Genomic DNA, 144,179 nt, shown 5'->3' on the forward strand with positions numbered 1-144,179 from the left:
AAAAGGGAATTAGGTCTGTGTTGCTATTATGAAGGGAAATGGTCATTGAAACACAAGTGTAAAAACAAATTGTTGCAATTGATTGGTGATGACGAGGAGAACGATCTTGAGGGTGAAGAAGAACATATACTGTAGCAAGCTGAATTCTCTGATAAGGAGTCTAAGGATGCTTCCTTATATGCTTTACATGTCAACGATCAACCTAGATCCTTGTCTTTTGTTTCTCAGCTACAAGATAGGGAGGTGTCTATCTTAGTTGATTCGGGTAGCACACACAATTTCATCCAAAGGAAGTTGGCGGTTGAACTTTGTTTACCTATAGTCCATGTTCATAGGATACGGGTATTTTTGGGCAATAAGGATTTTTGGTTTCTGAGAGAAAGTACTTGAAGGTTCCTATCTTCATACAGGGTTATTCCTTCATTGTTGATCTTTGGGTGATTGATCTGGCTGACCAAGTCTGCTTGCAAGGCATACAAAATACTGGCGGTCAAGTTAAGGTAGCAGTAGAGTGCCATGTTTTAGAGGTTCCCCAAACTGATGTGGTGCAAGAGTGTTCTACCAAAGATAGAAATGTCCTTCCATGAGTTGTTAGCATTGAAAGCATTAGTTCAGCCCTTTTATGGATGTATTGATTCGTTTCCCGCATATTTTTACCATTCCTCGTGGGTTACCTCCTTTCAGAGGCCTTGATCATGCCATCAACCTCCATGATAATGTGGAACCAGTTAATGTGAAACCTTATCGTTATGCTTATCACCAGAAATTTGAGATCGAGAAACAGGTGTCTGACTTATTAGAGGCTGGTTTCATTCAACATTCTAAGAGTCCATTTTCTTCCCCAGTATTGTTGGTTCAGAAGAAAGACAATTCATGGCGCTTATGTATATATTATAGGGCACAGAATGCGGTTACCATTAAGAATTGTTTTCCAATTCCCACCATTGACGAGCTTTTGGACGAATTAGGTGGCTCACAACTCTTCTCCAAACTTGATCTTCGCGCAAGATACCATCAAATTCATATGCAACCTTCTGATATACGAAAGACAGCTTTCAGGACACATGAGGGACACTACAAATTTTTAGTGATACCATTTGTTTTGACTAATGCGCCTGCTACTTTCCAATCTATCATGAACCAGTTATTCAAGCCATTTCTTTGCAGGTTTATTATAGTATTTTTTTTATGATATACTAATTTTTAGCAAGTCTGTGGAGGATCATGTTAAGCATTTAGAAGTAACTCTTGATTTCCTGTTGAGAACTAGATTCTTTGTTAAAATTAGAAAATGTGCTTTTGGGGTGGAAACTATTGAATACCTTGGCCAAATAGTGAGGAAAGATGGTGTAATTGCTGATCCTAAAAAAATTGTTGCCATGGTCAATTGGCCAATTCCTAAGAGCTTGAAATAGTTGAGAGGGTTTTTGGGTCTTACAGGTTACTATAGGCATTTTGTTAAAAATTATTCCATGTTTGCTTTGCCATTAATAGAGTTACTTAAAGGTTCAACAAGTTTTCTTGCTCAGTAGCTGCAGATGAGGCATTCCTGATCCTCAAGGAGGCAATGACACACACACACACACACACACACGCACACACACACACACACACACACACACTTGTACTGACTCTTCTTAATTTTGAAGAGCCATTTATTCTGAAGACTGACGCATTTGACTCTGGAGTTGGAGCTGTCTTATTGCAAAATGACCACCCCATTTCGTATTTCAGTAAGGAATTGGGTTACTGATTGGCAAATGCTTCGACTTATACAGGGAATTGTATGTTATCACCGCTGCTGTTAAAAGGTGGAATCAGTACCTATTGGGTTCTCAATTTGTCATTCGCACAGACCACAGAAGCATTAGGGAGCTATTAACCCAATCTATACACAGTCCGGAACAATAGAGGTACTCATGCAAATTGTTGGGTTTTTCATTTAGGATTGAATACAAGCCTGGTCGTTCCAATTTAGTTGCGGATGCATTATCGCGAGTATATGAAGTCGGCTCCTTGAATACTATTTTGTCCGAACCTAAATTTGATGTACTGACAGCTATTAAACAACAAAACAACTCTGATCCTTTCCTTGTACAACAACATAGGAAGTTATATGATGAGCCTGCTGGTGTATCAAATATTCTGAGTAGAGATGACATTCTGTTTCATAAAAAGAGATATTTGTTAAGTCAAACCTCTTCCCTAATTTCAACTTTAATCTCTAAGGCTCATTATTCTTTGAGTGGTGGTCATGCAGGAGTTTTGCGAACTTACCATCGTCTGTCTGCTAATTTCTTTTGGAGTTCAATACTTAAGGATGTTCAAGATTTTGTTAGCAAATGTGTAACTTGTCAGCAGGTCAAGTATGAAACTTCCAAGTCAACAAGATTACTGCAACCATTACCCCCACCATATGGAATTTTTGAAGACCTTTCAATGGACTTCATAGTCGGCATACCTTCATCAAAAAGGTACACCACGATAGTTGTTATCATTGACAGGTTATCTAAGTATACCTATTTTGGACATTTATCCTCTTCTTACACTGCAGCTTCAGTAGCCAACTTATTTTGTTATTTGGTAGTCCGAAATCATGGTTTCCCTCGTTCCATTCTCACTGATAGGGATCCTATTTTCGTCAGCAAATTCTGGTCTCATCTCTTCAAGTTGAGTGTAACAATGTTGAAGACTTCTTCTGCCTACCATCCTCAATCTGATGGTCTTACCGAAGTTACTAATAGATATGTTGAGCAATACCTACATTGTTTCTGTTTTGAGCAACCAAAAAAGTGGTCTGAATGTCTATGTTGGGCACAATATCATTATAACTCAGCTGTTCACTCAACTATTGGCATGTCACCATACCAAGTTGTGTATGGTAAACCACAACGATGGTTCCTTTTTGTCCAAGAGGATTGGTGAAGGTTGACTCCTTGGATATGTTGCTGCAACAACACAATGAGATACTAGCTCGTTTGAAAATCAATCTTCAGTGTGCCCAAAACAGTATGACAAACATCACAAGGAACGTTCTTTTCTTGTTGGAGATCGAGTTTGGGTGCGTCTTCAACCTTATAGGCAGATCAGTGTTGAACGCAGAGCCAATCATAAGCTTAGTAAAAGGTTTTTTAGTCCTTTTTCAATCTCTTAGAAGATGGGTCCAGTGGCTTACGAGCTGCAACTACCTGAAGGAAGCCAAATTCACCTTGTTTTTCATGTGTCTCAACTTAAACCCTTTGTGACTTTCGATGCTGATACTACTTTTTCACGTCCTTTACCTAGTGATTTTGTAGATAATATGCTGGTACAGCAACCAGTAGTTGTGTTGGATGTTCGTTCTACGTTGATTCGAGGTAAACCAGTTCGTGAGTTGTTAGTACAATGGTCTCATAGCTCTCCAGAGGAAGCTTCATGGGAGAGAGGTGGAGTTTCGTCGCTGTTACCTCATTTTCGACCTTGAGGACAAGGTCTCTTGTGATGGGGAGGGGACTGTTACATTACGGGAACGTTCAACTCGCAAACGTAGGTGTCCTAAGAGATTAGAGGACTTTGCAATGTAATGACACATGTAATAGGTTGGGTAACTAATTGTTGTGTTGCCACGTAGCATAGGTTGCATGTCACTTCTGTAGTTAGCTGATTGTATAATGCTTAGGAGAGGAATGTATAAAAAAGGAGAACTTAGATTGGTGAAGGCATGAATTGAATAATACAAAATTACCCATTTTTCCTTCTTCTTGCTCTGTTCTTCTTTTTCTTAGAGTTCTTACCCTAACAGTGTTTCATTTTTTTATTTATTTAACTTTTAGTTTTTTTTTACTATATTAATTTTTTTAATTAAATTGGTTCAGATTATTTTTTACCATTTTTATATTTCAGTTAAGTGTTATAATTATTAGTCAAAACCTAACTTAATTTCCTTATTATGATAGTGCATAATCTGGCATCTATAACGTGATGTGAATGGGGTTGAAGGATTTTTCATTGCACGCATGATGTGCCAGCATACTGTGTTTGTCAAGTACGCACCTTTGATGTGCACCTATATGCATAGTCATACATCTATAATGTTATGTGAGTGGGACTAAGGGAATTTGCAGCGTACACACGACAAATTGGCCAGCCATATAGTCGCAAAAAATCTAAAGGTAATTGCCATACTTTCATAAAACAAACGACAATATTTAAATTTGTTGGGTCCTTGGCCACGATGGACCACATCAAATGAGAAAAATTGTCCTAGTTCTTGAGTTTAAAAAGGGTCACTTTTTTGCTATTGATATAAGGAAAGATTATATTATTATAAATTTTTTGTTTATAAACTATATTATATCTGACTGGTAAGACACTCTTGAGTAGAGTCTTACTATCTCAGAACTCACTCAGAACCCAATTTCAGGTGCAAGGTGGTTTGTTTCTTTTATTAACGATTGTACTCGGATAACATGGATATACTTGATGAAAGACAAGTCTGAAGTACCAGAGATATTTATTCGGTTTCATCACATGGTTGAGACGCAGTTTGGTAAGGGTATTAAAAGACTCAGATCTGATAATGGTACTGAGTACGTCAATCAACGCCTGTCACAATTCATTTCAGACAGAGGTATGATTCATGAGCTCACATGTGTTGATACCCCTCAACAAAACGGGGTTGCTGAAAGGAAAAATCGTCACCTTCTTGAAGTTGCTAGAGCACTACTTTTCCAGACATCTGTTCCTAGTTCTTATTGGGGAGAAGCAATATTAGCTGCAACTTTTTTGATCAACCGTTTACCTTCACGGGTCCTTAACAATATCAGTCTTATTCATTCCATGACTTCCTTCTTTCCTTCTGTTCCCATATTGCAGAGCCTTCCACCAAGAGTGTTTGGATGTGTTGCCTTTGTCCATGTTCATAAACAACATCGGAGTAAGTTGGATCCTAGGGCTCTTAAGTGTGTCTTCCTTGGTTATAACCCTTATAAAAAAGGGTACAAGTGTTATCATCCACCAAGTCGGAAATTTTTTGTTTCTATGGATGTCACCTTTCAAGAATCTGAATCTTATTTCCTGGGTCCTCATCGTCAGGGGGAGAATAGTTCTTCAGAAGACTCGTCCCCTTCCTTCTTTGAGTCTGGATCAATCTTCTCTCTTCCTAGTGTGTCTGCTCCTGGTGTGTCAGAACCTTCAAATACACCTGAGATACAACCCATACTGTCTCACCAGCAACCTCAATCGTCTGAACCACTGGTAAGTCCTGAATCTCCTATTTCTTCTGAGTCTCCTGTTTCTGATTCTAATATTATTTCCTCTCATGATTTGTCTATTTCTTCTGATATCTCTAATGACTTACCCATTGCTTCTACTTCTGATGACTTATCTATTGCTCTTAGAAAAGGAAAAAGATCTTGTCACAAGAAAACTTGTTCCTCCTGTCCCTCTTGTACTCAATACCCTATCTCCCACTTTGTTTCCTCTGCTAATCTTTCTGTGCAGCACAAAAGCTTTGTTTCAGCACTAGATTCTATTGCAATCCCAAAATCAGTACATGAAGCCTTGAAAGATAGGAATTGAGCTCAAGCCATGCAAGAGGAGATGAATGCTTGGAGAAAAATAAAACATGGGAGGTTATTGATAGACCCAACGGAAAGAAAGCAGTAGGGTGCAGATGAGTTTATGCCCTGAAATATAATTCTGATGGCAATCTTGAGAGATATAAGGCTCGATTAGTGGCCAAAGGTTACACTCAAACCTATGGCATTGATTATGAAGAAACCTTTGCTCTAGTTGCAAAGATGAATACAGTGAGAATCTTGTTATCCCTTGCTGCCCATTACAATTGGGATATAAATCAATTTGATGTGAAAAATGCTTTCCTCAATGGTGAGTTAGAAGAAGAAGTCTACATAGAAATTCCGCCTGGTTTTGATTCTGTGAAGGGGGAAAATAAAGTTTGTAGATTAAAAAAGGCCTTGTATGGATTGAAGCAGTCACCTCGTGCTTGGTTTGGAAGATTTACTAAGGTTATGATGACCTTAGGATACAGACAGAATCAAGGAGATCACACTCTTTTCTTCAAGCACTCCCAAAATGGGAAGCTTACTGTGCTCCTTGTATATGTTGATGATATTATTATCAGAGGTGATGATTTTGTGGAGAGACAGATTCTGCAAACACGGCTTGTCTCTGAGTTTGAAATCAAAGACCTTGGGAAACTGAGATATTTCCTAGGGATAGAAGTAGCTCATTCAAGCAAAGGAATTTTTATCAGCCAGAGGAAATATGTTCTTGATCTTCTCAAAGAAGCAGGAAAGCTTGGGTGTAAACCCTCTAATACTCCTATTGAACAGAATCACAAGATGGGCTATGAAGAAGAGAGTCCTCCAGTTGATAAAGGACAATATCAACGGCTAGTTGGAAAATTGATATATCTGGCCCATACTAGACCAGACCTAGCTTATGCTGTTAGTGTTGTCAGTCAATTTATGCACGATCCAAAAGAAAAACACATGCAGGCAGTAGAGAGAATTCTTCAGTATCTTAAAGGTACTCCTGGTAAAGGATTGTTATTCCGACGTGATGGCAATCTATCTTTAGAAGTCTACACAGATGCTGATTATGTTGGATCCGTGACTGACCGTCGTTCTACCACTGGTTATTGCATGTTTCTTTGCGGTAACTTGGTGACATGGAGAAGTAAGAAACAAGATGTGGTTGCCAGATCAAGTGCAGAAGCTGAATTTCGAGCTATGGCTCAAGGCATTTGTGAGTTACTGTGGCTGAAAATTGTACTTGATGATCTCAAAATAAAATGTGAGGGACCTATGAAGCTGCTATGTGATAATAAGTCCGCTATTTGTATAGCTCATAATCCAGTTCAACATGATCGGACTAAACATATTGAGGTTGACCGCCATTTCATCAAAGAGAAACTTGATAGCGGGTTGATTACCACTCCATACATTCCCACTAGGCGTCAATTAGCTGATCTATTAACAAAGGGGCTTCCTTCAGACAGATTTCAAGAACTTACTAGCAAGCTGAGAATGATAAATATCTATTCCTCAGCTTGAGCAGGAGTGTTGTAAATAATAATTATTTAGTTATTATTTAGTCATTTATTTGTTGTATTGGGCCAAGCTCATTAGGTTAAAATTAGGTCAAGTATTCTCTATAAATAGAGAACCCTTTATACAGATTATTTACAATTCTATAATATATTAGAATACCCTTCTTCAAGTTATAGTTTGTAAGTTTGTAAAAAAAAAAATTTATCAATATAACTCTACTCATTGATATATATGTGATATACATCAGAGAGAAAAGAAAAGTCTCTGAAGAAAGAAAGCCAATGCAGTCGTTGAAGAAAAAGAAAAGTGAGAGAAAGATTGTTTGTAATTAAGTCATCCCATTAGAAGGTAGGACTAGGATATATACATTTGAGTGTATGCCACTGGTTCTCATACTAGAGAGACTTATCTTGTAATCCCATTATTGATATGGTAAAAGTTTTTTGAATTAGGTCATGTAGTTTTTATTCTTCACATTAAAAAATTCTTTTATATTTTCTATTCTTCATCTTTATGATCTTTTGATTTTGTTATTTTTCCCTTTCGCTTTGATATTCAGGTCGGGCTTCTCACCCAATAGAATTGATGCTGGACGCCGTTTCTTGCTTAGATTGCTTATGACAACGCCTTGTTGTGATAGATTATGACTTCATTATTTTCAGCATTGTGTATATAGTCATATAATTATAAGATACTCTCTAGCTTTTAATAAGTGGCTGTTTGGATGAGCTTTATTTAAAAAAAAAAGTTAATTTTTTTTAAAAATAAATATTTTTGAGTTATTTTATGCCTTTAGACAACAACTTTTTATTAAAATAAAATTGAATTTAAAAAAAGTTAAAATGATGTTTTTTTTTTTTCAAAAGTCACAATTCCTTAATTACGAAAAAAGCGGAAGTCAGAAGATTTTGCCCCAACCCCACTCCATCTCACTGCCATCGCAAGATTTTGATCCAACCCCACTCCATCTCATTACTATCACATATCCTTTTTAATAATTTTATATAAAAAAATACTTTTTAATTTTAACACCCAAATATCTTTTTCACTCAAAAGTAATTTTTATATATTCTATTGGAACATAAAATAGTTTTAACTTTTTAAAACATATTTTTTTTAAAAAAATAAACAATACATTTTTTAAAACAAAAAACAAAATTCATCCAAACGTGCTCTAAGTGTAGTTTGTGAAGCTATAATTGTGTGCTTTTGACTTTGTTTAGATCATATTTTAAGTATAAATAAGTATTTGAATAGTTTATTTTGTATTTAAAATCATATATAATTAAATTTTTGAGGAAGTTTTGATTTTTTTTATAATTTAAACAAATCCATAGGTGCTACGAGATATATAATTATTTTCGAGATTGATGGATTTAAGATTACAAGCTCTGCATGGAAAATTCATACGAGCTAGTGATGGATGTGATAGAAAATGTCAAAATATCAAAATATAATGCCAAAATGTAACAAAATTAACAGTTGAAAATGTGCAATCACCCTACTCCGAATGCCACGGGAAGAAAATTTAAAACCAAAAGAGGTATAAGAAATATGGGTAAGTATTTCTCCAGTATTTAAGAAAATTTTTATCTCAAGCCATTCGTTATAACTATATGTATTAAGGGTAATGCAAAATTATAATGTTAAAGTTACTTTTTTTTCTCTCTCCATATTAGCAAACAAGTTCTGAAAAGTGTCTGAAGAGAAAAAAAAAGTAGCTTTAGAATTATAACCATGTACTATCCTTAGTACGTAATTATAAGAGATAACTTGAGATAAACTTATATCACGTGGTTGAAAAAAATATTTTTTCCAATATATATATATAGGATCCTTTGACACCAGTGTCAAATTTCAAATTTGACACCTCATCTGACAACCGTTAGATAAAAAAAGATCAACGATTCTGATTTGCAAGCATGTGACACCATTGATCTTTATTAATCTAACAGCTATCAGATTAGGTGTCAAATTTAAAATTTGACACTGGTGTCAAATGATCCTACCTCATATATTATATATATATATATATATATATATATAAGGTCAGGATCATTTTACATCAGTGCAAGTTACGCTCTCAATCTTATTCGTTGATTTCATTTATATCTAAGGGCTCAATTTTTTTAGTAATGTGAGCCATTAGATACAAGTGGATTAATGATCAAGATTGAGTGTAAGATTTCTAACTCTTACACCGATGTAAGAATATTCTGTCCTATATATATATATATATATATATATATATATATATATATATATATATATATATATATATGAGATAAGATCCTTTGACACCTCATCTGAGAGTCGTTAGATCAAAAAAGATCAATGGTATCATATGCTTAGAAATCAGAGTCGTTGATCTTTTTTGATCTAATGATTATCAGATAAGGTATTAAATTTCAAATTAACACTGGTGTCAAATGATCCTACCTCTATATATATATATATGTGTGTGTGTGTGTGTGGGGGGGGGGGGGGGTTGTGTGTGTGTGTGTGTGACTTTGTTTTTCTCCTTTTACTTGATAGGAAAAATGTTCCTATACACCATTAAGAAATTAAAGAAAAAATAAAAAACTTTTTCTCCTTTTATATGATAGGAAAAATTTTCCTATACACCATTAAGAAATTAAAGAAAAAAAAAATACGTAGATCGATGTATAAGTGATATGAGAAATATTTTCTCTAATAAGATGAAAAAGTATATATATATATATATATATATATATATATATATATACATAGGGGCAGAATATTCTTACACCAGTATAAGAGTTATAAGTCTTACATTCAATCTTGACCACTGATCCACTTGTATCCAATGACTCACATTATTAAAAAATTTGAGCCCTTAGATATAAATGGGATCAACGGACAAGATTGAGAGTATAACTTACACTGGCGTAAAATGATCTTAATCCATATATATATATATATATATATATATATATATATGATCATGTGACACCAGTGTGAAATTTGAAGTTTGACACCTCATCTAAGAGCAGTTAGATAAAAAAAGATCAATTGTGTCACATGATTACAAATCAGAGTCGTTGATATTTTTTGATCTAATGACTCTCAGATAAGGTGTCAAATTTCAAATTTTATTTGACACTGGTGTCAAAGGATCCTATATATATATAGAAAAAATATTTCTTCGGCAGCTTGAGATAAGTTTATCTCCGGCACCCCAAAACTATTTGTGATTTCATTTTTCTCTCTCTTCCTTTATCACCTTTGATCCATCTTTGTACGATTATGAATTTAGTAGCCGGAGATAAAATTATCTCCGACAGCTTGAGAATCTAGCCTCATTTCTTTGCACTTATTTATTTCAGAGTAAACACATTTTTTAGTCCCTGACAATATTTATGAAGTCCTTTTCAGTCTCTGGCAATAAAAAAGGACCAAATTGGTCCCAGAAAGTACAAGAAAATGACCACTCTACATATTTGAGAGTTGACATAAGGACTAACATGGCCCTTTTTTGTAATTTTAGGGACCAATTTGGTCCTTTTTTATTGTCAGGGACTAAAAAGGACTTCGTAGATATTGACAGGGACTAAAAATGGTGTTTACTCTTTATTTTATATTATGGTTCTGAATTATCAAGATATCACGAGAGCATTTTATAAATCTAAACTTGGGTATCGTTTCCCATAAAACGATCGCAGATATTGTGATTCAATGAGCATGAAATCTTCATATATAAAAGAGAGTAAAGTATTAGTTACCAAACGAAAACAAAAACAGAAACCAAACAAACAAATGTGTTAAAACATCAAATTTCATCAGAAATGTAACTAAACTCCAATTATAAGCAGTCACTGAAGTCCCTCTGTGGGTTAAAAAAAAAAAACAATAAACATAAATAAATATCCCGTGATTAGAAGAACATTACAGAAGATTGACGTAGTGCTCATCTCATTTTTTTTATTTTCCCTGTTAATTTGTTTATTTTGTATGTGGTGGAATAAAAAATGAAAATTTTAGGCCACACAAAAAAGGACAACTTTACTCTTATGTACAGAAAGCAAAACGTGAAAGGAAGAACAGAGATCTGATCAAAGAAAAGACGTCAACATTATGCGTTTAATTAAATGGACCAGACAAAGGGGTGCCATCAGAGTCGTTGTTTTAGAAAGTAGAATGTGAAAGGTGTGAACAAAGCTACATTTGATTATTAATTTATTATTTTCAATCTAACTTTTTTCGCTTAAATCTTTTTCAACCATCTTTATTTGTTGTCGGTTTAAGGCTTTCAGCTGAAACTTCTTATCGTGGTCAATTTTAATGACAAAGACACCATTTGCTTTGCACAAATGCACTTGATTATATTTTGAAGGCATTTTGCATAAACTATATAAACGGCCTGATTAGAAGTGTGTATGGAGCGGTTCATAACTGGTTTTAACAAAAAGCGAACCGAATCAGTTTTAAACGGTTTAGTTTTCAAACTGAACTGATTTTCTTTTTTTAAAATGGATTTTTAATTTTCTAAACCGGTTTGAAACCGATTCCAAAGCCGATTTATGATTTATAATTAGTTTTGATTTAAAATTGGTTTTAATTTAAAACCACTTTTAATTCAAAACCGTTTTTAAATCAAAACCGACTATGAACCATAAACCGGTTATCAAATTCAAAATCAATTTTTTAACAAATTCAAAATCGGTTTTTGAAGGATTGTGCTATTTTTATAAGTAGTCGTTTGTTTCTCCTTGTTATAGGTAGTTGACCAACTATTTCTTGCAAGAATCTTCATTGTTTTGGGACTCTCCGGATGAAATGATTCTTATAGAAATTGTTTCACGTTGTTTTGAGAGTAATTGATAGAAGAACATATGAATTATTTGAAAACTAAAAAAAAAATTGCTCTTCGTTCTCTCAAGAGAAAGGTATGGGTAGTGGTGTTCAAAATTCCAAAAGAACTAAACCAATCTATAACCAAACTGTTCCACATTTTAAAAAATCAGTTATTTTTAAAGGGGAAGAATATTGTAACAACCAAATTGTATTACTACCATGTTACTACCAATCAATCTCACCGTTAGATCGATTATGTTGATCCAACGGTTATATTTATTTTCATCTTTGTATGGTCATGATTTCCCAAATTTAATACTTTATATTTATTTCCACCTTTGTATAGTTATGATTTCTCATATTTAATGCTTTCACTTTAAATATGGGGAATAATAACCATACAAAGAGGGAAATAAATATAACCGTTGGATCAACATAATCGATCTAACGGTGAGATTGATTGGTAGTAACATGATAGTAACACAACTTGATTGTTACGATATCCTTCCCCATTTTTAAAAAACTGTTTTATATGAAACTGTATTTTATTTTTATAAACTGGTTATTTAACAAACCATAAAAGGAATTGGTTATCCATAACTAAACTGGTCTATAATTAGAGAACAAATAAGTAAATCCGTTGTGAGTTGTCCTTTTAACGGCGCTCTCAGAGATGTTAAGCTAATCGATTAATTTCGTTGCCCTTTTCGTTATGATTTTTTAATTTCATCTCTGTCATTTCAAAGCCTTCGCCTTTGTCATTTTTTCTTAGGAAAAAAAGTTGTTACGTTACGTAAGAAGTGCTTTCTTAGGATGCGACCTTTCGATTTATGTGTAACTTTTTTTAATAAATGTTTTCTACTTGAGCTGCTTAACTTTTTTTTGCTAGATTATTGTTTGAAAGTTTGAGTCAATTGACTAATATAATAGGCATGATAAAAAATAATACTTATTTGTTCTTTAATTGTAGAGCACTTTGGTTATGGTAACCATGGATAACCAATTATTTTTATGGTTTGGTAAATAACCAGTTTATAAAATAAAATGCAGTTTCATATGAAATCGGTTTTTAAAAAAATAACCGGTTTTTGAAATGTGGAGCAGTTTGGTTATGGATCGGTTTGGTTCTTTTGGACATTTTGAACACCCCTAGCCCTGATAAATGTGTGTACTACTAATTACTCCTTGTTTAAAAATTTATTTGCGAGAAGCACAACTCAATATTGTTAGACTCAAAAGTATGTGATTCAGCCTAATAATTATTGGACTGATTAATTATTTAAATATTTTTTTAGCTAAAGAGGTAATCCAACTCAAAGGAGGGTTTTGGGAAAACCTACATAGATAGCAGGAAAATGATGAGAAAAAGGCAAAATACGTTGTAGGGTTGAGATTGTCTACTCTTAAGATCTGTTTGGTATGATGTATAAGGGATGATAATATAAGCATATACTATACATTATGACATTTTTAGTTGTTTGGTGTGGTCATCGTATAAACATATACATCATAATTCCTTAACACATCAAAATGATGTATAACTTAATCAGGCCTAAGGGGTGAGATAATAGGTCTGATAAGGTGTTGATGTATTAACATCGCTGACTAGTGCAATTCTCAATAATTAATATATTAATATTAAAATCAAAAATAATTTTTCAATATATTAATTTTTAAAATATTGGAGATTTTTTATTTTTATAAAAATTATTTTTTTTGGACACACTAATCAATAGATGTTTATAAAAATTAATATCATATGACATATTTGGAAGAATTATATAAATTCTCTATTAAAGTGTATTTTCATCAAAATTAATTTTTATCCTATCTAATATTATACAGTGCATTACCAAATACTGGATAATATTATCTTATACAATACATTATCTTACAAAATTTCATGTTAAACGCTGAATAATATTAAAATTTTATCAGGTCTTATATAATATCAAGTCTTATATTATCAGGCCTTATTTCATATTGTGCACCAAACATGCCTTTATTACATATATCTTACAACTTAACTAATGAAGTTGTCTCTTGGATATTAACTCAAATGTTATTAATATTAAACTTGTATGATTAGTATTAGAATTATATATATATATATATATATATATATATATATATATATATATATGATCAACTTACACCGATATAAAAATAACCAGTCTTACATCAAATAAATCTTAATTAATTAATTAATATAACCCAATAAATAGATGGAAATCAACGGTTAAGATTTAGTGTAAGAATAATTTTCCCAATATACATATAAAAGAATAACCGTGTAAATATTAAAGTATGGAAAAACAAAAAATGATATTATTTAAAACATATTCAATAATGAATGAAAATTTCAAAGATATGGAATTGCACGTAGGTTAGTGTGTAATCACTACTGATTGTATTTAATGTAATTTATTTTTTTAATATAGTGATCATTACTAATTACATTTAATTTATTTTTTCAAATTTTAATTGAAGAATGAAAATTAAATTTAAAATATTTTTACCATAATTATTATTTATGATGTAAATATAACACAATAAAATGATGACACAATTTAATTTTTTGTAAGCAAAGGTCTCATTTTATATATTTCATGATGTATGATTGCATATAACAATATGGTTAAGTTTGGCTTGACTTTTTTACTTAAAAAAAAAAGTTTGGCTTGGCTACACCACCTCTCTCCGCAAGGAGATTATTTTTTGTGAACCGGGATCACCATTCTTTAGGTGGTTTTTTAGTGTAAATAGGAGGATAAAATTGAAAAAGAAGAAAATAACATGGATAAAAAGAGAAAGAAAAATTAATGATGTGAGAAGGATTATAAAAAAATTCAGTAGTCCTGAATCATATTTAATATTTCCCTCTCTGTAAGAAAGTTTGACACTTTGACCCACCGGAGAACTCTGTCATTGGTGATTCACATCCGGTTGACCCATGCCATGAGAGATTTTCCCCTTTCTCCTTTTTCCTTTTCATCATTCGTGGTAGACGAGGGAAGATTAATCATGCACTAGAAGGGAATGCCATAGAAAATAAATTTACAAATGGCATTGAAATTCTCCAAAGATGGTATTCAATAAGTATCATTCTAATTTTTTTTTATATTTTTTTTTAATAAACCATTCAGTATTCAATGACTAATTTGGATTCAAGTTGGTAGGATTATAAGGGCCGCAAAACTCTTCATATCAAATTTTACCATAATTATATATCTAATACTCGAATTCAAGATCACTGATTAAATTATGATGATGAAAATAATCAAGTGTAAGTTGTAAAGAAGTCTCACACCAGTTAGATTTGAACCAAGTCAAAACTATATAAATGCAAAAAAAAGACTCATATAACTTGAGCATCTAGATTTTGAATTGAAATATAGAGTTAATTCACTTGTCGTTGGTTCACCCATACGATTCTCAACAATAACAACTCACGCAAATTGATCAACGTGCTTAGTGGTCACCACTCACCATTCTATTCTTCTCGTATACATATTGTGACAAATTGAAGCACTAGTCACGCTTGCCATGGTGAATTCCTGTAATTCACGGCAGGATGGACGCATGTCCAGCCTATAATCAAGGACTCTTTTATGGAAAATGTAAATAATTGCATTGACGTTTCAAATGCCAAAAATAACTTAAATCAGTTAAGGAGGCAGGGGACCTCTTTTATTAATCTAATTAAGTTAGACAATAAATTATATTTATTATAATGTAAATAATAATAAAAACTTATAATAAATATAATAAATCATATTTATTATAATTCAAGACACAAAAGAACCTTACCCTGGTGTAAAATTATAATAAAAATAAAATCAATCAATTAATTAATTAATTGATTTATCAGTTAACTATTGTAATTTAACAAAGTAAAAACTGACTTCCCCTTTTTAGTTATCAAATAACATGAGAGAATCTAATCCAACATTAAAAAATTGATAATATAGGAATATGATTGACTTTGACTTATCTAATTTTACTTTCACAATGCTCCTTCCAGATAGAGGTAAGTGAATTCATTATTTTGTGATCCGTAAAGAGCCCGTCCTATCATTTCTCATATAATCCGTAGCATCTTTAGTATTATATAAGAACGTAAAACTTTGTAAAAATTTTATGAAAAGGGTCAATTAAACAATTTTCTACTACAAATATATATCCCGCAAAATTTTCTGCTCCAAATGCATATAAAAAAATGTTTCCTGCTGCAAATAAAGAAATCTTACTGAAGAATATTTTAAAAATAAAAAATGAAAACAAAAGTACTAAGGTGGTGTTTGGCTAGTGTCTTTATCCAATTTTCCTAGGCAAGTGACACAAGGAATCCAGTTTTGACCTGTTTGGTTGGATGAGATTCAGACAAAAAGTCAGTCATCCAAAATGCATAGGTTTTTCAATTGGATAGAAAAAAGATAGATTTCGGCACTGTTAGAAAAGCTTTTTGTTATGTGGTTTTTTGTAAAACACATAGCTAAACCACTGTTTGCAAATTTTTGTGAAGTAATTTTGTCTCACTTTTGTGAATTTCCCCAGTCAAGTTTTTCTCTACCAAACAACTTTGTTTTTACATTTTTCACTTTATCTCACTTTCTTACCATTTCCCTATCAATTCTATTTCCCTAGATTTCAAAAAATTTCTCCTCAACCAAACGCCACCTAAATGTAATCGTATAGAGTTGTCTAGCTTTCCTAATGCCCCAAAATAATAAATACCATGTGCCTGTTTGGATCCTCTCTTTTTTAAACTATAAGCTACTTATAAGTATAAGCTAGGCCAAACAGGTTTTGGGAGAAACTCTTTTTTTTAAATGAAGAAAAAAGCTGAAAACTAAAAGCTCCTAGAAAAAGTTTTTTTTTAAGCTCTTATCTGTTTTTTTTGAATTGTATGTTTTTTTAAAAATGAAGAATGATAAAGATAGAGAGAGATAATTTTCTTGAAATATGTGTTTTTAAGTAATTTTTAAGCTAAAATTTTTATATAATTTCCAAACAGCTTTTAGTTTCTTTTTTTAAGTTCTTTTTTTAGCTTTAGCTTATAAGTAACTTCTAACTTAAAAATAAGATAATCCAAACAGGCTCTATATCTAGATGATGATAAGGTTCTTCTAATTTGTCTTCCTTTTATTTTTTTTCGTATAGTTACACTACAACTTAATTTTTTTTCGTATTCGATCAAAAACTACATTACATCTTATATTATGACTTCTACAGTTCCATCTGAGTTAAGCCTTGGTAGCAACTAGGAATTTCTCGTTACAATATATAATCAATCTTGGTAAACAAGTATTACAAAACTTGAGCATGGGCCATTAAACTTTACGTAACACAATCAAGTAAAGCAACAAATATACTAATTGATGAGTCTTGTGGACCATACGATTATAACCATTAGAACGCCACGGAAGGGTTTAATTTTAATTTTTTTTTTTCCGGAGATTTGGTTTAATTTAAATTTACAGATAAGATAGAGAATATTTAATTATATGGAATTTGCTTTATTTGTTGCATGATCACATAGTGCTACAAGAATACAGACATGTTTCATCTCTTATTCTTCACAAAAATCATATAGAAATAAACCCGTGGGGCCATTCAAGACTAATGCTTTGCATTATTTCATGGGGATGAAGCAGAGGAGTCTTGTCAGTTTATTTTGAATGTGAAAGTGGTCGATGTTCTATGGAATCAAGTTAAAATGAAAAAGTTTATTTTCCACACTTTCATTATTAAAATTTGAAAATTGACCCAAGAACAATCCCAATACTCTTCATCTGTATGACGTTTGTCTTAGCTCAAGTACCCTATACTGTCACAGCATATTGGCACAATAGCTCAACTCAACTATATATAGAACATAGGTGACACCCTCCTTAGGCACAAAACTGAGAAGCCTAGACCTCAGAACACAAAAATCATGGTGTCAAAAATCTCACACTTGCCAATTTTAATCCTTCTATTATCAGTTTCATTGACAGCTTCAGCTTCAATTCAAGAAAGTTTTGTCCAGTGTCTCCATTTGAACTCGGACAAAACATATCCATTTTATGCATCAATTTACAGTCCAAACAATGCTTCATTCACCACCATCCTTGATTCCTCTGCTAATAACCTAAGGTGTTTGTTGCCTTCAGCTCCAAAACCTGAGTTTATATTCACACCCTTTGCTGATTCCCATGTCCAAGCAGCTGTAATTTGCTCAAAGAATCTTGGTATTCATCTTAGAGTACGAAGTGGTGGTCATGACTATGAAGGAATCTCATATGTTTCTGAAATTGAAACCCCTTTCATGGTTGTTGATTTGGTCAAGCTTCGTGGTATCAATGTTGATATCAAAACTAACACTGCTTGGATTCAAGCTGGTGCCACCACTGGTGAAGTCTATTACAGAATATATGAGAAAAGTTCAGTTCATGGTTTCCCTGCAGGCCTTTGCCCAAGCATAGGTATTGGTGGGCACATTACAGGAGGTGCATATGGAACCATGATGAGAAAGTATGGCCTTGGTGTTGATAATGTCCTAGATGCTATAATTGTTGATGCTAATGGAAGGATTCTTGACAGGAAAGCCATGGGGGAAGACCTATTTTGGGCAATTAGAGGAGGTGGAGGTGGAAGCTTTGGTATCCTTCTTTGGTGGAAGATAAAGCTGGTTCCTGTGCCACCAACTGTGACAGTTTTTACAGTTACTAAGACCCTAGAGCAAGGTGCAACCAAGCTTCTACATAGATGGCAGGAAGTGGCACCTTATATTGATGAGAATCTCTTTATTAGAGTCATCATTCAACCAGCTAGTTCTGGTAACAAAACTCAGAGAACTATCACAACTTCTTACAATGCTGTCTTTCTTGGTGAGGCCAGAGAACTACTCCAAGTTGTGAAGACAAGTTTTCCTGAATTGGGTTTGACAAGAAAGGATTGCTTGGAAACAAGCTGGATCAAATCTGTGCTCTATGTTGGAGGCTTTCCAAGTGATACACCTCCTGAAGTTCTTCTCAAAGGAAAACCAACATTCAAGAACTACTTCAAAGCCAAATCAGATTTTGTAAGAGAACCTATACCAGAAATGGGGCTTGAGGGATTGTGGCAAAGGTTGCTGATTGAAGACAGCCCCTTGATGATTTGGAACCCATATGGTGGAAGGATGAGTGAATTTTCAGAATCTGATACCCCATTTCCTCACAGAAATGGAACACTATACAAAATCCAGTACTTATCTTTATGGCAAGATGGAGACAAGAATGCTGCAAAGCATATAGATTGGATTAGGAAGCTTTACAACTACATGACTCCTTATGTGTCTAGCTTCCCCAGGGAAGCATATGTGAATTACAGGGATCTTGATTTGGGAATCAACACCAAGAACAGCACAAGCTACATACAGGCAAGTTCTTGGGGTAATAGGTATTTCAAGAATAACTTCAACAGGTTGGTAAAGATAAAGACCAAAGTGGATCCTGAAAATGTCTTCAGGCATGAGCAGAGCATCCCACCTCTTCCAGTTTGAATGTAAGAGGCAAGAAATGCAAGAAATGGGAAATAAGGCACTGTGCTGCTAGAATCATTAGACTAGTATATATAAATTGTGAAAGGGTTTATTAGCTAGTTTAGAGGAATAAGGATATACATATAGATTTGTTACTTTGTTTTTGGTTATTTTAATGTTGTAAGATAAAGATGAAGTGCCTAATTGTTTGCTGTCTTTGTGACTGTATCTGTGATAAGATTATATATGGGTAACTGAAGTGTTTATTGTTTCTCAAACAAAAACTGTGGTACCAGTAATGATCTTTTTCATAGGATCTGAATGCCTTATATGATTCCCAAGTGTGTCAGCCTATTTTTCTCCACATTATCATCGATTATCTATCTAATCCGATCGATCACCAATGCGACAAAATTCTCCCTACCAAATTTTTATACATAACATATTTGGGATTTAAACTTAAAACTATTAATTAAGTTAGAACAAATTCTTAGCACGTGATTCTAAGGCTCGATGACTTTCAGAATCAATGACTGTCCCCACAAACCAACGCGAAACTCCCCACACTCTTCTTGGAAAAACTTCCCAGGAGGTCACTCATCCCATAATTGCTTCAAGTTAAGCATACTTAACTATGAAGATCTTAAGTTAAGAGCTACCGAAAAATAGATACATTTTGTTAGTATGTTAGTATAGGTATTACCAATTAATTCTTGTAAGTTATCCCCAACTGTACAGTCTCATACCTGTTCACAATCACTGAAATCCTTTTTTTTTCGGGTATTGATTTGATTCATTCATGTACCCCCAGCCGTAAGATTTGGCATGAGTCGCTTATTGTCTGTGCCTTTTTTTCACCGGCAATCACTCTATGCCCGTGCTAGCCCTTGGGATGTTACATCCCCACCACCTTCAGCTTGGTTCGTCCTCGAACTACATTGTACTGGAGAGAAAGGCCCTGCTCTGATACCACTTGTAAAGCTTGGCCTCTGACGATGCATAATTACTTTATGGGCACTGATGAACATTTGTTTTTTCTTTAGACTTACAAAGAGATGGAGGGAGAGAGAAAACATGAAAGGGAAAGAAATTGTGGGCTTTCGTTAGAGGAGAAATTTTTTTTACTTGGGAATCACAATTCTTGGAAATATGGTAGAAAAGTTGTTTGATGGGCCAAAATATCCATGAGAATGTTAGGTTAATTTTCTTATACTATGTTTGGTTAATTGTAAAATGTTGCTCTGAATATGGATTGAGGTTAATTATGTTCCAAAAAAATTATCAAATATTCTCACTACATGGGATTTTCAAAATACCACCTATTTGGTGGTTGTATTTTAAGATAAAAATTTTCTTCATAAACATGAATTTTGTGACTCCGACTTCACCGGGAAAATTTTTACAATCCTCGTCATTGTTGTCAAAAACTAGTGTAAAAACATAAAACTTACATTTTTACGTTTTTACTAGAGTGGTGCGTGTTAAAACGCAAGTAAAAATGGTCTTTGGTAAAGACTTACATTTTTACCGATTTGACCGTTTTTACTTAAAATTAAAAAATTAAAAAAAAAGATTTACAAAAAAATAAAAAAAAAAACTAATTTTCATTTTCTCCAAATTAGATTCACAGTGTCTTAATATCTTTTTGTTTGGATATATGTTTTTTTAAAATTATATCTTATAAAGCTGTAATTCTATTATAAGTTATGCTATGAGAATCATTTTGTGTTTTTGGATCATTGTGTGCATTGAAAGAAGTGGAATTATATCCTGATGAGCGATGATCCAAAATCTGCAGAGCGTATGAAGCAGTTAGAGCAAATTGGTTATCCATTACTTGCTAATTATCATTATTTATAATTTTGATACTTGATTATAAAAAATTATTGGGTTTAACGTTTCTCAAGTTGTTTGAAATAATTTTATCTCTAGCTACTAATCATAACCGTACAAAGATGGATCAATGGTAATAAAGGAAGAGAAAAAAAAAAGAAAATCATAACTATTCAAAGGTGAATCAATTAATATAAGGAAATAAATAAACAAAACGACGTAGTTTTGGGATGGTAGGAGATAAACTTATCTCAAGTTGTCAGAGAAATGTTTTTCCCAAAATATTTTTCTTTTTTAGATATATAAGTGGCTCAACACACATGTTCAATATGTGATATTTTCTTTACATGCATATATATAATTTTGTATCTTGACCTTAAGTAGTAGAAAGTAGAAATTTTACTTTTCGTGTCGTTGATACGTTTTACGTTTCTGCCACCTATTTTCGTTTTTACGTAGAAACTCAAATTTGACAACATTGATCCTCCTATAAAATGTGGATTTTAAAATTTCTAAACTTATTTTTCCAGGATTTTAAAATATTTCTTTCTACCAAACACTCCCTTGTTAATTTTATGATGACATTTCCTTCTCATTATTCTCCTAAATACCAAGTCTCGTAACAGAATTGCAAAATAAAACTAACACAATATGTCGGAATATTAAGAAAATTAAAATATGTCTCATATTGTAAGAGATAATTTTATTATATATATATATATATATATATATATATATATATATATATATATATATATAAAATATGTGAGATCTATATATATATATTTTTTCATATGGATTCATACGAGCCTTATAAAATTTAAAATTATTTTTTAGAAAAACATTAATCTTATTAAAGTAAGATAAATACTAAAGCACTATTAAGAACTACTGATGTGAGAGTAGATCACTCGGCTATAGCAGTTGCTACAGTAATCCATCTAAGTGAGTTCAACTCGTGACTGAAATTGCAACGCGTCGGCAGCCAAAATAAAAATTTAAGGAGTTGTCGTTAATTTTAAGTAGAGCTAGCAAAATGGACTCGGCTCGGTCAGTTAACTCGTCTCATGCGCTAAACGGGACGGGACAGGCTGAGTTTTTTAACCCATCTTAAAAGTTGGGCTGGGTGGGGCAAGCTCGTTTTTTGACATGTTGATGGTAGGTCGAAGCGCACCAGTGTAAAACAGGCTCAGGCTATTGGGTCAACCCGTCAAACGAGGTGAGACAGACTAAGTGTTTCAGCCCACTTTTAAAAGCAAGGTGAGGCGGGTTAGCTCATTTTTTAGTGGGTTGATAACAGGATATGATGGAGCACGACGGACCACCCACTTTGCCACCTTTAATTTTAGGGGATTAGCTAAAAATTTGAAGAGTTTTTATATAATCCTAAAACAATGTGATTTTGAGTTTAAAAAAAATGCTGGTATAACATGAATTTTATTAAAATATCCTTTATTTTGAAATTTTAAGAGATAAAGTTATCTCAAAAGTGAATCTACCAATACCAGAGGAGATTTGAAGTCGATCATGTACAAAGAATGATTTATTTGATATACTTATTTTAAAGAAATTTATCTTAAATTAATTTTGAAAATTAAGAAATCATGAAAGGAAATTACCTTTAATCATATTAACGTTGAATGGGTTGATTTTTAATTAATTAAAAACGTAAATGATAGAAATACTTAAGGGGGAACTAATTAAAACTAAGCAACATGTTAAGACGCCTAAAAAAACTCTATTCACGCTAATCCAAAAAAAAGTTTTTTGTTTATGTTTCTTAAAGATTTTTTATTTTGTATTTGTAATTTTTGTTTTCTAACTTTTTTTTTTCTTTTGTATACTTTTCCTATCCCTGCGATGTCCAACTAAAGAAACTAACTAACCCCCCCCCCCCCCCCCCCCCCCCCCAAAAAAAAAATAAATAAATAAATAAAACTATAGTTTTTTTTTGTATTTTTATCTCAGATTTTAAAAATTTTGGGTTTTTTATTTTAGGTTTTTAGTTTTTGTGTTTTGAATTTGTTTACTTGTCAGACTTTTCTTCTTCTGTCTATATTTTCCTTTTAAAAAAAAAAAAACTAAATGGCCTAACTATAAAAGGAAAAAAATATAGGTAAGAGAAAAAGAAAAAGAGATGAGAAAAAAATATTATAATGAGATCCATTAAAAATTATGTCTTAATAACTATTCATTTGTCGTATAACATTGCAATTGACAAGGATTTTCCAAAAAATAATTATTTTTAAAAAAAATGATTTGCTTTTTCTGCAGTTAGTGCAGATAAGTTATCTGCAATAAGTCCAATACGACGTCGTTTTGGAGCGGAAATCATGGTGTTTTTGTAATTTTAATTTATTTCAAGGTTATAATAGTCTTTATATTTATAATTTTTTGAGATTTCAATACCAAAACGACATCGTTTTGGACATAATTATAGATAACTTATCAGCATTAACTGCAGAAACATTTTTCCCTAAAAAAAATCAATTAACCCAACCGAGACAAACACTTAACCAAAAAACCAACAATGACACAAAACGACTGAAAAAGAGAACGTGCCCCAACATATGGGCTCGACCCACATGCTTGAGTTAGAGATTTAAAGACACCGTAAAATGCAGCACTGATTCAGAGATGGTGTACTGGATAGAATTGCAGTGGGTTGTTGTGGAGTGTTGCCAGAGAATGAAATGGACAATGGAATCCTCAAACAACAATTCATGATCAAAATGTAAATTTAAATATAGCATAATTAATCAAGTAAAGAGCAAAACTTCAATGTAATCACCAACTTAAAGGCTCAAATTAACAAAGATAAATGGAAACCCCCGATTTGGTGGGGACTTCAAAAGAAAATAGATGAAAATTCTCCCTACTTTCTTTTAAATAACTTTATTTTTCCCTCATGTATATATAAAAAAAATCTCCTTACGTACCAAAAAAAAAATTTCTCCTCCTTTTTTTGTGGGTTCAATTTTTCTGCATTTATTTTAGATTAGTTATCTATATTGAGGCCAAAATGACGTAGTTTTGGGACGGAAATTAAGGTATTTTTGTAATTATAATTTATTTCAGGGTTATAATAGTCTTTCTCATTATAATTTTTTAATTTTTCAACCTAAAACGATATCATTTTGAGAATAAATATAAATAACTTATCTACATTTAATGTAAAAATATTAAAAAAAAATTATAGTCTTAACTATTTTAATAGCCTCCAAATATTATCACATTCCGTCTCAATCTTATCCTTTTTCTTTCAAATTTTGGTAGATACTTAATTTAAATCAATTTAAATCTAACTTCGGAATCCCCCATTCTAAAATATTTTAATAAAGTTGGTAGCTTTTTTGTTTTTATATTGTACTAGTGTATTACCACTTTATTTTTAAATTTTACCTAACATGCTCCCTGGCACATTTTTTTTTGGTGGGTGCTCCCTGTCACATTAATAACTTATAAGGGTGACATGTCAATCATACACATTATTAGTGTCACATCATTATATGTTTAAATATGAATTAATTATAAGAAAAAATAATTTAAACTGAGTGGCGATTCACGCGTGAGCTTGCTTGGTTGGCGTCTTCTTTCAGAGCTTGCTGGGCAAATACTAATGTACGAATTGGTTGTTAGAGACATCTTTTATTCAATTTATATTAAGGGTGTCACATAAAATTAAGTGGTTTTATTAACTTTTTCTCTCTTTTCTTTTCATAATAAACGTGGGTGTGATAGAAAAACAAAGCATGATAAAAATAAAAATTATTTTTGCTTTAAATAAATCCATTCAATTATTTTTTATGAGTTACATGATCAGAAAGTAGGAATTTGAAAAAAATAAATAAAAAATCTCTTTCATGCCAAACTATTCCATTAAAAGATATTGGCATCATACCCAATTGGGTAGTACACGTGGTAGGGGGAGAAAAAAATTATATTCCACATAATAATCTCGAGTGTGAATTATATTCAATACAGAATTCTGAAAGTCAAAAAAACCAACCGAATACTGAATATTCCACATTGTCATAATTTAAACTACACCAATGCTATTGAACCAAATAAAATGAAGGGTTGGTTTTTTGTCATGTGACATGACTAGAGCATTTTTCTGTACACACAAATCAAGTGTAGATTTCACGCTTAAAAAAAAAATAAAAATCAAATCAAATTAGGATTTGACGCCGTATCCTTAAAATACGGAAGCGGATCCTTGTTGCAGGAATGAACAGTATCATTCTTGAAACATGATTCTTATATTTCCCTAAAATGAAATACCCATACCTATGACGTTTGCCTTAGATCAAGTACACGTATATTGCCACTAGAAACTACGGTTAGCTGGTACCAACCATTCTATATAAACAAGCCAGAGAAACCATTTATTTTTAACACTACACAAGAGACATCTGAAACTGAAAAATAAAATAAAAAAATATGCAGTCTCTGATGTCCTTGTTAGCATGTTTTGTGGTTCTGTTATCAGTTTCACTCACAACTTCAGTTCCAATTCAAGAAACATTCAACCATTGTCTAACACTCCATTCTCGAATTCCACACCAATTTCCCTCATCAATCTACACTTCTAGCAATGGTTCATACACTTCTATCCTTGAGTCCACTGCTCAGAATCTAAGGTACTTGTTGCCTTCAGTGCCAAAACCAGATTTCATATTCACCCCATTCCATGATTCTCAAGTCCAATCAGCTGTTGTTTGTGCAAAACAGCTTGGAATTCATATGAGAGTAAGAAGTGGAGGGCATGACTATGAAGGGCTCTCTTATGTTTCTCAAATTGAGAAGCCTTTCATGATCCTAGACTTGGTAAAGCTTAGAGCTGTCAATGTTGATATTGCACACAACACAGCTTGGATTCAATCTGGTGCCACTATTGGTGAAGTATATTACAGAATTTCACAGAAAAGTGCACTACATGGCTTTCCTGCAGGCCTTTGCACAACCTTAGGTGTTGGTGGGCACATTACAGGAGGCGCATATGGATCCATGATGAGAAAGTATGGTCTTGGGGTTGATAATGCCATAGATGCTAAAATTGTTGATGCTAATGGAGGGATTCTTGATAGAGCAGCCATGGGAGAAGACCTATTTTGGGCTATAAGAGGAGGTGGAGGTGGAAGCTTTGGAGTTATTCTCTGGTGGAAGATAAAGTTGGTTCCTGTGCCACAAACTGTGACAGTTTTTACAGTAACTAAGAGCTTAGAACAAGGAGCAAACAAGCTTCTTTATAGATGGCAACAAGTGGCACCAAATATTGATGATGAGCTCTTCATCAGAGTCCTCATTCAGCCAGGGAATGGTAGTGTTCCAGGTCACAAAACTGTAACCACTTCTTATAATGCTCTCTTTCTTGGTGGTGCTGATAAGCTTCTCCAAGTAATGAAGAAGAGCTTTCCTGAATTGGGTTTGACCAGAAAGGATTGTTTGGAAACTAGTTGGATCAAATCTGTGCTTTATATTGCTGGCTATCCCAATGGAACACCACCAGAAGTTCTGCTTCAAGGAAAACCCTCATCCAAGGCTTACTTCAAAGCCAAATCAGATTTTGTAAGGGAAGTAATCCCAGAAACATCCCTCAATGCAATATGGAAAAAATTTCTGCAGGATGATGGCCCCTTGATGATTTGGAATCCCTATGGTGGAATGATGAGCAGGATTGTAGAATCTGCAACCCCTTTTCCTCACAGAAAAGGAACACTTTACAAAATTCAGTATGTAACTGGATGGATTGATGGAGAAAAGAGTATGGCACAGCATATGAACTGGATCAGGAAATTTTACAACTACATGGCTCTTCATGCTTCAAAATATCCAAGGGAAACATATGTGAATTATAGAGATCTTGATATAGGGATGAACCAGAAGAACAGCAGAGACTTTTCAAAGGCTTGCTCTTGGGGTTATAGGTATTTCAAGGATAACTTCAATAGGTTAGTAAAGGTTAAAACTAAAGTTGATCCATCTAATTTCTTTAGGCATGAGCAAAGCATCCCTCCATTGCCAATTGGTTAAAAAGGGTAGAAGGCAAGAAAAGGAGAAGATCAAAGGGGTAAAGCACTGTATTATGGCTTGAATGCTAGATCAATGTGACAAGTACGGTTATATCTATTTGCAAGTTGAATAATTAAGTGAAGAATGTAGTTTCTTATACATATATTTATGTTCTATATGAGCAACTTAGTTGAGTAATCTTCTGATGTATTTGCACTTTAGTTCCCTTGCCATTTAGTTTCTTTGTATGTGTGTGTATTTGTGATAGTGCGCTAGTAAAAGCATTGGAGACCCTCTTGTTTGGTATTCAAGTGAATATTTTGAAGTAATGTCACTATACAAAATTTATTGTGCAGATTTGAGAAGCTAAGACTGCTCAAAGTTTTTCCAAATAAATGTCAACATGAGTGGCTTGTTAGTGAGCTTTGAACTACTACTTGTTTGACTTGGAATTAGAGGATGAGCTGTTAGTCCACTATGAACTGCAATAACATCACTCATTTTACAAAAAAGCACGATGTCAAAAAATAGTCCTTCAACAATGATACGTGTATCTTTTTCATATTATTCTTACTTCAATTAATGATAAATAAATTTATAGTTAATAACATGTATTAAAAATCAATTATCTTAAGGGTTCATTTTTTATGCAGTAAGCCCAATACGACGTTGTTTTGAGTGAAAATTATGATATTTTTGTAATTTTAATTTATTTTAAGGTTACAATAATCTTTATATTTATAATTTTTTAAGATTTTAATACCAAAACGACATCGTTTTGGAAATAAATACAGATAACTTATCTGCTGTCACACTGCAGAAATATTTTTCCCTTATCAATATAGTAATTAATTACTAATTTGTTAACTAAATAGCACTCATTATTAATTACAAACTTATATATAATTAACGGATATAAAAATAATTACAGAAAAGTGGTGTGTAACAATATTTTTCATTTTGTAAGTCTGTAAATATCTTTTGTGTCGGTCAAATAACCTTTTCACAAAACCCAAACTTGGGAAACGCTCAAAATCTTCCAAAATGGTAGCAATATGTGCATGTTGTATTCACTTAAGAAGTGCATTCTCTTTAACTTCAAAACTTCGGAAACACACAAAATCTTCATAAAATGGTAGCACTATGTTCATGATGTACTAGTTTAACAGCACATTTTTTTTTTATAATAAATTACAAGTATCTTTCAAGAAAGCCAATTCTATTCAAGTCAAAAACTTTCAAATATTAGGTTTTTCAGTGAAATATTTTTGCATTTACAAGTACATTTGATTCCAAAAACTTACTTGAGCGGATTTAAACATGTATCTCTTCTTGACCCGGTAACTTCCCCTGTTCCACCGCTTTTGTTGTCGTTTTCTTCTGTTTCTCGTTTCCTTCTTTTTACCACAAGTGTCGCATCACATATTCGTCCAGTTAGTCTTTGCTTTTTCTTTTTTTCATATTTATTAATTTAACTTTATGGAAAAGTATATATCCTCTTGAGTCTTGCCTGCTATAATTTAGGAATGGAATCCATGCTCATTTGATGTGACATACAATTTGAAGGTTTGTATATATATATATATATATATATATATATATATATATATATATATATATATATGGGGTTTGATTTTCTCATGTTGTAGAGATAAAAAGCATGTGGGATCCAGATGTTAGAAAAAATTATATGTAGGACCCATGTCAGCACGGAAATCGAAGGGTATGTAGGAAAATTTGAATTCTCATGTTAAATGAGAATTATAAAACCCTATATATATATATATATATATATATATATATATATATAGGTAGGATCCTTTGACACCAGTGTCAAATTTTAAATTTGACAACTCATCTGAGAGTCGTTAGATCAAAAAAGATCAACGACTCTGATTTGCGAGCATGTGATACCGTTGATCTTTTTTGATCTAACGGCTCTCAGATGACACCGGTGTCAAAGGATCCTGCCTCATATATATATATATATATATAGGGTTTTATATGAGTTATGTTGTAGGAAAAGTGATTGTGTTATGTTATAGAGATTCGTTTTGGGTGCCGAAGTTTTTTTTTTTTTTTTTTTGCTGCGGGCCCCACAAAATGTTGTGTGTGTAGGAAAATTTTTGTGGTCATGTTAAATGATAGATGATAAACCCATATATATATATATATATATATATATATATATATATATATAGAGAGAGAGAGAGAGAGAGAGAGAAAAAAAAAATCTATCCTTTTAAATCCTAACCGTTGATTTCCGTCCATCAACAGTTATAATCTATTGGACCAAACTTAATGGGTCCAATTTATTATTAATTAATTAATATTTTTAATCCAATAAATTATAACCGTTGATGGACGGAAATCAACGGTTAGGATCTAAAAGGATATAAGTTTATATCCTTTAAAAAGATAGATGTTATTCCCTATATATATATATATATATATATATATATATATATATATATATATATATATATGAAGAAATGTGTTTTTTATGTTACATGAGACAATTTATCTCATGCAACACAAAAAAATAGATAGAACTCACCTTTTTCTTTTCTCTCTCTTATTCAAAGTGGTTCCTATCCACTTTTTTGTGAGTTATGAGAAAAATCAAATTCATATATATATCTTAGTAACGCTTTATTTCTTATAATAGATATTAAAATAACAAACAAACGAATTCTTCGATAATTTATAAATGACTAATTAAAAATATTTAATATTACTAACTAACATATTAAATATAAATTACTGACTCACTAATTAATAAATCGCTAACCAAATCATTAGATTAATATAAGTAAAATTAAATAATTGGCAAACTGAAATTTCCTGCATAAATGCTTGGGTAGATTGGCAAACTGAAGTCCAAGCTGCACGAAGTAAATTTCCTAGCTCCCTCCCTCCTTTTGACGTAATAGTTTCTATCTTAACAAACAATTATCCGGCTATGGTACTACGTAAAATAAATTATTATTATTTTAAAAAATAATCAAAAGGTTTAAAAGAACTAGCATTAGTAATAAATTCACAATAATTTGACCTTTCAGACTTCAGATAAACAGAACAAACTTGATTAATTACATTTTGCTACTATCTATTCGTTATTTTTTATTAAATTAGAATACTTTTAATTAGAAGTGATTTAATTTTTTCCTTTGCTTATTTTGAAACAATAATTCAAGTTTTATATATATATATATATGAAGTAGAAATCTTTTTTTAATCTGACTGCAAATTTCCTTTTAATTTTTTTTAAAATCTATATTATTCTTTTTTTTACGAAAAAAAATGCAGGGAATATTCACTATTAACGTCATAGCATTTCACCGATTTATTTGGTTATGCTTTTAAATCATACAAAACAAAGAATAATGCTATTTATTTAAGCTTAACAAAAATATAGCGTCATCATTTGCAAAATTGTTATTAGCGTTATTCTATTGCCTGTCAAGGAATTTAGGTTATTGCATCTCTTGATTTCTTTGAAAGTAGAAGTTAACCTACGCAAGCCATCCCAGGCGCAACAAGGATTCATGTGGAGTGAAGTTATAGCAGAAAGGACTGTGCACAGGTAGGAGAGCTTTCTACAATTAATTTAACACATATTATCAAATTTTACAGGATGTTTGTTTGACACAAGATGGCACATTAACCCTCAGAAACATCAATTGAGGACCAAAATAAATTAGACAATCAAAATCATGAATTCTTGACATATATTTGTCTGAACTCCTGGACTTGCTATGATCTTAACCAATGAACAAATGCAACCTTGACAGTTATCTACGTTTGGCATCCCCCTTTGATAGAGGAGGAACCGTTCCAAAAACCTTATCCCATAGTGGTGAAGTGATCCCAAAGCCATAGTTCTGGGCCCGATAGTGATGATTCAAGTGGTACTTCTGCAAAATAACAAAGGAAGGATTTGTTAGAGAAATATAAAGTCATTAATGTAGCCTCACCCAACAGCTTAAGCTTTTGGGTTGAATTGGTTCTTTACTCTGGTATCAAAGCCTCCGTATCATGGGTTCGATCCTCACTGCCCCTCATTTAATTAATAATTAATTAAGTCTTGTGGAGTTTGTTAGCACAGGTAGGAGGGTCTGTGCATTGTCCATCCTTTAAGTCCAGTGGACTCTAGTGTGAAGAGGTGTGTTAGAGAACAGTATAAAACATTAAAAAGACCCTCCACCCAACAGCTTAAGCTTTTGGGTTGAATTGGTTATTTACATGGTATCAGAGCTTCAGCGACCATGTGGTCACGATTTCGATCCTCACCGCCTCCCATTTTATTAATAAAAATAATTAAATATTATGGAATTTCTTAGCACAGATAGGTTGGGCCTGACGCATTATCCATCCTTTAAGCCTAATGGACTCTCGTGTGAAGGGGCGTATTAGAGAAATATAAAATCATTAATGTAGCCTCACCCAACAGCTTAAGCTTTTGGGTTGAATTGGTTTTTTACATAAGGATTACTTGTCTTTTTCTGGCTTACAAGATTTAGATAAGTGCTAATATATCATACAGAAAGGTTCAATACAAGAAGAATATGACAATAAAAGAAAGATGCAAGCACCATCATGTTCTCAGTGCAGGAGCTGTTTGTCTTTCTCTTTCTCTGAAAAAGACACTCTTGTTTCTAAAGAAAAATTGAGTTGATCCAAATCTCTTTAAAAGAGTTGAGAGAGGAACCAATTCTGTATGTTTTGTGACCCAAATTTAAGAGACTCACAAGTATAAATAAAATGAAAAAGAATGCCTCAACATTCACTGTATACGAATTTAATGTCCTTCAATTTCTAATCAAATTAAATATTCATAAATGCTAAAAGATAAACTTTTCATCAGCTAATACAGTTAGTAAACTATACAACTATTGTTACTTGACCAGATGATTTTTGCTAAGTAACACACTGGAGTAAGGAATTGCAATTTAATTGTGATCCACAGTTAAAGGAGGGAAAGTGCTTTTACCTTAAGATTTTTAGGCACATCAGTCTTTGGCTGACCATGGTGCAAGTAGTAATGGGTGCAATCATACGTCACATAGCCCAATAAAACACCTCCAAACACAGCAGGAGCAGTTGAAGGGGAGCATACAAGCTTCACCAAGTTCCAGAACTGAACACGGCAGACAAAAACACCAACATCAATGCATGGACCCTCTTATCGTATGTTATACTTGAAAACCATTGGTATAGAAGTATGTCTAAATTTTACCAAGCATTTTATAAAATGTAAAAAATTTTCTGGCCCTTTTCAAAAGAAAGCTATAAACTATGTTACGGATGGCAAGGTTCTCTTGTAACATCAGTAAAGCCATTCCATAAGCAGCCAATTCTTTATATTCAAAAGCTCCAACGACTGGATGAGGGGCATAAGGATGTTTTTAAACTATTGGTCGCAGAGATATAGGAATAGATCTCCTCAAACATAAAACTAAATATAATTTCATGTTTAATGAGATCTTGTCAATAGTTCTTCTAGGAGATATCCTATCTGCTACTCTTGTACTGCATTCTCTTCTCTCATAAAGAGCTGTTACTTGTAGCTGTAGGAGTATATATTATATCAAACAAAGAAAAACTTAGTTCTTGCTACTGGTGAAATTGGCATAGTTAATGAGTCTTTCTTGTTTGATAGTGCTTATGAGGTTGTTCCGTTTAAATTGACTCTGACAAATTTTTCTTCACTAATAACATTTCCTTTTATGAAATTAAAAACAGTACATTAACAGACTTCAATTAATATAACCTATAATAAGCATGTCAAGTATTATGACTTATATGTAAACATCTAAAAATACTCACACAACATTTCTAAAACAGTATTAACCAAATACTGAAGACAATACTTCCATTGTCAGCATTAATTGAATTGCATCTATCACAAAATCCTGAGGTTGATATTCCATGACATTCCTTCATAATTAAATAATGGAAAAATAGTATCGCCGGGGTTATGATAAATAAAACCCACACAAGAGAATACAGGTATCTACTTTGTATTAGAACAGAGAGAAATTAACAATCATGTTTCAAATAATAATTACTCATTAATATGGGTGGGGAGGGAGCAAAAAAGAGAAGTTAACATTCCAAATTAGTGGAGGCTCTATGTCACAATTCTCTTCTGAGGTATGGAAATGAGTTATTCAGTATAATATGGTAAGAAATAGATACCGGAAATGCTATTAAAGTGGCTGCTGCTGGGGGGAAAACAAGTCTCAAGCTATCCATGGGGTGCTTATGGTGGCAGCCATGGAGAAGATAATGTAAGGTATTTCCCCTGATGCAACAACAAACCAAAAAAAACAAAAAAATAAAATCTTTGAGTGTTATTGGAACCAATAAGTGGTTGATCTAAGTAGATTTGATTAAAAGACAATAAAACAAAACATAAGGGGGGGGGAAGAAGATCTAACCAGTAGCTAGTAGTTTTAACATGGAAAAGGAAACGATGCAACAAGTATTCTGCCAATGTCCAAACGAAAATGCCAATAACCACCAACATAGCTACATGAGGACAAGTTAGCCCCACTTTCACAGAGTTAGAAATGAACCAAGATGCAACTGGCACCCAAACAACTGGAATCACCCACCATGCAGTGCGCGTGAAGAACTGTTCCAACCAACCAACCAAACAACCAAGTCAACAACACAGCTGAAATAATATCTTGAAATGTAATCTCAAAAATTAAAAACATTCCATGACTTGAAATGAAATGGCTTTTGATTTTTTTGTTTAACATATTATAATTAAAGGATCAAATAGATATAGATTTGATTTAAATGTACCTACCTCCAAAACACTGCTTTGAAAAAAACGAGGGCCTTCCTTGCTTACAATAGGTTGGTGAACCCATTCTTCATAAGCTTTTCCGAGATGACCAACCTGTCAAACAATAAAAAGATGAGAGTCAATACGTAAATGTATATTGTGAGGAACATGTTTGAAACAAGAACATTTGTGTCTTTACCTGGAAAACCAGGGGCTTATTCAAATCAACAACAAATTTCTTTGCGACCATCTTGGCACTGAAAAGAAAAGGGGGGAAAAAAAAATTAAGATCTGTAAATTGAAATGGAAAAAAATGAAAAGGGGAATGGTGGAATGAAACGAACCTAGCAGAATGGGGGTGGTCCCCTCTTCGCGTTCGGGTGAGAGGTGAAGCGCGAGAGGGAATGTGAGTCTGATTTTGTGAATGAAGTGAGAAATGTGTTTGTGTATTTAGGGGAATGAGGAAACAATATGGACCTCCATTTTGTTTGCCGTTAACAGTACAACTAAGAATAGAAAAAAACAGGTTATAGCCAAAACCTTCTTCAAACAACCTGGACCTACGAATTACAGGTCATCACCATGGCCAAATTATAATCAACTATGTTGCAAAATAATTTATTCCCATTGACTTATTTATTTTTTTCAAAGTTTTTTCATTTTAAATGATATAATTTGTGTCATTTTTAAAGAAAAAATATTTCTGCAGTTATTGCGAATAAATGGGTAATACCTGGAATAGATATTTTTGATACTATGCAATTTGTACAACCAGATGTACAGACAGTATGCATGGGATTAGCCGCTTCAATGGGATCTTTTTTGCATTTACTATTAAAACATATTGGGATTGAAATATTAAATAATTATAATTATAAAGACTTAATAACCCTAAAACAAATTAAAATTACAAAAACACCATGATTTCCGTCTCAAAATAAAGTTGTATGGTAAAATAATTTCTGCAGCCGCTTTACGTACAATGGTTATGATTCCCCACATTTAATGCTTTCATCCTTTGTATGGTTATGATTCTTCGCATTTAATGCTTTCAAGTATATATATATGACAAGTATTTGATTGCTGCACGTACAACAACTGCAGAAATGTAAACCCCTATATGGGCTTATCATTTTTCAAGCTCTCCGGCTACTAAATCATAACCATACAAAGATGGATAAGTGGTGATAAAAGAAGAGAGAGAAAAAGAAAATCATAACCATTCAAAGGTGGATCAATTAATATAAGAAAATAAATAAACAAAACGACGTCGTTTTGGGGTGGCCAGTTGTCGGAGCAATGTTTTTCCCATATATTGAGAGGGTTTATCTCAAGATGAGGAAAATATTTTTTATGCTCCAGGACCACCCAATGATTTGGTGCTCCCTCTCACAACACTAATTTTTTCTTTCTTTTTTTACCCCTGCTATTTTTATTCTTTTCCAATTTTATCCTCTCATTTACGCTAAGGGACCACCTAAAAAATAGTGGTCCCGAACCACAATAAATCCTCTCCAAGATGAGAGAGTTTTTAAAGATGGGATAATTTGAGTAGGATTTTAACTGCTAATTAGATAAGTTTCGTTATCCTAATCCGAATTTTGAATTAGTATTTGGGGTATATTGGATTGAAATTTCAAAGAATTTTAATAGATTATTTTTGAGAAAAATAAATTCATTGGTATTCGATTAGAATTTTAAAAGATTGAAAAAAAGTCACGTGATATTCGATTGAGATTTTAAAAGATTATTTTAGAGTCCTTCCAAATCCGTTGGTATTCAAAAATCTGACGATTTTAATGGATTTTCTATTGGTGTGTATTTCGTGAGACTTTTTAGTGAGAAATATAAATAGGAGGTCTCTCTCACAATCTCACCATAACCCCTAGTATTTCTTGAAATTTTCTATTGTGGTTTCTTCTTCTTCCTTTGGTGAGTTGACCTGCTCGAAACCGCATTCCGCCATGGGAGCTTCGTCAAAGCTCAAAATCAGCAAATTTTTGAGCGATTTTCATCACAAAACAACCCAGAAACAACAAACTAACAAAATTATAATGTAATCTATCTAAAATGTATGATTTTTGTATTAAAAACAACATAAACAGTAGGAAAACAACATGAGAACTAAAACCCTCAAACCAATTTTCGTTTTACATCAATGAAACAATATCAATATAAATAAAGAATGAAACTTTCATAATATAAACCCTATATTTCGTAACAATACATTTATGAATGAAATTCCTTCGCTATAGAAAACAGTTTCAAACAATTTTTTTGTCAATAGATAACTAAATAGTTATTTTTCAAAAGCACCAAAGCAATTTAAGGTTTCAACGTATCGATTGAAAATTATTTTAGAAATTTTCTAGATTTTCATGTAATAAAGCCCATAAATTTAGATTCTTAGAATATTCAATGAAAACATGCATATAATATATTAAAAAAAATAATAATTTTCTCATGCAATAGGAGATAATTATTATTCCCTACAGACTCATTTATGCAGGTGGAGTCCACTTTCATGGGGAGTGAGAGAAAAAGTAGAGTGAGACTCATCTTGAATTTGTGTGTGCAGAAGATAAATTCTTTCTTATGTAACATAAGAATAATAAATTCCTATAATATATGGTTAGAAAACTCTCATAACGTAGAACAAAAACCTCAAGGTTTCCAAGATCATTTGCAAAAAATTTCAAACAAAATTTTTTCATGAATTTTAGGTTCTATAGGCAAATTTAGAATTATTTTAATAAATAAATAAACAATTGGTTTTATAATCATATATGCATAGCTCTGATATCAAATGAAGAAGATAATTTTCAACCCATTTGTCAAAACTAAGAGTAGGAACGAGAAATGCTAATGCATTGCGGACTAATATAGCTTTAGATATGTGGAGAGCTGTTGGTTAGTAATTTTAAATGTTTGTTAAAAATTATATTATGCTTTATTGATTGAGAAAATTATATTATGCTTTACTTTTTTTTATTAATATTATTGCATTTCTTTGTTATTTTTTTATTGACTCTTGTAATTTTGAATGTTTGTTAAAATTCATATGATTTTTTGAAATCTTATAAATTCATATGGCCCTTTCAAATCTTATAAATTCTATTAAAATCCTTTAAAATTCAATCTTATGAAATATTGATTGTAAAAAAAATCTTTTATAAAAGTCTTTGAAGCTAAGAAACCCGGACACGCAATTTTTTTAAAAAATGGCGTGTTGAACACGAGTCCGACACGGACACGCTCCGACACGTTCGGACACGCGTCCGACACGCGGTCAACATTTTGAGACACGTGGTCAACTCTTCGACACACTCCGACACGTTTTTTGGACACACAGTCAACATTTTCGGACACGTGGTCAACATTCGGACACGCTCAGACACATTTTTTTTAGTCTTAATTTTATTTTATTAACTAAAAATAAAAAAACATTTATAAATCAATTTTTTTCTAATGAATTTTAACATGAAAAATTATTATTTTTTATATTTATGTTATGAAATTTGAATATTTGATTGGTTATATGACTAATTATGAACTGTTATATTATTAAATATAAATTATATTATATATATTAAAAATATTATTTAATATCAAAACATTTTCCAACGTGTCGAAATATGTCATTTTTTAGAATTAACGTGTCGATGTGTCGTGTCATGTCTCGTGTCGTGTCGTGTCTCGTGTCCTGTGTCAGTGTCCGTGCATCATAACTTTAAAGTCCATCCAACTTTAAATAGTCTTTTAAAATCTATAAGATTTTTTATTTCAAATTTTTTTTTAAAAAATCATAATCCAATACACCCCCTTATAACCATATCTATTATGTAGGTTCACATTTTTTCAAAACTTATACATTGGCGTTACAGATTTACTTACGTTTAATGCATGAATCAAGTCACAACTCTTTGGGAGGACGTTGCGGGAGAAAATTAAAATTTATTGAAAAGGAATGATGTTACCACTAACTTTTATTTTGAAAAAAAAAATTAATTAAAGCTTCTTTTATTAAAAAATTGATTTTTTTTAATTGAAATTAAATTTGAGAGCCTTATGCACAAGGAGAAATAGAAACTTAATGACATTACGATCTTTATAAATCTATTTTAAATGATTAGATTAATTGTGAATATTTTATCTTTAATAAAGTATTTATTTTACCTTGAAATTAAATTAAAAAATAAAATAAATCGAAATAAACACAATTATTCATAAATAAAATTAAACTACAATTGAGTTAATAACAAAAATTCACTCTTACATATTCCTACTGGAATGGAAAATTCAAAGTCATTTTATTCTTTAAGAAATATTTATAGGTTGATTAATTTTAAATTTAAAAAGAATTTTATTTTAAAAACAAGGAATAGGTTATATTTAAAAAAAAATTGTTTACAAACTATAAATTTTATTCTTAAACATGTACTATTAGAGTATATAGTGTAATTTATAAAAATTTATAAGCAAAATATTTGTAAATACAACTTGTTATAAAAACTAACGTACTACTGTGCATAATTTAAAATAGTATGGTCGTACGCAAATTTTTATGACGTCTACGTCAATAAGAATAAAAAATTCCACAAAAGTTGTAGATTAAAAAAATTAAAGAAAAATATTTTATAGTATTTTCTTTCTTTTCTTTTTATTTTCAATTACACATTTTCAACACAATAAATAAAGGAAAATATTTATGTATAAAAAAAAGGGTAAAATATGTGTCATTTTAAAGGATGTAAAGTTGTGTCATTTTAAGAAAGAGAAAGAGATAGATAAAGGAGGAGAAAGAGTTGACAAAAAAAAATAAAGGTGTGGGTCCTACCTCTTTGTGAGAGTGAAAGGATATAAGTTGTGTCATTTAAAAAGATAAACACTTTTCCCTAAAAAAAATGATAAAACTATTTGTCATTTTAAATGACATAAAGTTACGTCATTTTAAGAGAGAGATAGACACAGAATAAATTTTTTTATTTAAATTTTAAATTAAAAAAAAACCATCCACTTTCTCTCTCACATGATTTTCATGTTCTGTGTCTATCCCTCTCCTAAAATGACATAACTTATGTCATTTAAAATAACAAACACCAAGCCCAAAAAAAATAAAGGAAAATATTTCAGAATTAACACAAAATCATGGCATTATGCGAAAAGCAGCAAAACAAATATAGCCAAACAACCACCTTTGAGAAGAATTTAAAGCCTTAATCTTGTGGACCCGTCCCGAATCGTTTCCAAAAAAAAAAATTGTCAAACAAGAATTATACTAATCTCTAACAACCCAAACAAAATAATTAAAAAATGATTTTAAATTATATTTGACTTTTTTTTGGGAAAAAGGACTGTTATTTCTAAAATTCTTCCTTCTTATTTAACTTTTTTTTTTCTTTTCCATTGTTATTAAACATAATTTTACAAGAGGAAATAGATTGTTAGTTAACTTTTTTTTTCAAATTATAAAAAATACTTTTTTTTTTCAACATGCTAAGATTAAAATTCAAATGAGAAAGTTAAAAGTATGAATTCTTGTTTAAAGCAAACCAATCATAATCAACATATCGACAGAAAAAGGGCAAAAAGGAAAATAAAAACGAGAGGTGCCGACGTCGATGTATATAATCATCTACCAAGTGAAACATCCAATGACTTAATAAAAGAAGCATTATCAACAAAACCCAGCTTATACAATGACCCTTAATTCATACAAACACCACATTAACAAGTCAATGTATTTTGACTGCTCCACAATGACACTTCAAGCACCAACCTCGTCCTCTTCTTCCTCCTCGTACTCTTCCTCATCAGCCGTAGCATCCTGGTATTGCTGGTACTCAGCCACCAGATCATTCATGTTACTCTCAGCTTCAGTGAACTCCATTTCATCCATTCCCTCGCCGGTGTACCAATGCAAGAAAGCCTTGCGCCTGAACATTGCTGTGAACTGCTCGCTAACTCTCCTAAACATCTCCTGAATTGATGTTGAATTCCCAATGAAAGTGGATGCCATCTTAAGACCCTTTGGTGGGATATCACACACGCTAGACTTGACATTGTTAGGTATCCACTCAACGAAGTAAGAAGAGTTCTTGTTTTGTACATTTATCATCTGCTCATCCACCTCCTTGGTGCTCATCTTACCACGGAACATTGCTGAAGCAGTCAAATAACGACCATGGCGAGGATCTGCAGCACACATCATGTTCTTAGCATCCCACATTTGCTGAGTCAATTCAGGCACAGTCAAGTTGCGGTACTGCTGCGATCCTCTTGATGTTAAGGGTGCAAACCCAACCATAAAGAAATGGAGACGAGGGAATGGGATAAGATTGACGGCTAGCTTTCGAAGATCAGAGTTCAGCTGCCCAGGGAAACGCAGACAACAAGTAACACCACTCATGGTAGCAGAAATGAGGTGGTTAAGGTCACCAACTGTAATAAAACCAAAAGAAAAAAAGAAAAATGAAACTTACAACTAAAATGAGAATAAAAATATAATACGTTCAACATTTCATTTAGAAGAAGCAACCAAAAACCAAATGATTGCAGAAGTTCAACAACCATAACCACCAGCTATGAGTGAGACACAAGACCTAAACCCACTTAAATCCTCCCACCAACATAATAATGATATATAATCCTAATTTAAATTGTGAATTGAAATGTCAACCACATCATTATATTAATCATATCCTAATACTAACAGTTTATCCGACGAAAATAACCACATAGCAGAAACAATAAGAATAATAATAACAACAGCAACCACAATGATATCATAAGTTGCACTAACTGTACTAAAAATTCAAATGGAGAAATGAGAAACTTACAAGTTGGTGTAGCAAGCTTCAAAGTACGGAAGCAAATATCATAGAGAGCCTCATTGTCCAAAACCATGCACTCATCAGCATTTTCAACAAGCTGATGTACAGAAAGGGTGGCATTGTATGGCTCAACAACAGTGTCAGATACCTTAGGGGAAGGAAAAACAGAAAATGTCAACATCATGCGATCTGGATACTCTTCCCGAATCTTCGAGATGAGAAGTGTTCCCATGCCTGAGCCCGTGCCACCCCCCAAAGAGTGGCAGACTTGAAATCCTGTTCATACATTTTAAAGTTCAAAAACAAAATACCAATCAGTTAGCTGCAATGCAACAGAAGCCAAGCACAAAACAGGGTGAAAATTTTGACAAACATTAAATAAATCCAAATTGTGAAATCAACAACGACATGATTGTCATTGCAATAGGAACTTCAATGAAGCACTAATACGAGCCAAATTATATGCTTTAAAACATCAAACATGAAAGGCAATGTTTAAATTTCAGGGAGTCAATTACTTTTGTAAAATAATGGCAAATTGATCATTCTTTTCAAGAAGACCGTAGAATAATGGCAAGAATAACATATCAAATTGAAATCAACAAAAAAAATGCAATAAATCAAATTCTAACACAGATATGAAAAAGTGAAAAAGCGAGGGTTGGAGAAATGTGAATACAAACCCTGCAAGCAATCGCAATTCTCGGCCTCCTTCCTCACAACGTCCAAGACAGCGTCAATGAGTTCGGCTCCCTCCGTGTAGTGACCCTTGGCCCAGTTGTTTCCGGCACCGGACTGCCCGAAAACGAAGTTATCGGGGCGGAAGATCTGCCCGAACGGACCGGATCTGACCGAATCCATGGTTCCGGGTTCCAGATCCATGAGGACGGCGCGTGGAACGTACCTTCCGCCGCTAGCCTCGTTGTAGTAGACATTGATGCGCTCGAGCTGGAGATCGGAATCGCCGCTGTACTTTCCGGTGTGGTCGATGCCGTGCTCGTCGCAGATGACCTCCCAGAACTTGGCGCCGATCTGGTTGCCGCACTGGCCGCCCTGGATGTGTAGGATTTCTCTCATTTTCTCGGGAAAGTGAAGGGAAATGGAGACCGGAGAGTGAAAAGAAAATGAATGGAGGGAGAGAAAGCCTTTTTAGCTTTATATATGTCAACGGGTGAGGGAGAATTTAAAGGCGTGGTTGTACGTGTAATTTGGGTGTGTTTTTTAGGGTTATTTGCTAAGGATGAGTACCAACGGTTGTTCTTTCTTTTTGCGGTTTTTGTTTTTCAATAATATCCTTTGAATTTTAATCATGAGTTGGTGTTACGTTCATGCCAATCTCTCTCTCCCTCTCTGCTGTTCCATTTTTCTTGCGATTCTTCTAAAAATATAAAAACTGATTTTAGGATCAAACGAAGGAAAGGAGGGATAGGGAGAAAAAACAAAAAACAAAAAACAAAAAGGCTTAATAGATTTTAGTTTAACACATTACTAACCGAACCCGAAAAATGATGAATTAGACTGTATTTCTTAAATTGAACAACACATGCTGGCTCATTAGCTGTAGTAATAACAGATGGAGGCTAGTTAGAGTTGGTTTTGAGGATGCTAATATGCAATGGCTTCCAAGTTCTAGAACTTCTTTTCTCTAATCTCTCTTTTTTTTTTTTGTATGTTTATTTGGCTTAAAAACTAAATATTGTAAAATCTAAAACTATTAATTCGTTCTCTCACAAATTTTTAACTCCTGCCTGGCAACTTATAGTAAGCATATAATTAACATAAATATAGGAGCATAAGTATCAAAGCGTTAGTGTATATTATAGGCAGCATAGACATGATGCTTAATGTTTAATTACAACTTTAAATAATTGTTTCATATTTAGATTAGGGGAGACACGCACTATGCAAATACAAAAGATATCATCAATCTTACTGAGAATTTAAGGTGAGATTATATATCACCTAATTTTTTATTTTTTTTTATATAATTGGACCCAAGTCAAATTAACGTGAATGAAAGATCAGATCAGTTATGGCGTCCCTCAATAATGATAAGATATTTTTTATTTTATTTTTTTTATACTAGGAGCAGAGAACGATTTATGATTCAATTTTGTGGCTTGGTCCTTTTGTTTACTCTCTTGGGATTGTTAATTAGTAGAGCACTTCCAAGGATGAATTCCATATGTCATGTGTAGGTTCATGTTCAGTGAATTACCCGTACTGGGGGAAAAAGAACAAAATATTTGTCGTCCGCTGTGGTTGGTTAATCGCACTGCAAACATTAAACTTACAAAAACCTGTGTTGTTATCTTGTTCTATATTTCAAGTGGAAAAAATTACAGCATTGATACAGAATTTTGCAAATGTCAACCATAAACAAAAATCTGCTATCCAGAGTGATCAATATTATGCAAATCAAATATATTATCTACTCGATGAGTTATGTAAAAAATAAATACACCATAGTAGACTATGTTGAAATGAGGATGGCTAAAAAAAGAAAAATGCATACAACTTATTGCTAACTATAACAGTCACTAATAAAATCAAGGTAACAAACAGACCAAAAAAATATGAAATTAAAAGATCAGCTTGTACCTATAATAAAAAAAACGCTATTAATTCAGTGTCATTCTGTAGCAATCATTGGAGGGATGAGTTTAACACACACCAAACATGTGATATCCTATGTTTATGCATTACCAGGGACATCCTCTTCCACCATCATATTTATGCCTACGATACAAAATGTAAATGCTCATAAAATAAATTACGCTAATATGTTAACACTCAGAAGTAATAATCTCAGTAAAAAAATGGGTTATTTTTTTTAGAACCCAAAAAACGTTGTCTGAAAGGGATTTGAAAGCAAATTAACCAAATGGTCATGTATGAGTCATATTTTTTGTTTACATTGGAACAAATGTGTCTAAATAGCATCAAATCAATACACATGCTAAAAACTTGTAACAATATAAAGAACCCACAATGATAAATTTTTAAAAAACAACAACATACATTTGGGTCCACCAAAGACTTAAAGAATGAGGTGACAATAGCTTCACTGCTTCAAACACTTGAAACTTCATATCTTGGCTCATTATATGACTCCAAATTATTTTTTTTACGTTGAACTTAAATAACATCGATTTTTCATTAAGAACGTTTAGTTTTCTTAGATAATGTTCCAAATAGCACCCTAAGAAAAAAAACTTCTTCAAAATTAAGTATAACTCATGCGATGCACAGGAAAAAAAAGAAATTTGTTTGTCTGTCTCGTAAAATTTAATGCAAAACATAAAAATATATCTCTGCATTTTATTTAAATCAATATTGTTAGCTACCTAACTCAAACTTTTTGTACATATAGAGTTGGCAAATTTTTGAGTTATTAGGTTTAATATAAAAGAAGAAGAGCAAAATTTTAATTTAATTACAAAAAAATAGGCGGGTCAGTCCTCCGGACCGACTCCACTTTGCAACCTCTAATTGTCAGCATTATATACCAGCATATAATAAACTTTTATATTTATCCACACGAAAAAGTTCTAATATTTGCATCTAAGTTTTTATATTTTATCTCAGAAGAATGAAAGAATGAAAGTTTAATTTCTTTCTAATATATTTAATTTTAAAATTTAAAATTCAACATGATAATAGAATTAATTATACATACTTTTAAAAAATAATTTTTTTTTCTCTTTTAATTTATATTATATACATACATATATATATATATATATATATATATATATATATATATATACATTTAAAATATTTATCTTAAGTATTTTTTTAAAAGTTTCTTGTACGATTTTTTTTTCATTTTTGTATCATTATTTTAAGTTAAAATTTTAATTTACTTTATTTTAAATTATATTTTTATAATTTTAAATATTTTTTCCGTTAAATTAATAGTTTTTTATTAAAATTAAATTTATTTTATACATATCTTTTTTCCTGTTTTATAATTAATTCTAATAGGTATAATAATTAAGCCCAATAGACATAATAATAACTATCATTAATATGCTTAATAATTTTATTTTTTTTTGAAAATATTCCAATTGGTTCATTGCTTCACAACTAATCCGATTCGGGGCGGGTTCAGGATTAAGGCATTATGCTTAATAATTTCTCATGCAGAAAGTAGTGTGCAGTATTAAATGCTGAATCTTTTCCCACCTCTCAAGTTCAAAATTCAAATTTAGAAAGTTTAAATTTTAAGTATTAAATATTTTCCCTCCCTGTAGACATAATAATGAATTAATAGGCTTTGCAGTTTTCTATGCGAAAAATAAAGGGAAACATGCATAGAAGTCTAGGCACATTCTTCAAAAATAGCTTCTAGGTAATCATTCACGACATAGAAAATTGTGTTAATTACACTCTTACATCAAAAGAATGAAAGTTTGATTTCTTTCTAATATATTTAATTTTAAAATTTAAAATTCAACATGATAATAGAATTAATTATACATACTTTTTAAAAATAATTTTTTCTCTTTTAATTTATATATATATATATATATATATATATATATATATATACATTTAAAATATTTATATTAAGTATTTATTAAAAAGTTTCTTGTACGAATTTATTTTCCTTTTTGTATCATTATTTTAAGCTAAGAATTTAATTTACTTTATTTTAAATTATATTTTTTCGTTTAATTCATAATTTTTTATTAAAATTAAATTTATTTTATACATATCCTTTTTCCAGTTTTATAATTAATTCTAATATGTATAATAATAAAGCTCAATAGATATAGTAATAACTATCATTAATATGCTTAATAATTTCCCATGCAAAAAGTAGTAGGCAATATTAAATGCTGAATCTTTTCTCACCTCTCAAGTTCAAAATTCAAATTTAGAAAGTTTAAATTTTAAGTATTAAATATTTTCCCTCCCAATAGACATAATAATAAATTAATAGGCTTAACAATTTTCTATGCAAAAAATAAAGGGAAACATGCATAGAAGTCTAGGCACATTCTCCAAGTAATAGCTTTTAGGTAATCATTCACGACATAGGAAATTGTGTTAATTACACTCTTATATCAAAAGAATAAAAGTTTGATTTCTTTCTAATATATTTGATTTTAAAATTTAAAATTCAACATGATAATATAATTAATTATACATACTTTTAAAAAATATTGTTTTTCTCTTTTAATTTATACTATATATATATATACATTTAAAATATTTATCTTAAGTATTTCTTAAAAAGTTTCTTGTGCGAATTTGTTTTCCGTTTTGTATCATTATTTTAAGTTAAGATTTTAATTTACTTTATGTAGATGACTGTAGATATAAAGTAGAGTTTTATTTATTATTATTTTTCCTTATACTATAAAAAGGGAATGAGAGGGAATTTTTTTTCTTCATAATTTATATATTTATTGGCTATTGTTTTCTTATATTCCATTTTTACTGTTCTATGTTGAGTATAATAGATTATATTTGCTTGATTGCTTCAATCATAGATTTCCATTGTCAGATCTTTAAACCGTTTAATCTTATGAATCTTTTCCGTAAGTATTCTAAGTGTTTCCAGTTTCAAGACTATTGTCATATGGATGTATGTTGGACTTTGTTTTCGTTAAAATTGAAGAGTGTCGTTTTGCATCCATTGGAATTCAAAAAAATTAATGAATAACATTGGAAAAGTAAACCACATCTGAGGTGTATTACTTGCATTTACAAAATGTTAAAATCCCAAAGAAGCTCCACTTATTCATAATGACCATTTACTTCAAGTGAAACAACTATCTTATAATAGGTTTAGCAATTAATGTTATTATAATTCACACACATGAGGCTTTTCATTTTCCAATGCGTCCATCAGCCATTTTTTTTTAAATTCAAAGGCATTCAATAATAGAGACTTTTCAAGTTATCACATCGAATATGAATGGTAACAACTTTTAAACCCATTATTATGAAAGTCATACATAAAATAAAGAAAATTTATTATTTTTTTTGGATATACAAAGGATATTAGTAATTATGTTCGGTGGAGAAAAAAATAAAATAAAAAAATAATACGAAAAGGAAATAATATATAATAATATATCTTTTTCGCTATTATGAAACCACAATTGTATGATACATATTCAAATAAAAGAAAAAAAAGGGAAGCTGCAAAATTGAAAAATCAAAAGAAGGTAACCCATATCTTCTTCAGTCTTGTGCAATGCTCGTCTCTTTGTTGAGTTGCTCAGTTCTGCGTTGTTCCTTGTCTTCTTTTTATTGTGCGGTTGTGTTGTCTTCTACAATATGCATCTCTTTCTTTGATGAAGAGAAAAATCATATATTAAATTTCCCCGACTCACTTCCAAGAGAAAGGGACGAAACTCAATCTGTTTCTCGAGAAAAAAATGGATCAAACATTCCTATTTTGTGGATAGGAAGGAATACCGTGGTTGGTGGTGAAGATTTCTCAGTGGATGGAACAATAAGAACAAAGAGATAAGAATGAATACGTGATGAAGGATTTACCATTGAGGGACTTTTCTTCGAAAGATTGAGTGTCATTGGAAGAGGTGACTCTGGAAGCATAAAGCCCTTCACTGTTCCGTGGAAGAAGAATGAATTAGCACTGTGAAGAAAGATCTCTTTTGGTAGTCGTGGATCGAAACAATTGAAGGTGGAAGACGCTGAATATGTAAATAACCACTCGCAGTATCATGAATCCTTCCACCCTAAAAAATGAATAAATCAGTGTCAGTAAAAAATTTATGAAAACGAATTCATAGGGTTTGTTCATAAAGAAACCGAAAATTATACCAATAGAACAATCCCTACGCACATGAACAGAAAGAAAAAAAAACGCAGACATGAACAGAAAGAAAGAAAAATGCAGGCAAGACAAAAAAGAAGAAGCAACAATTCTCTATTTATACAAAAACTCAATGCATTATTTGAGAAGTACCTTAAGGCACAACTTTTAAAAAAAATTCAACTTTCAAATAAGGCACTACTTTAAAAAACTTTTCAACTCCTAATAAGGTTCAATAAATTGTTGCAGCTTCCAACTTTCGCAGCTTTCAATAAAGAGATAGTGGGAATTTAATTTAATTGTGTTTTTTAATCGGATTTCAATTGATGTTTTAAAATTTTAAGCTTAAAAAATAATTTAAAAAATTACTATAACAGGAAACATTTCAAATTTCTTTAAGTGTGAACACAAACCTCAGATTCAAGGAGAATGCGACACATCATCAAAGTTTCCAATACACGGTTTTACTTTAGAATAATATAGATTTATATATGCAAACCTATAAGCCTTAAGGCACACAGCTAGGCAGCCGGCAAAAATGCTTTTCTCAATATATATTTATGGGCAATGCTTTTCTCATTCTATTGGAGAGGAGGAAATCTCCTACACACTCGAATTTATGATGGGGCCCACACATAAAAAATAAAGAAAACAAAAAAAAGTATTGCACACAAAACGAACTCTCAATAACATGATAAGAGAGCTCTCCTACAACATAAGAATTCTTTTTCCCTATATTTATATATGCAAATCTATGTGCATGAACAAACTGCACCATTACAGTATATATTTTCTTGGCGGGGTCAAACTGCATGACTAGTTCTTTTCTTTTTCTTTTTTGAAAACTGCATGATTAGTTCAAGCCTGTTTTGAGCGGCAAAAATGAATTTTCTTCTACTTAATTTTACAAAATTTCACTATATAAAGATAGGAAGCAATCCCCATTACTTGCACAGCATCAGAATTCAGAGAGTTCCTACACATTAATATCCTACGTTGTTCGGTTGTCTTGTACTAGAAGACACATCTAAAATATTTCCCAATGGCCACTCTTGTTTTCTTCTTTTGCCTTGTCGCTCTCACATTCACACAAGCCTTGGCAGCTGATCAGGATTTCTGTGTGGCAGATACTAACGTGCATTTGATAGAGGAAAAATTTATTTTATCCGGAAATCATGATTCTCTGGAATATGGTGATAAATTAATTTTTTCGAGAATGTTATCAAAAAATTGTTTAGTAGGTCAAAATTTTTCAGAAAAAATATTAGATTAATTTTTCTGATGTTAAAATATTACTGGAAATCTGGACCGAAATTATAAAATTATCCTTATTTCCCTCAGTTTTCTCTCTCCCCTCAAGATCACTCATGACGAAGATAGGGTGAAAACACCTCATTCATGGTGGCTTGGAAGGTGGCAGGAGCGTTGGATAGGCCAAAGGGCATCACCCTAAATTCATAATGGCCATGGTGTGTTCTGAAAGCTATTTTGTGAATATCATCAGGTGCCATTCGAATTTGATGATAGCTCGAACGCAAATCCAATTTGGAAAAGATTATTGCTCCATGTAATTCATCTAGAAGTTCATCGATGGTGGGAATTGGGAACTTGTCCCTGACTGTCACTGCATTTAGTGCTCTGTAGTCTACACAAAAGCGTCAAGTGCCGTCTTTTTTTTTACCAATAGAACATGTGAGCAGAATGCTGATTGGCTGGGTTGGATAATACCAGTAAGTAGCATTTCCTGCACCAATCTTTCAATTTTATTTTTCTGGTAATGAGGGTAACGATAGGGTCTGACTTGTATGGGTTTGGTTGCAGGTTCCAAAATAATACGGTGGTTATATGGTCTATCCGGGGGTAGTTTGGATGGCTCAGCAAAGACTTCATGGAATTGAGACAGTAGTTGTTTGGTTTCGGCCGAGTGTATAGGTTCCAGTTCTGGTGGTGTGGTTTGGTTTTCTGTATTGTAGCACATGAGGCACGCTTCCAGGGAATCTTGGGTTGCTAATTTGTGTAACTGAGCAGGGGAAATAGGGTTGACTTGGAATGGATTGTCTCCTTGCAAGGTGATGGGAATTGACTTGTGGTCAAAGGTCATGGGAAGAGTTTGGCAGTCCATAACAATGGGTCCCAAAGTGGCCAGCCACTGGACTCCCATTACAATGTCAGCGCATTTAAGCTCCAGCACATATAAGTCCACCTGGAACAAGTGGTTTTGAATCCATAATGGGGTGTTACAACATTTGGGCGAGAAAATGAGGTAATCTGCATTCCCCACCTGTACTTTGAATGGTATGATTGACAGCAGCATCAAATTAAGGAAACGAGCCATCCGCAGGGTTATAAAATTGTGAGTACTTTCTCCATCAACCAAGATCTTCGTTGTATGTTCATCAATCAATCCTTGCACACGAAATGATCTGGACGAAAGAGTGCCAAATAAGGCATTGAAGCTTATTTCTGGGGCTACATATTGATCTGGTGGACTTTCTTCTGTGTCCTTATCATCAGGTGGGTCAGGCTCTTCTTCCATTCCTTCTAAATACAGAAGTGTGGCTCGGCCTTTACATTTATGGCCGAAAACATATCTCTCATCACAGTTGTAACATAGATTTTACTCTCTTCTTGCTAGCATTTCTTCTGGAGATAAACGACGGATAGGTAAGGCTGGGATTGGTTTATTTTGCATGGATTTTGGTGGGTTTATGAGGGGTTTGGGTTCTGTGGCAGTAAGGGACGACGGTATGGTTTTGGTTGATGTAACCCATGGTTTATGAGACCTTTCCTCAATGAATTGATCCTCATACACTCTGGCTAGAGCAAAAGCCTCATGAAAATCACGAGGTCTGTGTGTGAGCACCGGGCGATGGATCTTCGATTTAAGGCCTGAAATGAAAATGCTACGCAACATGGGAATTGAGATCCCTGGCTCCTTGCTTGCAAGTCTTTCAAAAATGGCTTGATAATCACTCACTGAACCTGTTTGCTGAAGTTTCACTAAGGCATCGGTTTGGTCTTCAAATTCTGAAGGGCCAAAACGGTATTGTAATGCTACGCAGAAAGCAGACCATGCAGGTAAGTTACTATCATCAAAGGATCCATTAAACCAACATAATGCTGGATCTTCAAGATGAATGGAAGCTAACAGTAAACAGTCATTCTCTTGAATATTGTAGAATCAGAAATACCTTTCAGCTGTTGTTATCCACGAAGAAATATCTCCAGACGAGAATTTGGGAAACTCGATTTTAATTTGACGGAATCGTTGTGTTTCTGATCCTGAGTGGGTGTTGTGATTGTGTGGGCCAGGCCCTAAGATACTTGCAGACGAAGTGCTCCCCGAGTTTTGTTGTTGAAGAGCTATAAGGCGTGTAAGAGTTTCCTGAACCTGTGATTGGGATTCTTGAAGGTTGAAGAATTGTTGTTCACGGATGGATTCAGAAATTTCCAACCGGTGTTGTAATTCATCCATGCGTTGCTTAACCTCCGTTTTCATATTATCCATACGATTTGTAACATCTTTTAATCGAGTGTTTTCCGCCATGAATACTGGGAGGAATTTTAGTGTAATGAAAGCACCAAGTTGTTAAGATTATTTTTGAATCTATGATAATGGAGTGAAGAAGTGAGAACGAGATAGAGAAGAGAGCAAGGGAGAAAGGATTGTCAAACTCTTCATGCCATTTTCCTTGCTCACCAGAGCTTTAATACTTCCTAACAAATTCGTAACTAATTCAAGGCTAACTATCACCTGAGTAGCACACGTATTACACATCATAGTCAATCAACATTTAATTGAGATTAGAATGGGCTCATTCCTCTAAGACTTATACTGATCCAAATAAGCAGGCTTCTTGATAATCCTCTTGGGCCTAGCAATTGAATGGGCCGTAACAGTAGCCTTGAAGTTGGGTTTGTGACATCAAATCCTGGAAACTGTCTTGTTACAAAAGTGCTGCAAAAGGGTGATGTGTTTGTTTTCCCAGTGGGACTTGTGCACTACCAAAGAAATGTGGGTTCTGGCAAAGCCATTGCCATTTCAGCTCTCAACAGCCAAAACCCAGGAGTTATTACAATAGCAAATGCTCTGTTCGGAGCTGTGCCAGACATTGCTAGCGACATTCTTGTAAAGGCTTTCCAAGTGGACAGAGATTTTGTCACTTACTTACAGCCCAATTACTAGGATGTGAAACAAAATTAATTTGAATTTGTATATGTGTGTTTTTTCTTTCAATTGATGTATTTGAATAGCTGCGGTTTGTCATTTGAATTAATTTACTCATTTATATTATTTTAATCTCATTTTTAAAACAAAACTATTTTTTTATAATAACTATTTTTTCTTTAATAAACTACATGTGCTTGATGTATTATTTTCTTCATTCAAATTTTATTCCATTTATGAATTTCTTTTTTATTTGTTCAGCAAATTAAGAGTTTTTATTTTTGAAGATCAAATCTTGGAAACCATTGGGAGAGAGTTTTTGAGAGGGTTGAATAATTTATATGGGATTATAAATTCAAACTTCAACGTCATCACAATATATATATGGGGTTTACATTTCTGCAGCTATTGTACGTGCCACAATCAAATACTTTCCATATATATATACTTAAAAATATTAAATGCGGGAAATCATAATCATACAAAGGATGAAAACATTAAATGTGAGAAATCATAATCATACACCTGACGTTGTTGTACGTAAAGCGGATGCAGAAATGATTTTGGTGGGTGAAAGCATTATATGGGGAAATCATAACCACATATTTAGTCCAGTCACAGAATATAAGGCTTTCTCTTGTCACCTAAAAACTATATTTTGGTGGGTGAAAGCATTATATGTGGGAAAAATAAGGGAACAAATTAAATCAATCTTAAATCAATGGTCATGTGGGGAAGTCATAATCATACAAAGGTAGGTCAATGATAATAAATGAAGAGAGAAAAAAAAATATTGAATAAAGAAATCATAATCATACAAAGGTTGATTAATGGTGAAACAAATCTAAATTGATCGATTCCCATAAATAAGGAAATTGATGGTATAACTAATATATGGAAATAAATATAATATTTTGATTTTCTACAATTAATTTTGAATGCGAACGACACAAATTTTTTTTCTCCCACCCAAAACGACATAATTTTTAGGTGACTAAACAAATTCCTATATCCAGTGACATAACAAATAATAAACTATATATATATATATATATATATATATATATATATATATATATATATATATATATATATATTCTCATATTGGTGGTGAATCCGTTCCAAAATTGATAAATTGATCCATGATCTTCATAAATTATTCGAATATTTATGGGGACTTGAGAGCTAGTTTTGACAAATTTTCTAATAAACAACCTGCTAATGTTTAATTTTCAACTCTACCCCTTATCATAACATCTCTATTCCTAGGGTTGGCAAAACGGGCCAACCCGGCTCGACTCGACCCAACCCGCATTCAACTCGAAAAAAACGAGCAGGGTTAGGGTTGGCTCAAAAATATGGCTCCTGAGTTGACTTGAAAAAATAGCTCGCGAGTTGGTTCGAAAATTGCTCGTGGGTTGGCTCGTTTTTAGCCTATTTAAATGACCCTGTAGTATTAATGCACCAGCTATGTGGCTTCCATTAACTTAAACAAAGGGTTACAAAATGAGAAATAAAAGCAAAATATTTTAGTTTCGAATTTTCTTCACAACAAATTTACATCAACATCAAGAAATAATCAGAATCACTTGCTACCAAGTGGGTAAGATATTTGAACCAAATAGAGCCAGCACAGACTAACAATATAAAAATGGTAGGGATGTGATAAAATTAGGGACTTAAGTTTAGAGAAGGAAGAAAAATGATGACAACATGTGTGGGTTTTTTTTTCATTTTTGTATATTATATTTTGTATTTTTTTTATAAAAAAACTCAACCCGCGAGCTGGCTCGTTTGACCCGGCTATTGACTCGTTTTTTAACGAGCTGACTCGGGTCGAGTTGGCAGCTCATTTTTGCTAACCCAACTCGGCTCATTTTTGGCGGGTTACGAGCCAACCCGACGGGTTGGCTCCTTTTACCAGCCCTATATATTCCCCACTCTCTATGCACAATCATTTGAAAGGTAATTTTTCACCACTTTGCACCTCGGACTATCCATTGAGACCTCATATATCTAGTCACCCCTCCTTAGACAGTACATTAAACCCTCAGTCTTTCTACTCAATAGATTTATATCTACTATATATTCCTATACAAATAAGCGGGAAAAAATTAAAATATTATTATTTTAATAAAAAATTATGAAAATAAATTGTTTTAAATCAATTTATGAATTTATTGTACTCGATCACGTCCAAAATAGGCATAATCATTCACGTCTACCGTAAACGTGACTAGAAAATGTGTGTGACCACTAAAGTCAGACAAATCCCAGGCCTTCACATCCGACTTAAACAAAATTTGAGCCGACCAAATTCATTTACAAAGGTAGATTTTAGGGACAATGACCATATTGCCACCTTTTAAGCAAAAATTTATCGGATTGTCACGCCAGGAAATTTTTTTGCCAAAATGCCACGTTACAATCTCGTTGATCTGACAAGCGAGAATGGACTAGACACGTGGCAGCGTCTGAATGGTTCACCATTCTAGCTGAGCAGCCCGGCGAGAATGACAGAATGCTGACACGTGGTAAAAGTACAGTCATTCTTTGCAAAAGTACAAGATGTCTGTACTTTTGACACGTGTCAGCATTTTGTCATTCTCGTTGGGCTGCTCAGCTAGAATGGTGGACTATTCAGACGTTGCCACGTGTCCAGTTCATTCTCGGTTGTAAGATCAGCGAGATTGTAACGTGACATTTTGGCAAAAAAAATTTCTAGCGTGACAATCCGGTAAATTTTTATCAAAGGGATGTCAGTTTGGTCGATGTCCCTAGATTTTAAGTGAGCGATGTTAAACAACAGGTTCCATTAAGATAGCAAAAGTCAACAATTGCAACTTACCATGCTTGTTTTTCGAAAAAGGTGCACATGTATGTACTAACCATATCTAATGGATCTTTCAAGTTTTTTATTTTGGACAAATCATTGGCACCTAATTCGTAAGATAAAGCGATACCTAAAAAAAATAAATCACAAAGATAACTTTATTTGAAAATGTTTGAATAAATTGTCAATTTAATTAGAGTTATCATATATTTTTTGTTATAGTCGAACTTACACAAAATATTTTGGAATAGATGAAATTATTAAGAAAGCTCCTCAGTGATCATACAAATTAAGAAATTGTCATATTCCTTCTAAGGAAAGCGAAATGTGTAGCGATTTTAACTAAAAAATAAAAAACCAACGATACTTATATGTATTCATACTGATAAAAAAGGAAATTCTTATGCACAACAATCGAATTTTCAGTGAGACATAATTACAAGATCTATACGCGGGAACATTGACCATACTGACACGCTTGTGACTAAAAAATATCGGTATGCCATGTTTTAATAAAATTTTGCCAAAATGTCACGTCACATTCTCGCTATGCCACCCAACGAGAATGGACTGGACACGTGGCAGTGTCTGCATGGTCAACCATTCTCGCTGAGCAGCCTTGCGAGAATGACAAGATGCTGACACGTGGCAAAAGTACACGCATTCTCGCTGGGTAGCCCAGCGAGATTAGTCACCTAAAAAGCTTTAGTAGAGAATACCTGTACTTCTGCCACATGTCAGCATCCTGTCATTCTCGCCGGGCTGCTCAGCGAGAATGGTTGACCATGCAGACGTGATGAACCCTTAGTTCATCAGGTTTTTGAGCATGAATTAGTATAAATTTGTGTGATTAAATAGATGAAAAAGTGGTCAATGTCCTATAAATTCCTAAATACAAGTTCTGGAAGTTGTATTGAAAATTTACATTGTTCTTGTAGGGAATTGAAGCTCAAAGAAGCAAAAGAGAAAAGGAAGAAGATTCTGAAAATTAGAAAATTCTAAGTGTTGGGCGCTAAAACGCCCAAAACTGAGCGTTTTAGCGCCCTGCTGCACAAAAGATGCTGGTGCTAAACATTAAAACGGTCAAAACTGGGCGTTTTAGCGTCCAAGACAGTTAAAAGCAGTTGGGCATCCATCAGGTTGAGCGCTAAAAAGTCCATAAATGAGAGTTTTAGCGCCCATGTCAGTTTTCAGTTGTAATTTGTAAATTATCAAAGGACAAGGGGCCTTCACAAGATGAGGATCAGATGCAACTCTCTCATATCCATTCTCTGATATTCTGACTTTCCCCATCACACTAGGAGAAGGGAGATCAGGTCAGATCTTTCATAGATCTGATCTGACTCCTCATTTTCTCTGACTTTCCAAATTCTTAGGACTTAGTATTGTAATAGTTAGTATACTTTCATGTAATTGTACTTGAAGATTGAAGACTCAACTATCATGACAATGGAGTTTGATCTTTCTTCTTCTTCTATTGTTATTATTTGTATTATGTCTGAGTAGAGTCCTTTGTAGTCTGATTCAATGGAACTCAAGTTTGAATTTATGAATGGTTAATTAGATGTTTTGTTTATCTATTATGTGATTGTATGAAGTTGTCTTGATTAATTCTTCATGTTGAGGAATAGTGTAGAACAGACATGTTTACATTGTTTCTCTATTTTTGACAACTTCATCATCAGTGTTCTAGTAGTCAAGGGATTGATGCTAGGATTCTGATGTTTTCTTAAGACCTTAATAATTAATGCATGTATTAAGAAAGGAATCACCAAGGGATTGGGGTTTCTGATTAATGTGTCTATCAGGCTGGTAAAGGATTACATCTTAAGATGATAAGAAAAAGGTTGATCAACATCACATAGTAGATAATTCATAATGAAAATTGGTTCATCTATAAATTCATGTTTGAGGGAAAATGACATCTGACTACTTGTTTAAAATATAAGTACATTTTATTTGTTTTAACAAGTCTTAATTTTATGCAATTCAACTTTATTTCTGGTGACAAGAAATCAAGCAATCAATGATCTTTTGGTTGATTCAACTCAAATACATATGGTTAGTCAGTGCTTAACACAAATCCTCGTGGGAACGATCTTTACTCATCATTTTATTACTTGTACGACTAGTACACTTGCTAGATCCGCAACAAGTTTTTGGCGCCGTTGCCGAGGATTTGTTATTCAACATTGACAGACACCATTGATATTTGAGATTGAATCTTTTATTTTTCAGCAATTTAAATTTATGTGTGAATTTTTGTTCTTTCTGGTCCAGAGCGTTAAAACGTTCAGACGTGACCGTTTTAGCGCGACGCGACGCACATCAATATGCACATGTCTCTGGAGACCAGCGCTAAAACGCTTGATTTCAACGTTTTAGTGCTGGTCCACTCATATGATTTACATGTTTCTGGGTAGTTTTCTCTTAGTTTTATTTTGCTGTTAGTTTAGTTTTGTAATTCAGTTTAGTACATTGAGATAATTACTGTTTTGACTGATTCACATTGCGATAGTACTGATGCTATTGGGTTATGTATAATGTGTTTCAGTGATCAATTGCTGTTTTAGATTTCAATTAGTTGCTGGGGACAACAACATTTAAATCTGGGTATTGGGTGTGATTGAATGGCATGCAAATTTCATGGAGATGTCACACAAATTGATGAGCCAAAACAGGGAAACATCTCAATCTATTTTCTTTTCTAAGTTTTCTGTGTGATTTAGATTTTAGCTGTAATATTGAATTTGGATTTTAGTTGTGATATGGAATTCCATGAGGATTTGACTGATCAAAGTTTTATATGATTGATCAAATTAAGGATACAATCTTATACCTTGCATGTTGAGCTTAAATGAAATGATTTCATGACTCATTCAATGTGTAAGAGTAGAAATATTAGTTTTGATGTATATAGAGAAAGTCAAGCATGCACTCTGAACTGTGAGGAAATTGAGCCTATACAGAAAATTTTGTTCAGAGTAAGTAACTCTAGAACTTGCCCTGTTTCTTGCTTGAAATGGTTGATGATGTGTAGGGTAGAGGCATTTCCTTCTTGAACCAGAAAGTCAAATGGCCAACCTTTAAGTTCCAATTGCATGAAACACTTGAGCCTAGCCTGTTGTCTATCAAGCCAAGAACCACATTTATTCCAATCCTTCAGATTAAAAGTTTCAGATAAGTGATAAGGGATGGAGTGTTCTGTGGGGAGGAAAGTGTTTTTGCAATAAGTGAATGCAAGGTGTTGGAAACATAAGAAAGAAAGAAGGAACAGAAAGAAAAGGTTGTGAAACACAAAGTGTTTAGAAGAGACAGAGGGAAGTATTAAAGACACAAAGTGTCTGAAAGAAAAAGAAAAAGAAAATTGTTAAAGACACAAAGTGTCAGGAAGAAAAGGAGGAAGAAAGGTTCAAAGAAAAGAACAAGGAATGAAAAGGAAGAAAGTTGAGGGAATTAGGAAGAAATTGATTAATTACTGTGAATTCCCTCTTATCTGAATCTGATTCATTTGATCTGAACTTCCCCTTTCACAGAAATCCTTACCTCTAGTCAAGCCACACACCAAGCCTCATTGCTAATCATACCAAAATCTTTTTGATCTACCTTATGGATCATTGTTACTATGAATAGTGAGAAGATGGGCAAGCCTATGGCAGTTTGAGTGCAGTGAAGAGTGAGTGATAAGTACATCCTTAAACATTAGTGTGCAAGAGTGTTAAAATTCTCATAATTTTTGAGAAGTTCCTAGTGAGGGGGTGTTGTTGTTTGGAAGTCTCTGTATATCATCTTTACTGATCTGTTGAAAAGTCACAAATGATGTTGGGCAAATCATAGGAAATAAGAGATTGCATGGTTATAATTTTGTATCATGAAATGTTGATCTTTTGTTAATTGAAGTCCATCCTCATAAATTTCATATGTAAAGAATCTCAAGTCCTTCTCTGTTTTAATTCATTGCTGAGGACATCAATGTTCAAATCTGGGAATTGTGATGAACCCTTAGTTCATCAGGTTTTTGAGCATGAATTAGTATAAATTTGTGTGATTAAATGGATGAAAAAGAGGTCAATGTCCTATAAATTCCTAAATACAAGTTCTGGAAGTTGTATTGAAAATTTACATTGTTCTTGTAGGGAATTGAAGCTCAAAGAAGCAAAAGAGAGAAGGAAGAAGATTCTGAAAATTGGAAAATTCTAAGTGTTGGGCGCTAAAACGCCCAAAACTGAGCGTTTTAGCGCCCTGCTGCACAAAAGATGCTGGTGCTGAACATTAAAACGGTCAAAGGTTGAGCGCTAAAACGTCCAGAAATAAGAGTTTTAGCGCCCATGTCAGTTTTCAGTTGTAATTTGTAAATTATAAAAGGACAAGGGGCCTTCACAAGATGAGGATCAGATGCAACTCTCTCATATCCATTCTCTGATATTCTGACTTTCCCCATCACACTAGGAAAAGGGAGATCAGGTCAGATCTTTCATAGATCTGATCTGACTCCTCATTTTCTCTGACTTTCCAAATTCTTAGGACTTAGTATTGTAATAGTTAGTATACTTTCATGTAATTGTACTTGAAGATTGAAGACTCAACTATTATGACAATGGAGTTTGATCTTTCTTCTTCTTCTATTGTTATTATTTGTATTATGTCTGAGTAGAGTCTTTTGTAGTCTGATTCAATGGAACTCAAGTTTGAATTTATGAATGGTTAATTAGATGTTTTGTTTATCTATTATGTGATTGTATGAAGTTGTCTTGATTAATTCTTCATGTTGAGGAATAATGTAGAACAGACATGTTTACATTGTTTCTCTATTTTTGACAACTTCATCATCAGTGTTCTAGTAGTCAAGGGATTGATGCTAGGATTCTGATGTTTTCTTAAGACCTTAGTAATTAATGCATGTATTAAGAAAGTAATCACCAAGGGATTGGGGTTTCTGATTAATGTGTCTATCAGGGTAGTAAGGGATTACATCTTAAGATGATAAGAAAAATGTTGATCAACATCACATAGTAGATAATTCATAATGAAAATTGGTTCATCTATAAATTCATGTTTGAGGGAAAATGACATCTGACTACTTGTTTAAAATATAAGTACATTTTATTTGTTTTAACAAATCTTAATTTTATGCAATTCAACTTTATTTCTGGTGACAAGAAATCAAGCAATCAATGATCTTTTGGTTGATTCAACTCAAATACATATGGTTAGTCAGTGCTTGACACAAATCCTCGTGGGAACGATCTTTACTCATCATTTTATTACTTGTACGACTAGAACACTTGCTAGATCCGCAACAAGACGCTGCCACGTGTTCAGTCCATTCTCGCTGGGTGGCGTAGCGAGAATGTCACGTGGCATTTTGGCAAATTTTTTTCTAGTTGTCAATCCGATAAATTTTTGCCTAAAAGGTAGCAAAATGGTCATTGTCCCTCTATACACGGTCAAAGGTGTAAAGCAGTCACTTGCAAATTGTTTCAAGAAAGTGTGCATCCCTATTTTTGGACAAAATTGAGACCCATTTTTTTTTTTTTTTTGAGTCAATGAAAATATTTTTCTGTTCAATAATTGGATGTATAAAAAGTCAATTAAAAATTGCGAATTCTAAATATCTGTTGTGACTTCGGCAAGTGCATCGGTCATAAAAGTAATAAAAGTGTACTGAGTACGAGATCGTTCCCACGAGGATTGATTTTCAAACACTAGTTCGCTAACAATTTAGTTGGACAATCGAATTTGAGATGAAAAGAAAGAAAATCAAAAACAAGCAAGAACATGCAATTTTAGAATTTAAACAAGCTATTGAAAATAAATTGGTTTTGAAAATCAAGAAAGAAAGTAGTTAAAGTTTCAATTTGGCCCAATATCCTTCTTATGTCATGTATTAAATAATCAAATAACTGCCCTTAATATTATGTCAATCGATTCCTCTAAAGTAACTAAGGTTCAATCCCTTGTTACCTTAATTCTATGTAACCTTAAAACAATTCTAGTTCCCCGGTTGCTCCCCAAGAAAATATGCATTAACAACAAGAATCTAAAGATTGTATAATTACTCTATGTCTATTCGTAGATCACAAAGTTTATGATGAATTTATCAAATCAGGATTCATGCACCAAACATCGCTATTATCATACAATTCTCCTAAATCAACCTACAAGGAGCAAACTCATAGAAAGCATTAAACATAGATAAATTCATTCAATTATAAAAAGGAAAATTACAGGGACAATTTAATCCATCAACATAATAATTCAATTAGGTTCCATCTACCCTTAATTATATAAAAATCTAGCCAAAAATAGCGAAATCAAAGACAAGAGAAAGTAAAGAAAATTCTCCAAACTCCATTTTTCTCTCGAAAATAGGATTTGCTCTTCTCAATTATTCAAAAGCCCCCTTGTTTCTGAATGAATCCCTTATTTATAATGATAAAATCATATCTTTTACTTTCTCATAAGATCTTATATGGAATCTTTACTATAATCTCCAATCACATCTTTAATCAAATCTTTAAAATCTTCTCTTTTATATTTAAAAAAAATAATTTCCTAAAAAATATTCAAGAGAATCTTTAATAAGATCTCCAATCAATTATATGATTTAGAAATTTAAAACAAATTCACTTGAGCTCTCCAATTTATTTTTTATTGAGTTGAAAATTATTGCAAACTATAAGAATTTTTATCAGAATATTACTGAGAATAAAATAACACTTTAATTATAATTCTCATAACTTTTAATTAATTTAAATCAATTTCATGCTCATATTAACCCTTAATACATAATAAATTGGAGACTCATTAAACAATTTCCAGATTTGCACATTGATGTCCTCAGCAATAAACAAGAATGAAACTAAGGAAATAGGAAGTAGGAATCTTCAAGTGAATAAATTTTCAACAGGAAAAATCAATCAGCAGTAAGATCAAAGAGTATTCAGACTTAGTCTTGAAATAAAATGATCAATCAATTCAAGCAAGATTCATAATCCATCAATCATATAATTGTAACAAGACTTCATCAAATAAAGAATAGGAACGTTAAGCTAAAACACCTCTCACTAGGATTTTCAATTCATTCGAACTCAACTATTTGAGGGATTGTGTTTCACTTATTCTTCACTGAATCAATACTACCATAGGCTTCATAATTTTCAACAGTCGTTTTGGCGGGTTGAAGACAAAAGAAAGTGCTAAAAAGGGAAGAGTAAAAAGGGGGGGGAGAGAGAAGAAAAAGACGTATAAAAATAGCAGAAGCCTGGGATAACAATATATTTACTCAAGCGATACAAGATTTTTTATTAATAACCCAATCAATTGTTAAAAAATATCTTATATTATCCTCACTGATAATAACTAAAAATATTGTTCATATACTCTTATTTCAATTTCCCAAATTCTCAAAAGATTTTAAAAATTATAATAAAGAATATCTTATATTACCCTAATCTTTAGTAATTAAAAATATCATTCTAGTTATGTCTCATTTTGTTTTTTTAGAGATATTCCAATCGGTTCATCGCTTTGCAACTAGTCCGATTCGGGGCGGGTTCCAGGATTAAAGCTTTAAACCCCTCATAAAGACGATACTAGGGAGGATTGAACACATACTCTCACCCCCATCTACTCAGTTCCCTAGCGCCAACTCAGCAGTGATGTCCCATTTTAAATAGCATCATTGCTACTCAAAATGAGGTGGAGGTCACGCCTAAATTAGGCGTGAAATGGCGTGACTGAGTACAATAGATCTATAAATTGGTTCAAAATAGTTATATTTTGTACGTTTTATTAAAATAATAATATTTTAATCCCCCCAATAAGCGTTAATTAAATGCAAATTTTATTAATGTCTAATCTCTATTTGTTGATGGTATAGCTTCTAATATTAGTTGATCTGGGATAAAAATGAAGCCCACTTATGAAAGACTTCACCATGAAGAAAGCCCACCTGAGAAGCCTTCATCATTAAGAAAAGTATCTAAACAATTCTATCAAAGTCAACAAAGGCTGCTCTACATCTCAGCAATATAATCCTTGCATCATAGCAAGCAACATTTTGCAACTCCTCTGCAAAATTTATCTCAGGCCACCAATTCATGAACTAATTAAAAAACTTACCGCCTCACCACTTGCAGGGACAGCCCTATAGTAGCTCATCCCCTCCATTATAAATATAAGTATGCTAAACACAAGAGACATTTTTTTTTTGTGCATGAAATACCTGTTTGCATAGGCAACCCCCAGCATTTTCAATGAAGACCCTTGAGTTAGAGCTGCATCAAATCATTTGTGTAAAAAAAATCATTACAATCCGCCTAAATAAAAATGGTTGTAATTAGAAGTAGTCTGCTGGACTCTGTGACTGACCCTAAAAGCCCACGACACTCAAATATTATTTTATATTGTCGTTTTTTTATCCAATATTGTTATAAAATTATCTAACGAAAGTAAACATCTTATTTTGATAATACATATTTAATTTATCTTAAATAATATTTTTTAATTTCAAATATATTTTTAAAATAAATAAAAATTTAAGTTAATTTATAAATTAATTTTAGAATAAATAACTTGAAATATATTTTAAATCCTAAATGCATTACATAAGGATATAAAATAAAAAAGAGAAAAAATTTGCTTTAAATATTTTTTTAAAACCACAAGGGGTTTTAGAATTACCAGTGCTTAGCTTTCAATTCGCCTCTGACCAACAAATGAAATGTGAATAACCCGTCCTCTCCTGTTTGAAACAAGGGGTGCGTTCTGTCGGTGCTTGAAACAATTTTGTCGTGAAAAAATTTGTCACCACAAGAGGTCTAAGTGAAAATTTGAAACTATAGGGGGTTAAATGATAAATTATTTCAGCACAGTGGGTGTAACTGATAAGTTTAAAATCACATGAGGTTAAATAATATATATAAAATCACAGTAGGTGAAAATAATTTTTTTTCAAATAATAATAATAATAAGGGAAAAAGGTTTGTCCTGACACAAATTGTATCTTTTAACACTCATAAAGAGGTGGGATCTGCACCTTTATTTTTTTTGTCCACTCTCTCCTTCCTTGTCTATTTTTTTCTCTAATTTAAAATGACATAACTTTATATCTTTTAAAATAACACACTTTTCCCTAATAATAATAATAATAAACAATCAAGAGAGAAAATATTATCATTTAGAAGAGATAATTTATTTTATTGAATTGTCATTATTTAATTTGAGAGATAGAGAAATAGATCGTAAAAAAAATGAATCATGCATACATTGTAGACACGAGTAGCTCGGACCAACATTTTTTTTTTTTTTTAGGTTACAGGGAATAGAACACACAATCACACACTCACACACACCCTATTAAACACACTCACACCACTAGGCTAGCCCTAGTGGTTACCAACAAACTTTTTATATACGAGCAACTCAACAAATTTTTTTATTGCAAACTAACACATTCAAATTTTTGCGTATTGAAAGGTTATTATTTTGAATTTTATGTGGTTACTGACTTAGAAATTTATAAATTATGATGATTCTATTACAAATTTTGGTTATGATGAACTGAACTGATAAGTAGTTTTCTAAATATGGATTTTTTATTTATTCAACAAAAATGTTTGTGAGATTATATTGATTATTTATTTATAAAAATTAATTAATTTTTCAATATCATCAAATTGATTCTAAAAATAATACTAAGTTTTCTTAATTAAAAGGACGAGAATAATTACATTTTATTATGATATTTGTAATTGTCATGCAACACATTTAGGAACAAAATTTAATGATATACAAAAACTTGTAGAAAATGAAAAGTAAAATGGAGAATTCAAGTAAGAAAATGACCACAGAACTCCACTGATAAATTCATGACTAAAGTTCCTAACAAAAAATACGGTCCCCACTTTAGTCCTTTACAAAAATAAATTAGTCAGTTAGTTCCTAACAAATTCAAAGTGGACCCATTTAGTTGAACCGTGGTCCCTCACAAATTCAAAAAAGACCCATATTAGTCCCTCAAAAGGACTAAAATGGGTCCACCTTGAATTTATTAGGGACTAAGTGACTAATTTATTTTTGTAAAGGGCTAAAATGGAAATCGAGATAAAAAAGGTCTTTACTCTAAATTCATTGAGCAGAGCCTGATTTGAAGAAAGAAAACTCGTTTGTGACCGTAAAACCTCAAAAAGAAATAATTAACAAATGAAAAGTTATATTTATAAAAAAAAAATTATAAACTCTTACAAACCATATTATATATTAAGGATAATATATTTTAACACACAATATATTACTCCTAATATATATAATTTATAATATAATTTATAAGAATTTTTAAACTTTTTTTTTTGAAGGATATTGTGACAACCAAGTTGTGTTACTACCAAGTGACTACCAATTAATCTCACTGTTAGATCAATTATGTTAATCCAACAGTTATATTTATTTTCATCTTTGTATGGTTATGGTTTTCCAAATTTAATACTTTATATTTATTTGCACCTTTGTATGGTTATGATTTCTCATATTTAATGCTTTCACTTTAAATATGGGGAATCATAACCATATGAAAATAAATATAATCGTTGGATCAACATAATCAATCTAACGGTAAGATTAATTGATAGTCACTTGGTAGTAACTAGGGGTGTAAATGGGCTAGGCTGGCCTAGCCTACAGCCCGGGCTACGTTGAGTCTGGCCTACGTTGGAAGTAAAGTAGGCTTAGCCTTATAAGAATGCCTTTTTAACAAATAGGCCATAGGCCATTTTTGTCAAGCCTGGCCTAAAGCCTTGTAGGTTGGCCTATTTAATTTTTAAAAATAAAATAATATTTATTGTAAGTGGCAATTAGTACCAACCCTTGTCTTAATGGTGGTTTAAAGATATTTCAATGAATGATATTCTCTTGTAGACTTTATTTCAGCTTTGATTGACCTAGTAATTGTATTTTTTTATTTTTCCCATTTCTTTGACTCTATTCCTCTTTGATATACATTATAGAGCTGAGGTATTATGTTGACTCTTTCTTGTTAGTCATTTTTTATTTCTTATGAGAAGTATTAGTGCATGCATGAATGAAACTTTGCTCAGTATATTTTTTTAGTTATTTTTTTACTATTGTAAAACTTTTAATGCTCACTAGTGAAATTTATATCTCGTGTAAAAAAATGCAACAATTTATGAACACGTTAATGACTTGTAATGTCAAGCGAATATTTTTAAAATTGTTAAATTTTTTTTTAATTTTTTTAAAAAATATATCACGAGGGAGGCATACAAGACTTGTAGACCATATCAGGCTCTCTATTTTTAAAAAATAGGTCAGACTTAGGCTATAAATAAAGTCTTTAGTAGGCCAGTAAGCCAGATAAGCTGAATATTTTTTTACGTAGGCTTAGGCCAGGAAGGCCAAAGTCCAGCCCAACCCATTCCATTTACACTCCTAGTAGTAACACAATTTGATTATCACAATATCTTTTCCCTTTTTTCTTTTTATAAATATAACTTTCCCGTCAACGCGCACTTTTTGAAACTTGAGTATCGTCAGCCACTCAGCCTGCTCCACTTTCTATGCATTAACGCTCAGTGGGCCTCACTTTGTCTCAGGAAGTCAAGTCTACACAAATCTAAAGAAATTGTGTATTCATTGAGTGCGGCAATTAATTCTACAAACAGGGGCACGGGAATGCGGTTTTTATTTCTGTATTCATTTTTTTAAGATAACGACGTGAACGTCGATTAGTCATTCACACCTTTGCTTCAAAGAAATTGTGCGTGTACCGTGTTCCAGACTAATTTTAATTTCTATTTCTTGTTTGAATTAGCTTAACAGGTTATCTGGATCTGTTATATACGAGATAGAGGCTCAGTCCTATAAATGTCCAAATGACCGAGAAATCTCTTATGACTTGGTCGCAAAAGTAACCCATCTTGCACAGGAAGCACGGGATCTCGCTTAACTTGCCAATGTGACTTAACCTAAAAGGAACCAACATTGCTGAGATCAGGCAAGTTAGTCACTACCTGAACCCAATGAATAAGTAGCAACTCTTATTTGCTACCACATCTACTGAATTTACCTTGAATATATGCTTGCCCAATGTCCACTAAGGAATAGCCTGAAAGAGGCTACTCCTCTCCACCAAACTGAACATTATCCTATGAGAGACGGTATGAAACAAGACGCTCAAACACTATAAATACAGTGACATTTAGCTTAGGTATGATATCTCTTTTGAATACTTGAACCTCCTTGAATACTGAATTGACTTGAGCATCGAAGTGTCTTTGCAAGTACCCCAGTCGCTATCAATCTACCTAGGTACACAAAGTGCTGATCAACTATCTCGCCAAGCCACACAACATCTCGGCAAGTCTCTTGCCATCTCTCCTTCTCTTCATCAACATCATTCACTTCAACTGTGGGTGATCAAGCACAACCTAATATATGTTGAACTGATCAGTAGGTAATCGTATTTAATTGCAATTCGTGATGGAAGGATTCGGTTAATGCACTGATAATTTGAGTTTTGATAAGTTTCTTTCTTGCACACATAAAACAAGTTATTGTCTAGCAGCGACTATGCCCTCATTGAAAAATAGCTATTGTAAAATATATCATGGTTCTTATACCCTTTTGATGCGAAATACTAGTTTAATTTTTTTAACAGATTATTTATTCATTTAATATGAGTGCAACACATATGAGGGTGCACGTTTAAGTCGTTCATCACCCCATACGAGACTTGTACAAAAGCCTAAATACATCTGTCACGTGTCACACCCTCTAAGATACACATGGGATACGTGCAATTTGAACACACTCTGTCAAGATGTGCTTTTTGTGTTTTTGCACAAATTACATATGGAAATGATGCGCGACTTAAACATGCACACTTTTAATATGCATTTTACTCGCATTATATTGGTAATTTGATGTTTCATTTTTAAAAAGTCATTTGATGTGATTTTACTTTCAACACTCCCGTCATTATAATGGAGGCCATAGTGCATGATAATAATTGTCATGCTCTATCCCTCGTGCCACTACAACGTACAAACCTATTTTGGAAGTGGCAAGCAAGATGCGACTTGACATGGGCAGGGCACCTTAAAGTGCTTCCTCATAATAATTTTCATGGGTACCATTGGTATTTTTGTTTTTTTAGCAAGGTACCTTTCAATCAATGTAGCTAGCTAATTGAGTTTTGTTATTAAAATTGTGATTATTTGTCTAGTGAGAAATGAGAATATTCACGTAACATTATCAAATTAAAATTAGACATAAAAGGATCATTCTACTTTGTTAAATTCTAAACTCCGAAGTCGCATTAAGTCTTATTGAACAATATTTAATCTTGAGTTTAAAATTCACTCAAGCCACCATATATGCACTTTTCTTGAACTTGTGTATAGCTTCTCCACACCAATTCTTTTACCTCCTATTCATGATGAAGGAAACCACGGATAACAAAAATCATTGACTTCATTCGAACGGGGAGAGATAAAAACACTCTACTCTTCGTTTTGGTCAGTCCTAAGATTCATCCAACCTTAACACATGGAGAAACTACTTTGCTTTCGCTTATGTTTATTCACATTTTCATTGCAATGTTTCATATTCTACTTAGCTCTAAGTGGAACCAACTTCACCACAGACAAGTTTGCACTTCTTGCTCTCAAATCTTCTATAACCAAGGACCCTTACCATTTCCTGTCTCGTAGTTGGTCTGTCTCCTCTTCTGTATGCAACTGGGTTGGTGTCACTTGTGATGCTAACCATAGAAGGATAAGGACCTTGAATCTTGGTAACATGGGTCTTAGTGGTACCATACCTTCTCAGTTGGGAAACCTCACATTCCTTATTGAACTTGACCTTGGTGGAAACAATTTCCATGATCAATTGCCAAAAGAACTAGTCCAGCTTCGTAGATTGAAGTCACTCAACTTGAGCTACAATGAATTTAGTGGAAATGTTCCAACTTGGATTGGAGGCTTATCAGCACTACAATATTTATACCTTGGAAATAATAAATTTGGTGGTTTTAATCCAAAATCTTTATCCAATTTGACAATGCTAGAGATCTTGGATTGGAATGACAATCTCATTCAAGGAACTATTCCTCCTGAAGTTGGCAAAATGACTCACATGAGGTTGTTATCAATGGCTTCAAATAGTCTTTCGGGAACCATTCCTCCCTCAATTTCTAATCTCTCTTCCCTTGAACGAATCAGTTTATCTTATAACTCTCTTTCAGGTAATGTCTTTTGTTGAATAAACGTTAAATGTGGAGTTATGTGTCAGTTTAATTTTTGATGGGTTTAATTCAGCAATCAATTTAGTTTTAAATGGGTTTAATTCAGCAAACGTTAAATGTCAGTTTTATGTTTTTAAGTTTCTGAAATTATGTGAGTTTATTGTGATGTTAAGTGTCTTTATTGTAGAGTTACAAGTTTTGTAATTTAAAAATCTATTGTTTGAATGTAAAAGTTACGACTTCTGCCTTAATAAAAATCCTTTGTTTTACTCTTCTCCTAACAAATTGGTATCAGAGCTATGGAAAGGGGGAGTGATATGGCACTACCTAAGTTGACGAAGGAGAACTACGAGAATTGGAGCATCCAGATGAAGGCTCTTCTCGGATCCCAGGACGCTTGGGAGAATGTTCAAGCAGGTTTTGTAGAACCACAGGATACTGGAGGCTATTCGGCGGCTCAAACTAAAGCGTTGAAAGAGACGCGTGCAAAAGACAAGCTGGCGTTATTCATGCTCTTCCGAGCTGTAGACGAATCCGGGTTCGAGAAGATAGCAAATTGTGAGACCTCAAAGGCAGCCTGAGACATCTTGGCAAATGTCTATAGAGGAGCTAACCGGGTTAAACAAGTCCGGCTTCAAACCCTTTGTGCCGAGTTGGAGGGAATGAAGATGAAGGACACGGAAGGAGTATCCGGGTTCGTTGCCCGGGTTCAAGGAATTGTGAACCAGTTGAAACGGAATGGAGAAGATATACCTGACACCAGAGTGGTGGAGAAAATCTGAGATCTTTGACAGACCAGTTCGAAAACGTGGTTTGTGCGATAGAGGAGTCCAAGGATCTGTCTACACTCACCATTGACGAGTTGGCGGGTTCCCTTGAAGCGCATGAACAAAGAAAGAAGAAGGAGGAGGAAACTCTTGAGCAGGTACTTCAGACCAAAGCAACAATTAAAGATGAGAAGATGCTCTATTCTCAAAGTTTCCGAGGTAGAGGACGTGGCCGCAGTGGACGAGGTACTAGCCGTGGTGGTAGAGGTCGAGGCCGAAGTCAAGAAGTGTATGGTGATGAGGTAGGACAGTCAAATCAACAAAACTGGAGAGGACGAGGACGAGGTCGACGAGGAGGTCGGTCACATTATTCAAACATCGAGTGTCACAAATGTGGAAAGTTTGGTCACTATGCGAAAGATTGTAACTCAGACAAGTGTTACAACTGTGGCAAAGTCGGACATTTCGCAAGAGAATGCAGAGAGGAGAAAAAGGTGGAGGAGACGTCCAACCTAGCCACAGAAGGTGAGATGAAGGATGGTGTCTTGTTAATGACACACAGTGAAGGAAGTCCTGACGATGACATGGAGTGGTAACTTGACACGGGTGCGAGCAACCACATGTGCGGACATAAACACTTCTTCAAGGAGATGATAAAAATGGAAACCGGACATGTTTCGTTCGGGGATGCCTCAAAGGTTGAGGTAAAAGGACGAGGTACGATCTGTTTCCTACAAAAGGACGGGTTAATTGACTCAATTCGAGATGTGTACTATGTACCCGACCTAAAAAGCAATATTTTAAGCATGGGTCAACTGATGGAGAAAGGTTACTCGGTTATTATGAAAGACCGGGTATTGTATTTGAAAGATGAGCAAGGTCGGATGATAGTCCGAGTTCAAATGGGTAAGAATCGTATGTATAAACTGAATTTGAAATGTGTACAGGTTGAATGTTTACAAGCCGAGGTAGAAGATAAGGCGTCACTTTGGCATCTCCGGTTTGGTCACCTACATTATGGTGGTCTAACCAAGTTGGCAGAGAAAAAAATGGTGGACGGGTTACCTGACATAAATTTTGAAGGAAAGTTTTGTGAAAGTTGTGTACTTGGCAAGCATGCCAGGACCACGTTTCAGAAGATGGCAAGATTCCGGGCTAAGAAACCTCTGGAACTAATACATACCGACTTGTGTGGACCCATCAATCCGGGTTCCTTCAGCGGTAAGAAGTATTTTATTTCCTTTATTGATGATTTCTCACGGAAAACTTGGGTTTACTTTCTGAAGGAGAAGTCCGAGGTGTTTGATGTGTTCAAAAAGTTCAAGGTGATGATTGAGAAAGCAACAGGAAGCTATATCAAATCGGTGCGGTCTGACAGAGGTGGGGAATATACCTCAACAACGTTTATGTCGTTCTGTGAGGAACAGGGGATAAGGAGGTTTCTAACAGCACCATACTCACCACAACAGAATGGCGTGGCTGAAAGGAAGAACCGGACTATTCTTGACATGGTTCGGTCAATGCTGAAGAACAAAAGGATGCCGAAGGAGTTTTGGGCGGAAGCTGTGCAGTGTGCTGTGTATGTGCAGAACCGATGTCCACATTCAAGCTTGGATGACAAAACACCACAGGAAGCATGGAGCGGTCAAAAGCCTTCAGTGGCTCATCTCAGAGTTTTTGGTAGTGTGGCCTATGCACACATACCGGACCAGCTCAGAACTAAGCTCGAGGATAAAAGCAAGAAATATGTTTTTATTGGATATGATGAAAAAACAAAGGGGTATAAGCTGTTTGACCCCGTCAACAAGAAAGTCATAGTGAGCAGAGATGTAAAGCTCAATGAAGCAAATGAGTGGGACTGGAGCAATTCATCTGAGATAAACTTTGAAGACGGAATCACAACACAAATTATCAACCCGGCAAGTCCTGAAGCTTCTGATGATGAAGACGAGGTACGACAACCCAGGATGCGGAGCATACAAGACATATATGAGTCAACAAGTGAGGTACATTTTGTTTGTCTTCTTGCAGATTCTGAAAATATAAGCTTTGAAGAAGCCATCCGAGATAAGAAATGGCAAGACGCCATGGATGAGGAGATAGAAGCCATTGACCGAAATAACACATGGGAGTTAGCCGAGCTACCAAAAGGAAGTCGGCCCATTGGAGTGAAGTGGGTGTTCAAGAAGAAGATGAATGCTCAAGGGGAGATAGAACGATATAAAGCTCGTCTAGTTGCAAAAGGTTATAAGCAGAAGGCTGGAATTGACTATGACGAGGTGTTTGCCCCTGTTACAAGGATGGAGACAATTCGGCTACTCATCTCACAGGCTGCTCAATACAGATGGCCAATACATCAAATGGATGTAAAGTCGGCATTCCTGAATGGTGTTCTTGAAGAAGAAGTTTATGTGGAACAACCGCCGGGCTACATGAAGGCAGGAGAAGAGAAGAAGGTGCTGAGATTGAAGAAAGAACTTTACGGGTTGAAGCAAGCACCACGAGCATGGAATGCTCGTATTGACAAATATTTCAAGGAGAATGGACTTGAACAGTGTCCATATGAACATGCTGTTTATGTCAAGAAAAATGGAGGAGACTTGTTAATTGTGGCTCTTTATGTTGACGACCTCATTTTTATGGGAAACAATGCCAAGATGATACAAGAGTTCAAGAGCACAATGACAAGAGAGTTCGAAATGACAGATCTCGGTTTTATGAAGTTCTTTCTCGGTTTGGAAGTAAAACAAAATGAGAAGGGAATCTTCGTGTCACAGGAGGCTTATGCAAAAAAGATTTTGAAAAAGTACAAGATGGAAGATTGCAACCCGGTTTCAACACCAATGGAACCCGGTTCAAAACTTTCTAAGTTTGATGGAGGAGACCGTGTTGATGCAAGCAAGTACAGAAGTTTGGTGGGAAGCCTACGCTATCTCATATGCACGAGGCCGGATATCTCGTTGAGTGTCGGCATAGTAAGTCGGTTCATGGAGGAGCTAAGATACACACATTGGAAGGCGGTAAAGAGAATTCTGAGGTATGTTCAAGGTACAGTTTCACACGGGTTACACTACTCGAGCTCGGCAAAATACAAGTTGATTGGATATTCTGACAGTGATTGGTGTGGAGACGTAGATGATCGAAAGAGCACGACTGGTTATGTGTTTTTCATGGGCAACACGGCATTCACTTGGATTTCGAAGAAGCAACCTATTGTGACACTGTCGACATGTGAAGCTGAATATGTAGCTGCATCTTGGTGTGTTTGTCATGCAATGTGGCTCAGGAATTTGCTAAGCAAGCTGGAGGAAAAACAAGTCGGCCAAACTGTGATCCGAATTGACAATAAGTCGGCTATAGAGCTAGCCAAGAACCCGGTAAATCATGAAAGAAGCAAGCATATTGACGTCCGATTTCACTTCATCCGGGATCAAGTAAAGGAAGGAAATGTGGAGCTAACACACGTGACCAGTCAAGAGCAAGTCGCAGATATCTTCACGAAACCACTACCGACGGTACTCCTTGACAACCACAAGAAATTGATCGGCATGAAGGATGGCAGAAGCATTTAAGTTTACGGGGGAGTTTTGTTGAATAAACGTTAAATGTGGAGTTATGTGTCAGTTTAATTTTTGATGGGTTTAATTCAGCAATCAATTTAGTTTTAAATGGGTTTAATTCAGCAAACGTTAAATGTCAGTTTTATGTTTTTAAGTTTCTGAAATTATGTGAGTTTATTGTGATGTTAAGTGTCTTTATTGTATAGTTACAAGTTTTGTAATTTAAAAATCTATTGTTTGAATGTAAAAGTTACTACTTCTGCCTTAATAAAAATCCTTTGTTTTACTCTTCTCCTAACAATGTCTTTATTCATGTCTTTGAATATGTGGAGGATATGGTACATCAGAAATAGAAAATTCTTCCATAAAATTAACGAGTCTTCTTCTGAAAAAATGGTCAACTGGTGCACCAATGGTTGGAATTTTTCCAAATCTAATTTTGTTTTAGTTTGGTTTTATTCTCAAATGTTCTATCTTATAGCCTTGTTTTTCATTCCCTAGCTAGATTAAATCAATTACTTTAACAATCAATAATATGAACTTTTTCTCTATATCTAATAGTTCTCTAGATTATGCAAAATATTTTAGTGTTCTCATTGATTTGTATGTTATGTGAAATAAAGGAGGCATTCCGAGGGAGATTGGTGATCTTCCACAGCTAAGAGTAATGTATCTTGGAAATAATCCACTTGCTGGTTCCATACCATCAACAATCTTCAACAACTCAATGCTGCAAGATATTGAACTTGGCTCGAGTAATTTATCTGGCAGTCTTCCATCAAATCTATGCCGTGAACTTCCAAAAATCCAAGTACTTTATCTAAGTTTCAACCAGTTATCAGGTAAAATGCCATCTGTTTGGCATCATTGCAAAGAATTGACAGATGTAGACTTATCAAATAATAGGTTCAGCAGAGGAAGCATACCTGCTGATATTGGAAACTTAACTACGCTTGGCTCCTTATATCTTCATGAGGACAACTTGGAAGGTATACTGATGCTTATATCTTCATACAAGTTCATAAATTTAATATAGCCCAAGTATTTACAAAGAGGTTTTTTCCGGATTCTTACATATACCCTTTTAGTCACAAAAAAACAGTTTTACAATTACTCAACACTCCTTTTTTAAAATCACTCCTTATTAAATCCCGACAAGTGAGGGTAAGAGTGAAGGCAAACTTTATACAGTTCAATATTTATTGAACAATCTACAAAAGTCATGCTTGAGTTAGGTTGGTCTTTTTAAAAACTCAAAGAAGCTATATATCTAAAACTTCTCAATTATTAATTTTTAGATTATAATTTAAAATCAGTTGTACAAAGTTTCAATCAATTTCTCCAACAAGAGGTAAAGAAGTATTAACAGCAAACTAATTCTTGCAAGAATTCTAATCTGATTCATATAAGGGTTAAACATCCGTCCTGTTACCGGAAAATCAAAATTTTGTCCACCTGGTACATCGATCTCTCTGTGCTTTCTTTTATCTTTTTTTTTTTTTAAAAAAAAAAAACACGTGAACCCATCTATTGTTTTGTGTCAGCAGGAAATTGTTATATTTTCATGTAACATGACTCTAGTTTTACCGTTCATATAAATTTTAGGTATGCTTTATTGGTTCAATGCATATATTGATTGATAATATTATAAAGCTCATGTTGTTTATAGGAGAAATTCCATCATCTCTTTTTAACATATCTTCACTGAGAGTACTCAGCCTTCAAGAAAATAAGTTGAACGGTAGCCTAACAGAAGAGATGTTTCATCAGCTTCCTTTACTAGAGGTCTTTTCTTTGGCTGATAATCAATTTGTGGGAAGCATTCCAAAATCTATTAGCAATTGTACGATGCTTCAAGAACTATATTTGAGTGACAACTCTTTCGCAGGTATACCACTCTATCTATATATATTTTTCTATTTTAAATAACATTGTTTATTGAATTTCATTAAAATAATACTTAAATTGCTTAGTAGTAGCTTTGATATAATATCGTCGACCATGGCATGAATAACCTTTTTTGGGTTGGTTCATACATCATATAATCTTTAATTTTTTTGAAATATTTTAATCGGTTGATCGCTTCGCGACTAGTTCGATTCGGGACGAGTTCAGGATTAAGGCTTTAAACCCCTCTCAAAGGCTTTATATTAAAGAACATTATCATAATAAGTTGGGAGGCATTGATACTATTTCTTAATTAAATTATTAGGTGGAGGATTACAAATATTTTTATGTTTTTAACAATAATGTAACACTCTGTTCTAGACCTGGTTTGTTGACATTACGTATGGCATTAAGCGCAGTTACAATCACAGCAATTAAATTATAATACAGATAAATTTTTTTCTTTTTCGTTAATAAACGTCTATCTTTAAAATCAATTGCGTAATTAAAACAAGTCCAAAAACTGTAATCATAACTTGAATAATATGCGGAACACTTAGGCGGCGTTTGGTTCAGGAAATTTTTTTGAAATAGTAGGGAAATGAGATATATAGAGAAATGATTGGAAAGATAGATAAAGTGAGATAGGTAGAAAAATGTAAAAAAAAAGTTGTTTGGTGGGGAAAAACTTTACTGGGAAAATTATGTAACTTTATGAAATCAACAGTGCATTAAAAGCCAGATAACCGGTTTTTCGAAAAATCCCATATTCAAATTGGGTTTCTAAACAGTGCGGATATCTATGTTTCTCATAAATCCAGACAAATTGGATAGATGAGTTTTTGGTGAAAAACGTTGAAACAAACATGGTGTTTCTAAAAGCCATACTTGAGAAAGATAGATATCCGCTGAAAAGCTCCCAACCAAACACCACCTTAAGGTTAATTTAACCATACCATACGTCGCTCCTTTAAAGTGCCAAGTAGTCCCCTTGGACCAACAAGGCTTGAAAACTCATTTTTATTTATATTCAACACTGAACACCTTCACTTTTTATTTACTCAAAGAATTCTATACTTTCTCTATAGTCCTCATCTCCCACTATATTATAGATCTCTTCATTAGCTACGCGTGGGTTCAAACCGCGCTCAATTTGGAGCACCATAGCTCAAATTATGAATTTTTGAAGAAAATGGTGCTAAACTTCGCAGGGTCTCGCGCTCCCCGCTAATAGCGCCACAACACTGGCTTCCCATTGTCTTACGGTGTCGTCAGTGCCAACTTGTCGCTAATAGCGCCAACCCAACGGGTCTGAAAATTACACTCTACTTTAGTATTTCCCCCATAACTTGAGTTGTACTTATCCGATTGACGCAATCTTGGTCTCGTTGGAAAGCTAAAAAAAAGATCTATAACTTTCAAGAAGACCAAAGGATCCAAATCTATCATATATGATATGAAAAATGGACAACAAGACACGATATCTTTATATTTACATTGATTATCAACCTAAATGTCTTCTTTCACCTAATTAGCATTGTATAACTACAAGACATAAACCTTATAATTTTAAGGTGCACATTTATCAAAATAGGCATTCATGCCCTTCCATCATATATACAATAAGTACAATATTACACAATATCCAAATGTCTTTAATACATAACTATGAGACTTAGCTACAAAACACTACCTTGGCTCCAATCAACAACATGAGACACCAAAGATGTAACACCCCGTTCTAGAATTGGTTTGTTATCATTACTTTATGATATTAAGCGCAATTACAATCACATTGGTTCAATTAAGAATATGGATAAATTTTTTCTTTTTAAAACGTTGCTCATTTCCTTAATTAACAAGATCGTAATTTAATCTACCAATTTCGTGATTATAACCGTGTGAAGTTGCAAAATAACTAAAACTATGCTTAACATCATTTACTATCTTTATTTGACCTAATGAGAGGGTCCCTATTACTTATTTCAAGAGACCATAACTTTTTCTTAAAACTGGAGTTGGGGGCTTAAGCCCCCTCAGGTAGAGGGTTTTTTTAATTTTTTGTTCGAAGAGAGGGCATAAGCCCCTTTATTGGGCGTTTAAGCCCCTTGTGCGCGTTTAAGCCCTCATTTTGAGTGCTTGAGCCCCCTGCGACAGAGAGTTTCTCCACGCACAGGTGCACCAGGGCGCTTAAGCCCCCCTCTTTGGGCGTTTAAGCCCCCAGTACGAGCTTAAGCCTCCATTTTCGAGGCTTAAGCCCCCTCCACTTGGGCAAAACACTAACTCTCTATTTTCATGTATTTCTCTTGGGGAGTTAAATCCAACACACCATATGACCTAATTGACAATCTTACAACATCAATGTTTCAATAGTTACATCTTCTACACCATTTCATTGGATAAATCAAAATGGAAAAACATAAACATAACATTCCATTAATGTATCAATATCTCAATTACATCCATGTTCTTCAAAATAACTACATGCCAAAGGACTTAGCTATCAAAAGACATTATCAAAGCTATTAGCCATATACAACAAGACAATTACTATAACAATGATCATGGACTAAGTCCTCCATACTACATCACATGGCCTCAAAATAAATACATATAACAATTCTAAATGGCATGCAACTCAAAATGTCCAGCTATCAGGTACAATTTACTCATGCTTCTTGCCTCTTTCAGCCTCTCCTCTACCAGTACCTGAAATGATGCCCCACAACACGAGGTGAGATATACGAATATATCACAGTAAATCAGGGGTCCTTGGAGATCACTCCACCTTAAGGTTCACTTTCGGTGAACACATAATAATAACAACTTAACACATTCTTATCCATAAATATCACATGGACGTCCAAGAGAGATCCTCAAAGGGCTGTTTCTCTTAGGTGCTCACCATAAGGAGATCCACATAAGGCTGTTTCAAAGGGAAGTCTACAACTTCACACTACGAGCTTCCAAGAGAGATCCTCAAGGGCTGTTTCTTTTAGGCTCCTACCACATGGAGATCCACATAGGGCTGTTTCCAAGAGAAGTCCCTACCAATCATCCTCATCATAATACTAGGCACTTCCAAGAGAGATCCACAATAGAGCTATCTCTCTTAGGCTCTCACCACAAGGAGATTCGCATAGGGCTGTTTCCAAGGGTAAGACAAACCACCTGAAGATCCTCATAGGGTTGTTTCCAGGGGGAGTCCTTACTGGAATTATGGCTTCAAGAGGGATCCTCAAGGGTTGTTCCTCTCAGGTAATAACCACAAAGAGTTCCCCTTAGGGCTGGCTCCAAGGAAGACCACACATCCATCATACTATTTACATTTATTGGACTGATGCAAAGACTATTCAATCCTTTCTCATTTATCAGTCCCTACCTTATCTCGCAACTATCAACAAAACCTCAATCCTAATCCTTAACCATTACCTCATTCATTATTTTACATCTATCAATCATTCCTCAATTATTCTTGAACAATCAAACATCAATCAATAATCATTAGTCAATCATAATATTTATCAATGCATGAATCAATGCATGAACATACAATTACTATCATTATTACATATCACACCTCATAAACCATTCCTCCTCAACGGAGTATAGTGGAATATTCAAGGGATCAACCCCAAAGTCCAAAGGTTTACTTTGCATTTGAACTTTCCTCAAAGCTTTCATTTCCTCAATTGAACACAACCACAAGGATTGGTCACTCCACTTGGTCCACTTGCTTCAATCCTAGCCATAAAAGGGACACCATCAAACATACAACCAACCGAGGCTAACAATGTAAGAAAATCCTTAATTTCAAGCATAGATTTCTCGAAATATCAAAGTATACTAAAATGACAATCTAAACTCATTTCTACCATTTATTTATCATTCCTAACAACATTTCCAAAAGAATTTAGCCTCAATATCACTTAAACTCATAAAACCCACAAAACACTATTCATTGTTTTCAACCTCTAGAAAACTCCATGAACACTAGGTTGGAGAAGTGGAAACTTACCATAATAGGCCACACAACCAAGGAATAGAGGTCTCCTGAGCTCCCATGGATGAAAACATCCTCAAACTCCTCCAAAGGCCTGTATTTTTGAAATCTTTGTAAGGAGATATCTCTCTCCACAAAGCTTCCCACTCAAAACCAAGCTTGGATTCACAATGAAGGGAAGATTCTAAGTGATTTTGACTTTGGAACGAGTTGATTTGGTTGGAAAATAAGGAAGTTAGGGTTTGAGGCTCAAAATGGTCTCTCCCTCTCTTTTCTCTCTAATGGTCGAAGAAGAAGAGGGAGTTTTGTGTTTTTGACACTTAACATAGGGTAGGTTGCTTTAACTAGGTAAAAACTTATCTCTATTTACTTGTCTTCATTCACTACCAAACTTTACCCAATGAATTACAATATTTTTCCAGTCATATTTCTAACTTTACTTTTACATTTTGGGTACTTTTGCTTACTCATATTTTTACCCTTTAATTCTCACTGATTGCACTTTTGATCTCAAAAGTGCCCTTAACTCATTAATTTTAGTCTCTTACTTAATTCTACCCAGTTATACATGCTTAATCACTTAATTACAGGTAATTAAGTAAATTCTTAAGTTAGGGGTATTATAAAAGGAGGTGAGCATAGGCTAAGTCCACCAAAATAAAGCATAATGTACATATATCAAATGGCTTTCAAATGTAAATCCTATACATGGGAACTACCAAATGACATGCATAACCAAAATGATGCAACATCATCATGTATCAATCTAGCCCAAGTATGGCCACTTGCCACCAGAGGCTCCTGCAACATCTGTACCTGAAAGGGGGTTCCCACAATATGGGGTGAGATATATGAATATACCTCAGTAAAAGCATTTCTCCACCCCGTAGTTCACTCACAGAATAATAGCAATAATAGTAAATAATGCAACAGATACATATTCATGCAGTGTGTCAAACATCTCCAGGAGATATCCCTCGAGCTCTCATGTTGTCCTAAGGATACTCATATGCAAAATAGTCCTACTGGCCAACTAAACTACCAAGTATGAATTATGCATCGTCATGCAACATATAAACATAGGGAAACACCATCCTATGTCACACCCAGTGCATGCACATTCATATAACAAAGCATTAAACCACTTTATTGCATTTACATACACTACCCATTCAGAGCTTGGTGGAACAATTAAGGGATCAATTTCCAATGTCCGAAGGCTTACCTCAATTGCTTCCAATCTCAACCTTTGTTCACCACCAATGCACAATAATCAAACTTCAAAATTAATACCTACATCAATGTATCATACAATCTATGAATACAACCAATTAAGGCCAACATAATCATTCACAACCAAGGCAATCAGTTGTCTATACTAGGCATAAACTCACAATTCAAGTGAGCTAATCAAGTTCCTTGGTCTCCGCCGTTTCTTGATCAATCAAAGGTGGTTCGCTTGCTCCAACCCTGTCAACACAATGGACATATTCAATCATCCAATTCACTAATTGCTCAAAATGCTAGAAAACTCACAAACCCAAGCATGAATTTTCCAATATATTGAACAATAACCAAATGACTAGCTAAATTCATTTCTACCATTTATACATCATTCCTAACAACTTTTACAAAAGGATTTAGCATCAATCTAACTCAAACTCATAAAACTCATGAAATCACTATTCATCATCTTCAACCTCATGCAATCTCCATGAAAACAAGTTTTGAGAAGTGAAAGTTTACCTCAAAAGAACACGCAACCAAGGAATGACGGTCTCCTAAGCTCCTATGGAAGAAAATGCCATTAAACTCCTCAAATCACCAAGTGGGTCGAATTCTTGGAAAAGAGATATCTCCCTCCACAAAGCTCCCCACTCAAAACTAATCTTGGATTCACAAAGAGGGAAAGATTCTAAGTGATTTTGGCTTTGGAATGGATTGATTTAGGTGAAAGATGAGTAAGTTAGGGTTTGGGCTTCAAAAATAGATTATCTTTTTCTCTCCCTTTCTTGTCTGTCGAAGAAGAAGAAGAAATGGGGTGAGTTGTGATGTTTTACAACTTAACATAGCTAAGTTACCTTCACCAGTTAAAAGCTTATCCATCTATTTAACTCTGTTCACTTCCAAACTTTACCCTATGGTCTAAAATATTTTTCTAGAAACATTTCTAATTTTACTTTTATATTTTGGATATTTTTTCCTACACACATTTTTATTCCCATAATTTTCACTAACTGCACTTTTTACCTCAAAAGTGACCCTAATTTATTTAATTAGATATTTTACCTAATTCGAATCTTATGGTGAGTGATATTATAAGTAAGCTATGTAGTTATTATTAAGGGATTAATGTTTATCGCGTAATAGGAGATAATTTTATCTCTTACACATACATAAAAATGTGGGGACTCATTTTTTTTTTCGTTCTTCTTCTCGCATCGGCCTACATGAGTCTCACATACTTTTATATGTGTGTAAGAGATAAAATTATATCATAAACATGAGAAACACTAATGACAATTATCATACATGCATAAGCGACTAAATAAGAGTTAATAGATGAGTTTGAGTGTAAATTGTAACCAAAAAATTCTACACGCGTTAAGACTAAAGATAGTTTGTTTACGTTATTTTTACTTCCTCTATGAATTGTAATGTTATTTCAGGTTCTATACCCGAGGAGATTGGTGATCTTCCTATACTTGGGACTCTAAGTTTGGGAAATAACCAATTAAGTGGATCTATTCCCTCGAGTATCTTTAACATGTCATCACTGAGTTACATGTCTCTGGCAAATAATTCCCTCTCAGGATTTCTTCCATTGCATATCAACCTAGAAGACTTGGAAGAACTAAACTTGTCTGAAAACCAACTTGGTGGAAAAATTCCAAGCAGCATCTCCAATGCGTCTAAGCTTAATTATGTGGATTTGAGTGTGAATAAGTTCAATGGAGTTATCCCAAATGCTCTTGGGAATTTGGGAGACCTTCAGTGGCTTGAAGTAGCATACAATAATTTAACTACTGATGCTTCCACTATTGAATTAAGCTTCCTTAGTTCTTTGAATTTTCTTCAAATATCAGGGAATCCAATGCATGGAAACCTTCACAAATCAATTGGAAATATGTCCAATTTGGAACAGTTCATTGCAGATGCTTGCAGCATTGATGGTAAAATCCCATTGGAAATTGGAAATTTAAGCAACCTGTTTATACTAAGTTTGTACCAGAATGATTTAAGTGGACCAATTCCAACAACAATCAAGGGTTTGCATTCTCTTCAATATTTGAGTCTTGGAAACAACCAACTACAGGGAACCATCATTGATGAACTTTGTGTAATCAACCGGCTGAGTGAGTTGTATATAACTGAAAATAAGCTAATTTCTGGTGTGATCCCAGCATGCTTTGGTAATCTTACTTCTCTAAGAAAGCTTTACTTGAACTCTAACAAACTGAATCATGTGCCCTCGTCCCTTTGGAGTCTCAAAGACATTCTAGAGGTGAATTTATCCGACAATGCTTTAACTGCATTTCTTCCACTTGATATTGGGAACTTAAAGGCTGTTATATTGTTGGATATATCAAAGAATCAGATTTCAGGAAGCATTCCTACTGCCATTGCTGGATTGCAAAATTTGCAAACACTCAACTTGGCACATAATAAATTGCAAGGGAACATTCCTGATTCAGTTGGCAGTTTGATAAGTTTGATATCCTTGGACTTATCCCAAAACTATTTGTTTGGCATGATTCCAAAATCCTTGGAGTCACTTCATGATCTCAAGTTTATAAATCTTTCTTATAATAGGTTAGAAGGTGAGATTCCCAACGGTGGACCTTTTACAACTTTCACAGCTCAATCTTTCATATTTAATAAAGCACTTTGTGGAAATGCACAACTACAAGTCCCACCATGCAGGAAAATGAAGAGGAAAAGGTCAAATGCAAATCTGTTTTTCATCAAATGCATATTGCCTATAATGTTGTCAACCATTTTGGTTGTTTTATTTGTGTTCCTTCTAATTAGGCGTCAAAGAAAGAATGATGGTGATCCTTCTGAAGTAAGTTCATCAATTTTACCAGCAACAAGAATGATTTCCTATAATGAACTTTCACAAGCAACCAATGGATTTGATGAGTGTAATTTACTTGGTAAGGGAAGCTTTGGTTCAGTGTTCAAAGGTATACTTCCAAATGGGATGGTTGTTGCAGTCAAATTATTTAATCTGGACTTGGAATTAGAATCAAAGAGCTTTCATGCAGAATGTGAAGCAATGCGCAATCTGCGTCATCGAAATCTCATCAAGATCATCACTAGTTGTTCAAATTTTGATTACAAGCTTTTAGTAATGGAATTCATTCCCAATGGGAGCCTTGAAAGATGGTTGTATTCTCATAACTATTGTTTAGGCTTCTTGCAAAGGCTAAATATAATGATAGATGTGGCATCTGCATTGGATTATCTGCATCATGGTTCTTCGCCAACTGTGGTTCATTGTGATGTAAAGCCTAGTAATGTCTTATTGGATGAAAACATGGTTGCCCATGTTAGTGACTTTGGTATTGCCAAACTCCTAGATGAAGGACAATCTAAAGAATATACCAACACCATGGCTACAATCGGCTACATTGCACCAGGTAATTATCCTACATGAGTAGATCATTTCCTAGTAACTTATTTATTTTGATTAAAACCATATTTTTGCATAGGAAGAACACACAGTTGAAGATCACCAAACCAGGCTGCAAAAATAAAATGTTTCAGATCACTCACTGACCATTTTATCTAAAGTTTCTTTTAATTTATAATCTCATTTGAAGTTAATGTGTTATTTGAATTGTTCTTTTGGTACTTCCATTATTTTGGATATTTTCTTTCTATTGGTCTGATGGTATAATAGCATTCTGTTCTTCCTATTTTAGTGGCTCGTCTGTGTCATATTATATATACCCGTTTACTATAAGTCCTAGGCTCATAGCTATTTCTAAAATTTTGGGTACAAATGCAATTCAATAGAAATCAGCTACTAATGATAAGTGCTTTCTGTTATTTCATCAGAGCATAGGTTTGGACTTATATATCACAATTACTTTAAAAGAAAAACAAATATGCACTACAGAGAGTGTTATAAGAAAAATTAATCTTTGTTGGATGGGCATGCAGAGTATGGATCCAAGGGGACTATCTCTACTAAAGGAGATGTATATAGTTTTGGGATTATGTTGATGGAAACATTCACAAGAAAGAAGCCAACAGATGAGTTGTTTGTTGCTGGTTTGAGCATGAAAGGATGGATTAGTGAATCATCACCCCATGCAATTACCCAATTTGTGGATTCCAATTTGTTACAGGATGAACGTATTGATGATATAACAGCATCTGTATCATCTATTTTTAGAATGGCCTTGAATTGTTGTGCAGATTTACCTGAAGAACGAATGAATATGACAGATGTTGCTGCATCATTAAACAAAATCAAGTTCATGTTTCTGAAAATTAATGACTAGCAGATATAGACATGAAATCGGTTTGTAACTTTTAAACCTTTCTCTGTACTATTGTTAATGAAAATCCATCATAAACCTTTTGAATTGCTTGATCCTACTTGAGATTTTGCATGTATACACGTAGATTTAGATAATAACACTAGTCTGTGTTTCCCATCTACTGACTTACTTTATTTCAGAATTTTTTTAAAAAGTTGCACTATTTCAGCACATATAAATACAAATTGGGTTTTATAAAAGTTATGTCGTAGGAAAAGTGAATTTATCATGTTATAGAAATTTGTTTTTCTTGCCTTAGTTTTTTTTTCTTCAAAAAATACAGGTCCCACATACAACAAACTCTTATTTTTTTCCTGTAACATGATGAATGCAAACCCCATACAAATTACATCCCTTCTAGAAATTCACAAAGAGATTAGGGGTTAGGAAGTGGCGTAGCCACGTTGTAACATGGTAATACCAATTTGTTTCAAATTTTTTTACTTATTACATATAATTATATAGTTATTATAATTTGGCCATGGCAAAAATTATAATTTGGCACTACCTAAGTAAATATAACAAAATTATAATATTTTTATCTTTTTGTCTTTATATATATATATATATATATATATATATATATATATATATATATATATATATATATAGGAACAATGCTTGATTCATTACGTATTATATTGTTGGAGGAAAGTGAAATTCTTATATTTGGAATGCTTACAGAAAATGTTAGTGCCTTTTTATATGTTTGTTTTAATATATAATCATTGGTAATTGTTCATTTGAATTTTTAATGTTATGTGATATTATTTAATAAATAATTTGGATAAATATGCTAGAATTTATAGTAAATTTTTTTCCTGATAAATTTGTATAATTAAGATAAATATTTTGATATGTTAATTTTTTTTGCACTATTTAAAATTTTTTCTTGGCTCTGCCACTGGGGTTAGAGATTTGTGCTGACTCTGGCAAGATGCTAGCATCTAACTCAACCAAAACTTAAATATATATATATATATATATATATATTTGCCCTTAGTCTTGGGTTCAGTGAATAGGGAAATTAGGTTAGTCTTATTCCCTAGCTGAGTGAATAGGCCGATATTTCGTATAGTGATAACGCTTTCTCTTTCTTATAGGGGTCTATTTTCTCTGACTTGACTCAGCTTGACCTACTTGACTCAGCGGTTAGAGTATCGCTTTCATACGGCGATAACGAGATTAACAAAAGATTTTCTCGGTGCGAAGAATAGCCCCACTCCTATATCCTCAAATATTCTATTTTAGTTAGCTACTCACTCAGTCCACAGATTCGGATTAGTCAAAATTCATTATTAGAGTTCCAATAATTAGAAAATGGATCATAAGATATTTTTTCCCCTGTAAAAAGAAAAATTCTTTTTTCCATCATTTTAAGAAAAGTAAACAAATTGGGTGGATATGTAAAAGATATTCTTTCTTTTCCATCGCTTTGATATATACTAAAAAAAATTTGTGAAATTTCACTTCTTATAACATTTTCAAATCGATCATTTTTTATATATCGCAATGGACGAATTCTTCGGTTAGAATCAAATATATATATATATATATATATATATATATATATATATATAAATTCACATTAACGAGATAAAAGAATTAATAGGGTAATATGTTAAAAATAAAACATTATGCAGATGTAAATTGACTAAACTTCAAAGGAGTTATCTATAAGATTTCAAGATTTACCGTTAAATTTAACACCATATTTAACATATTCATAGTTTATTAAAGTTCAGAAGACGAACTGCAAACAAGAAGATGGACTATGTAATATGTATTTTACCCAACATGATAACTATATAAATCAGTACAATGAAACTTGTTTCAGCCATTTATAGTTTAGTCTATAGGGAAAGAATAATATTATAATGCTACCAAGTCACTCACTCGACTTTTCAAGAATCATTTCAACTGTACAATCCATTCAACGAATAAATTAAAAAAAGATAGTTAAAATCATTTTAGAAAACGAATCACCAATCAAATTTCACTTCCCTATGTGACGGTAATTTCATTCAATATTTGATTGTCTAATCCTAACTTACAGGCTCTAAAAGCCCTTAGAATGTATTAACTTAATTTTAATTGAAGGTTCCAGCTCACTTAACTTCCATCTCTGCCAAATATTTGGTTGTATCTTAAACCTCGATCATGGTGCAAATGCTCTCAGATTTAACGTTACACATGATTAAAAGAAGCGTCGCCAAATATAATTACAGAACATTTCCAAGTATTAGCCTGTGAGGCCCTTCACTAATATATCGGCAGTAATAACATTTATTGTGCTACTTTACCAATACAAAGAATTGTAAAGTAAGCAAAACCTGAGACATACTTTGAGCTCTGTTAATGAACATATGCATCTAGGATATTTTGAAGAAAATAAGCAGTGATTCCGTTCCATGATGTCGAGACAAAGTGAAAAGCTGTTTGAGCCACAATTCAACGTAATGTATAGCTTGAACCAAAAGGAAAGTTTGGTGTACGCTCATGTAGATGCCAAACAGGATTGCAACAAATGAAAGCTCATCTCACACGTAACACAACTCCTTCAGCGTTGTAACTTCACTTTATCTTTCTAAGAGTGTTCATGTAGGTATAACTGGACAAGGCCACAAAAAGCTTGCGGAACCTGCAGAAATAAAATTAATTTGTGGATGGAGAAAAATATGTGCTGTTCGGCAATGCCTCGAGATAACTTCAAATGAAGCGTCTAAACATCTTTCACATAGATGTCATGTGTAATGGATGGCAAGATTGACAACAAGAGGAAGGATAAAGATTAAAGGAAGATAGCATCAAAAGAATAAAAATCCAACAGAACAACTTGTGTAAATTTCAAGGCAAATATTTAGTTTACAGATTTACAATAAAAACAAGGTAAAGCTTGCTTACCACACCCACTGGCTTGAGTGTTGGGCCATAGCGATAAAGCTACGACGTGAATGTTCATTTACCAAGCACTGCATTGTTTCATTTGAGTGCAGTATGGCCCAAAACATGGACAACCAGATATCAACAGGACCACTATACTTACGCAATATGTTGACGCTAACCTAAGAACAATGAAGACACCCATGAATTTGAACAAGTTCTAATAAAATAATTGGTCAAATAAGATAAGAAAATAAAATTTAGAAACATACCAGCTCCCAAACTTCAACATCTCTTTGTACGTTATCATGTAGTAGCTTGCTGCTTACAACATGGAAATTTTTTTTATATCAGAGCTAGCAGCGTAGGAATGAGAGAAAACCATATGTGACTAGGTTAATCATTGATATTTCCTCATGCAATTATCTCCCATCATATATCATTTTCTTGGATACTTTGCCAGAGATCACACAGATGAGGACTAAGAGAACTGTTAAAGAACTCACAAGGATACTTGATACTTCTAACAATAAGAAAGGCACAATAAACAGAAAACTTGCTCACAAAATATAAACAAATACTACAAGAAGGATGCATGGTCAAATCTCAATGTCGTATTTTAACGAGATGGTAATAATCTAAACCACAGCCCAACAGCTTGCAGGAGCTTTTTAAAACAAAACCTCAGTAAAATTAAAAATGAAATTGGCAGGAAATAAAAAAAGCTATTCATGGTTATTGTTTGAGTATTGAAATTTGAAATGTCTAACTTCTAAGTAAACTACTACTCCTACAAAACACAAAATAACACAAGGCTGAAAATGGGTATCATTATAGCATGGTAAAGGGTGGGGACAATGGGCTTAGAGTACTGTGTGTGCCATTATGACTCATTTATTGCTGGCTTAATTTTAAAATTATATTACATAAAATAAATCTCAAGCTGTACAAGTGCCATATCTCCAGACTTTTAACAGTTATAGTTATTCAATATTGATCAGTAGTAGTATAAAAATAGTTAAACTTACCATACTCCATAATGCACATCACGATGATTACAATGACCCGAGACACCATAGCTGTCAAAAGTAATAATCTGGCGGGAAAAGGGCAAGTGAGAAGGGGGACCTTAAAAGAGAAAATTTAAACCGAAAGTACTAGTCTGACAAAAGATTCTTATGGCAGCCCAAATGGGAACTTCATGACTCAAACTATTTTTTCTAGCCCAAAAATGACAAGAGTAGTACAGAGGCACAATCTTACCATATCAATGCAGTGATTGGTTATTTCTTCCTCAATAATCCTTGCCAATAAGCTATGGTTCCAAACTTTACCAAAACCATCCTATGTATGACAACAGGTTAAACAATAGCAATATAAGGGACTACCAATAAGATTTGAAATAATACTAAATTTTATAACTTCCAGAGACCTATTGGATTAAAACCTGCAGATCTGGATGGTTGACAATCTTCACTCGTTGCATTGGAACCTGTGTACATAGTTTCCAATGTCATACAAACAATACCCTCATTAAATTGCTAGACATAGTTTGTCATCTTCAACTTATGTAAAGAAAATTATCAAGAAAACGCTGCCTAGGTTTCCCAAGAAATTTTTGTTCTGAGATTGGAAAGCGGAAGGTATGAGTCTATGACCACTAAATGATCAAAGGAAAAAAAATATATTAAATAGTTTAAGGACAGGGGCAATGTCTAATATTTAAAGAGAAGCTCTGATTTTATGTTTGAAGCCACAACTATTTTCAGCAATTTTGTAAATCACCTTGAGGGCTACACAAGCCTGAAAAAGCTCTTGTTTTCTGATATTTCCTTTGCCATCTGCATCACCTACAGAAAATAATAATAATAATAAAAAACAAAAATATCTAACGGGTTGAAACATAAACATTGAATCATTCTTGAGTCTAAGCTTGAAGCTTTGGGTTTGTGACATCCACAATCCCATATCTAACATTCTCGGATAGATTTCTTGCCCCTACAGCTTTCATATGCAAAAATAAATCTTCAACTAGTTAAAGCTCTTTTAATAGAAATACATGAAGAAAAAATAACTCTTATTATGTAAAGAGTGAAAATTGATAACAAGAGTAAACCTGAATTGTATCGCTCAGGCTATAGCCAGATTCATAATGCTACAATAGTCTATTAGTTTGATAAATATATGTCTATTATCATCTGATCAATAATATTGGAATTTTTTTCCATATTATCTATTGTAACTAATATCAGTCCCAAGGTGTGGATGTATGTGAAGTGGTATCGTATGTTTCATTAATAATATAAAACTCTATAGACTAATAATGGCACAAAATTAAACTCTTTTTCAAGACAATAAAGCACTAGCTCAGTTGTTGAAGGGAACCCTTGGAAGGAGAATTCAATCCTTTTCTCCGTTTGTGTTTCAGTCATTAATAACAGATTTCCATAATCCATCTATTCTTTTTCTGTTCTCTACTATCTTTTCGCTCCCTTACTTGTGGTTCCTAAGTCCTAACAAATTACAAGAGGGAGAAAGAAAAAGACAATTATTTAAAATCAATTAAAATGTTGAGTACTAACTGACATTTTCAAAAAGCACAAAAGATCAACATAAACAAATAGATTGTCCAAAGTTAATCACCAATAGATAAGCAAAGTATTTGAACACTGTGCCCCCTTGAAGTCAGGAAATTTATAGTTGGAGTAAAGAACCTGCAGAAATGAAACAAATCTTCAACATAATGTGACATTATAATGTAGAAATTTGAAAACATATACTTCTACATCAAAGGCCTTCATTATACTACAACTCTAACATCAAAAAATTGAAAAACTAAAAAAGAGGCAATTTTCTGAAGTTAAAAAAGTCACATTGACACCATGCTAGATTCACATACAACGAAAATGTTGTTTAAGTATGACATAAAATGCACTTTTGTACAGTATAGATTAGGAAGTTAGTCTTCAATTTTATTTTATTTTAATTTTTAACCTAGTTTTCTGGATCATCCTCAGTACAATGATAGATAAAATTTTGAAGATATTCCTTGCATCCCAATTTCTAGCAAATAATATAGGATTTTGTATCAGAGGACCAGTTGAATATTATGGAAGGAATGAAGTTCTAAAATTGGTCATTGATAGACCTCATGCACCAAGAGCTATAGAAAATGAAGAGAAACTTTCTAGAGAAGGTGAAACCATGAATAGTGGGACCAGCACCAGCCCTAGGCCCAGACTAACTTTTAAGCGACAATAGCATAGGATGAATATATTCATGTCTGAATCAGATGTTAGAATGAAGAATATAGGTTGTTTAATTCATGTATAACACATGATTTTGTCATAGTGGGTAAAGGAATTAGTTGGCATAATAGAATGATAGGATGATCTGGAATATTCTCTAACATTGTATAAATATTCTCCCAATTAATAAAAAAGCATGAAGAAGTCATTTCCCAATTTTCTATCTGATTTTTGGAGGTTAACTCTGCCTCAAACCAAGTTGCTACCCTACCCCTATTAGTCATACTGAGGAATCCACTGTGCATTGAACTTCATATAACTTGTTTCAGCCATTCTCTATTAGCTTTAATTTTTCAGATTACAGATATGCAATCAACAACGGTTACTATTTCTATGACTAATTGATCAAGATAAAATGTGTTACTAGCTGACACACACCAAAAACTTATATGACATTTCCCATAACAAATAACCAAAAGTTTTCTTCAAATGAGACAATGATATTAAAGGAGCATCAATGCATAATCAGTTTGAAAAGATATTACAAAAAGCTGAGGTGAAGGCACAATAAATAGAACCACCAATTTAACCAAATGCCTAAAACCAAAACAAACTAAAGCAGCATTTGTCACAAATAAGGTAGCATAAATGTATTAGAAATCTCAAATTAGAGGGTATAAAGCTACTAAATGATTTACATCTCAGTTCCATGAAAAAAATCAACATTACAAATAACAAAATTGCGGTTTCAAACTTACATGGATTCATCATCAGGATGAGCAATAACCAACAAGACATTTCTCTTCACAAAAGCTCTGCCTGAAAACAAGCTTGGAAAACCAAAATTGAGAAAGAAAAAAAAAAAGGAAAAGAAGGAGAAAAAAATAAAATAGAAAACTAACCATTATGCGTAAAATGTTTGGTGAAAGGGATGCGCGAGAGAAGGAGAATATTGCATAGAGAAATGATCCACAGAAAAATGAGAGAAGAAAATATCAGAACCCACGCCATCTAGGTTGAATTTGCACCTGAATAAAGCAGCAATTAATGATTGTTAAAAATAGATAGCATTTTACTCAGATTTTCTGGTCAACCAAACAGAGAAAGTTGCAACTTGCAAGAGTAGAGAGAATCCAAAAGGAAATTGGAAAGGGTCTAAGAGCAGATTTAAGAGAAGCATAGCAAAACGTTATTCTTTTATCCACTGGATCCGGGGCCTTACAAGAATATGCTTGGTTTACATGTGGGATTGATGGAATCATGGAAATAGAAGCGATGGAAAGAATTATTATTTGAATTTTCCTACCTCTTTTATTATCAAATTTTAATTATTTTTTTATTAATTTAACAGTTATAATTTATTAAAATTAATAATTAATTATTAAATATAACTTAATAAATTACAACTGTTAAATTGACGAAAATCAATAATTAAAATTTAATAATAAAAGATAACAAGAAAAAGAAATAATAACTATACCTCCCAAACATGGAATGAAATGAAAATCGTATATATTTTAATAACTTTTTTCTTTCGTAATTTGGGAATGTAATGAAATTAATCTATTTATTATTTTTATTTACTTTTTAATTAGAAATAAAAAATTATTCAATTTGTATTATATAATTCAAATAATTATATGGTAATTTTGTTCTATTTTATTTACAACATTTTATTTTATAATATATTACTCATTTTTTAGATATTTAAATATAATCTTATAAATTGAAACGTGAACATGACAAAATAGAATATAATGAAATAAAAATATTTTATTTCCATTGATTTTTATACTATTTAATGATATTAAGATGCGTTATGTTTGTTGATTTAGTGACCTTCTACTTGGGGTGTAAACGGGTCAGGTTACGTAAAATTTTGACTTTGATCCTAAGTTTATGTAAAAAAATTAGAGCCTATATTAGCTTATTAGATATTTGATTTATAAGTTTGGTCTGACTTATTATTAAAAACAAAAAAGACTAACATGACCTGTAAGACCTACCAAATTGCAAACTAAAATTTATAACAATGTTATTAAATCTGACCTGATCATTTGACCCAGTCGAGTACTGACATAAAAAAAAATAACAACTTGTGTTATGCAAAAATAACAACTTATGTTATGCATGAGATGCAATTCCTAAAGCAAAAAGGACTGATTGAAAATTGGTCACATTATTAAAAATAACTCTTGAATCCATAAGCTTTTGATCATCTTCCTCTATTTGCTTGAGACCTAAATACATAAAAAACAATAGCCGTAGGTCTATAAGCTCTTGATCACCTTGATATCTGTTGATAAAAAGAACAACTACATGTGCAGGTCTATATCAAAATATTATGCATCATCAAAATATCGCATCATCAAAATATCACATCTTCAAATCCAACTTCCTCACTCCTATCGCCAAGTGAGCAAGGAATTAACGAAGAAGTTCTTCCATCACTTAGGACTCGTTTGGATGACTTTTTTTTTTCAAAAGTTTTTTTTTATTAAAATAAAGCACTTCTCATTTTTAGTTTGTTTGAATGTCTACTTTTGCTTGAATGTCTACTTTTACAAAAAGCAGAAGTCACAAAAAAGCCAAAAACCTATTTTTGCCGAAGCTAAAAATTTTAACTTCTAGAAAAGCAGAAGTCAAAAATCAAATTTTTTTTTCAAAAATTAAATATTTTTATAAAGATATAAATAACTTTAACTTTTGTAAAAGCACTTCTAAAATAAGAAAGAGATAAAAATTATATTTTGAAAAGGCCAAATAAACAGGCTCTTAGAAATTAGAATTTTTTTTTTTTTGGTATACAGAAGTTAGAACTTTTTTTTTTTTTTTGGGTATGCGAAGTTAGAACTCTTTAATTGCCCAAAAAAACTTTTGTTATCGCAAAATTATATGATTAAATGGTTAATTAATTATAATTACATTATATTTTTTATTCATAGTTATAAAATAACTATAAAATTTAATAAAAAAATATATCATTATTATTAATAAATTATAAATTATAAACAATAAATTATTAAATAATAAATATTAAAATAAAAAATATCAAAATCTTATCGGTATACTTTTTTTAACGCAAACAAACCTTTATATTATTAAGAAATATTTTTCTTATGTTGTTGAAAATGAGTTATCTTATGTTAGTGAAATAAAATTATAAGTAGGACCCGCAAATAATTGGAGAAAAAAAATATATAAGTGGGACTCACTTTTGTTATGTATGTGTAGGAATTTGATTTATATCATGTTGAATGAGATAAATATAATCCTATATTATTTTGGGAGAATGATCTATATACAAACTCTTTTTACAAACTTTTGCAAATTACACTGTGTACTCCCGGAAGAACATAATGTAACCTAGTGTTCTCACGGGAGAATATAGTGTAGTTTAGAAGAATTTGTAAATAAAAAGTTTGTAAATATGAATGAAGATATTCTAACTACTAAAAATTCTCACTACTAACTTACTACACATCACATCACCATTGGATTATATCCAGGTATCCCCACATCCGATAACCATGAGACTAATCCCTCGTCTCGGGTCAGCCCACAAAGCTGTAAAGAGCTGGTCACGGAATGTTTTCCATTCACAAGAGTTAGGATTCGAACCCCCAACCATTTGCTTAAGGGACGAGATACTGAACCATCACGCCCAGTGATGGATCCAGAAATTTGAAGAAGGGTGGGCACTCAAATAACAAATGACAAAAATAAATCAATAAAAAAAGGGAGAGAAACTGACACTCAAAATGCATAATCTAGTAAAGTATTATAGTAAATTTAGCTTTATTATTTTAAACCAAAATATTATTTGTGCAAGCAATCTTGTTCCGACTATAATATCATTTGTGCAAGCTAGAGCACTTCGAATAAAAATTTAATTAAAGAATAAAATAGGAAGGGGGACAACTATTTTATAGTTCTTAAGAGGACAACTTTTCTATATAATCAAAGAGAAATGAGACCTAAAAGCTAAAAGCTAAAAGTTAAAAGCAAACAATTAACAATTATTAAGCAAGCTAAAAGCAAACAGACAAGCTACAAGTGAGTCACACGGGGAAAACAAGGAAATCAAGTAATTCAAACTAGCAAAGATGGACGGTACCAGACCAGAGGCGGACGCAGAAAGGAAGGTGACTGATGAGCTAAAAAACTTCCACAGAATGTGAAAAGAAAGAGATAAAATAAATAAACTTGTTTGTACCAAAAAAATAAAAATAAATAAATAAATAAATCTGGATCTGGATCTGGGTGGTTATGGGTGAAGTGAAGATTTCCCGTATGCTTGACCAGTTGACCCCAGCCACCTTCATCCTTTATGTGCTGCAAACCTTCAAAAATCATATATAAATAAAGAGAACAAATCAATAGTACAAAAATGGTATACAGCTCTCTCCTCTCCGTCTCCGATGAGGCATGACTGCTTCTGCTTAGGTTTGGATTTAGTCTAATGGAGGTGGCTAGGTCTGGTCACGGGTGGAGGAGAAAAAGCCAAAAAAAAAAAAAAAATCACATTAAAATTTAAGGGTGGGCACTTGTCCTCTTTCTATTCTTCTTACATCCGCCTCTGATCATGCCCACCCACGTGGTTATGTTATGTTAAAAAGCTTTTGAAAAAAGAAAAAATGTTAGATGAGATAAGTAATAAGTTAGTAGTACAAAAAATTTGGTAGTGAGAATATCTCTTTTCTATAAATATAATCCTCCCCATTATTTTGTATTATAATTATGCGTATCAAATAATATACGAGCGATCTGAATAAACAATTGAACATGGTTTTCAATTTAATTCTGTCATGCTTTTGTCCCTAATCACTCTTCACAACACCAGGCCATGCCATGCCATGCGAGCGATCAATTTAGACTCACTGAACCAAGTTGTGTTTTATGATAACACATTAATTAACCAAAAGTACAAAAAAGGAAAGTGCTCTCACTTTCGGTGTTTGACTCTTGCATTTCAAGCAAATAGTAACCTTTCACTGCTATCTATAATTATTGAGTTTTGTCAAATGGGGTAGTGGGTAATCACATGAACTCATTTCACTAGCCAAGTGGTTCTTATGATAAGATTATGGGTTTTGTATTTGTATTTTAGATGAGATGAGTCTCATAGAGATAATAAGCATGTGAATTCTGTATCTTAGAAAAAGTAATGTGTGGGACTCATTTCAGGGTGTGTAGGAAAATTCTGTCCTCCTCATGTTTGATGAAAAGTATAAAAGCGTAACATTATTGGGTGTTTGTAGACTGAACTATACTTTTACTTCCACTTGCACTTCGTCTTCTCTAGTTTATCTGTTACCTTTTCTTTTCTCTATCGCTCCATTCTAGGGAAGATGGATTCAATAGTTTCAGGGTTTTTAACCACTATGTTGGATAGGGTAGCAACAAGAGCTTTCCAAGATATTTCCATGGCAAGGGGTCTCCATGCTGATGTGGGGTCCCTCCAAAACTCTCTGAGAATCTTCAGTGCCTTCATTGTTGATGCTGAGAACAAGCAAACAGAAAGCCAAAGCATATTGGTGTGGCTGCAGCAGCTCAAAGATGCTTTCTTTGATGCCCGTGACATCTTGGATGAGATTGAGTGTGAGGCCTTGAGGAATCAAGTTGTGAAGAGACATGGAAGCTTCACCAGTAAGGTACACCTCTTTTTCTCATCCTCTAACCCTCTTGCATTTCGTGTTAAGATGGCAAAAAAAATCAAGGACATCAAGGAGAGAATAGATGAGATAGCTTCTCTTAGGATGAAGTTGGGTCTCTCAGTCTCAGAGAATCATGTGAGTAATTATGTGCTGCCACTCAATCAGAAGATGGCTTGGAGGGAGACACATTCTTATGTTAGGCCTTCCCATGTGATTGGTAGAGATGAGGAGAAAGAAAAGATCATTGAGTCTTTGATGGCTCCACCATCAGATGGTGATGGTATGGATGTTATTCCAATTGTTGGAATTGGAGGGTTGGGGAAGACCACACTTGCCCAATTGATTTACAATGATGATAGGGTGATTGAGCATTTTGATTTGCGGATGTGGGTGTTTGTGTCTGAAGATTTTGTTGTTAAGAGACTGGTACTTGATATTCTTAAAGCTATGCATGGAATAGATGTAGATGCTCCCAACTTTAGTTTTGATCAGTTACAAAATCTACTTCGTGAGGGATTACATGGGAAGAAATCTTTACTTGTTCTTGATGACGTTTGGAATGAAGATTATAGAGGGTGGCTTGAATTGAGAAATCTTTTAGTAGGGATGCATGATGAAAATAAAAAAATTGGTAACAAGATTATCACAACCACTCGTAGTGACAAGGTTGCTTTGATAATGGGGAATGTTTATAAACACAACCTGAAATATCTTCCTGAAGAAGATTGTTTAAAGCTATTTGTTAAGTGTGCATTTCCAGCAGGAGAGGAGAAACAGCATCCAAGGCTTATGGAAATTGGGAAGGAGATTGCTAGAAAGTGCAAAGGGGTGCCCCTGGCAGTGGTGAGTTTAGGGTGCTTGCTTTACTCAAAACTTGATGAAAGTGAGTGGAAGAAAATAAGAGATAGTGAAATTTGGAAAATGAAACAAGAAGATGATGGCATTTTGGCTGCATTAAAACTAAGCTATAATCACTTGCCATCTGAATTGAAACAATGTTTCTCTTATACTTCAATTTTTCCTAAGGGTTATGAGTATACAAATCTGGAGTTGATTTCATTTTGGATGGCCCATGGACTACTACAAACCAAAAATGAAGATCAAGAGCCTGAAGATCTTGGGGAGTTTTATATTCAGGAGTTGGTTTCAAGATCTTTCTTTGAAGGTGCTCCTGAAGAACAGGTGGTCATGGATGGTCTTATTTTTGAAGAACTTAAGCTTCTAGGCATCTCCTTTTTCAAAATCCATGATCTTGTTCACGACCTTGCTGTGTCCACAATGCAAAGTGAAAGGGCAGTAGTAAAATTTAATTCAACAAATGTTAAAGAAAAGGTGCAGCATTTATCATTTTCAGAAAGTGGTGAAGGAGTTCCAACTTTTGGTCAAATGTTAAATAAGGTCCGAACCATTGGATTCTGGCATGCAGGTCAAAGTGCAGATGCAATCACTGAACCATTTGTCAAGTGGATCTGCAAGGAATTCAAGTACCTCAGGGTGTTGAATATACAAGGTTCAAATTTTCAATTCTTGCCGGATTGTTTCAACAAAATGAAACATTTGAGGTATCTTAATCTAAGCTATTGCCAGAGAATGGAAAAACTCCCAGATTCCATTTGCAAGCTCCAAAACCTCGAGGTTTTAAATCTATGTAGATGTGTATCACTTAAATGTATTCCAAAAAACTTGAGGAATCTTATCAGCCTTAGGATTTTGTGGATTACCACACAAGCCACTGATTTGTCTTTCATAAGTATTGGGAGCTTGAAATATCTACAAATTTTAATTTTGTGGAATTGTGAAAATTTAGTCTTCCTTCCACGTGATTTAAGACACTTGACTGCTTTAAAGAGGCTGAGTATTGAGGATTGTGAAGAGGTGATTAGTTTTGAGGATGAAAGAGAAGAAGAAAATGAAAACTACTCCTTGAAACTTGAACAGTTTTCAATTGATAAATTGCCCAAATTGACTGCTTTACCTGGTTGGCTTAGAAGATCTACAAAAACTTTGAGATACATGGGTCTTTCAGAATGTCCAAGCTTAAGGGCATTGCCAGAATGGTTGCCAAGTCTAACATCTCTTGAAACGCTTCTCATTGGTGATTGTCCAAACTTGACACTACCCCAGCATATGGATCGTCTTCATAACCTTCAGAACTTAAAGATATATGGATGCCCTCAGCTAGTTGAGAGATGCAAAAGAAATTCAGGCCCTGACTGGTCCAAAATAGCTCATATCCCAAATGTTGAAGTAAGTGTGCATTGCTGATTTCTATTTGCTTTATTTTTCTTGTATACTTGGTGCTTATTTATTCTGCTTGTCTAGTTGAATGCTATTTTTAATGTTAATGCAAAGCAATTTGGATTTTAGGCTTCACTGTTGACAACTTTAAATTATGAGCTGAATATAGGTTAACAATTAGTCTGCTGTGTTCCTAGGACTGAATTATGTACCAATCCTTAAAATTTCCTTTAAATCTTATTGGATTGAGTTATTGCAAAAGTAGAAAATTTACATTGTTTTATTGTATGGATGTAAAACTTGCATTTTTAACTGGAACAATTCAAAAGTAACAAGCTCAATATAGTTTTAAGAGGATCTTAAATCCATAGCTGAGTTGAACCACTAGAAACAGCAATATTGACAAGGGCATCTGCAACTATGTTGCATAATCTAGTATTGTACCCTATGTCCCATTCATCAAACCAAAATGCATACATAATTCCAGATTAATCTCTCTTGCTAAAAAGTCATTAGAAGAGAAGTCTTTTTCTCCTATTCATAGAGCACAACAAACCCTCATCACATTCCAAATACATTTCCCTGAAGCTAAACCTGGTTTCAATTCCACCATCATCCTTACAGAAGAACCAAGTCTAATCTAGTGAAAGGACAAGGGCAAATTCCGGTGCACAAGGCTCCCTTATATTGTATGCAGTTTTAACCTTATATTTTTTAAAGATGTTGTTTTCCATACTCAAACCCGTGACCAACCTTAATGCTATTTCAAGACTCGTCCTCTAAAAAATCATTCCCCATTTTTGCAAAGAATCTATTTCTTGGATTCAAACTAGTGACCCAGTGAAGGGACAATTAAGATATAAATGGGAAGCTTTTTCCTCGTAATGATGGAACAGGGAGTAACCTTTAGGTACCTTCAATTGATCAATTCACCTGTTTGCTTGTAGTGTGTCTGTTGGAAGAATATCTCTTCAATTAACTTCTATAAACAATAAATAAACCCTGGGGATAGCAAATTTGGCTTTTGATATTACTATAACAATTAAGATTTGTCATTACCTACACACATTAGGACCCTTTGCTGGACAACTTTTTTTTTCCTAGTTTAGTTCCTCCATGAACTACTTGTTCGTATTTGCTTGTTACTGACTTTGTTTTCTTTTTTCTTTTGGTTACAACATGCAAGCTTGCCAGCGTTTAGGATCTCTGATAATTTAGTACAAGCACAATCATGGAGGCGGTAGAGACTTTGAAGTTTGCTCCAAATATGTATACGTATTTTATGTTTTCTGTATGTGTGCACTATTTTTTATGATTGTTTCAATTTTATTTTCTCTCTTTCCTATTCATTTTAAAGTTATGTAACGGAGATAACTTGATTAACCTTGTAGAGGAGGAGCACTATTCAATAAAAATTGCGAGCTCTTGCCATTGATAAATAGACACTCCAAGCCAAGTCTGAAATTTCATTATTTTGGAATATTAATTGAACATAATTTTAATCAAAATGTCAACAGCAGGATTGTAAATGGCTGGAATAACACAACTATGTTATCCATTTTTTATATTTGCTTTGGCCTTATAATCCACCATATTATATTGCTCTAACAACACATCACGATATTTTGCTCTAATAAGTTTTAAATACTAAGATACCTTCATTTGCCGGTCTCATATTCTACTATTTGGTAATTACATAAAAAATTTTAGCTTAAAAGCACATATTTCAAGAAAATTATCTCTCTCTATCTTTATAACTCTTCATTTAAAAAAAAAACACACAATTCAAGAAAAGCAGATAAGAGCTTTAAAAAAAGCTCCTAGGAGGAGCTTTTAGCTTTTACTTTTTTTCTTCATTATGAAAAAAAGAGTTTTTCATTATAAGAACTTTTCCCAAAATCTGTTTGGCAACTTATGCTTATAAGTAGCTTCTAGTTTTAAAAAGAGAGGATCCAAACAAACACTAAACCTAACATTCAAATCATAACATGGAAAATGACACTTTAATTAAAGGACAATGGAATTCTTATGTTGCAGCATGAGGATTTTACTTCCCGTACAAACAACTAGGTGGGGGTCCCATTGGAAGAAAAATAAAAAAAGGCTAAAATATAAGTTACCTCCTTGAACTTTGACCATGTTTTAAATTACCCCCTTGTATTTTTAATTGTTTCAATTAATCCCATGTACTTTATAATTGTTTCAAATCAACATTTTTGTTAAAAAATTTACATTTGAAATCAACCTTTTACACCCTAAGCCCCAAATCTCAAAAATTTCTTCTCTCTTTTCTTCTACGTTCTCTCATCTCTTATTACAATAGTTTGGGATGATTTCGATTTGAATCGGAGAAGATTAATGTGTCTCTTTTCTTCTATGTTCTCCTAAGGTCTCTCTTAAAAAATATTAACATCTTCTATGCTATGATTTCTGGGTATATGAGGATGGGAAAACTTGACGATGCAAAAGAACTCTTTGACAAGATGCCTGAAAGGAACTTGAGATCTTGGAATGTAATGCTCAGTGGATATGTTAGGAACAACAGGTTTGGGGATGCCCAGAAATTTTGACTTAATTCCTGAAAAGGATGTTGTTTCGTGGACTTCCATGTTAAAAAGGTATGCTCATAAGGCAAAAAAATTTAAATAATTCTTTTTAATTAAATAATTACGCATTTATTGCAGTTTTGCGAATAATTACACATTTATTGCACAATGTGACGCCCCTTTTAGGCGTCACATGTGTGCCCTATATATACCCCCTTTTTTACCATTTCACTTCTCACTATTTCACCTCTCTCTAACCTCGGTTTGTGCTCCCGACCGAACGCGAAGATTTTCGTAGCGAAGCTTTGCCAACTTAGGTAAGTTCGTAATACCTGCTATGTATACGTTTAAATTACAATGCTACCTTGCGAACATGTTATGATTTATCGTGTATTAGAGACTTAGAACATTAGGATAGTCACTTAGAAATTTTGTACCATGCTATGAATGTTGTAATGATATAGTAATTTTTTTATTACGTAGTTATGATTATTAATACATATTTATGATGTTATTTTGTGATAGTGATTTAGAAAATAGTGATAGTGACTTCGTAAATTTTGTATGATGTTATTAATGCGAGAGTGTGTTGATAATTTTGTAGTCAGTTAGGTGTGATGATTAGTACATATTTATGAACTTATTAGTGACTTAGGGTTAAGTATTATGTCAGTATGATTTAATTTATGTCTGATGTTCTATTATAATTTAATTACAAATAAATGACTGTACTACGTATTAATAATATTTCATTAATGTCGATTCTAGTAAAAACGTAGGGTTTATGCTTAATTTTGTTGATAATAAATTAGGGCATTGCTTAATTAATTTGTACATAAAATGTCTTGTTACATGTGATTAATTTCATTGTTGTTTTATATTATGGTGAGTTTAGGATCATGGTTGATTCATCATCATCTTCGGGTTCTGCATCGGATGCAGAGCCTACCGATCCTAGCATGTACATCATATATGGGCCATATAGATAGGACGTCCTTCGTAAGAGGACGCAGCGTGCCCATATTTCACGAGTATGGAATACGGAGCATGTGAGGAGATTGAAGACCAGGCGTGGGAAACCACAGGGGGGGCACCTACTGGGGCTATTCCAGAGGTGGTCACAGACTACCTCACACAGGCTGGATTTATCCATGTTGCCCAGATGCGACATATCCAAGTATGCGATTTACGATGTTTTGTATTTATGTAATTATTCAATACCATTCGTTAACACGTGATAATTGTATAACTTATTTCAGATCGATGCCCCATTAATTAGTGCTCTGGTCGAGAGGTGGAGACCAGAGACACATACATTCCACATGACGCAAGTGAGATGACTATCACCTTACAAGATGTGGCCGGCATATTGGGATTTCCCACTGAAGGTATTGTCGTTACTGGATCTACAAATGAGGATTGGCCCGCTGTTTGTGCTGCTATTTTTGGCGCGGTTCCACAGGCCAATGAGTTCCATTATTCAGGTGACCTCCGCATCTCATTCTTAGATCGGTTATATACCCAGTGGACTGATCATGCTGGGGATCATGATCGCGAGATATATTTCACAAAGGCGCACATTGCCCGCATGTTGGGGTGTTGGTTGCTGGCGGACAAGTCTGGAGGTAGCAACATCGGTTGTCGGCTAGTCCCGTTGCTTGGGGGAGGATTTGATGAGATTGGCCATTTCAGCTAGGGATCTATTACTCAGATTGGGTATATTGATGAGGCAAAGAAGATTTTTGATAGGATGTCTGCTAAGGATGACTTCTCCTGGAATGTGATGCTTTCAGCATATGTTAAGAATGAGAGAATTGAGGAGGCTTTTCAGTTTTTTGAGTCAAGATCAGACTGGGATGAGGTTGCCTGGAACACAATGATTTTATGTCATGTCATGCGTGGAAATATGTCAGAAACTAGGAGATTGTTTGACAAACTTGGAGAACGTAATGTGATCGCGTGTACAACAACGATGTTTGGCTTATTGCATGATGGAATGCTTGAATACGCAAAAAAATATTTTGATATGATGAGTAAAAAAGATGGGATATCATATTCTGCGATGATTAGTGGTTTTGCTCGTAACGGTTGCTGTGGAGAGGCTTTGGATACTTTTAAAGATATGGAAAAAGATAGAAAAAGTTTAAATAAGCCTAATTTTAGGATTTCACATTTTTCCAGCCATGAGTTACCTTCGATTATTTGGAAATTGGGAATAAACTATATGTCCATCATTTCCTATCTTTTAGTGTGTTATTCTAGACTTCCTAAGATTTCCAACAAGGTATCGTGCATCTCAATCAGAGTTGTATAACTCAAGATATGCTTCCTGCAAGACAGTGATTCAAATCTGTTAACACACTGCGAACTGGACACAAACATCCCTCACGGTTTTTGACATTTCAGGAGTTACACAAATCAGATTGCTCTCAAATTTGAATATGTTGTAGTAGACACCTAGACCTTTAATTTGAGGTATCATAAACCTAATTTGATTAAGAAATGAGAGAGATATGAATTTTTGAAATTGGCAGACATAGAGCACCATGCATTTCGCAATTTTGGGCAGTCTGCACTCAAACCATTTCTAGGATTGATCTATTACTCAGATTGGTCTCAAATTTTAGGATAATAAAGAGGACATCCTAAACTTTTTATAAGGTCTCATAAGCCTAATTTGATCAAGGGATGATGGAGATATCAATCTCCAAAGTTAGAGGTAAACATCCCCACATTTTTTTCAAAATTTTTGGCAATATGCCTTTGTTTCTTACAATTTATGTTCATTCAATGTTTCAAACCATTCTCACAAACTTTTCAACACATAACAAACCTAAATATCATCAATATAAATAATTTAAAATATCAAATCCTCAAAAATCCTACGGTGACCGAAATGGTATGGATGGATTTCATGAGAATTTTTCAAATTTCAATCATTTACACATGCTTTCTTAGCACTTAATCCATAGATGAGAATAATCTCTCAAGTTTTAACCACATAATCATGTATTTTCCTTTTTCAAGGAAATCCTTTAATCCTCATCAACTTCAAATTCATGGAATCAAATATCCAACTATAGAAGCCCTGTCTCTTACAATGCTATGATTTCTGGGTATATGTGGATGGGAAAACTTGACGATGGAAAAGAACTCTTTGACAAGATGACTGAAAAGAACTTGAGATCTTGGAATGTAATGCTCAGTGGATATGTTAGGAACAACAGGTTTGGGGATGCCCAGAAATTTTTTGACTTAATTCCTGAAAAGGATGTTGTTCCGTGGATTTCCATGTTAAAAAGGTATGCTCAGAATGGGTATGTTGATGAGGCAAAGAATATTTTTGATAGGATGTCTGCTAAGGATGACTTCTCCTGGAATGTGATGCTTTCAGCATATGTTAAGAATGAGAGAATTGAGGAGGCTTTTCGATTTTTTGAGTCAAGATCAGACTGAGATGAGGTTGCCTGGAACACAATGATTTCATGTCAGGTCATGCGTGGAAATATGTCAGAAGCTAGGAGATTGTTTAACAAACCTGGAGAACGTAGTGTGATCGCGTGTACAACAACGATGTTTGAAGATGGAATGCTTGAAGATGCAAAAAAATATTTTGATATGATGAGTAAAAAAGATGAGATATCATACTCTGCGATGATTAGTGGTTTTGCTCGTAACGGTTGCTGTGGAGAGGCTTTGGATACTTTTAAAGATATGGAAGAAGATGGAGAAAGTTTAAATAAGCCCAATTTTAGGATTTCACATTTTTCCAGCCATGAGTTACCTCCGATTATTTGGAAAATGGGAATAAACTATATGTCCATAAATTTCCATCTTTTAGTATGTTATTCTAGACTTCTTAAGATTTCCAACAAAGTATCATGCACCTCAATCAGAGTTGTATAACTCAAGATATGCTTGTTGCAAGACAGTGATTCAAATCTGTTAACACACTGCGAACTGGACACAAACATCCCTCACAGTTTTTGACATTTCAGGAGTTATACAAATTAGATTGCTCTCAAATTTTAATATGTTGTAGTAGACAGCTAGACCTTTAATTTGAGGCATCATAAACCTAATTTGATTAAGAAATGAGAGAGATATGAATTTTTGAAATTGGTGGACATAGAGCACCATGTATTTCGCAATTTTGGGCAATCTGCACTCAAACCAGTTCAACGTAGAAGAAAAGAGATTTTTTTTTTTTTTTTAGATTTGGGGCTCAAGACATGTGAGGAGGTGTAACAGAGATTGTAAAATTTTTAATAGAATTGTTGATTTGAAACAATTATAAAGTACAAGAGGATAATTTGAAACATGATCAAAGTTCAAGGGTGTAATTTATATTTTAGCCTAAAAAAACATAAAAACATGCGGCGCATCTTTTGAAGGGAGAGCTGGAAAAAAATTCTAGTTCCTGCAACATAAGATTTGATTTTCCCTTTAATTAATGGGTTAAACAAATAAAAACAAGAGAAATGCCTCCAGTTCACATTCATTATGGACCTGGACTAGTCAGCCCAATCTGAGCCCAAATAGTTCTTTCATTTTTTGGAATTTATTTAAAAAAAATAAAAAAGATTATAACTTTGTCTGTCTTCCCACTTCCGCAAATGATAAATTTCATTATAAAATAATTAGAATCATTTGAATAATAATATAATTTTAATTTTTTCTCACGTATAATATATTAGAAAAAAAAATACGATACAAAATAGTGCACATATGGTTACTTATAAAGTTTGCAACAATCAAACACAAGCGGTTAGGGACACTGCCCCATCCATTCTATAACCACGTGCCCTTCCTCACTGATACAGCGCATGTACTTAACATAACTATGTATTATTATTACATTTTATATTTCACCATGCTTCGCTTTCTTTCTTAAGTTTCAACACTTTTTTGTCCTCAATTGGTAAACAAGTTCTGAACTCAGCCCACGAGAAAGTCATCCATCAAACGAATATGATGAAGGCACACTCTTTTCATGCAAGAGGCAGATTAGTGTGTGTGACACCCCATTAAGTTCATTGTCATTTTGCTGGGAAATAAGAACTTGTATATATATGTAGGTACATGGGTTACCTATCATGTGTTTAAGTGAACAGCATATTATAAATAGGGTTCATTTTTCTGCAGTTATTGCAGATAATTTATTTACAGTAAGCCCAATACGACGTCGTTTCGGGACGAAAATTATAGTATTTTTGTAATTTTAATTTATTTCAGGATTATTATAGTCTTTATAATTATAATTTTCTAATCTTTCAATCCCAAAACGACGTTATTTTTGAAGTAAATGCAGATAACTTATCTGCACTAATTGCAAAAATATTTTTTTGTTATAAATATGCCATGTCTAAACACTAGAGAGAAAAAATTATACGAACGTGAAAATTTGGAGAAATGTGAAGCCAGTTAGGTCAATTCTCTATATATGAAAATCAATGAAAGAGGAATTGTAGATACATTTATGGAAAAATATACTCTTATGTTGTAGGAAAGTGTTTTTCTCTCTTACACATACATTAATTTTCGTGTTACTTTTTTATCTTTTTTTTCTTTTTCTATAGTGAGTGAATTTCACATATGATTGTCGCTACAGTATGAGAGAACTTCTCTCCTATTACATGAGATTAATAAAACTCATCATTTATATCGCAAATCTTTGTGAATAAGAAATTTTCACATGATCTTTATTCATGAAATGTTCATGTGATCTTTATGAATATTATTTCACGTGTTCTTAATAAAAATATTATTTTATGTAATCTTTGTGAATAAGAAATTTTACCTTTTATATTTTAATTTAGTTTAGGCTTATAAACTTTAGTTTGAAACTTGGTAGCTTTAGTGTTAGGCTTTTGAGTTTTTTACAATAGGTCAGGTCAGACCTATAAATTAAGTCTTTAATAGACTAATAGATCATAATAGACTTTTAATATTTTGCATTAACTTAGACTATCCAAGTCAAAACCTGACCTAGCCTGACATGTTTATACCCCTACCTGTAAGAATTTGGATATTCCAAATGAGCCACGTGGCTTATTGTTTGTATTGAACAAAGATTTGTTTCCAATTTTGTTTCTCACGTTTTAGTATGGGAATAAATTTTATATGCTTATGGAAGAATTGTTTTTTCTCGGAGATTTTCAACTACTATATTAAAAACAACAAAAACACATAGGATGCACGAATTAGCGAAGTAGAAATAGTAGAAATCCATTATTGTTACAATAACAACCAAAGCTTTATCCTATTATGTAAGATCGACTACAAAGGGGCTTTATTAAAAACCAAATTTTTCATAAAAAAATAAAATTTCAAAACCTATTATTGTTACATGACTTGAAAATGGCAACTGCTTAGGTACTAACTCTACATAAGACAGTAATCTTTTCAAGCAAATGGCTGTAGACTTACCATAGATTATCATCTTATGTTGAAACCTGCCTGGCCTCTATGTCCTCAAGCCTTAGGGTAACGGCTCGTTTGTGGGCATCGAGACCTTCAACATCAGCCATGGTTGCTACATAGGGCCCAAGTTTTTTCAGCCCTTCCTCTGTGAGAGACTGCACTGTTATGTACTTTAGGAAAGAATCCAATGAAACACCACCATACATCCTTGCATATCCATAAGTAGGAAGGACATGATTAGTCCCACTTGCATAGTCACCAACACTCTCTGGTGTCCACGGCCCTAAAAAGACAGAACCTGCAGAGGCAATCAACAGGCATGTAAATCTCGGACATTGAATTGCGATCAAGGAGACAGAATGAGATCAACAAAGGAACCTAAGGTCAAGAAAATGGCACCAAAGGGCCTATGTTTTGTCCATGTTTCAAGCCACATCTAAATTGGTTCTTGACAGATTTTAAGAAATTAACAGTGATTGCATCCAGCTTAAGTAAATATAAGAGATTGCAGACAAGGTATATACCACTAAGCCACAAATGCCCTTCCCCAAACCTCCTACATATAAAAAACAGAGCAACAAAGGATAAGACCAAGCCATACCTGCATTCTCAATAAAACCCTCCCACTTCTCTGCATCCTTCACATTCACAATTAGATGCTCAGGTGCATATAAGTTTGAGAAATTGATTGACTGGAAGATGCCAAAAAAAAAAAAAATTAGTTCTGAAACTCCAATGAAGATGTTATAAAGATGTTGATGAATTGAAACCTAACTAGCTAGAAAAAATTAGGAATTCAGCCAAAACTGTAAATTAAAAGAAAATAAACTGATTAAGACCCAACTGTTCACTCTTCAAAGAAAGCTATGAATTACGACAAATCAAGAGATAGCGCTAGTACTTAATTAATGCAACATATGCTTATAGAACACCGTTGTATGACTGTTTAGAAAACTGGGGTGAGCAGATATGGTTGTGTAACCCTACTGCTGCTGCACATATAGAAATACAAACACACAAGCCAAATAACTGTGCTTCTGAATAAATTATTTTCTCTCTTCCTCTTATCTCTTCACTCTGCTTAATGGGCCTATGAATACAGAGATGAACTTGGATAACAGTACCAACCTCGAGCATATCACTTGCATGCACAATAAAACTGTGGCTCAGGGCTTTAGCAGCAAACTCTCCCCTTGGAAGACTCTGGCACTGCTTGCTGAGTTCCTCCTCAATAGCATTTACATCCACACCTTCGCCAGCAATCACAAGAACAACCTGACTATCAGGGCCATGCTCAGCCTGAAAAATTGTAAATTAGTTGCAGACAAATTAGCAGCGTTTAAGGAAGCCAAAAAGTTCTTAATTCGGTGGCTTGATGGTGAAGTATATCCTGTTTGAGAGTTAATTCATGCTACCATTCAACATTCAAGTCACTCTAGCCCACACACATCAAAATAATCAGTATATAAAGTGCTTGTCTTTCTATGTAACAAAAGAAAGGGATTTGCTTTCCATATCTTTTAAATTATATACCACAAGATTACTAATTAAGAAACTCGGACTTACTGAAACTCAGATGAAATAGACATCTTAATATTCCATCATTCTTTTTTTTTAATAAAATTTTTCAATCACATGTTGGACTTGAGTAATAACTAATTGGTGGCAACGGGGTATTTATTGGAGGTTATTTGAATTTTGAATTTTGAATTTAATGTAATAGGAGCTGATTGCGTTTTGTATTTAATAGGAGCTGATTGTGTTTTGTATTTAATAGGAGCTGAATGCGTTTTATTAGGAGTTGCAATTTTATGAGTTGGTTACATATTGTTGCCAATTCAAATTTATTTGTAATTTGTAACTCTGAGCCTATTTATGGGCAACATTTCAATGAAATGATAAAGAGTGTAGATACCAACTTTTATCTTGGTATCAGAGCAAGACTTCCGCTAACAACTCTAAGCGAGGAGCGAAGCCATGTCCGACGCAAACCCTCAAGGGACCAGTACCGCAAAGAAGCTGGCAATTTCTGACCAGCGGTCAACCTTCTATCTGAGCAATGCAGATGGACCAGGTATTTTGTTGACCAACGTGGTGCTGAAGGGAGAAACAAATTATGATGTGTGGGCTAAGGCCATGAAAAACGCCCTCAAAGCCAAGAACAAACTTGGATTTATTAGTGGTGATGTGAAAGAACCTCCAGAAAGTGAAGCTGATGAGTCTTTTGCTTGGACACAATGCAATTCGATGCTTAATAGCTGGATCCACAATACAATTGATCCGCAGTTGCAACCTTATATTCAGTATTTCGACACAGCAAAGGAACTTTGGGAAGACCTGAAAAAGCGATATTCAGTTGCGAATATACCACGACTATATCAACTCTGCACCAGTCTTGCTAATATCAGGCAAGATGGAACCAAGGTTGGCACCTACTACACACGTCTGAGGGCTATCTGAGATGAGATAGATGCAAGCAAAAACCAACCTTCTTGTACGTGTGAAGCCAAATGCGCCGTGGCAATTTATAATAGTGATGAAGATGAAAAGGAAAAGGTTTACCAATTCCTTATAGGGTTGGATGATAATCAATTTGGTGCGTTGAGGACTCAGATTCTCAACTATCCAACCTTTCCCAATTTAAATCAAGCTTATGCAGCTGTGGTTCAGGAGGAGACGCATCAGGATATGTCAAGAAAGAAGGATGAGAGAGCTGAGGTGGTCAGCTATTCTACTCAGACTAATATAAATTCTCAGGCAGGATACAATTGGAGGATGGTACCACAACAACAAGCAGATCGTGAACGACTCACATGTCCTCATTGTGGGAAGACTAATCATGATCCTTCTAGATGTTGGACAATTATTGGATATCCTTCTAACAGAGGAGGCAGTCGTGGAAGGGGCAAGGGCCGTTCATCAGGGGGTCATTCCAACTACGAACAGGGTCAAGCTATGCAAACAAATGGCGAGACGCAACAGGCCCGCACTGTTCAAACCATGGGAGAACCTCAGCAAACTAGTGCTTATACCATGCTTACACCTGATCTTGTTACAAAGTTGGTTGCTTTAGTCGATCCATCTCAATTCAAATAACCTCCAATAAAATTGCCAGCTTCTTTGCGGTACTGGTCCCTTCTATTAGTGATTTAAAGTTACATGGTTATTGTGATTCAGATTGGGCATCATGTCCCCTTACACGATGGTCTGTTACAGGTTATTTTGTCATGTTTGGTCACTCTCCTGTATCTTGGAGAACAAAGAAACAAGTCACCATAGCTCGTTCTTCAGCAGAGGCCGAATACAGGGTCATGACTGCGGTTACTTCAGAGTTGATTTGACTTAAAGGATTTCTCTTGAGTCTTGGAGTTAATCATTCTAGTCCTATGGATCTCCTATGTGATAATCCAGTATTTCACAAGCGAACTAAGTACATTGAGCTTGACTGTCATTTTGTTCGGGATCATATTTCCGCAGGTCATATTGCTACAGCCTATGTTCGTTCTCAGTCTCAGCTGGCAGATTTGTTCACAAAGGCTCTTGGACACTCGGCCTTACATGGTTTCCTTCCCAAGTTGGGCATTTCATCCTTACATGCTCCAACTTGAGGGAGAGTATTAGAGGTTATTTGAATTTTGAATTTTGAATTTGAATTTAATGTAATAGGAGTTGATTTTTGTATTTAATAGGAGCTGATTGCGTTTTGTATTTAATAGGAGCTGATTAGGAGTTGATTGCGTTTTGTATTTAAAAAGAGTTGATTGTGTTTTGTATTTAATAGGAGCTGATTGCGTTTTATTAGGAGTTGCAATTTTACGAGTTGGTTACATATTGTTACCAATTCAAATTTATTTGTAATTGTAATTCTGAGCCTATTTATGGATAACATTTCAATGAAATGAGAAAGAAAGTGTCTTGGCAACCGTCTATCTTATAAATCGAACCCCATCTAAGGGTCTTGGAGGTCGAACCCCACAGGAGCTGTTACATGGTATTCCACCTTATTTTGAATGTTTGAAGGTTTTTGGAAGTTTATGTTATGTAGCGGTTCGCCCCAAACCGCACGATAAATTCAGTTCTCGTTCACGCCATTGCATTTTCATTGGCTACCCTGTTGATCAGAAGGGGTGGTGTGTGATGGATTTAGAAACTCGAACGTTTTGTGAGTCGTGATGTTAGCTTTCATGAAGATGAATTTCCATTTGCAGCAAGGAACGATGGATTTAGAAACTCATGAACGTTTTGTGAGTCGTGATGTTAGCTTTCATGAAGATGAATTTCCATTTACAGCAAGGAACCATGTTGATGATGAAGTTTTCTCGCCAACTCTTCCTGCCATTATCCCACACAGTTCTGATCCTATTTGTACACAATGAATTGTCTATTGCTGAAGAGAAGGGAAATCCTACATCCACGTATCCAGCTGAAAATGTTGAGGAAGAACATGAGGCTGAACCCGATACTATTACAGGATCTACAGAGATTGTTACTGCTCCAGCAGAAGATACACTTGTGTGTCGTTCTGCTCGGACTCAGAAGAAACCAGAATATTTAAACCAATATGCTTGTAGAATTGAAACACATAGTACCTCTGCACCTGTCACCAATTCTGGTCGTGCTGCTCATATAAGGTACCCTTTACACAATTATGTTGATTTTGATAAATTTTCTCCTAAACATCGAGCATTTTTAGCCGCTGTTGATGCAGGATATGAGCCAACAAATTTCCGTGAAGCAATGACGGATACCAAGTGGATTGATGCAATGAGAAAGGAGATCTCAGCACTTGAGGAAACCAATACATGGCGTATCACAGACCTTCCTCTAGGAAAGCATGCCTTGCCCAGTAAATGAGTTTTCAAAATTCAAATAACCTCCAATAGTATTTCCCCTAATCCCATCTATATCCTAAACTGCTTGTTGATGTTGATCACATTCATATTCACTAATTTCATATATTGGTTGGTGTCTCGTCCATTTTATTGCATTTGCAATTACAAAAGTAATTAGGCATACCCACAACATGTCATGAACAACTTGTCACTGTCATCATGTCTCCATCAGTGTACTTCATTTCTTATTCAAACTTCAAAGACAGTTGATGCAGTTAGTTCTCCCTCTCTTTTTACACATGCAACTTTCCAACAACAGGGACATAAAGTAAAGTATGTGATCACTTGGACTGAATTTTTATCCCGTGGTAGTTGCACTTACACCTTTATCCTTTTATGTGTGATTTCCACAATGTGCCATCATATCAAAAGATTGTATAAAATGCTTAAAAAAAAAAAATCAAAGCTAATGCAAATATCCTAGTAATAGGCCTAGAACACAAGTTCTGCCCAGAGAGAAAAAAGATTATTTCCTAACATAAGGCCATATATCTCTTCAGTTAATAATTGTAAATTTTAAGGCTACCACAACTATTCTGGTTGTAATGTATATTCTTTAGAGGCTGTTCTCAACTTATTATCATGCTTTATCACTTGAAGTCTTAAACATTTTACTGTTCTATTTTAATACGTATAATACTCGAGTGATCCATGTGTAAGGAAAACTAATGCATAATAGTTTATTATTTCTTTCTAATGTTTATGCCTTTTTTCAGTCAAAATCCACTTTCGGCTTCTTTCACCTCCGTGCATTAAAAGCCCCTAGCACCTTTCACTTATGACTACCTTGATTCACCCTTCATAATGTAGAAATAGGAGTTTTCAGTATAATGTATAATTGTATAAATTACAATAGAGCATGATATACCTTTCTAAGAGGGTGAAAAGGAAAGATAAAATAAATTCTCACTATGAATGTAAATAACGTTTATGAAGCAAATAAAAGCATTTCAAAAGTCAGTAAACCTGAGAAAGCAAATCGGCAGCTACATGACGTGGAACTGCATGCTTGTCAGCAATGACCAAAACTTCAGACGGACCAGCTGGCATGTCAATTGCAACCATGGCTTCACTGTTCTGCAGAAGATTTTGAACAGTAATGTAAAGCACAAAAAAAAATATGATCTGAAGTTTGAAATGCGACATGTATATAGATTTAAAGCTCACTTGCAGAATCATTTTCGCAGCTGTGACATATTGGTTTCCTGGGCCAAAAATCTTCTCAACCTACAAACTCATAACAAGAAGTTACGCCAAAAATTAAGAACTATGAAGTACTTAGATTTTTTTTGTTAGAAAATAAAAAGTTACATGATGCAGATAGAGAAACATATTTAAGGATTATTATGTTATTCTAACAAGTTTTACAATTTCCTCTTACATAAGAGATCTTTCATTATTTTTAGGGATTTAATCTTTAATAAGTTATATGTTCATAGGAAAAATATTATCATGTTAAGATTTCCTAGGCTTTTTGTTCTACATCATTACATTTTAAATAATGTTCTGTTACTAAGCTATATATTACATAATACATTTAATATCTCCTTTACAACTTCAATATAAGCAAATTCTGACATAATATCGCAGTTGGTCGTTGTGTATTCAAAACAATAGAGCACAATTAAGAATACATTAAGCCATTCAACCTATTAATAAGCCATATAAGAGTTTTGCCATGTCAAATCAAAAATTTGCAGTGATATAGTATAAGATATATGATAAATAAATAAAGAGGAAGGTTATACTTACAACCTATTTTTATTTACAACCTTTTACGACCATAATCTTAACCGTTGATTTCCGCCAATCAACGGTTATTATTTTCGTAAATTAAATTTATTAATTAATTATTAATTCGCAATAAATGATAACCGTTGATTGACGAAAATCAACGATTAAGATTATGGTTGTAAAAGGTTGTAAATAAAAATAGGTTGTAAGTATAACCTTCCTCGTAAATAAATAAATCAAATCCATAAAGGATAACACATGTAACTCTTAGAGAGGAATAAAGCTCAAACTAATAACTACTAACAATAATTTTAATGGAAAAAAGAATAAAACAAATGAGATAATAATCAGAAGATCCACCTTGGGACAAGTTTCTGTTCCCCAAGCCATAGCAGATATGGCCTACAATGGAGAAGAATGACATTAATCATTGTTTAATTCATAAATACAATAACACAAATACCTAAAAATACAACTAAATATAAGGATATTAGAGTCAAATTATAGAACCAGATAAGACAAGGGTTATTATATCATCATGCTTCAAACCTGAGCTCCTCCAGCTTTGAGAATGTGAGTCACCCCAGCCTTCTTTGCACAATACAGTACCTCCTGCAGAAAAATACATTGGTAAGAAAAATACTAACCTCGCAATTACATTTATCATACAATATATACAAGTACCTTGCATATGGTGCCATCCTGAGCTGGAGGAGTTGCTAGAACAATAGTTTTACATCCAGCAATCTGTGCAGGCTGGTATAAAAAAAATTAAACATCAGCTAAATCTGAAAAAGATGAATATCAATAAACATGATGAAACCATAGGATGGTGAAAAATACCAAGAGCTAATTGAATATCTATTCAACTTACAACTGAAAGCATCAGAGCTGTTGAAGGTAATACTGCAGTTCCCCCTGGAACATAAAGACCCACAGAATTAATACTTCTTGCAACTCGCTTGCATTGGACTCCCTGACATTTTCAGAATACTCAAGAGACTCACATAACTAAGATATCAACACTAACAATCAAGGAAGAACAAACACGAAGGGATGATAATGAAATGAAGTTACTTGACATAGTTCGAACGCATCTCCTATTTAGGGACTATATATACTGTAAATAATGAAGAATTGATTTGTATGATTTTTCTTTAATTTACTAGATTCCTAGTTTCCTCATTTTCCTATTTTGCTGATATTAAAGATTGTAAATCATGTATAAATATAATGTTTTGCTGAGGATTCCCTCGAGCAATTCACAAATCCTTCTTCTATATGGTACAAGAGATGGTCCGTTTTGGGCCAGACCTCTAAACCCTAGAATAGTTTCCGTCAGAACCCTAAAACAATCCCTGTCCTCCTTCCGGCCGTCATCTAGGCTGGCACCCAGTTCACTGTAAAGGTATGGATCCACCCAAAAACCATGACCAGCTCAACAAATGCCAAAGCTGGAGACTCTATTGCATGCTCCTATGTTGGGGCATGAAGTCCATGCACCACCTTATTGGTGTCAATTTGTCACCAGCAGCTGAGGGTCCTCGTGAATCATGTCCCACTTCAATGATTTCTCCTACACGGACCTGTCTGTCAGTGATCCTCCTATTTCCCTTCAAAAAGGTATTTGGTCCACTACATATCCTCATCTTATTTTATTATTTCTTGTGTGTCCATCATTTACCACCATCATAATATGCTTTTGTGTATTTCTTATCTTCTGTCCAGTTTCCTAAAACTATTAGTAAGGCCCTTTCCCACTCTGGTTGGAGGCACGCCATAATTGATACGATAATTGTTCTTGACCACATTGGTACATGGGACTTAGTTCTTCTTTCCCCAAAGAAAACAATTGTAGGCTTCCACTAAGTATATGCAGTAAAGGTAGGCTCCGATGGTCACATTGATCGTCTCAAAGCTACCTAGTTGCCAAGGGGTACACTCAAACTTATGCTCTTGATTACAATGACACATTCTCTTCGATAGCCAAGATGGCTTCTGTTCGACTCTTTCTTGCCATGGTATTAGACATTGGCGATTGTATCAGTTGGACATCAAGAATACTTTCATCCATGGTGATCTTGAGGAAGAAATATATATTGAGCAATCACTTAAGTTGGTTGCTCAAGGGGGATGACGTTTGGTTTGTAAGTTGAAACGATCTCTTTATAGGTTGAAACAAGTTTCAAACTTGTTTTGGTATGACATGAAGTGAAGTTTATCATTCAATCTTCTATTGACATACTCCATCTAGTCGATGTATTTATCTGACAGTTAATATGGATGATATAGTTATAACAAATAATGATCATGACAGAATATCGCAGTTGAATGAGAATATATTCAATCACTTTCAAACCAAAGACTCAGTTAAGCTCAAATACTTTCTTGGTCTTGATTGAGCTTAGTCTGGGATTGGTATTGTGATTTCATAGAGAAAATATACTTTGAATATATACAATGTATCAAATCCAGTCTTCCATCCATAGGCGAACCAAGCATAGAGAAATTAATCATCAATTTATCAAAGAGAAAGTTCTCTCCAAGGAAATCACTACTGAGTTTGTTAATTCAAGTGATCAGCTTGTTGATATCCTCACAAAGTTGCTACCAGGACCTTGAATACACTTCATTTGCAACAAGCTTGGCGTTATGCTCCAGCATGATGGGGAGTGTTGGTAAGTATCTCCTATTTAGGGACTATATATACTGTAAATAATTAAGTTGAATTGTATTATTTTTCTTTAATTTCCCAGTTTTCTAATATTAGATATTATAAATCATGTATAAATATAATGTTGTGCTGAAGATTACCTCAAACAATTTACAAATCCCTCTTCTACAGACATGAACATACAAAAAGAAAAAAATCCAGAAGACAGACAAAACTAATCAAGGAGGGGGATGCATATATGACAACAACTGGAAAGGGGGGGGGGGGGGGGACTTCAATTTATTTTATTTGATATTTCTAGGATTATCTAACTGTTCCAAGATAATCTTGCAAGCACCTACTTCTTAATAAGAAGTTTCACGAAAGCATGCAACTAACTGAACATATATAGAGATACTAGTTTGCCATTGCATCTTTCAATTTTTAACTGAAAGAAACATGAATATGTTTAAGAATAAGATCCTATCACACAAGTAATAACTCAACCCAATTCTTTTCTTTTCTATTTTTCCCGAATAGCATGAGTTCAGGCCAAGGTTGACTCCTTGAGCCCCGTGGTTTGTTCAGCCAACCCAGTCCACAAGAAGGAAGAATCAACATACTTTCATGTTCTCAACATTTATTTCAGGTGTCCTCTGAGCAGCATGAAAGGCATATATATTGCTGTAAGCGACATCAAAAGCTTCCTTAACAGATGCATCAAGCTGCACTCCATAAAGGCGGAAAAATTAACAAAAATAATTCATCACCAAAAAAAAATAATAAAAAAAATAACAATATCCAAACCAGTATTTTTATTTTATTTTATTTTTTTTCATTTTACACAAAAATGGTGATTATAACAAGTGCATAACTCATATACCAGTGGATCAGGGAGCTCAGAAACAGTTTCAACAATATTATCAAACTCAGCTTTGTCAAATCTCAAAGTATATCTACAAAAAAAAAAATTGAAATAGTGATGCATTGGTAAAGCGTGAAGAGAGAGGATATGAAAATAAAAAGAGATTGAGGAGAGAATCAAAGAATAAAGAAGCACGAACTCTTTAACAGCAGCATCACCTCTTTTGTGAACATGGTCAACAATAGGGTTGACCTGAAACGGAGAACGGAGAGAGAGTGAAAATGATTATTATGACTAATTGAAAAAGAAGAAGAGCGAGAGAGAGAGAGAGAGAGAGAGAGTGAGCATACGAGAGCGAAAACGGAAGAGAAATCGACGCGAGGGCGAGTCTTAAGGCTGCGAACCTCAGCATCACTCATCTCTGACAATCTATATGACTTCATTACTCGATTACACTTCGATGCTTCTTTCCGACTTTACCCGTTTAAATCCTCGCATTATAAACATTTAAATAGTGCTCTATTAAACTCTATTAAAAATGCAATAGTGCTCTGAGATATGTGAATAATATAACAAACATTTAAAAAATATACAAGGCAATATTACACCATAGCCCCCCTTCCCGCGCATGAATTTCGGGTTATATATATTATTTAATTAAAAATATATCCCTTGCTTTTCTTTTAAATAAAAACCAATTTCACTCTTTAAAAGTAAAAAAAAAAAAAAAAAAAACAAAGTTATACGGCTAAAAGAATAATTCAAAGAATGTCATAAACAAGAAAGAAAATTATCTCAAAATCATCTTTCTATACACAGATCGCAGGATTAAAAAATTAAATTGATACCTTTTCATACATTGATGTCAATTTTTTATAATTGATTTTAAAGGGTAGATTGATTTTTTATTTAAATTAATATTTTTAATTCAAAATAATGACTCGTAATTTTTTGGAACTAAGGATTCTCTTTTCAAATTTGGTCCCTGTTTAATTTTCGTTTAGATTGTAACCCCTCTTTGTTATTGAGTTTGCTCCGTTATGTGATGATATAGTTAACAAAATGCTACATTATTAATGTCATGCATGAGGGTTATCTAATGTGAAGTCTATAAGTGTCAATTGGGATCAAGTGTGTGGCATATAAAGTTGGTAATACTTGTCAATCAATCCCAGCTTAACTTGATTTGCCTCTAATTAACTTGACAAAAAATAAGGTGAGTCGGGTTGATCTATATTTACAAATAGGTGGAAAATATCAACACACATCGTATTATAACATATTGATAGATTGATGAGTCGACTCACTTAAATAAAAATATAAAATAAACTTCAATATCAATTATGCATTTAACATAACTCAACAATGTATTTGTTTAGCTGGAGATCGATTTGGATTAGCAAATTTAGGGCTTAGATGTGAGGTTAAACTTGCACTAGTTTTCTAGTCAATCCGATTTTTTGAAATTTCATGTAAAATATATAATAACTTTGTCACTCGTAGGGATCAAACTAGTGATTAGGGTTAGCAATTTTTAACACGACATAAGAAATTTGTGTTTGTGTCTTCCTATTTTCAAATTCATGTCGGTAAAAATTGACATAAAATTTTTTGTTTCGTGTCTTATTGTGCCAACTCGTATAATAAGCGACACATTTCTAGATTAACGGGTTATTCGTATCATGTCATGTCAATCCGTAAAATAAGGGGGTTGTCTTCGTCTTGAAAGTTTTGACCCATTTTCAAATTCATATTGTGTTCATGTTGAGTGTATTCGTGCCCGTGTCAATTCGATTTTTCTACCCTACTTGCGACTTGTTCATGGATGCTTGCTACACTTACCACTAAAATAATACTATTTATTTTTCATAATTCTTCTATGAGAGGGATTATATTTACAACCCAAATAGTTTACAAACTCTTACAATCATATCTTAACCGTTGATTTCCGTCAATCAACGGTTGTCATTTATTGTTAATTAATAATTAATTAATAAATTTAATTTGCGATAATCTTAACCGTTGATTGACGAAAATCAACAGTTAAGATATGGTCGTAAGAAATTGTAAATAAAAATAGATTGTAAATGTAACCTTCCCATTCTTCTATTATTATAGTTATTTTGGGCTGAACTGTTTAAATGTTCATGAACTTAATTGAAGTATAGTACTCCATACCACCCTCGTTGTAATGGGCAAAATGAGGTGGTCAAAACCAAAGCCTTGAGTTATATTTGAGATGATTTCCCATCACAAAACCAAACCACAGACCCAAATGGTTGCACAGGGAAAAGTTTTGATATAGCTCCTCTTACAAAGACAATGGGCATGACACTTTATAAAGCTCTTTATGGTTGTGAACCTCCTCCTATTTTTAGAGTTGGGCAGTCCCTTTCTCCATTGGATGAAGTCAATTGCAGGATATAGGAAAAAGACAATCATCCTTAGTGACTTGTTGCAAAATTTGTTGTAAGCTCAAGACCGCATTAGAGTTCAAGCTAATAGGAATAGGAGAGATATCAAATTTTAAGTAGGAGGTATGGTTTATTTAAAACTACGTCCTTATAAGCTTAAGTACTTAGCAAGGAGGTATAATGAGAAGTTCAATCTACGTTATTACTGCCCATATAAAATCCTTATTGAATTGGAGCAATTGTATATAAATTGGAATTACCAGCATCTTATAGAATTCATCCAGCTGTAAATTACTACAAGTCTGACACAATCATTGCCCCCAATGGTGATAGAAGAGTGGGAGAGCTATTACAACGGAGAAGGCTCCCTTAGGGGCAATTGGAGGAGTTTATTCAATAGAAGCATCTTCCATCTTTTGAAAACACTTGGGAGGATTTTGCAGCTATCAACAAATAGTTTCTATCATTCTACCTGAAGGACTAAGTTTTTAATTTGGGGGGAGTATTAATATGGTTCCCCATTAATTTGTACATAAGAAAAAGGTGTAGGAGGTTGGTAGCACTTGCTTACTTAGCAAGTGATTTCATAGAAAAGAATGTCCCAAAAGTGGGTGAGCTGGAAACGGTTAGTGATTTGGAGGCAAATGGGCAACACAATAGTTAAGTAGTGCAATAGAGGAATTGTTATGATTATCTAGAATCTTGGACTTCGGAGACACTAGAGCCTCTCTAATTGTTCTTGACTTATTTAAATTTTGGGGAAAAAATATCTAATATTATTTTAGATAATTTTATCTAATGTTTACCGAAACGACGTCGTTTTATAGTTAAAAATTAAAAAAATAGAGTTATAACCCTGAAATTAATTAAAATTACAAATACACCATGATTTTCACCCTAAAACGACATCGTTTTAGTAACCATTAAATAAAGTTGTCTAAAGTAACTTTAGAAAAAATGAACCGTTAAATTTTCTTTCACTTTCTTTTATTTTCCTCCATTTCTTTAATTTTCTTCCACTTTCAATTATTTTATATATCCTATATATTATTATAATGGTGTTTTATATCATAATGCTTCAGCATATCGTCTTATGGTCCTTGTTCCTATTAAAGACAATAATTCATGAAGCAAAGCTAGGTTCAACATAAGCAGAACTACCAAACCCATTGAACTCGAAATTGTTGTTCCATGCAGCTAAGTCAGATGCCTATAGTTTGAATAGCTCTCTAGTCCACTAAAATTTGTGGTCATGTTTGTGTAATTTCGAAATATGGGTAAATAAGTAAATTAAATTGTTACTCCACAAAAACTCCCTAATTTTAAAAAATTCAACAAATGCTAAAGAGAAGGTTTTGGAGAATTTAATAAAAATTATCATTCTATTTTCCTATTTTTACAAGACTCTCAAATAATGATAGCCTTTTTGTTCCCTCCTTTTCTAGTTTTCTCCCCTAAATCTCTCATCCCAATACACCATTAAAGTCCGCACGGTATGTAAATTGTGCCTTCTCCATTTTAGTTTTTAAAAGAATGATTGAAGTAAATCAATTAGACTATAACATAAGTTACATGCATAACTAGTGGAGGTAAAAAATTAAAGAGAGTATTTGATTGTCTTATTGGGATCAAAATAGTTATGGGTTTGAAAGTAAAAAAATATGAAGAGAGAATAGTTAATCAGTATTACAACGTGATTCTTAAAATTAGAAGTTTCGAGCTGATTCAAGGAAAAAAATGGATTCCAAACACTATAATCTATGTTGCACCGACACTGACACGGGATACATGATACGACACGACATGACACTCCGACACGTTAATTCTAAAAAATGTTAAATTTCGACACGTTAGGACATATTTTGATATTATATAATATTTTTAATTTATGTACTGTATATTATATTTAGTATTCATTAATTTAACAAAAAAAATAAAGCTAAACTTATAATATCCATCAATTTTGAAAAGAAACATAATATATCCCAAATATTTATATTAAACTCAATAAAATTGTAATTATAATCTAGCGAATCTAATTGTTGAAACTCAAAATGCAACGCAACGTAACCTTTGAATTTTTTTTGAGTCTTTGCGACGAGTATTGGAGTGTCGAAAAGTGTCGGACACGACACGTCAGGATTTTTGAAGTATCGGTGTTTCATAGACTATAACTTCATCTTTGATTTGAAATCGTTGAGGATGATTCACTTGTTTTTTATTATTTCTTACAACCATTTTCATTATCGTTAGATCAAAATCAAATCAACGATTACAAAATCACATCAAATCCAAGTTATTGATTTTCATCCAATAATAACAAAGGTGGTTATAAGATAAAAAAATAATTTTTTTTAAAAAAATCTAATGAATCCCATGGTTTTTTGTTTTTGTTGGAGAGTTAATAATTTCTCTTGCAACATAAAAAACTATTAATCCATAATTAAATGCGACTAAACATTGGGTTTACTATATAAATAAAAAAATTATCATGCATAACAGTAATCTGTCGATACTTAGAGACTAATATATATTTTTAGAGGGGGAAAAACCAATTGTCAGCCACTCAGGTGGCAGTCATCTTTATTTATGGCAATTATTTTTTCTCTAAGTGCCTATATTTTTTAATCTTTTTTTTTTTTACATTTTGTTTATGTAATCTCTTCATGTGTATTGTGAACATGTGTAAGTGTGTAACCAGATCATGCATTAATCCATTAGTAAGCAAATACATTTTGTCCATAACTCCCTCAATAAAATTATAAGCAATTTCTTTTATATATATATATATATATATATATATATATATATATATATATATATATATATATATATATATACGTCACGTCGATGCAAATGTTTTTCCAATTTTTGTGCATTTGAATATGATACATTGCCATGAACAACTTAATCATAAGTTTGTAGTTTAAATTTAAATAAATATATATTTTTCTATTAAACATTTGCCATGATTTATGCATTAAAAGAATATTTGGAAAAAATAATATAAAACCAATGAAGAAGTTCAAAATAATGAGTTAAAGTAATTTTTTATTTTAAAATCCCAAAGGAATTAAAGATATCTATAAAAAAAATTAACATTTCTGGCTATTTTATATTTTCACTTGGTTAAATTTTTAAAAAATAAAATGAAACATTCAGCGTGTAGATAAAATATATATTTTGATTTTAATATTTTATTTCTATATATTTCTATTAGAAGATTTTATTTAAATTTTTACATCATGTAAATTCACTACATTTTGTTTATACCAAAGAAGAAGAAATAAAAAACTAAAAAGATTTATGTTTTTTTATGTTGTATGGATAAAATTATCTCTTACACACATAAAAGTGTATTTAACCACGTAAAAAAAAAAAAACATAAACCCCACACAGTTTTACATCTGTGTAGGAAATAAAATTATCTTCTATAACATGAGAAATATTCATCCCAAAAACAAAACAAGGTTAAATGAACAATGGAGTTAATCTCATCCCCAATATTTCTTACTAGCAATCAATTTCAGACTTCATAAGGGATTATCAAGATTCAGAAGTCATACGACATGATCAAAGCAAATCGATGCCCTATCTAAACATACTATCTATCCTATAATCAATTCTATTTTGTCTGTCTTCTTTCAAAAAAAACCCAGCAGTTAGTCATCAGCACCTCAAAAAACTGTACTGAATAGTCATTTTTTTTTTTCTTCCGAAAAAGCAAATCATTTGTTTCTACTATTCCATTCCCATATTACATTATATTGGTGTTCTGTATCAGCACGCTTCAGTAGGTCATCTTCAAGTCTCCATTCCCTTTTAAACACAGCAATCTGGGAAGCAAAACCGGGTTCAACATCAGCAGAACCACCAACCCCACTGAACTCCACATTGTAATTGTGCCTCGTAGCTAAGTCAGATGCCCATTGTCTGAACTGCTCTCTGGTCCACTCAAATTTGTGGTCATGGTTGCGAAACTTACATGATTGTAAGAGGGTTTTCTCGTCTGATTCCTCTTGTCCTTGGGTTGGAGGATTCGAACGCTGGAGCACTATATTATATTCAAAATTTGGTGTAGAAACAATGAGAATCCTTGGACAGAATAAACCTAATGCCACATCCCCAAATAGACACGCTTGATCTTCATCCATGTGTTCAATCACCTACATTGTCTCAGCGATTCATATCAGTTGATTCAGTTCAATGTCAATAACAGTTTCTACATAGATGCACATTCACAGGTCTAAATATTGTTGCCTGAGCAAAATATTATGTCACCAAAAGAACATGAAAGTGGTTGCATAATACACAAACCAATTCAAATGGCTAGCATAAAGTATATTTCCAGGGAACCGGTGCAAAAAGTAACGAGAGGTATAAGTACTATTCCAAGTGATAATAAACCAGGAGTGCTTGTTGTTGCAGCACTGGCTAAAGAATGATTAGACTACACTAGCCCATTACACAGTTACAGATAGTGTTTGGTCCTAGGTAGACCGTGAGAATTACCGTGTAGGTATGCGCTTAGAGATATCTACAAGAGAGATATCTAATTGGCTCAAAGCCAATATGCCAATTACTGTGTACAAGCAATAGGCTTATAGCCAAGTTGTGGATGGGTGTGCTCAGTGTTGGCAGCAAGAGTAATTAGGTTAAAAGTGTGTACCTGAGAGGCTTCAACCCTTTATTTATAGAAGGGGTTACTTGTAGGTTTAGAGTCCTAATAGGAGTGCAATTCCTTGATCCTTTGTTATCTAGGATCTTATTAGGATAGGCCTTATCCTTTGTTGGATAAGTTGTTGGGATATGGATCCGGTCCATAACAGTTGCCCCCCTAGCCCTGTAGTTCGAGACCTCGGACTGCCAGGGTGCAATATTCGTGCGATAATCTCAGCGTTCTGGAGCATGAATGTAAAGTGATGATGATGTCGAGTTCACTTTGGCTGAGATCATCCTTAACCCGAGTTTAGCCATGGTTAGACCTCTACCTAAGAGGCTCTTATGTCAAATATCAGGTTAATTTTATGCTGTCATTAATCATGTTGGGCCGAGCTTCAGTGTAAGTCGGCTTTAGCAACGTTTTCTGCGTGGTTTCCCTTTATTTGGAAGGAAGAGGTCGAATCATTGTTATGATCTGAGACGGCATCACATCAACGTGACTCTCTGCGTCTTAGTTACTTGACGGTTATGCATGGCCACGTGTCACTTGTTGATTCGTGATTCATATGTCGTTGGGAGTGAGCCGCCCTTACTTTTCGCAAAACATGATTTCACGCATTAAATGTGTATCGTGTGAGATTACTTTTGTGCCCTTGTCTCTTCATCTTTGCGCCCAGAGGCTTTTACAAACTTGAGCCTCTTCCTTCTTCACATCTCATTTGTTCTCTGAAGTTTCCTCCTTTGCGTTTCCTTTTACTCTCATTGACGTTCTGTCCAGCGATTTGCGCCGCTTTCGTCGTCTTCCTTTCCACACACTCAAGTATTTTTTCCCAAACATCTCTTCTATTTGTACACTACTTTACTCCTTGATTATGGTTTTGGATGTTTGTACATTTCGTTTGAGTGAGGGATTGTGAGCTGTCTTAGATATTGAGAGTGGTACTGTGTTCTTGGGATTATAGTCCCTTTTTGGGGTCGCTTCCCTTCTTCCAATCAATTCTGGTGAACTTGCTTTTACCCATTAAGTTCTTGGGTTGGGATAGGTACCCCTGGTCAAGGTTCTAGCTTAGTCTCTGGCCGAGATGGAGATGATGCTGCAAAAGAAAGGGAGCTCATCAAGAAGCTGCCCAAAGGGGCTTGTCATTGGCTCTTTGGCAAGGAGTATACGGAAGAAGAAAAACAACAACTGTTTCTTCGTAGTCACCAAGGTGGAGGAAGCAAGCAGAGATCAACTCCCTCTAAACGAGGACGAGGTTGTACTACTTTAACAAGTGAAAAACCGATCCCCTTTGATAGATAATCTCAGCTCGACAATGCATTAGGTTGAAGTGGGCCTTCTTTAGTCTCGGCCTCGACCGGTTCTCTCCCCCTTTCACGTGTGATGAAACAAAGCACTATTAATTTTACCCTTGTTCCTTCTCTAGGTTCCACTCTGAATCGAATTCCACATCATCCACGACGTGTTTCATGTGTCTCAGCTACGGAAGTACGTAGCGGATCCCTCGCACGTGGTGCAACCAGATGATGTGGAGGTTCGGGAGAACCTAAAGACTCCCGTCGGACCACTTAAGATTCTCGATCGTGGCGAGAAGCAACTGAGGAGCAAGATCATTCTGATGGTCAAAGTACAGTGGACAGGAAGAACTCCTGAGGAGTGTACCTGGGAGCGAGAGGACGAGCTTCTCCGGCAGTACCCCGACTTCCGAGACAGGTATGTTTCTGATTTTGAGGACAAAATCCATAAAAAGATGGGGTGAATGTAAGAACTCGCACCGTTAAATTAGGAAATTAATTAAATAAATATGAGAATTAGAAAATAATTTCATAATTGACCCTAATAATTATGAGAAGGCTTAAATAATTATAGAAAGTAATTAATAATGTTGAAAGTCGCTTTTCTGACGAAAAGTGCAGATACCAGTTCTGTTACTCAGTATAAATGCGTACCGATGAAGTATCCCGGAAAATTATAATAAGTGCATGAATATTCCTAGAATAATTTGTAGGACTGTGATTTCAAGTTTCAAGTCAAAATAATGAGAACTGGTGCCAGAACTGATACTAGCTATGGAAAAGCGCGTACCGGAAGGGTGCTGCGAAAAATAAAATAAAAATATGACAAATCTTAAAAAAATGAATAAGTTCAGATTCCAAAGTTTGGGATTAAAATATTAAGCATAGTTATTATCGCTAATACTGTGTGATTAATTTTAAGTGGCCTATAAATAGACCCTTTTACACAACCCTAGGCTGATACTCCAGCCTCTATGCGTGGGTTTTGGCTGCTGGTGGGTGTCTCCATGCTTGTCACCTTCTCCTTGGCCATTCTTGCTTGAAAAACTCTCAAGTCACCTCTTTTTCCTTTGATTCTTCTCTTTTATACATTGTAATCACTTGGTAGAGTGGTTGTAAGGGAGAGGAGGGTGTCTTCTGAGTTGTTTTGCCTTTGTTTGAGTGAGTGTTGGGGGATGACCTATGAGAGTTGAGTTGTAGGAGCTTTGTTCTAACATTTTGAGCTTCAAGGAGTGACCTTTGAAGAGAAAGAACCACTCTTGACCACCATTTTCGTGGGTTGTGTTTAGCCTGGCTTTGGGAGCTTCAAGTGAGCTCCAAGAGCATCATCCATTTCTGTTTTGAGGCATTGGGTATATTCTTGAACCTTTGATCATGAGTTTTATGGTTAAAGCTTGAGTCTTGGCATGTTAATGAGTTAAATGGATGGGCAACCAGTATATGAACCTAAATGGGCTTAAAGATGCATGCTTTAACGTTTAGAAGTGTTAAAAATGGAACCTTGGAAGAGATATCTCGCGAAATGCAGAAACTGCATTCTGTCGCGAAATATCCGGATATTGATATCCGGATATGGGGTCTTGTGATTTCCGAATATGGATATCCGGATATGGGATATCCGGATATGTCCCCGACATATATCCGGATATTCTGGGTTTGCGTGAACAGTAACGGTACTGTTCATACAGAACTGAGTTATGGGTTTGTAGACCATAGATTGATGAAGTTGGACTTCTGTAATGACTTGTTAAGTCAGAATCTAAGTGATTAAGGGCTTGTGGCTTTGTGAGAAGCCTAAGACATGAAACATAAATGAAAGGTGTTGTCTTTATGTCATATGCTTGTATGTTTGAATATTGATATGATTACTGGTCCAAAACAGATTGTGATTCTGCTGTGCTTGGGCTTTGAGCTTGTGTGGACTCTTGCCTTAGATAGCTAGCTTGCAATGTAAGCTTTCGTATCCTCAGTTTACCCATTGTTTGTTCCACCATATCCCATGGGGGGATGGTTATATGCATGATGTGTTTTCATGTACTGTTTTATTGAAATGCTATTGAGCTGTTAAGTGCAAATGTCTTATGATATGTATGTGGTGTTTTGCCTAAACAGGAGCCATGGGGTGGTCCTGTGGGCGGGTACAGTATGGGCGTGTACTATTTGGGTAATAGACGTATTCCTACACTTCTTTGATCAGTAGAATAGTTATAACACACATGGCATGATTATCTGCTGCATTGCACTGATTTTGGAACTGATATTGAATTACTGCTTTTAGAACTTATATTGCACATGTAAGTGAGCTTGGGGTGGAAGATCTTTGAGGACCCCTTATCTTACTGAGATTTCTGTTTAGAGATCTCACCCCACGTTTGGGGCACATATTTCAGGTTCAGGTAACCCTGGGGTTGAGACCTCGGCAGATGATATTACAAAATTACAAAATTATACAGGTAAAAGAAGTGAAAATTACAAAATTATAAAAAGCCTGTTGACGTAACTTCACACGGGTGTAGCACGGTACAAATTCCAGCAACATGGCGCGGAATGGCGCCACACCGGCGCTAACTGACGCCGGTTTACGAACTTCGCAGCAGTGCTTTGCAAGTGGCGCCAATTGGCGCCGATTTTGGAGAAATGCAATTTTTGGGCAGAGAAGCGGCGCCCAGTGGCGCCAAAATGGCGCCGATTTTTGGAGTAGGAATGGCGCCACAACGGCGCCAACTGGCGCCATTTTGCGAGGAATCAAGACCGGCTTTTTCAAATTGGACAAAGGCATGGCGCCGACTGGCGCCGGTTTGCGGGAAAGATGCACCGTGCTGTCTAGAGGGTATTTTTGGAAGAAATAAGCGAGGCGTATAAATAGGATGCTCATGACAGAATTAGGGATCCTATTCTGATACCAGAGAACCGTCGTGCTTCAGAGAGAGCGCTTCCGAGAGATCTTCTCATTCATCTTTGTTCTTCCATTCTATTTTCTTATTGATGTTGAATATTGCAATGTCAGCCATGATAATGGTTGGCTAGTTTTCTTTATTGTAGTTAGGGTCACAAACCTTATGTGAACCCTTGTTACGACGGATTGGTTTAATTTTACTAGTTTATATAAATTTCTTTATTTTACTCTGTGCGTAATTTCTATTCTCTTTGTTAGACTTGATCAATTTAATAGTTGTTAATAGTTTGAGGGTTAGAACTCTAGATAGGAATATTGGGATTTTAACCTTGAAAGGGGATAGGATAACAATTTATATGCGTACTAGGAATAGACGTATGTTAATTGCAGATGCTTTAATTATCATGTTCATTGCTTAATTTTCATGAGGGGTTACTAAGGGATTAGGATTCCAATTGAGGTTAAAGGGTTAAATTGCCAAGGGATTGGAATTTAACTAATTAATTCTAGATGATAATTATCTGAGTATTTATATAAATAAGTATTTTTAAATCAATCCAAAGTAAGAAGTGGGGATCATATAGTGAGTGCACTCTAGCTACAATGTTTTTCTCATATTTTCACAAATCAATTTTCATTTTTATTGTTTTAATTCTCATAACAAAAAGCCAAAAACAAGTCTTTATTTTCAGTTCTCACTTTTACACAAATCGACAATATTTGTCACAAACTATTTGAACTCTTCCATTCTTGAAAGAACGATTATTTGATATATGATCACAATCCCTGTGGAGACGAACTTTTCTTATCATTATATTACTTGTGCGATCGATATACTTGCCGGTGAGTATCACCCCACGTTTGGGGCACATATTTCAGGTTCAGGTAACCCTGAGGTTGAGACCTCGGGCGGCAAGAGGCCGGAGCTGAGTTAGATGTCTGCTGTTATGATTATATGTTGGATGCTGTTATGTTATCTTTATGATTATGTTGTTATTGCTGAAACTGATGTTGGACTTTGTTGCCTTATTTGGTGAGCATGGGAATTGTCCATGCCACATTTGATTATGTATCGTTGTTTAGCCTTGAGTTGTATAAACTATCAGGGTTTGTCCGGCCTATGTGTTGTAGTGCCGTGACTAGAGCCACAGTTAATGATTTATATATATGAGATTATTCAGTGTAGATAGTTGTCTTTTACAATTCACATACAAGCAATGTTTTTATGAAAATGATTAAGTAATCAACTTGGCTAATTATAATGACGTCATAATTGAAAGTAAAAAGTTATTACGCAAATTTAATTAAGCGTGGCTTAATACGATGGCATGTTAACAAACCGGGTATACATGGAGTGTTACAGTAAGGCTGCGTACAAGGAATTCCTCCACCCTACACTCACTAGTCAGGTTTAACGGAGAGTGGTTTTTTTTTTAATATCTATAAAAAAGAAAAGAAAAAGTTTACTCACTTAATTACACTAGGTAATGGTGAAATGCAAATAAAGTCTTCCGCTAAAGCAATTACTTATGCACTTAAAAGTACCATATGTAAGTTAACAATCCGATTATGAAATTGGGGCGTTACACAAGACATTTCTTTATCTCTCCAAATGCCATTTTACACTCCTTTCCCCATCCAAATTCAGCCTCCTTTTCCAGGAGTTTGAAGAAAGGGAGAGATTTCTCCGCGGATCTTGGGGTTCCTTCATTTACAGGACAGCTCTGCACTTGTCGGGGTTAACTTCAATTCCCCTGTTTGTAAGCATGAAGTTCAGAAACTTACCTGCTGACACCCCAAACGCACATTTGGCCAGGTTGAATCTTATGCGTTGAGATCTCAGTTGTTTAAATGTCTCTTTCAAGTCGGCTACGAGATCTTCACGCCGGATCGATTTGACAATCATGTCGTCTATATAGACTTCCAAGTTTCTTCCAATTTGGTTTTGGAAGACTTGGATCCTCATTCTCTAGTATGTTGCCCCGAAGTTTTTGAGACCGAAAGGCATGACATTGTAGCAAAAATTCCCTTTCTCAGAAATAAAGGCGATCTTCTCATGATCCTTAGGGTGTAGTGGAATTTGGTTATATCCGAAATAAACATCCATAAAGGACAGTAGTTGAAAATCCAAAGAGTTATCAACTAGTTGATCTATATTAGGCATAAGATACAAGTCCTTTGGGCAGATCTTATTGAGGTCGGTAGAGTCAACACAGATTCTCTACTTCCCACTGGCTTCTTTACCATCACGACATTAGAAAGCCACGTGGTATTATTATATTTCTCTGATAAAACCGACTTCCAATAGTTCATCAACATGTTCGCTCAATGCCTGACGTAGGTCATGACCTATCTTTCTCTTCTTCTGGGATACCGGCTTAGATCCAGGATACATGGAAAGCTGGTGGCAGCAAGAGGTGGGATCTACACCAGAATCGCGGATGCCTTCCAAGCGAATACTTCAGAGTTTTCCTTCAATAATGAGATAAGTTGTTCTCTTATCTCAGCTTTCATGTTCTTCTCGATCTTGGTGTAACGCTTGTCGTCTTCTCCTATTTTGACGATTTCTAGCTCTCCTTGAGGCTCCAGTCTCGAGTTTGTAACTCCTCCCTCATATCCAGCTCGACCATGTTGATTTGGTTGCCGCATGGATACACAGATTCTGCCTTGGCCGAGATTTCTCTCCTTCTCTGATTCTTGGGAGGGATGACGGGCCGCCCTGAGATACCTTGAGTGTTTCATAATAACACTCTCTGGCTTCTTTCTGATCTCCTCTAATAGTGACGACCTCATTCTTTGACCCCACTATTTTCAAAGCTTAATGCTTAGTGGAGACGAACATGTCCCTTTCGTGAATTGTAGGTCGGCCAATTATGACATTGTAGGATGAGGTTGCATCAACCACAATGAAGCGGATTTTTCTAGCTCGGAATGCCTCCCTAGTTCCCATTGTGAGTTTTAAATCCATGTATCCTTTAGGGGGAGACCGTTCTTCGCTAAATCCTACTAACTCAATTATGCATGGTTATAAATCCTGTTCGCCCAGATTCATCTTTTGGAAAGCCTTTCAAAAGAGAATATCAGCTGAACTTCCGGGGTCTATGAACATTCTTCTGACTCGGCAATTGACCAGCATCCCGATAATCACTAGGCCATTAGTGTGGCCTGGGCCCACCTTATCCAAATCTTCCTCAGTGAAAAATAACCTTGGGGGATTCGACTTTCCCCCTTTTTTCTTTGAAAACAGGTCTGTCTTTGACTGATATGACTTCTCTGAGGTACTTTCTCCTGGCACTGGCAGTATCATTGCCACCTCTGAGTGCTCCACTTATTACACTGCATTCATACTTGGCATCTTGATATTCATCATCTTTGGTTTCAGCTTTCTTGCTTTTGTCGTGACCATCTTTGTCTCAGTCTTTCTTATTCTCCCTTTTTGGGCTTGGGCTCCTGCTACGACCTCGCTGCCTGCGCTTGTTATTTTTCTTTCCTTGAGTGCGGATGAGATATTGCTTCAACTTTCCCTCTCTAATGTGCTTCTCAATAGCATCTCGGAAGTCCCAACATTCATCTGTAGTATGGCCATTTCCATCGTGAAAGGCGCAGTATTTAGTTAGGTCAAGTCCGCCCTTGTTCCTAATGGGCTTAGGTCTTTTGACATTGTGCAGCTCAGTCTGAGCAACCTCTCTCCAAATCCGAGATCTAGACAACATTGAGAGATGCATAGTTGTCAAATTTAGCTCTTGATGAGCGTTCATCTGGTCTTTTATTGTAAGATTCGGCCTCCTTCCTGGGTCCATGCCGATCTTTATCTTTATTCTTCTTGTTGGGTCTCTGTCGACTAGGACTTTGGCCTCAGTCTTCACCGTAGGCATGCTGCATGTCCTCCACATCAATGTATTTGTCCGACCTCTGTCTAAATTCTTCCAAATCATTGACCAGGCTTTTGTATATGAACTTGGCCAAAGGGGATTCACCAGGCAATCCTGAGATTATCAAGTGTAGATGAACTGTCTCTGTTAAGTTCCACACTTTGAGTGCGGCTTCCTTGAAACAATCGAGATATTTTCTCAACGTTTCTCCTTCTTTTTGCCTAACTCGACCTAATACATAGGCGGGCATAGGGTGGGCCTTATTGGTAGAAAAATTCAGGCGGAATGTGCGAGCGAGGTCTTCAAACGTGTCAATCGAGTTCCTAGATAACCTCGTGATCCAAGTCATTGCCTGACCTGTTAGAGTAGTTGCGAAGATCCTGGCCTTGATAGGTCCAGTTATCCCGTTAAAAAGCATCTTCGTCTTGAAGGCCTCCAGATGGGCCCTTAGGATCTTGACTCCCGTCATAGGGAGGTATTTTGACCTTCTTGAACCTCGGCGGAATTGTCATGTTCACATGTTCATGAGCCTCTCAGTGAACGGGCTGTCATTAGCATCTTCATCATCATGGAGGTTGTCGTTGTTGGCATCTTGGCCATTGCCCTGACATCCATTATCGTTGTGAATCCTGTCCTGAGTACCTCTGCCCTTAACGTCTCCTTGGTTCTGGCCTTCCTATCCGGCTTGGTTGTTGATGTTTTGGTTACGTAACCTGTTTTGCAAGGCATCCATCTTCTGGGCGTCCTGTCTTTGTCGTTGAAGGAATCTATCTTCCATTTGTTGCATCCTTAATAGGATCGCGTTAAGAGTTGTGCTAGTTATGTGGTTGTCAGTTCTGGGTTGTTCACCCCGATGAGGCTGAAGCACCTGATTTGGCACGGGGTTGCCTCGACTTATGATCGGCATTGCTTCAGTCCCAGCCTCGCCTACTTGCACCTCCACTAGTGCTGGATTTCCGAAGTCCTGGAGTTGATCAATGGCGGATTGATGTTGCGGCTGGGGCGGAGCGTTGCTTGCTATTCCACGAGTGTTATTCATTTTGGAGTGGGAATCGAAATTTACGGTTCCCCACAGACGGCGCCAATGTTTGGTCCTAGGTAGATCGTGAGTATTACCGTGTAGGTATGCACTCAGAGATATCTATGAGAGAGATATCTAATTGGCTCAAAGCCAATAAATCAATCACTGCGCACAAGCAATAGGCTTATAGCCAAGTTTTGTGTGTGTGTGCTCAGTGTTAGCAGCAAGAGTAATTAGGTTAAAAGTATGTACCTAAGAGGCTTCAACCCTTTATTTATAGAAAGGGTTACCTGTAAGTTTAGAGTCCTAATATGAGTGCAATTCATTGATCCTTTGTTATCTAGGATCTTATTTGAATATGCCTTATCCTTTGTTGGATAAGTTGTTGGGATATAGATCCGGTCCATAACAGATAGCAAACTTATTTATCAAATACTAAACATATTATAAATTCAACACTAATTAAACCATACATCATAGATGATTTATCAAGACAAACCATACACCATATCAAAACGAAGTTAACAATAGTAGAATATGTAATCGATTAAGAAATACCTCTAAACAAGTGCCAATATCAAATCCATGTAGCCCGGAACCAAAATTTGTAATTGAACCTTCATAAAGAATTACTGATTTTATGCTTGTTGATCCCACACCAGCATCTGAATTTGAGCCTAATTTTGAATTAAGTAACTGCAGAATTCATGCACAAAAACCAAGCAGCTTACTAACAAAGAAATTTCACATTTAGAGACAAGACAAGAATAAAATCATGATGCCAGTTTCCTACACAGAACTAGGTCCTCCAAGATCAAATGGCTGTGTCCATTAACTAAGCATCCAACGTAATCTTTAATTCATTGCATAACAATATTTCCATACTGGACAGTGATGGGCCTAAATGTGAGTGGGACAGTTAATTAGTTATTCTAGAATATTCTGTGGGTAGAATAAAAGGTGAGTGTGTGTGTGTAGTGAGGTATTCATGTATACAGAATTGGTGAGTGGGGAAATGAGAGACCTCTAGGGAACTCTTAAGCCTAGGTATTTGGTTTGAGAGGGAGTTGAGGCTTTCTTGGGGTTTATTTTCTGCAAATTAGTGTATGTAAAAGAGGTATGACCTCCATTGTCTCTATAATTTCAATGTTATTTTTCTGGTTCCATCAATTTGGTATCAGAGCATTTCCAATCTAGGGAGTGTTTCTGGTCCAGATCTAGAAAAAAAATAAAAAATAAAAAATAAAAAAATGATAAGATTCAGTGAGCGTAGGGAAGGTTTAGAAAAAGTGATGAAAGTGTTAGAGGAAACCATTGAGTTGATGAAAACACGGAGACTTGAATACGAGCAGATGAAGTCACAAGGTTTTAAAAAATTCGAGGAAGAAACTAAAGCAGAAGCGGAACAAGAGAAATCAGAAGTGGAAGCAGAAGAAGAAAAAAATGGAAGCTCAGCAAAAGAAGAAGGGGAACTTGCTGAAGAAGAAGAGGTAGAAATAATCGCAGAAGAAACCGACAAAGAAAAAGAAGGAAAAAAAGAAAAGGTAATAGCAAGATGCATAGAAAACGAAGAAGGTGAAGCGCAGGAGTTTGACAAAGAACGAGAAGAAGAAGCCGAGGAGGATAGAGAGAACAGACCAGGAAAAACTGAAGAAAAAGAAGAAGAAGAAACAGAAAAAGAAGATGAATAATTGCACGAAGAAGAAGACGAAGTCAGATCTGATAGAGGGAGACGATGCGCAAACAGATCTGGAACCAACAAGGAGACTGCGCGCGAACAGGGGCGGCGGCACAAGGAGTTCAGGCCATCGGTTTTGCTACTCACCGGAGAAGATCATGGACACAAACGCGTTGCTGGCCGGACGTGCTTGACCAGGGACAACCCAAGGAAACAGATGAAGATGAAGAAGGTGCAGAAGATACAAATCAGCGACGTAAAAAGGGCATAAAGAAGGAGGTTCTACTGCAGTTTCTGCCAACAAGCCCGCAAGCGACGGACGGCAATTTGATTCTCGTGAATTTGCAACAAAAGTGGCCGCTGGATGATGGAGGGATCAAATGGAAGCACGGGACAACTCATCCTACTGGAATTGAGTGGGTTGGAGGAGATGGAAAGAGAGGAAGGGCAGACTTGGAATTCTGCCATATGGGTTTCCATTTTAACGTTTTGGGCTTGGCCCAAAGAATATGGTGGTTGACAGGAAGCCAAATAGGCTTTATCCAATCTATTCAAATTACTTCAGCAGGTATGTGGGACCAAGGAAAACTTGTAGTGATAAAATTTAATAATTGGATCCTGAAATTAATAAAGGTGCAAGAGTTGCATGGGCCCAAAGAGGTTAATGATGCTTCAATTAGACTTTATTGCGTTGCCAGAACTGCCAAAGAAAACAAAGCTGATTCAATGATCAGAAATGCCAAAGAAAACAAAGCATGTTTTGTGCCCAAATATGCAGAAGAAAACTTAGCATTAGAAGACAACAAAGGCACAAAAATTTGCAATGGTGCAACGGGATACAAAAGCAACGTGTTAGCTGCAAGGAGGGGAATTTGTTTCAAGCAATGGGATCCAGGTGGAAGTTCAATCACACCCTCTCTCCTCTTTTTTTACCTTGAGGACAAGGTGAGTTTTGAAGGGGGAGTATTGATGGGCCTAAATGTGAGTGGGCCAGTTAATTAGTTATTCTAGAATATTCTATGGGTAGAATAAAAGGTGAGTGAGTGTGTGTAGTGAGGTATTCATGTATACAGAATTGGTTAGTGGGGAAATGGAGACCTCTAGGGAACTCTTAAGCCTAGGTATTTGGTTTGAGGGAGAGTTGAGGCTTTCTTGGGGTTTATTTTCTGCAAATTAGTGTATGTAAAAGAGGTATGAACTCCATTATCTCTATAATTTCAATGTTATTTTTCTGGTTCCATCAGACAGAATATAAGTCAGCGGCTATTTAAAAGACAAGTCAGCAGAATATAGTCAAAGACATCATCTTCCAATAGTAAAAATATTTCCCTCTACTAAAAAAAGGCACATCCGTGGTATTCTACAAAAAATGATAAAATAGTATGACCAATTACATAGCTATTTCCAGAAGTTATGGGCATCATTATGCATATAGCAACAGATTGCCAACTAAATTTGATGAACATATAAGACACATCTCACATAATGGGCATTATAACAGCCTTCTCAAATTCTACAAAGAGTTAGGACACGTAAAAATAACATTCACCACTTTGGCATTATTAAGTCATAGAGGAAATGAGCAACTTTGAAGAAATTAGTGTGTCTCAACTGCACAATGGGATCTGAATTATATAGCAAAAAAGTAATAAATATAGAACTGTCATGAAACAACTCTCCCAAAAGCTTAAGCTGTTAGGTGAAAACACATTATATTATATATCTAACATGCCTCCTCAAGTAAGAGTCATTTGGGTTTGAAACATGGATAATACACAAACCTAACTACCTTGTACTGGAATTCAATTTTCTATTAGAAGAATCGGAGCAACAAGGATCGAACTCTAGACCAATTGGTCTTAGAGGTTCTGATACCATGTCAAGGTAGAATATATGAAAAATATCCCATAATATCTTGATTGTATCTTAGAATAATTTATATTATCTTATATGATCTCTAAGGAATAGATTCCTTATTTCTTTATATTTCATTATTATTTTTCTTATTTATTTAGAATTTGGAGTCTGGGGAACAACTTCTTTGCAAAAATAATAGGGTAAGCCTGACCTCATCCCTACCCTTTGCAAGTCGTTAGCCTTGTACACTAGGGTTTGCTCTTTTTTTAATTAGAATTTGGAGTCTAATATTAGTATAAATCGGGATTATTGCTTTGTAGCTTGTATCACATTGTAACATATCAAATCCATACCAATTTCATATTATTCAATTTTTGTTCTCTTTTTTCTACCTTCCCTATCTAAATTCCTATAATTTCAACAAGAATAAATACAAATATCACTACTATCCTAATTACCGTAATTACATGATTCTGACTACCCTATTTACACAATCAGCAAGAAAGTATTTACATTGTTACCACTGTTACCAACAGGCATATTTTAAGATCTATCATGAGCAGACAAGGCTCCCCGGTACTATACCTTTTGAACAACATAACCGAATTCTTTCTTTTTGTAAGATCTATATACTTAAAAAAAGATAAAGCAAAAACTTCGGTATAAGAAAGTGTTTGTCACCTTTGCAGCACGGGTAAGACCCTTCTGTGAGATATCAACACCAGCAATTTTCTCTAGAGAAATTGGATAATTCAACAATGCTTCCAACAAGCTTCCAGATCCACATCCAAAATCAAGCTGTGATGAAAGAGAACATCAAATTCAAAATTCGGATTAACAAAAGAAAATGGAAGATGAGAAGATTTTGCATACCAAAGTAGTAGCATGGGATTCTACAATGTGTCGCACTGCAAATTCCACCCGCTGCTTTGAAAGTGGAGGGCTGAAAAGAGCCTGCTCCATTCTTTCCTCCAAAGGTGCTGCAACCTTGGTTAAATGTATTTCATACTCCATGCAGCATGCTTCTGAAAAACAAGAATATAAAGCCACTGACACAGTCAGCAATTTAGCCACACGCTGATCAACAATCGTGTGTATGTGGGGGGATGGGAGGAAGGTTTGACAGGAGAAAGCAACTCACCAGAAGATAACAAGGACAGCATTTTGACTGAATCACCAGCTGAAGCAAAAATCAACTCAGGAGTGAGTAAGTTCGTAGTGAAGTAAGCATACTGGCCAACAGACATCTGCATCACAACCTCCTCAACATAGGGAATCACAGCACCAACTCCCACCTCAAACTCAAACTCATTACAAACTTCAATAAATTCTTTCATATTCTCACCCTCCACAACCAAAGAAACTGAATAACGTATACAAGGTAAAGATCCATTACACGGACAGACACCAGAGTCTGGACCTTCAATCTTTAACGAGCACACCCCATTTCCAGACATGTCATATGATGAATTCATACAGTTTGATTCAAGTAATCTATTGCATTCAATCACATTAAGCTGACAATTGTGAATTGATTGACCAGCTAAAATCTCCCTGAAAAGGATTTTGGAACAAATCTGGATATTGAAATTCTCTGCAGTCTCATAAAGCTTCTCTAGAGGAACAATTATATTCTTAAGAGATTGGTTCAACCATGATAGAAGTTTCAATGAAGCATTATGAATGGCATCGTTCTGCTTCTTAAAATAATCTGTGGGGGAACACAAAAGTATTAAATCCTCACACCTAGAAAGTAATTTTATTTCACATTTAAACCCCTCTGAATCTGATTGCTTTGGACTTGCAGTTACAGAGGCCCCATCAACACATTCAATCACATCTATGCCTGAGTTTGCAACCTTCAAACATGATCCTGATGATTCAGATAATACTTCAAAAGGAGAAAAAAGAGGTTCAGACAGACGATGCTGGCGGCAAAACATACAAAGTATATCCCTGGGAAGGGCACCCCTCCAGTTTGCTCTTGTGTTGAATCTTGAAGGTAACTCCGCAGCAAGTATTGCCTCTCTGGATGATTTGTAAATGCCCCCTGGGGTCTTCCCAATAAGCATCCTGTATAGGCAATCTAACAATCATTAAATGATGCAAAGTTATGTAATTTTGCAAAGAGATATAAATTTGTAGAAAATTAGAATTCAAACATGTTTCCGTTTTTATTTCCTATTAATTAGGATTGATTATGATTGATTAGGATTGATTATGATTGATTAGGATTAATTGTGATTGATTAGAATTGATTGTGATTAGGATTGTGATAGGATTGATTAGTCATCGCTTAGTCATTCTTAGCGATTCTTTCTTGTATAAATACTCACTCATGTAATTTATTCAATATCAATATACAAAAACTTCTTTTCAATATGGTATCAGAGCGGGTTCGTTCCTACCCTAATTCAAATCTGAAATAACCATCCAAACACTTCCATCACCGTCAAACACCTCCTAAACACCGCCTTGAATCTGTCCAACACAGAAACCTAGTTTACTGACCTCCGATCAAAAAAAGTGAGGTGACCATTCGACTCAGAAGGATCCGACGAGTCGACCGCCGCTGGACCCATCGCCGTCAGCCGCTGCACGCGCCACCACGCGCCGCCTTCCAGACGTTTTTTTTCCGTCGCGACTTGCACAGACCTTCTCGCCAGCTTCTCCCCTTCCTGTTCCAGAGGTCAGATCAAAAGTTTACAAAACTTGATTTTTCATCAACGGTCAACCCTTCTCTTTTTATTCATGGCTTCCTCAAAACACTCTTTTTATTACCACGAGCAACCTCCTAAGGCCACTAGTCATGTGGTCCAGCAAGGTACAACTTTCCATGTTGATAGTCAAAATCATTGAATCCTTGATTCTGGAGCCTCTGATCATATGACAGGTAATCTTGGCTTGTTTTGTTCATACACTCCATATTCTGAACCTTCTCGGGTCAAGATCGCCGATGGCAGTTTTTCCCAAATTGCAGGACACGGAACCATTAAACTTTCTGAGCTGATTACTTTGACATCAGTTCTTTATGTTCCTTCTCTGACTTGTAATCTCATTTCCATTAGCAAGCTCACCTCTGAGTTGCATTGCTTTGCTAAATTCTTTCCACATGGTTGTGTTTTTCAGGAACAGGACTCGGAGAGGATGATTGGCAGTGCTAGAGAGGATGGTGGACTTTACTACTTTGAGGAGGATGTGACTCATGAAGCTGTTTTCGTAGAAAAAAACTCTCTGTTTCCTTTTGATTCATGTAATGATGTTATGCTGTGGCATCGTAGGCTAGGCCATCCAAATTTTATTTATCTTCAGAAGTTGTTGCCAAACTTATTTATTAATAAAAGTCCAAGTTTGTTTTCTTGTGATATTTGTCAACTTGCCAAGCATACTCGTGCTCATTATCCTTCTAAAGTTCACCATGACTCTTCCCCATTTTCCTTAATTCATAGCGACATATGGGGTCCAGCCCGTGTTAAAAATATTTCAGGTACTCGATGGTTCATTACCTTCATTGATGACCATTCTCGAGTTTGTTGGGTGTATCTTCTAAAGGATAAGTCCGATGCTGCATCCGTGTTTAAAAAATTTCATGCCATGGTTCAAACCCAATTCCAAGTTGCTATACAAATTCTTCGTACAGATAATGGCAAAGAGTATTTTAACTCTATTCTTGGAGAATATCTTTCCCAACATGGCATCCTTCACCAAAGCTCGTGTCCTGACACACCCCAACAAAACGGAGTTGCGGAAAGAAAAAACCGACATCTCCTTGAAGTTGCTCGGGCTCTTATGTTTACCACGAGTGTTCCTAAATATCTTTGGGGAGAGGCAGTTCTCACTGCCTCGTATCTGATAAATCGAATGCCATCTCGCATTCTGAAATTTCAGTCTCCTCTTTCTAGTCTTGTTCGTATCTTCCCTTCCTTCCGAGGTGTCTCCTCCTTACCTCTCAAGTTATTTGGTTGTGTTGTATTTGTCCATATTCCCTCCCATCAACGGTCTAAGCTTGATCCTAAGTCTCTCCAGTGTGTCTTTATTGGTTATTCTCCTACTCAACGTGGCTATAAGTGTTATTCACCCTCTCTTCGTAAGGTCTTTGTCTCTATGGATGTCACTTTTTCTGAGAATGACCCTTTCTTCCCCTCGACTTCTCTTCAGGGGGAGTCTATAGGAGTAGATGAAGATCAGTCATGGGAACCTATTAATGCCACAGTATTACCTCTACTTTTGGAAACAGGGGGAGCTACAGAATCCTCACCATCAGGAGCCTCCTCAAAATGGGGACAAGTTTATAGCAGGCGAAAGCCTCCTCAAAGTGTGAATAACCCAGAGCCTCTACACTGCCAGGATTCTGAACCATGTTCTAGTTCCAGCACCCCAATACTTGAGTGTCATGGTGAAAATGATCTACACTTGCCCATTGCTCTCAGAAAAGGTACTCGATCTTGTACTACTCATCCTATTTCTAATCATATTTCATATGGAAAGTTGTCCCCAGGGTTTCGTGCTTTCAATACTATGTTGGATAGTACAAAGATACCGAGAAATATACATGAGGCTCTCAATGATAAAAAATGGAGGGATGCTGTCTTTGAAGAAATGAATGCTTTAGAAAGAAATGGAACTTGGGAGATAGTGACCCTACCCAAAGGAAAAAAGGCAGTAGGATGCAAATGGGTGTTTACAATAAAATTCAATGCAGATAATAGCATCAACAGATACAAGGCAAGATTGGTTGCAAAGGGTTTCACTCAGACTCATGGGATAGATTATCATGAGACTTTTGCTCCGGTTGCTAAAGTCAATACCATCCGAGTTCTCTTATCTCTTGCTGCCAATCTAGATTGGCCTCTGCAACAGTTAGATGTGAAGAATGCATTCCTAAATGGTGACTTACATGAAGAAGTCTATATGGATCCTCCACCTGGTTTTGAAAAGGGAAATGGATCAGTGTGTAAACTAAAAAAGTCTCTATATGGATTGAAACAGTCTCCCAGAGAATGGTTCGACAAATTCACACAAGCAGTCAAAAGAAGAGGCTTCATTCAAGCACAGACTGATCATACTCTCTTCCACAAACACTCTAAGGATGGTAAAATTGCTATTCTTATTGTATATGTAGATGATATAATTCTTACAAGTGATGATATTGAGGAATTGAACACCTTGAAGAAATTTCTAGCAGCTCAATTTGAACTCAAAGACCTTGGCACTCTCAAATATTTCCTTGGTATGGAAGTTGCTAGGAGCAAAACAGGCATCACTCTAACACAAAAGAAATATGTTCTAGATCTTTTGTTGGAAACAGGAATGTTAGGGTGTAAACCTGCTGAGACACCTGTGGAACCTAATACCAAATTAGGTATTGAAGATGGGAATGAGGTGGATAAAGAACAATATCAGCGATTGGTTGGTAAACTAATCTACTTATCTCATACGCGTCCTGACATTGCCTTTGCGGTGAGTATGATTAGTCAATTCATGCACTCACCCAAGGAGAAGCATCTTAGTGCAGTCTATAGGGTGCTTAGATACCTCAAGAATACTCCAGGAAGAGGATTATTCTTTAAAAAGGGGTATAAAAGGACAATTGAAATCTACACTGATGCAGATTGGGCAGGCTCATCAGTAGACAGAAGATCTACCTCAGGCTATTGCACCTATGTGTGGGGAAATCTTGTTACTTGGAGAAGCAAAAAGCAAACAGTGGTTGCCAGAAGTAGTGCTGAAGCAGAATTTCGAGCTTTAGCTCATGGAGTTTGTGAAGGAATCTGGTTGAGAAGACTTCTTCAAGAGTTGAAGATTTCATATTCCCTACCAATAAAACTATATTGTGACAACAAGGCAGCTGTTAGCATTGCTCAAAATCCTGTGCATCATGATCGAACAAAGCACGTGGAAGTTGATCGTCACTTCATCAAAGAAAAATTAGATGATGGAAGTGTGCATTTGATATATGTTCCAACCAAAGAGCAAACGGCAGATGTCCTTACCAAGGGCCTACACCGTCCAGCATTCGAAGACTTGATTGGCAAGTTGGGAATGATCAATATTTACCTCCCAACTTGAGGGGGAGTGTAGAAAATTAGAATTCAAACATGTTTCCGTTTTTATTTCCTATTAATTAGGATTGATTATGATTGATTAGGATTGATTATGATTGATTAGGATTAATTGTGATTGATTAGAATTGATTGTGATTAGGATTGTGATAGGATTGATTAGTCATCGCTTAGTCATTCTTAGCGATTTTTTCTTGTATAAATACTCACTCATGTAATTTATTCAATATCAATATACAAAAACTTCTTTTCAATAAAATTGACAATTATTTTTTACCAAAAAAAAAAAGGAAAGAAAAAAATGACAAATGTTGTTTGTCAAAAAAGAGATTTGACAAATGCAGAATCCATGTGACAAAATTAGACTAAGTCAGACCCAAAATGGGTCAAGCATAAGAGAAACTAAAGTAGGAAGAGCACGAAAACTTATGAGTTTAATAATAAAAGGCTCTCTATCTCTACTCTTATTATAAACATTCAGTTTGCAGTAAATTCAGGAATTCTTTAAGAAAAATATTTAACAAACAAAAAATTGGTTATTTATCACTGCCTTACCGGATATGCCACGCTAACCCAGAAAAATAAACAAGAACAAAGAT

General features: G+C 34.3%; 12 protein-coding genes across 15 annotated transcripts in view; 7 read left to right on the forward strand and 5 right to left on the reverse strand.

Moving 5' to 3' along the window:
- Positions 1-17,788: 17,788 nt before the first annotated feature.
- LOC133287582 (monolignol oxidoreductase AtBBE-like 13) lies at positions 17,789-19,550 on the forward strand. Its single transcript, XM_061485218.1, has one exon. It carries the CDS (start codon positions 17,809-17,811, stop codon positions 19,396-19,398), a length of 1,590 nt encoding a protein of 529 aa, XP_061341202.1. The 5' UTR covers positions 17,789-17,808; the 3' UTR covers positions 19,399-19,550.
- A 6,072-nt stretch (positions 19,551-25,622) lies between these two features.
- LOC133287577 (berberine bridge enzyme-like 26) lies at positions 25,623-27,565 on the forward strand. The gene has a single exon (XM_061485213.1). The coding sequence runs from the start codon at positions 25,654-25,656 to the stop codon at positions 27,244-27,246; it is 1,593 nt and encodes a 530-aa protein (XP_061341197.1). The 5' UTR covers positions 25,623-25,653; the 3' UTR covers positions 27,247-27,565.
- Positions 27,566-30,817: 3,252 nt separating this feature from the next.
- Positions 30,818-34,274, reverse strand: LOC133287616 (dihydroceramide fatty acyl 2-hydroxylase FAH1-like). Its single transcript, XM_061485257.1, has 6 exons — positions 34,224-34,274; positions 34,046-34,138; positions 33,669-33,865; positions 33,427-33,532; positions 32,219-32,365; positions 30,818-31,142 (listed from the first exon to the last, which is right to left on the reverse strand). The coding sequence occupies exons 1-6, from the start codon at positions 34,272-34,274 to the stop codon at positions 31,020-31,022; spliced, it is 717 nt and encodes a 238-aa protein (XP_061341241.1). The 3' UTR covers positions 30,818-31,019.
- Positions 34,275-39,580: 5,306 nt separating this feature from the next.
- Positions 39,581-41,978, reverse strand: LOC133287575 (tubulin beta chain-like). Its single transcript, XM_061485211.1, has 3 exons — positions 41,541-41,978; positions 40,864-41,133; positions 39,581-40,465 (listed from the first exon to the last, which is right to left on the reverse strand). Exons 1-3 carry the CDS (start codon positions 41,932-41,934, stop codon positions 39,792-39,794), a joined length of 1,338 nt encoding a protein of 445 aa, XP_061341195.1. The 5' UTR covers positions 41,935-41,978; the 3' UTR covers positions 39,581-39,791.
- A 26,242-nt stretch (positions 41,979-68,220) lies between these two features.
- LOC133287588 (LRR receptor-like serine/threonine-protein kinase EFR) lies at positions 68,221-68,934 on the forward strand. The gene has a single exon (XM_061485227.1). The coding sequence runs from the start codon at positions 68,221-68,223 to the stop codon at positions 68,932-68,934; it is 714 nt and encodes a 237-aa protein (XP_061341211.1).
- Positions 68,935-73,911: 4,977 nt separating this feature from the next.
- On the forward strand, positions 73,912-84,647 carry LOC133287589 (probable LRR receptor-like serine/threonine-protein kinase At3g47570). The gene is made up of 4 exons (XM_061485228.1): positions 73,912-74,233; positions 74,914-75,132; positions 81,804-83,777; positions 84,304-84,647. The coding sequence occupies exons 1-4, from the start codon at positions 73,912-73,914 to the stop codon at positions 84,645-84,647; spliced, it is 2,859 nt and encodes a 952-aa protein (XP_061341212.1).
- A 2,253-nt stretch (positions 84,648-86,900) lies between these two features.
- LOC133287574 (uncharacterized) lies at positions 86,901-95,308 on the reverse strand. 3 transcript variants are annotated; one of them, XM_061485208.1, is made up of 11 exons: positions 94,935-95,308; positions 91,720-91,845; positions 91,576-91,636; positions 90,213-90,283; positions 89,355-89,419; positions 89,017-89,061; positions 88,833-88,913; positions 88,598-88,665; positions 87,842-87,893; positions 87,591-87,751; positions 86,901-87,327 (listed from the first exon to the last, which is right to left on the reverse strand). In XM_061485208.1, exons 2-11 carry the CDS (start codon positions 91,826-91,828, stop codon positions 87,261-87,263), a joined length of 780 nt encoding a protein of 259 aa, XP_061341192.1. In that variant the 5' UTR covers positions 91,829-91,845; positions 94,935-95,308; the 3' UTR covers positions 86,901-87,260. The 3 variants fall into 3 exon arrangements, with proteins under 3 accessions (XP_061341192.1, XP_061341191.1, XP_061341193.1); XM_061485207.1 differs by lacking the exon at positions 94,935-95,308 and having other exon boundaries at positions 91,720-92,170; XM_061485209.1 differs by lacking the exon at positions 94,935-95,308 and having other exon boundaries at positions 87,842-87,890; positions 91,720-92,165.
- An 860-nt stretch (positions 95,309-96,168) lies between these two features.
- Positions 96,169-98,739, forward strand: LOC133287590 (disease resistance protein RGA2-like). Its single transcript, XM_061485230.1, has one exon. The coding sequence runs from the start codon at positions 96,169-96,171 to the stop codon at positions 98,737-98,739; it is 2,571 nt and encodes an 856-aa protein (XP_061341214.1).
- Positions 98,740-102,291: 3,552 nt separating this feature from the next.
- Positions 102,292-102,954, forward strand: LOC133287591 (uncharacterized). The gene is made up of 2 exons (XM_061485231.1): positions 102,292-102,435; positions 102,538-102,954. The coding sequence occupies exons 1-2, from the start codon at positions 102,292-102,294 to the stop codon at positions 102,952-102,954; spliced, it is 561 nt and encodes a 186-aa protein (XP_061341215.1).
- A 54-nt stretch (positions 102,955-103,008) lies between these two features.
- Positions 103,009-104,714, forward strand: LOC133287592 (pentatricopeptide repeat-containing protein At4g02750-like). Its single transcript, XM_061485232.1, has 2 exons — positions 103,009-103,232; positions 104,342-104,714. Exons 1-2 carry the CDS (start codon positions 103,009-103,011, stop codon positions 104,712-104,714), a joined length of 597 nt encoding a protein of 198 aa, XP_061341216.1.
- A 2,746-nt stretch (positions 104,715-107,460) lies between these two features.
- LOC133287580 (histidinol dehydrogenase, chloroplastic-like) lies at positions 107,461-118,300 on the reverse strand. Its single transcript, XM_061485217.1, has 13 exons — positions 118,176-118,300; positions 118,025-118,077; positions 117,844-117,916; positions 117,584-117,685; positions 115,182-115,283; positions 114,992-115,063; positions 114,857-114,919; positions 114,668-114,709; positions 113,741-113,800; positions 113,540-113,650; positions 108,810-108,980; positions 108,283-108,373; positions 107,461-107,979 (listed from the first exon to the last, which is right to left on the reverse strand). Exons 1-13 carry the CDS (start codon positions 118,266-118,268, stop codon positions 107,702-107,704), a joined length of 1,311 nt encoding a protein of 436 aa, XP_061341201.1. The 5' UTR covers positions 118,269-118,300; the 3' UTR covers positions 107,461-107,701.
- A 5,427-nt stretch (positions 118,301-123,727) lies between these two features.
- LOC133287586 (small RNA 2'-O-methyltransferase) overlaps positions 123,728-144,179 on the reverse strand; it is a 25,921-nt gene continuing 5,469 nt past the window's right edge. For both annotated transcript variants that reach the window (XM_061485224.1, XM_061485225.1), the window contains 5 exons: positions 138,660-139,591; positions 138,392-138,567; positions 138,200-138,316; positions 134,542-134,679; positions 123,728-124,405 (listed from right to left, as the gene is read on the reverse strand). In XM_061485224.1, the coding sequence (XP_061341208.1) occupies positions 123,968-124,405; positions 134,542-134,679; positions 138,200-138,316; positions 138,392-138,567; positions 138,660-139,591 (1,801 nt within the window). In that variant the 3' untranslated portion in view covers positions 123,728-123,967. The remainder of the gene's footprint in view (positions 124,406-134,541; positions 134,680-138,199; positions 138,317-138,391; positions 138,568-138,659; positions 139,592-144,179) is intronic.

The sequence above is a fragment of the Gastrolobium bilobum genome, unplaced genomic scaffold, assembly GCF_033153095.1.
Source record: "Gastrolobium bilobum isolate Gb01-03AN ecotype WA unplaced genomic scaffold, APGP_CSIRO_Gbil_v1 utg2365, whole genome shotgun sequence".
NCBI lineage: Eukaryota > Viridiplantae > Streptophyta > Magnoliopsida > Fabales > Fabaceae > Gastrolobium > Gastrolobium bilobum.

Excerpts from the sequence above, each read along its gene's own strand:
- LOC133287590 (XM_061485230.1), top strand. The coding sequence starts at position 96,169 with ATGGATTCAATAGTTTCAGGGTTTTTAACCACTATGTTGGATAGGGTA.
- LOC133287589 (XM_061485228.1), top strand. The coding sequence starts at position 73,912 with ATGTATCTTGGAAATAATCCACTTGCTGGTTCCATACCATCAACAATC. Across the intron at positions 74,234-74,913 it reads TCATGAGGACAACTTGGAAG|GAGAAATTCCATCATCTCTT; the intron begins GTATACTGATGC and ends TGTTGTTTATAG. Across the intron at positions 75,133-81,803 it reads GAGTGACAACTCTTTCGCAG|GTTCTATACCCGAGGAGATT; the intron begins GTATACCACTCT and ends ATGTTATTTCAG.
- LOC133287592 (XM_061485232.1), top strand. The coding sequence starts at position 103,009 with ATGTCTGCTAAGGATGACTTCTCCTGGAATGTGATGCTTTCAGCATAT. Across the intron at positions 103,233-104,341 it reads ATCGCGTGTACAACAACGAT|AAGCCCTGTCTCTTACAATG; the intron begins GTTTGGCTTATT and ends ATCCAACTATAG.
- LOC133287616 (XM_061485257.1), bottom strand. The coding sequence starts at position 34,274 with ATGGTCGCAAAGAAATTTGTTGTTGATTTGAATAAGCCCCTGGTTTTC. Across the intron at positions 33,866-34,045 it reads TTCAAAGCAGTGTTTTGGAG|TTCTTCACGCGCACTGCATG; the intron begins GTAGGTACATTT and ends TGGTTGGAACAG. Across the intron at positions 31,143-32,218 it reads ATGTGCCTAAAAATCTTAAG|AAGTACCACTTGAATCATCA; the intron begins GTAAAAGCACTT and ends GTTATTTTGCAG.
- LOC133287577 (XM_061485213.1), top strand. The coding sequence starts at position 25,654 with ATGCAGTCTCTGATGTCCTTGTTAGCATGTTTTGTGGTTCTGTTATCA.
- LOC133287582 (XM_061485218.1), top strand. The coding sequence starts at position 17,809 with ATGGTGTCAAAAATCTCACACTTGCCAATTTTAATCCTTCTATTATCA.
- LOC133287591 (XM_061485231.1), top strand. The coding sequence starts at position 102,292 with ATGGAATACGGAGCATGTGAGGAGATTGAAGACCAGGCGTGGGAAACC. Across the intron at positions 102,436-102,537 it reads CCCAGATGCGACATATCCAA|TGCTCTGGTCGAGAGGTGGA; the intron begins GTATGCGATTTA and ends CCCATTAATTAG.
- LOC133287575 (XM_061485211.1), bottom strand. The coding sequence starts at position 41,934 with ATGAGAGAAATCCTACACATCCAGGGCGGCCAGTGCGGCAACCAGATC. Across the intron at positions 41,134-41,540 it reads GAATTGCGATTGCTTGCAGG|GATTTCAAGTCTGCCACTCT; the intron begins GTTTGTATTCAC and ends ATGTATGAACAG. Across the intron at positions 40,466-40,863 it reads GAAGCTTGCTACACCAACTT|TTGGTGACCTTAACCACCTC; the intron begins GTAAGTTTCTCA and ends GTTTTATTACAG.
- LOC133287580 (XM_061485217.1), bottom strand. The coding sequence starts at position 118,268 with ATGAAGTCATATAGATTGTCAGAGATGAGTGATGCTGAGGTTCGCAGC. Across the intron at positions 117,686-117,843 it reads CTGAGCTCCCTGATCCACTG|CTTGATGCATCTGTTAAGGA; the intron begins GTATATGAGTTA and ends TATGGAGTGCAG. Across the intron at positions 113,801-114,667 it reads GAACAGAAACTTGTCCCAAG|GTTGAGAAGATTTTTGGCCC; the intron begins GTGGATCTTCTG and ends ATGAGTTTGTAG.
- LOC133287574 (XM_061485208.1), bottom strand. The coding sequence starts at position 91,828 with ATGGCGTGGGTTCTGATATTTTCTTCTCTCATTTTTCTGTGGATCATT. Across the intron at positions 89,420-90,212 it reads AATACTTTGCTTATCTATTG|GTGATGCAGATGGCAAAGGA; the intron begins GTGATTAACTTT and ends TATTTTCTGTAG. Across the intron at positions 88,666-88,832 it reads CCAATCACTGCATTGATATG|ATTATTACTTTTGACAGCTA; the intron begins GTAAGATTGTGC and ends TTTTCCCGCCAG.
- LOC133287588 (XM_061485227.1), top strand. The coding sequence starts at position 68,221 with ATGGAGAAACTACTTTGCTTTCGCTTATGTTTATTCACATTTTCATTG.